The 144179-nt window shown below is 43.7% G+C and overlaps 2 long non-coding RNA genes across 2 annotated transcripts; both read right to left on the reverse strand.

Annotated features, from left to right (window-relative positions):
* Window positions 1-35677: 35677 nt before the first annotated feature.
* LOC146822656 (uncharacterized) lies at window positions 35678-41091 on the reverse strand. The gene is made up of 5 exons (XR_014961815.1): window positions 40978-41091; window positions 39653-39766; window positions 38328-38440; window positions 37003-37116; window positions 35678-35790 (listed from the first exon to the last, which is right to left on the reverse strand). It is a non-coding gene; the product is annotated as an uncharacterized LOC146822656 (long non-coding RNA).
* A 1211-nt stretch (window positions 41092-42302) lies between these two features.
* Window positions 42303-86803, reverse strand: LOC146822657 (uncharacterized). Its single transcript, XR_014961814.1, has 5 exons — window positions 85872-86803; window positions 46282-46388; window positions 44955-45067; window positions 43628-43740; window positions 42303-42416 (listed from the first exon to the last, which is right to left on the reverse strand). It is a non-coding gene; the product is annotated as an uncharacterized LOC146822657 (long non-coding RNA).
* Between the last annotated feature and the right edge of the window lie 57376 nt (window positions 86804-144179).

Below are 144179 nucleotides of genomic sequence, written 5' to 3' on the forward strand. Positions count from 1 at the left end.
ACCAATAGCAATTAAGTGATCCGATAAGTTGAGGGAGGAATGCTTATGCTACAGTTAGTGGGAACATTAAAAGCTATGAATAACAGATTCTAACATCTTCATTTTAGCACATCCCTTTCAGATCACCTGTAGAGAAATGGAGAATATACTGATCAACCACACCTTCAAACAAATGTATAAGTCTTAAATGATGCTCTCGTTTCTTTCATCTCCCCACCTTAGTCTTTAGCTGGGCATCCTGTCTACCCTGCTACCCATTTCAATACCCGGATGAATGTATCCTATCGCTTCATGTCAGATGACATCCCTCTGTAGCTTTATGATGTAAGGGCACCATTCGACCAATCACCCTAGGTGACTATTATACAGTAGGACGAGACATCAGCAATTACCAACTAGGTAACTATCTTTTATTATGACTGCAATGCAAGTAGGAGGTGTAATGAGAAAGTACTCTGAACCATTGAACGCAGTGGGCTCCTTTTGAAAGTGGGCTGGATTTAGAAGAACACAGAGTTTCTAAACAGCAGTCCATCTTGCGTATAAGAGTCCCACATACAGAGTGGAGGGAAACAGGTTAAATGAGCTTCCCTCTATGTGATAGCAAGTCAATCGCTCTCACTTTATACAACTCGTTTCAGCCTGAAAGACGGTATTTAACTCGGAGGACATATTCCTAGTACAAGTATCTAAAGAAGGTTTTGTCAGCCTTGCAGACAGTCAAAGTCTTTGATAAACTACCATGATGCCCATGGCGTCTTCAGTATTGCTACCGTCTTGAAAAATTAAATCTATTCTGAAGACCCCCCTCAACAGGTAACGAGAGCATTCAGGTGCTATGAACATCTTTTAATGACAAGTAAAAAGATAAAATGCGACTTTGACTTACCATATTAATTGATGAGGCAGGCAGTAGATTGATGGCTAAGTTTTTTATTTTTGTCTCAGCAACACAGAGAAATTTCTTCTGCAACACTGCCTCTGCTGGCCATTCAGTATATTCTGCAGATGGAAAAGTCCACTGTTAGTCAGTTATTAGAACCTGAATATTTCCAAACTGATGCAACAGTACAACTAAATTCATTTTTATTAAGTGTTTATAATTAGTACTATGGCGACTCCGATATTGTGAACATCCACAGCTCAGTAAAAATTCAAATCTCAATCTTAATTTCAACCTAGCATACTTCTCTCAATCATATGCCTCATTTGTTACCACTCTCTACAGAACTCTAGCACCTATATGAGGAGGTAGACCAAAAAGATCTCATTGTCAGCCAAGTGACAGCATACCCTTCTCACTGCAATTCGTTTAGGCTATGGTACACCAATAGCAATTAAGTGATCCGATAAGTTGAGGGAGGAATGCTTATGCTACAGTTAGTGGGAACATTAAAAGCTATGAATAACAGATTCTAACATCTTCATTTTAGCACATCCCTTTCAGATCACCTGTAGAGAAATGGAGAATATACTGATCAACCACACCTTCAAACAAATGTATAAGTCTTAAATAATGCCCTCGTTTCTTTCATCTCCCCACCTTAGTCTTTAGCTGGGCATCCTGTCTACCCTGCTACCCATTTCAATACCCGGATGAATGTATCCTATCGCTTCATGTCAGATAACATCCCTCTGTAGCTTTATGATGTAAGGGCACCATTCGACCAATCACCCTAGGTGACTATTATACAGGAGGACGAGACATCAGCAATTACCAACTAGGTAACTATCTTTCATTATGACTGCAATGCAAGTAGGAGGTGTAATGAGAAAGTACTCTGAACCATTGAAAGCAGTGGGCTCCTTTTGAAAATGGGCTGGATTTAGAAGAACACAGAGTTTCTAAACAGCAGTCCATCTTGCGTATAAGAGTCCCACATACAGAGTGGAGGGAAACAGGTTAAATGAGCTTCCCTCTATGTGATAGCAAGTCAATCGCTCTCACTTTATACAACTCGTTTCAGCCTGAAAGACGGTATTTAACTCGGAGGACATATTCCTAGTACAAGTATCTAAAGAAGGTTTTGTCAGCCTTGCAGACAGTCAAAGTCTTTGATAAACTACCATGATGCCCATGGCGTCTTCAGTATTGCTACCGTCTTGAAAAATTAAATCTATTCTGAAGACCCCCCTCAACAGGTAACGAGAGCATTCAGGTGCTATGAACATCTTTTAATGACAAGTAAAAATATTAAATGCGACTTTGACTTACCATATTAATTGATGAGGCAGGTAGTAGATTGATGGCTGAGTTTTTTCTTTTTTTTTTTTGTCTCAGCAACGCAGAGAAATTTCTTCTGCAACACTGCCTCTGCTGGCCATTCAGTATATTCTGCAGATGGAAAAGTCTACTGTAAGTCAGTTATTAGAACCTGAATATTTCCAAACTGATGCAACAGTACAACTACAATCTTTTTTATTAACTGTTTATAATTAGTACTATGGCGACTCCAATATTGTGAACATCCACAGCTCAGTAAAAATTCAAATCTCAATTTTAATTTCAACCTAGCATACTTCTCTCAATCATATGCCTCATTTGTTACCACTCTCTACAGAACTCTAGCACCTATATGAGGAGGTAGACCAAAAAGATCTCATTGTCAGCCAAGTGACAGCATACCCTTCTCACTGCAATTCGTTTAGGCTATGGTACACCAATAGCAATTAAGTGATCCGATAAGTTGAGGGAGGAATGCTTATGCTACAGTTAGTGGGAACATTAAAAGCTATGAATAACAGATTCTAACATCTTCATTTTAGCACATCCCTTTCAGATCACCTGTAGAGAAATGGAGAATATACTGATCAACCACACCTTCAAACAAATGTATAAGTCTTAAATAATGCCCTCGTTTCTTTCATCTCCCCACTTTAGTCTTTAGCTGGGCATCCTGTCTACCCTGCTACCCATTTCAATACCCGGATGAATGTATCCTATCGCTTCATGTCAGATGACATCCCTCTGTAGCTTTATGATGTAAGGGCACCATTCGACCAATCACCCTAGGTGACTATTATACAGGAGGACGAGACATCAGCAATTACCAACTAGGTAACTATCTTTCATTATGACTGCAATGCAAGTAGGAGGTGTAATGAGAAATACTCTGAACCATTGAAAGCAGTGGGCTCCTTTTGAAAATGGGCTGGATTTAGAAGAACACAGAGTTTCTAAACAGCAGTCCATCTTGCGTATAAGAGTCCCACATACAGAGTGGAGGGAAACAGGTTAAATGAGCTTCCCTCTATGTGATAGCAAGTCAATCGCTCTCACTTTATACAACTCGTTTCAGCCTGAAAGACGGTATTTAACTCGGAGGACATATTCCTAGTACAAGTATCTAAAGAAGGTTTTGTCAGCCTTGCAGACAGTCAAAGTCTTTGATAAACTACCATGATGCCCATGGCGTCTTCACTATTGCTATCGTCTTCAAAAATTAAATCTATTCTGAAGACCCCCCTCAACATGTAACAAGAGCATTCAGGTGCTATGAACATCTTTTAATGACAAGTAAAAAGATAAAATGCGACTTTGACTTACCATATTAACTGATGAGGCAGGTAGTATATTGATGGCTGAGTTTTTTCTTTTTTGTCTCAGCAACGCAGAGAAGTTTCTTCTGCAACACTGCCTCTGCTGGCCATTCAGTATATTCTGCAGATGGAAAAGTCCACTGTTAGTCAGTGATTAGAACCTGAATATTTCCAAACTGATGCAACAGTACAACGAAATTCATTTTTATTAAGTGTTTATAATTAGTACTATGTCGACTCCGAGATTGTGAACATCCACAGCTCAGTAAAAATTCAAATCTCAATCTTAATTTCAACCTAGCATACTTCTCTCAATCATATGCCTCATTTGTTACCACTCTCTACATAACTCTAGCACATATATGAGGAGGTAGACCAAAAAGATCTCATTGTCAGCCAAGTGACAGCGTACGCTTCTCACTGCAATTAGTTTAGGTTATGGTACACCAATAGCAATTAAGTGATCCGATAAGTTGAGGGAGGAATGCTTATGCTACAGTTAGTGGGAACATTAAAAGCTATGAATAACAGATTCTAACATCTTCATTTTAGCACATCCCTTTCAGATCACCTGTAGAGAAATGGAGAATATACTGATCAACCACACCTTCAAACAAATGTATAAGTCTTAAATGATGCTCTCGTTTCTTTCATCTCCCCACCTTAGTCTTTAGCTGGGCATCCTGTCTACCCTGCTACCCATTTCAATACCCGGATGAATGTATCCTATCGCTTCATGTCAGATGACATCCCTCTGTAGCTTTATGATGTAAGGGCACCATTCGACCAATCACCCTAGGTGACTATTATACAGTAGGACGAGACATCAGCAATTACCAACTAGGTAACTATCTTTTATTATGACTGCAATGCAAGTAGGAGGTGTAATGAGAAAGTACTCTGAACCATTGAACGCAGTGGGCTCCTTTTGAAAGTGGGCTGGATTTAGAAGAACACAGAGTTTCTAAACAGCAGTCCATCTTGCGTATAAGAGTCCCACATACAGAGTGGAGGGAAACAGGTTAAATGAGCTTCCCTCTATGTGATAGCAAGTCAATCGCTCTCACTTTATACAACTCGTTTCAGCCTGAAAGACGGTATTTAACTCGGAGGACATATTCCTAGTACAAGTATCTAAAGAAGGTTTTGTCAGCCTTGCAGACAGTCAAAGTCTTTGATAAACTACCATGATGCCCATGGCGTCTTCAGTATTGCTACCGTCTTGAAAAATTAAATCTATTCTGAAGACCCCCCTCAACAGGTAACGAGAGCATTCAGGTGCTATGAACATCTTTTAATGACAAGTAAAAAGATAAAATGCGACTTTGACTTACCATATTAATTGATGAGGCAGGCAGTAGATTGATGGCTAAGTTTTTTATTTTTGTCTCAGCAACACAGAGAAATTTCTTCTGCAACACTGCCTCTGCTGGCCATTCAGTATATTCTGCAGATGGAAAAGTCCACTGTTAGTCAGTTATTAGAACCTGAATATTTCCAAACTGATGCAACAGTACAACTAAATTCATTTTTATTAAGTGTTTATAATTAGTACTATGGCGACTCCGATATTGTGAACATCCACAGCTCAGTAAAAATTCAAATCTCAATCTTAATTTCAACCTAGCATACTTCTCTCAATCATATGCCTCATTTGTTACCACTCTCTACAGAACTCTAGCACCTATATGAGGAGGTAGACCAAAAAGATCTCATTGTCAGCCAAGTGACAGCATACCCTTCTCACTGCAATTCGTTTAGGCTATGGTACACCAATAGCAATTAAGTGATCCGATAAGTTGAGGGAGGAATGCTTATGCTACAGTTAGTGGGAACATTAAAAGCTATGAATAACAGATTCTAACATCTTCATTTTAGCACATCCCTTTCAGATCACCTGTAGAGAAATGGAGAATATACTGATCAACCACACCTTCAAACAAATGTATAAGTCTTAAATAATGCCCTCGTTTCTTTCATCTCCCCACCTTAGTCTTTAGCTGGGCATCCTGTCTACCCTGCTACCCATTTCAATACCCGGATGAATGTATCCTATCGCTTCATGTCAGATAACATCCCTCTGTAGCTTTATGATGTAAGGGCACCATTCGACCAATCACCCTAGGTGACTATTATACAGGAGGACGAGACATCAGCAATTACCAACTAGGTAACTATCTTTCATTATGACTGCAATGCAAGTAGGAGGTGTAATGAGAAAGTACTCTGAACCATTGAAAGCAGTGGGCTCCTTTTGAAAATGGGCTGGATTTAGAAGAACACAGAGTTTCTAAACAGCAGTCCATCTTGCGTATAAGAGTCCCACATACAGAGTGGAGGGAAACAGGTTAAATGAGCTTCCCTCTATGTGATAGCAAGTCAATCGCTCTCACTTTATACAACTCGTTTCAGCCTGAAAGACGGTATTTAACTCGGAGGACATATTCCTAGTACAAGTATCTAAAGAAGGTTTTGTCAGCCTTGCAGACAGTCAAAGTCTTTGATAAACTACCATGATGCCCATGGCGTCTTCAGTATTGCTACCGTCTTGAAAAATTAAATCTATTCTGAAGACCCCCCTCAACAGGTAACGAGAGCATTCAGGTGCTATGAACATCTTTTAATGACAAGTAAAAATATTAAATGCGACTTTGACTTACCATATTAATTGATGAGGCAGGTAGTAGATTGATGGCTGAGTTTTTTCTTTTTTTTTTTTGTCTCAGCAACGCAGAGAAATTTCTTCTGCAACACTGCCTCTGCTGGCCATTCAGTATATTCTGCAGATGGAAAAGTCTACTGTAGGTCAGTTATTAGAACCTGAATATTTCCAAACTGATGCAACAGTACAACTAAATTCATTTTTATGAATTGTTTATAATTAGTACTATGGCGACTCCGATATTGTGAACATCCACAGCTCAGTAAAAATTCAAATCTCAATCTTAATTTCAACCTAGCATACTTCTCTAAATCATATGCCTCATTTGTTACCACTCTCTACATAACTCTAGCCCTATATGAGGAGCTAGACCAAAAAGATCTCATTGTCAGCCAAGTGACAGCGTACCCTTCTCACTGCAATTCGTTTAGGTTATGGTACACCAATAGCAATTAAGTGATCCGATAAGTTGAGGGAGGAATGCTTATGCTACAGTTAGTGGGAACATGAAAAGCTATGAATAACAGATTCTAACATCTTCATCTTAGCACATCCCTTTCAGATCACCTGTAGAGAAATGGAGAATATACTGATCAACCACACCTTCAAACAAATGTATAAGTCTTAAATAATGCCCTCGTTTCTTTCATCTCCCCACCTTAGTCTTTAGCTGGGCATCCTGTCTACCCTGCTACCCATTTCAATACCCGGATGAATGTATCCTATCGCTTCATGTCAGATGACATCCCTCTGTAGCTTTATGATGTGAGGGCACCATTCGACCAATCACCCTGGGTGACTATTATACAGTAGGACGAGACATCAGCAATTACCAACTAGGTAACTATCTTTTATTATGACTGCAATGCAAGTAGGAGGTGTAATGAGAAAGTACTCTGAACCATTGAAAGCAGTGGGCTCCTTTTGAAAGTGGGCTGGATTTAGAAGAACACAGTTTCTAAACAGCAGTCCATCTTGAGTATAAGAGTCCCACATACAGAGTGGAGGGAAACAGGTTAAATGAGCTTCCCTCTATGTGATAGCAAGTCAATCGCTCTCACTTTATACAACTCGTTTCAGCCTGAAAGACGGTATTTAACTCGGAGGACATATTCCTAGTACAAGTATCTAAAGAAGGTTTTGTCAGCCTTGCAGACAGTCAAAGTCTTTGATAAACTACCATGATGCTGCCTATAATGTCTGCAGAATTGCTAGTCTTGAAAAATTAAATCTATTCGGAAGACACCCCTAAACAGGTAATGAGAGCATTCAGGCGCTATGAACATCTTTTACTGACAAGTAAAAAGATAAAATGCGACTTTTACTTACCATATTAATTGATGAGGCAGGCAGTAGATTGATGGCTAAGTTTTTTATTTTTGTCTCAGCAACACAGAGAAATTTCTTCTGCAACACTGCCTCTGCTGGCCATTCAGTATATTCTGCAGATGGAAAAGTCTACTGTAGGTCAGTTATTAGAACCTGAATATTTCCAAACTGATGCAACAGTACAACTAAAATCTTTTTTATTAACTGTTTATAATTAGTACTATGGCGACTCCGATATTGTGAACATCCACAGCTCAGTAAAAATTCAAATCTCAATTTTAATTTCAACCTAGCATACTTCTCTCAATCATATGCCTCATTTGTTACCACTCTCTACAGAACTCTAGCACCTATATGAGGAGGTAGATCAAAAAGATCTCATTGTCAGCCAAGTGACAGCGTACCCCTCTCACTTCAATTAGTTTAGGTTATGGTACACCAATAGCAATTAAGTGATCTGATAAGTTGAGGGAGGAATGCTTATGCTACAGTTAGTGGGAATAATAAAAGCTATGAATAACAGATTCCAACATCTTCATTTTAGCACATCCCTTTCAGATCACCTATAGAGAACTCGAGAATATAATGATCAACCACACCTTCAAACAAATGTATAAGTCTTAAATAATGCCCTCGTTTCTTTCATCTCCACACCTTAGTCTTTAGCTGGGCATCCTGTCTACCCTGCTACCCATTTTAATACCCGGATGAATGTATCCTATCGCTTCATGTCAGATGACATCCCTCTGTAGCTTTATGATGTAAGGGCACCATTCGACCAATCACCCTAGGTGACTATTATACAGGAGGACGAGACATCAGCAATTACCAACTAGGTAACTATCTTTCATTATGACTGCAATGCAAGTAGGAGGTGTAATGGGAAAGTACTCTGAACCATTGAAAGCAGTGGGCTCATTTTGAAAATGGGCTGGATTTAGAAGAACACAGAGTTTCTAAACAGCAGTCCATCTTGCGTATAAGAGTCCCACATACAGAGTGGAGGGAAACAGGTTAAATGAGCTTCCCTCTATGTGATAGCAAGTCAATCGCTCTCGCTTTATACAACTCGTTTCAGCCTGAAAGACGATATTTAACTCGGAGGACATATTCCTAGTACAAGTATCTAAAGAAGGTTTTGTCAGCCTTGCAGACAGTCAAAGTCTTTGATAAACTACCATGATGCCCATGGCGTCTTCAGTATTGCTAGTCTTGAAAAATTAAATTTATTCTGAAGACCCCCCCTCAACAGGTAACGAGAGCATTCAGGTGCTATGAACATCTTTTAATGACAAGTAAAAAGATAAAATGCGACTTTGACTTACCATATTAATTGATGAGGCAGGTAGTAGATTGATGGCTGAGTTTTTTCTTTTTTGTCTCAGCAACGCAGAGAACTTTCTTCTGCAACACTGCCTCTGCTGGCCATTCAGTATATTCTGCAGATGGAAAAGTCCACTGTTAGTCAGTTATTAGAACCTGAATATTTCCAAACTGATGCAACAGTACAACTAAATTCATTTTTATTAAGTGTTTATAATTAGTACTATGTCGACTCCGATATTGTGAACATCCACAGCTCAGTAAAAATTCAAATCTCAATCTTAATTTCAACCTAGCATACTTCTCTCAATCATATGCCTCATTTGTTACCACTCTCTACATAACTCTAGCCCTATATGAGGAGGTAGACCAAAAAGATCTCATTGTCAGCCAAGTGACAGCGTACCCTTCTCACTGCAATTCGTTTAGGTTATGGTACACCAATAGCAATTAAGTGATCCGATAAGTTGAGGGAGGAATGCTTATGCTACAGTTAGTGGGAACATTAAAAGCTATGAATAACAGATTCTAACATCTTCATTTTAGCACATCCCTTTCAGATCACCTGTAGAGAAATGGAGAATATACTGATCAACCACACCTTCAAACAAATGTATAAGTCTTAAATAATGCCCTTGTTTCTTTCATCTCCCCACCTTAGTCTTTAGCTGGGCATCCTGTCTACCCTGCTACCCATTTCAATACCCGGATGAATGTATCCTATCGCTTCATGTCAGATGACATCCCTCTGTAGCTTTATGATGTAAGGGCACCATTCGACCAATCACCCTGGGTGACTATTATACAGTAGGACGAGACATCAGCAATTACCAACTAGGTAACTATCTTTTATTATGACTGCAATGCAAGTAGGAGGTGTAATGAGAAAGTACTCTGAACCATTGAACGCAGTGGGCTCCTTTTGAAAGTGGGCTGGATTTAGAAGAACACAGAGTTTCTAAACAGCAGTCCATCTTGCGTATAAGAGTCCCACATACAGAGTGGAGGGAAACAGGTTAAATGAGCTTCCCTCTATGTGATAGCAAGTCAATCGCTCTCGCTTTATACAACTCGTTTCAGCCTGAAAGACGATATTTAACTCGGAGGACATATTCCTAGTACAAGTATCTAAAGAAGGTTTTGTCAGCCTTGCAGACAGTCAAAGTCTTTGATAAACTACCATGATGCCCATGGCGTCTTCAGTATTGCTAGTCTTGAAAAATTAAATTTATTCTGAAGACCCCCCCTCAACAGGTAACGAGAGCATTCAGGTGCTATGAACATCTTTTAATGACAAGTAAAAAGATAAAATGCGACTTTGACTTACCATATTAATTGATGAGGCAGGTAGTAGATTGATGGCTGAGTTTTTTCTTTTTTGTCTCAGCAACGCAGAGAACTTTCTTCTGCAACACTGCCTCTGCTGGCCATTCAGTATATTCTGCAGATGGAAAAGTCCACTGTTAGTCAGTTATTAGAACCTGAATATTTCCAAACTGATGCAACAGTACAACTAAATTCATTTTTATTAAGTGTTTATAATTAGTACTATGTCGACTCCGATATTGTGAACATCCACAGCTCAGTAAAAATTCAAATCTCAATCTTAATTTCAACCTAGCATACTTCTCTCAATCATATGCCTCATTTGTTACCACTCTCTACATAACTCTAGCCCTATATGAGGAGGTAGACCAAAAAGATCTCATTGTCAGCCAAGTGACAGCGTACCCTTCTCACTGCAATTCGTTTAGGTTATGGTACACCAATAGCAATTAAGTGATCCGATAAGTTGAGGGAGGAATGCTTATGCTACAGTTAGTGGGAACATTAAAAGCTATGAATAACAGATTCTAACATCTTCATTTTAGCACATCCCTTTCAGATCACCTGTAGAGAAATGGAGAATATACTGATCAACCACACCTTCAAACAAATGTATAAGTCTTAAATAATGCCCTTGTTTCTTTCATCTCCCCACCTTAGTCTTTAGCTGGGCATCCTGTCTACCCTGCTACCCATTTCAATACCCGGATGAATGTATCCTATCGCTTCATGTCAGATGACATCCCTCTGTAGCTTTATGATGTAAGGGCACCATTCGACCAATCACCCTGGGTGACTATTATACAGTAGGACGAGACATCAGCAATTACCAACTAGGTAACTATCTTTTATTATGACTGCAATGCAAGTAGGAGGTGTAATGAGAAAGTACTCTGAACCATTGAACGCAGTGGGCTCCTTTTGAAAGTGGGCTGGATTTAGAAGAACACAGAGTTTCTAAACAGCAGTCCATCTTGCGTATAAGAGTCCCACATACAGAGTGGAGGGAAACAGGTTAAATGAGCTTCCCTCTATGTGTTAGCAAGTCAATCGCTCTCACTTTATACAACTCGTTTCAGCCTGAAAGACGGTATTTAACTCGGAGGACATATTCCTAGTACAAGTATCTAAAGAAGGTTTTGTCAGCCTTGCAGACAGTCAAAGTCTTTGATAAACTACCATGATGCTGCCTATAGTGTCTGCAGAATTGCTAGTCTTGAAAAATTAAATCTATTCGGAAGACACCCCTAAACAGGTAATGAGAGCATTCAGGTGCTATGAACATCTTTTACTGACAAGTAAAAAGATAAAATGCGACTTTTAATTACCATATTAATTGATGAGGCAGGCAGTAGATTGATGGCTAAGTTTTTTATTTTTGTCTCAGCAACACAGAGAAATTTCTTCTGCAACACTGCCTCTCCTGGCCATTCAGTATATTCTGCAGATGGAAAAGTCTACTGTAAGTCAGTTATTAGAACCTGAATATTTCCAAACTGATGCAACAGTACAACTACAATCTTTTTTATTAACTGTTTATAATTAGTACTATGGCCACTCCAATATTGTGAACATCCACAGCTCAGTAAAAATTCAAATCTCAATTTTAATTTCAACCTAGCATACTTCTCTCAATCATATGCCTCATTTGTTACCACTCTCTACAGAACTCTAGCACCTATATGAGGAGGTAGATCAAAAAGATCTCATTTTCAGCCAAGTGACAGCGTACCCCTCTCACTGCAATTAGTTTAGGTTATGGTACACCAATAGCAATTAAGTGATCTGATAAGTTGAGGGAGGAATGCTTATGCTACAGTTAGTGGGAATAATAAAAGCTATGCATAACAGATTCCAACATCTTCATTTTAGCACATCCCTTTCAGATCACCTATAGAGAACTCGAGAATATAATGATCAACCACACCTTCAAGCAAATGTATAAGTCTTAAATAATGCCCTCGTTTCTTTCATCTCCACACCTTAGTCTTTAGCTGGGCATCCTGTCTACCCTGCTACCCATTTTAATACCCGGATGAATGTATCCTATCGCTTCATGTCAGATGACATCCCTCTGTAGCTTTATGGTGTAAGGGCACCATTCGAACAATCACCCTAGGTGACTATTATAAAGGGGGACGAGACATCAGCAATTACCAACTAGGTAACTATCTTTCATTATGACTGCAATGCAAGTAGGAGGTGTAATGGGAAAGTACTCTGAACCATTGAAAGCAGTGGGCTCCTTTTGAAAATGGGCTGGATTTAGAAGAATACAGAGTTTCTAAACAGCAGTCCATCTTGCGTATAAGAGTCCCACATACAGAGTGGAGGGAAACAGGTTAAATGAGCTTCCCTCTATGTGATAGCAAGTCAATCGCTCTCACTTTATACAACTCGTTTCATCCTGAAAGACGGTATTTAACTCGGAGGACATATTCCTAGTACAAGTATCTAAAGAAGGTTTTGTCAGCCTTGCAGACAGTCAAAGTCTTTGATAAACTACCATGATGCCCATGGCGTCTTCAGTATTGCTACCGTCTTGAAAAATTAAATCTATTCTGAAGACCCCCCTCAACAGGTAACGAGAGCATTCAGGTGCTATGAACATCTTTTAATGACAAGTAAAAAGATAAAATGCGACTTTGACTTACCATATTAATTGATAAGGCAGGCAGTAGATTGATGGCTAAGTTTTTTATTTTTGTCTCAGCAACACAGAGAAATTTCTTCTGCAACACTGCCTCTGCTGGCCATTCAGTATATTCTGCAGATGGAAAAGTCCACTGTTAGTCAGTTATTAGAACCTGAATATTTCCAAACTGATGCAACAGTACAACTAAATTCATTTTTATGAATTGTTTATAATTAGTACTATGGCGACTCCGATATTGTGAACATCCACAGCTCAGTAAAAATTCAAATCTCAATCTTAATTTCAACCTAGCATACTTCTCTCAATCATATGCCTCATTTGTTACCACTCTCTACATAACTCTAGCCCTATATGAGGAGGTAGACCAAAAAGATCTCATTGTCAGCCAAGTGACAGCGTACCCTTCTCACTGCAATTCGTTTAGGTTATGGTACACCAATAGCAATTAAGTGATCCGATAAGTTGAGGGAGGAATGCTTATGCTACAGTTAGTGGGAACATTAAAAGCTATGAATAACAGATTCTAACATCTTCATTTTAGCACATCCCTTTCAGATCACCTGTAGAGAAATGGAGAATATACTGATCAACCACACCTTCAAACAAATGTATAAGTCTTAAATAATGCCCTTGTTTCTTTCATCTCCCCACCTTAGTCTTTAGCTGGGCATCCTGTCTACCCTGCTACCCATTTCAATACCCGGATGAATGTATCCTATCGCTTCATGTCAGATGACATCCCTCTGTAGCTTTATGATGTAAGGGCACCATTCGACCAATCACCCTGGGTGACTATTATACAGTAGGACGAGACATCAGCAATTACCAACTAGGTAACTATCTTTTATTATGACTGCAATGCAAGTAGGAGGTGTAATGAGAAAGTACTCTGAACCATTGAAAGCAGTGGGCTCCTTTTGAAAGTGGGCTGGATTTAGAAGAACACAGTTTCTAAACAGCAGTCCATCTTGAGTATAAGAGTCCCACATACAGAGTGGAGGGAAACAGGTTAAATGAGCTTCCCTCTATGTGATATCAAGTCAATCGCTCTCACTTTATACAACTCGTTTCAGCCTGAAAGACGGTATTTAACTCGGAGGACATATTCCTAGTACAAGTATCTAAAGAAGGTTTTGTCAGCCTTGCAGACAGTCAAAGTCTTTGATAAACTACCATGATGCTGCCTATAATGTCTGCAGAATTGCTAGTCTTGAAAAATTAAATCTATTCGGAAGACACCCCTAAACAGGTAATGAGAGCATTCAGGCGCTATGAACATCTTTTACTGACAAGTAAAAAGATAAAATGCGACTTTTACTTACCATATTAATTGATGAGGCAGGCAGTAGATTGATGGCTAAGTTTTTTATTTTTGTCTCAGCAACACAGAGAAATTTCTTCTGCAACACTGCCTCTGCTGGCCATTCAGTATATTCTGCAGATGGAAAAGTCTACTGTAGGTCAGTTATTAGAACCTGAATATTTCCAAACTGATGCAACAGTACAACTAAAATCTTTTTTATTAACTGTTTATAATTAGTACTATGGCGACTCCGATATTGTGAACATCCACAGCTCAGTAAAAATTCAAATCTCAATTTTAATTTCAACCTAGCATACTTCTCTCAATCATATGCCTCATTTGTTACCACTCTCTACAGAACTCTAGCACCTATATGAGGAGGTAGATCAAAAAGATCTCATTGTCAGCCAAGTGACAGCGTACCCCTCTCACTTCAATTAGTTTAGGTTATGGTACACCAATAGCAATTAAGTGATCTGATAAGTTGAGGGAGGAATGCTTATGCTACAGTTAGTGGGAATAATAAAAGCTATGAATAACAGATTCCAACATCTTCATTTTAGCACATCCCTTTCAGATCACCTATAGAGAACTCGAGAATATAATGATCAACCACACCTTCAAACAAATGTATAAGTCTTAAAAAATGCCCTCGTTTCTTTCATCTCCCCACCTTAGTCTTTAGCTGGGCATCCTGTCTACCCTGCTACCCATTTCAATACCCGGATGAATGTATCCTATCGCTTCATGTCAGATGACATCCCTCTGTAGCTTTATGATGTAAGGGCACCATTCGACCAATCACCCTGGGTGACTATTATACAGTAGGACGAGACATCAGCAATTACCAACTAGGTAACTATCTTTTATTATGACTGCAATGCAAGTAGGAGGTGTAATGAGAAAGTACTCTGAACCATTGAAAGCAGTGGGCTCCTTTTGAAAGTGGGCTGGATTTAGAAGAACACAGTTTCTAAACAGCAGTCCATCTTGAGTATAAGAGTCCCACATACAGAGTGGAGGGAAACAGGTTAAATGAGCTTCCCTCTATGTGATATCAAGTCAATCGCTCTCACTTTATACAACTCGTTTCAGCCTGAAAGACGGTATTTAACTCGGAGGACATATTCCTAGTACAAGTATCTAAAGAAGGTTTTGTCAGCCTTGCAGACAGTCAAAGTCTTTGATAAACTACCATGATGCTGCCTATAGTGTCTGCAGAATTGCTAGTCTTGAAAAATTAAATCTATTCGGAAGACACACCTAAACAGGTAATGAGAGCATTCAGGCGCTATGAACATCTTTTACTGACAAGTAAAAAGATAAAATGTGACTTATACTTACCATATTAATTGATGAGGCAGGCAGTAGATTGATGGCTAAGTTTTTTATTTTTGTCTCAGCAACACAGAGAAATTTCTTCTGCAACACTGCCTCTGCTGGCCATTCAGTATATTCTGCAGATGGAAAAGTCTACTGTAGGTCAGTTATTAGAACCTGAATATTTCCAAACTGATGCAACAGTACAACTAAATTCATTTTTATGAATTGTTTATAATTAGTACTATGGCGACTCCGATATTGTGAACATCCACAGCTCAGTAAAAATTCAAATCTCAATCTTAATTTCAACCTAGCATACTTCTCTCAATCATATGCCTCATTTGTTACCACTCTCTACATAACTCTAGCCCTATATGAGGAGCTAGACCAAAAAGATCTCATTGTCAGCCAAGTGACAGCGTACCCTTCTCACTGCAATTCGTTTAGGTTATGGTACACCAATAGCAATTAAGTGATCCGATAAGTTGAGGGAGGAATGCTTATGCTACAGTTAGTGGGAACATTAAAAGCTATGAATAACAGATTCTAACATCTTCATCTTAGCACATCCCTTTCAGATCACCTGTAGAGAAATGGAGAATATACTGATCAACCACACCTTCAAACAAATGTATAAGTCTTAAATAATGCCCTCGTTTCTTTCATCTCCCCACCTTAGTCTTTAGCTGGGCATCCTGTCTACCCTGCTACCCATTTCAATACCCGGATGAATGTATCCTATCGCTTCATGTCAGATGACATCCCTCTGTAGCTTTACGATGTGAGGGCACCATTCGACCAATCACCCTGGGTGACTATTATACAGTAGGACGAGACATCAGCAATTACCAACTAGGTAACTATCTTTCATTATGACTGCAATGCAAGTAGGAGGTGTAATGAGAAAGTACTCTGAACCATTGAAAGCAGTGGGCTCCTTTTGAAAGTGGGCTGGATTTAGAAGAACACAGTTTCTAAACAGCAGTCCATCTTGAGTATAAGAGTCCCACATACAGAGTGGAGGGAAACAGGTTAAATGAGCTTCCCTCTATGTGATAGCAAGTCAATCGCTCTCACTTTATACAACTCGTTTCAGCCTGAAAGACGGTATTTAACTCGGAGGACATATTCCTAGTACAAGTATCTAAAGAAGGTTTTGTCAGCCTTGCAGACAGTCAAAGTCTTTGATAAACTACCATGATGCTGCCTATAGTGTCTGCAGAATTGCTAGTCTTGAAAAATTAAATCTATTCGGAAGACACCCCTAAACAGGTAATGAGAGCATTCAGGCGCTATGAACATCTTTTACTGACAACTAAAAAGATAAAATGTGACTTTTACTTACCATATTAATTGATGAGGCAGGCAGTAGATTGATGGCTAAGTTTTTTATTTTTGTCTCAGCAACACAGAGAAATTTCTTCTGCAACACTGCCTCTGCTGGCCATTCAGTATATTCTGCAGATGGAAAAGTCTACTGTAGGTCAGTTATTAGAACCTGAATATTTCCAAACTGATGCAACAGTACAACTAAAATCTTTTTTATTAACTGTTTATAATTAGTACTATGGCGACTCCGATATTGTGAACATCCACAGCTCAGTAAAAATTCAAATCTCAATTTTAATTTCAACCTAGCATACTTCTCTCAATCATATGCCTCATTTGTTACCACTCTCTACAGAACTCTAGCACCTATATGAGGAGGTAGATCAAAAAGATCTCATTGTCAGCCAAGTGACAGCGTACCCCTCTCACTTCAATTAGTTTAGGTTATGGTACACCAATAGCAATTAAGTGATCTGATAAGTTGAGGGAGGAATGCTTATGCTACAGTTAGTGGGAATAATAAAAGCTATGAATAACAGATTCCAACATCTTCATTTTAGCACATCCCTTTCAGATCACCTATAGAGAACTCGAGAATATAATGATCAACCACACCTTCAAACAAATGTATAAGTCTTAAATAATGCCCTCGTTTCTTTCATCTCCACACCTTAGTCTTTAGCTGGGCATCCTGTCTACCCTGCTACCCATTTTAATACCCGGATGAATGTATCCTATCGCTTCATGTCAGATGACATCCCTCTGTAGCTTTATGATGTAAGGGCACCATTCGACCAATCACCCTAGGTGACTATTATACAGGAGGACGAGACATCAGCAATTACCAACTAGGTAACTATCTTTCATTATGACTGCAATGCAAGTAGGAGGTGTAATGGGAAAGTACTCTGAACCATTGAAAGCAGTGGGCTCATTTTGAAAATGGGCTGGATTTAGAAGAACACAGAGTTTCTAAACAGCAGTCCATCTTGCGTATAAGAGTCCCACATACAGAGTGGAGGGAAACAGGTTAAATGAGCTTCCCTCTATGTGATAGCAAGTCAATCGCTCTCGCTTTATACAACTCGTTTCAGCCTGAAAGACGATATTTAACTCGGAGGACATATTCCTAGTACAAGTATCTAAAGAAGGTTTTGTCAGCCTTGCAGACAGTCAAAGTCTTTGATAAACTACCATGATGCCCATGGCGTCTTCAGTATTGCTAGTCTTGAAAAATTAAATTTATTCTGAAGACCCCCCCTCAACAGGTAACGAGAGCATTCAGGTGCTATGAACATCTTTTAATGACAAGTAAAAAGATAAAATGCGACTTTGACTTACCATATTAATTGATGAGGCAGGTAGTAGATTGATGGCTGAGTTTTTTCTTTTTTGTCTCAGCAACGCAGAGAACTTTCTTCTGCAACACTGCCTCTGCTGGCCATTCAGTATATTCTGCAGATGGAAAAGTCCACTGTTAGTCAGTTATTAGAACCTGAATATTTCCAAACTGATGCAACAGTACATCTAAATTCATTTTTATTAAGTGTTTATAATTAGTACTATGTCGACTCCGATATTGTGAACATCCACAGCTCAGTAAAAATTCAAATCTCAATCTTAATTTCAACCTAGCATACTTCTCTCAATCATATGCCTCATTTGTTACCACTCTCTACATAACTCTAGCCCTATATGAGGAGGTAGACCAAAAAGATCTCATTGTCAGCCAAGTGACAGCGTACCCTTCTCACTGCAATTCGTTTAGGTTATGGTACACCAATAGCAATTAAGTGATCCGATAAGTTGAGGGAGGAATGCTTATGCTACAGTTAGTGGGAACATTAAAAGCTATGAATAACAGATTCTAACATCTTCATTTTAGCACATCCCTTTCAGATCACCTGTAGAGAAATGGAGAATATACTGATCAACCACACCTTCAAACAAATGTATAAGTCTTAAATAATGCCCTTGTTTCTTTCATCTCCCCACCTTAGTCTTTAGCTGGGCATCCTGTCTACCCTGCTACCCATTTCAATACCCGGATGAATGTATCCTATCGCTTCATGTCAGATGACATCCCTCTGTAGCTTTATGATGTAAGGGCACCATTCGACCAATCACCCTGGGTGACTATTATACAGTAGGACGAGACATCAGCAATTACCAACTAGGTAACTATCTTTTATTATGACTGCAATGCAAGTAGGAGGTGTAATGAGAAAGTACTCTGAACCATTGAAAGCAGTGGGCTCCTTTTGAAAGTGGGCTGGATTTAGAAGAACACAGTTTCTAAACAGCAGTCCATCTTGAGTATAAGAGTCCCACATACAGAGTGGAGGGAAACAGGTTAAATGAGCTTCCCTCTATGTGATATCAAGTCAATCGCTCTCACTTTATACAACTCGTTTCAGCCTGAAAGACGGTATTTAACTCGGAGGACATATTCCTAGTACAAGTATCTAAAGAAGGTTTTGTCAGCCTTGCAGACAGTCAAAGTCTTTGATAAACTACCATGATGCTGCCTATAATGTCTGCAGAATTGCTAGTCTTGAAAAATTAAATCTATTCGGAAGACACCCCTAAACAGGTAATGAGAGCATTCAGGCGCTATGAACATCTTTTACTGACAAGTAAAAAGATAAAATGCGACTTTTACTTACCATATTAATTGATGAGGCAGGCAGTAGATTGATGGCTAAGTTTTTTATTTTTGTCTCAGCAACACAGAGAAATTTCTTCTGCAACACTGCCTCTGCTGGCCATTCAGTATATTCTGCAGATGGAAAAGTCTACTGTAGGTCAGTTATTAGAACCTGAATATTTCCAAACTGATGCAACAGTACAACTAAAATCTTTTTTATTAACTGTTTATAATTAGTACTATGGCGACTCCGATATTGTGAACATCCACAGCTCAGTAAAAATTCAAATCTCAATTTTAATTTCAACCTAGCATACTTCTCTCAATCATATGCCTCATTTGTTACCACTCTCTACAGAACTCTAGCACCTATATGAGGAGGTAGATCAAAAAGATCTCATTGTCAGCCAAGTGACAGCGTACCCCTCTCACTTCAATTAGTTTAGGTTATGGTACACCAATAGCAATTAAGTGATCTGATAAGTTGAGGGAGGAATGCTTATGCTACAGTTAGTGGGAATAATAAAAGCTATGAATAACAGATTCCAACATCTTCATTTTAGCACATCCCTTTCAGATCACCTATAGAGAACTCGAGAATATAATGATCAACCACACCTTCAAACAAATGTATAAGTCTTAAAAAATGCCCTCGTTTCTTTCATCTCCCCACCTTAGTCTTTAGCTGGGCATCCTGTCTACCCTGCTACCCATTTCAATACCCGGATGAATGTATCCTATCGCTTCATGTCAGATGACATCCCTCTGTAGCTTTATGATGTAAGGGCACCATTCGACCAATCACCCTGGGTGACTATTATACAGTAGGACGAGACATCAGCAATTACCAACTAGGTAACTATCTTTTATTATGACTGCAATGCAAGTAGGAGGTGTAATGAGAAAGTACTCTGAACCATTGAAAGCAGTGGGCTCCTTTTGAAAGTGGGCTGGATTTAGAAGAACACAGTTTCTAAACAGCAGTCCATCTTGAGTATAAGAGTCCCACATACAGAGTGGAGGGAAACAGGTTAAATGAGCTTCCCTCTATGTGATATCAAGTCAATCGCTCTCACTTTATACAACTCGTTTCAGCCTGAAAGACGGTATTTAACTCGGAGGACATATTCCTAGTACAAGTATCTAAAGAAGGTTTTGTCAGCCTTGCAGACAGTCAAAGTCTTTGATAAACTACCATGATGCTGCCTATAGTGTCTGCAGAATTGCTAGTCTTGAAAAATTAAATCTATTCGGAAGACACACCTAAACAGGTAATGAGAGCATTCAGGCGCTATGAACATCTTTTACTGACAAGTAAAAAGATAAAATGTGACTTATACTTACCATATTAATTGATGAGGCAGGCAGTAGATTGATGGCTAAGTTTTTTATTTTTGTCTCAGCAACACAGAGAAATTTCTTCTGCAACACTGCCTCTGCTGGCCATTCAGTATATTCTGCAGATGGAAAAGTCTACTGTAGGTCAGTTATTAGAACCTGAATATTTCCAAACTGATGCAACAGTACAACTAAATTCATTTTTATGAATTGTTTATAATTAGTACTATGGCGACTCCGATATTGTGAACATCCACAGCTCAGTAAAAATTCAAATCTCAATCTTAATTTCAACCTAGCATACTTCTCTCAATCATATGCCTCATTTGTTACCACTCTCTACATAACTCTAGCCCTATATGAGGAGCTAGACCAAAAAGATCTCATTGTCAGCCAAGTGACAGCGTACCCTTCTCACTGCAATTCGTTTAGGTTATGGTACACCAATAGCAATTAAGTGATCCGATAAGTTGAGGGAGGAATGCTTATGCTACAGTTAGTGGGAACATTAAAAGCTATGAATAACAGATTCTAACATCTTCATCTTAGCACATCCCTTTCAGATCACCTGTAGAGAAATGGAGAATATACTGATCAACCACACCTTCAAACAAATGTATAAGTCTTAAATAATGCCCTCGTTTCTTTCATCTCCCCACCTTAGTCTTTAGCTGGGCATCCTGTCTACCCTGCTACCCATTTCAATACCCGGATGAATGTATCCTATCGCTTCATGTCAGATGACATCCCTCTGTAGCTTTATGATGTAAGGGCACCATTCGACCAATCACCCTGGGTGACTATTATACAGTAGGACGAGACATCAGCAATTACCAACTAGGTAACTATCTTTTATTATGACTGCAATGCAAGTAGGAGGTGTAATGAGAAAGTACTCTGAACCATTGAACGCAGTGGGCTCCTTTTGAAAGTGGGCTGGATTTAGAAGAACACAGAGTTTCTAAACAGCAGTCCATCTTGCGTATAAGAGTCCCACATACAGAGTGGAGGGAAACAGGTTAAATGAGCTTCCCTCTATGTGTTAGCAAGTCAATCGCTCTCACTTTATACAACTCGTTTCAGCCTGAAAGACGGTATTTAACTCGGAGGACATATTCCTAGTACAAGTATCTAAAGAAGGTTTTGTCAGCCTTGCAGACAGTCAAAGTCTTTGATAAACTACCATGATGCTGCCTATAGTGTCTGCAGAATTGCTAGTCTTGAAAAATTAAATCTATTCGGAAGACACCCCTAAACAGGTAATGAGAGCATTCAGGTGCTATGAACATCTTTTACTGACAAGTAAAAAGATAAAATGCGACTTTTAATTACCATATTAATTGATGAGGCAGGCAGTAGATTGATGGCTAAGTTTTTTATTTTTGTCTCAGCAACACAGAGAAATTTCTTCTGCAACACTGCCTCTGCTGGCCATTCAGTATATTCTGCAGATGGAAAAGTCTACTGTAAGTCAGTTATTAGAACCTGAATATTTCCAAACTGATGCAACAGTACAACTACAATCTTTTTTATTAACTGTTTATAATTAGTACTATGGCCACTCCAATATTGTGAACATCCACAGCTCAGTAAAAATTCAAATCTCAATTTTAATTTCAACCTAGCATACTTCTCTCAATCATATGCCTCATTTGTTACCACTCTCTACAGAACTCTAGCACCTATATGAGGAGGTAGATCAAAAAGATCTCATTTTCAGCCAAGTGACAGCGTACCCCTCTCACTGCAATTAGTTTAGGTTATGGTACACCAATAGCAATTAAGTGATCTGATAAGTTGAGGGAGGAATGCTTATGCTACAGTTAGTGGGAATAATAAAAGCTATGCATAACAGATTCCAACATCTTCATTTTAGCACATCCCTTTCAGATCACCTATAGAGAACTCGAGAATATAATGATCAACCACACCTTCAAGCAAATGTATAAGTCTTAAATAATGCCCTCGTTTCTTTCATCTCCACACCTTAGTCTTTAGCTGGGCATCCTGTCTACCCTGCTACCCATTTTAATACCCGGATGAATGTATCCTATCGCTTCATGTCAGATGACATCCCTCTGTAGCTTTATGGTGTAAGGGCACCATTCGAACAATCACCCTAGGTGACTATTATAAAGGGGGACGAGACATCAGCAATTACCAACTAGGTAACTATCTTTCATTATGACTGCAATGCAAGTAGGAGGTGTAATGGGAAAGTACTCTGAACCATTGAAAGCAGTGGGCTCCTTTTGAAAATGGGCTGGATTTAGAAGAATACAGAGTTTCTAAACAGCAGTCCATCTTGCATATAAGAGTCCCACATACAGAGTGGAGGGAAACAGGTTAAATGAGCTTCCCTCTATGTGATAGCAAGTCAATCGCTCTCACTTTATACAACTCGTTTCATCCTGAAAGACGGTATTTAACTCGGAGGACATATTCCTAGTACAAGTATCTAAAGAAGGTTTTGTCAGCCTTGCAGACAGTCAAAGTCTTTGATAAACTACCATGATGCCCATGGCGTCTTCAGTATTGCTACCGTCTTGAAAAATTAAATCTATTCTGAAGACCCCCCTCAACAGGTAACGAGAGCATTCAGGTGCTATGAACATCTTTTAATGACAAGTAAAAAGATAAAATGCGACTTTGACTTACCATATTAATTGATAAGGCAGGCAGTAGATTGATGGCTAAGTTTTTTATTTTTGTCTCAGCAACACAGAGAAATTTCTTCTGCAACACTGCCTCTGCTGGCCATTCAGTATATTCTGCAGATGGAAAAGTCCACTGTTAGTCAGTTATTAGAACCTGAATATTTCCAAACTGATGCAACAGTACAACTAAATTCATTTTTATGAATTGTTTATAATTAGTACTATGGCGACTCCGATATTGTGAACATCCACAGCTCAGTAAAAATTCAAATCTCAATCTTAATTTCAACCTAGCATACTTCTCTCAATCATATGCCTCATTTGTTACCACTCTCTACATAACTCTAGCCCTATATGAGGAGCTAGACCAAAAAGATCTCATTGTCAGCCAAGTGACAGCGTACCCTTCTCACTGCAATTCGTTTAGGTTATGGTACACCAATAGCAATTAAGTGATCCGATAAGTTGAGGGAGGAATGCTTATGCTACAGTTAGTGGGAACATTAAAAGCTATGAATAACAGATTCTAACATCTTCATCTTAGCACATCCCTTTCAGATCACCTGTAGAGAAATGGAGAATATACTGATCAACCACACCTTCAAACAAATGTATAAGTCTTAAATAATGCCCTCGTTTCTTTCATCTCCCCACCTTAGTCTTTAGCTGGGCATCCTGTCTACCCTGCTACCCATTTCAATACCCGGATGAATGTATCCTATCGCTTCATGTCAGATGACATCCCTCTGTAGCTTTACGATGTGAGGGCACCATTCGACCAATCACCCTGGGTGACTATTATACAGTAGGACGAGACATCAGCAATTACCAACTAGGTAACTATCTTTCATTATGACTGCAATGCAAGTAGGAGGTGTAATGAGAAAGTACTCTGAACCATTGAAAGCAGTGGGCTCCTTTTGAAAGTGGGCTGGATTTAGAAGAACACAGTTTCTAAACAGCAGTCCATCTTGAGTATAAGAGTCCCACATACAGAGTGGAGGGAAACAGGTTAAATGAGCTTCCCTCTATGTGATAGCAAGTCAATCGCTCTCACTTTATACAACTCGTTTCAGCCTGAAAGACGGTATTTAACTCGGAGGACATATTCCTAGTACAAGTATCTAAAGAAGGTTTTGTCAGCCTTGCAGACAGTCAAAGTCTTTGATAAACTACCATGATGCTGCCTATAGTGTCTGCAGAATTGCTAGTCTTGAAAAATTAAATCTATTCGGAAGACACCCCTAAACAGGTAATGAGAGCATTCAGGCGCTATGAACATCTTTTACTGACAACTAAAAAGATAAAATGTGACTTTTACTTACCATATTAATTGATGAGGCAGGCAGTAGATTGATGGCTAAGTTTTTTATTTTTGTCTCAGCAACACAGAGAAATTTCTTCTGCAACACTGCCTCTGCTGGCCATTCAGTATATTCTGCAGATGGAAAAGTCTACTGTAGGTCAGTTATTAGAACCTGAATATTTCCAAACTGATGCAACAGTACAACTAAAATCTTTTTTATTAACTGTTTATAATTAGTACTATGGCGACTCCGATATTGTGAACATCCACAGCTCAGTAAAAATTCAAATCTCAATTTTAATTTCAACCTAGCATACTTCTCTCAATCATATGCCTCATTTGTTACCACTCTCTACAGAACTCTAGCACCTATATGAGGAGGTAGATCAAAAAGATCTCATTGTCAGCCAAGTGACAGCGTACCCCTCTCACTTCAATTAGTTTAGGTTATGGTACACCAATAGCAATTAAGTGATCTGATAAGTTGAGGGAGGAATGCTTATGCTACAGTTAGTGGGAATAATAAAAGCTATGAATAACAGATTCCAACATCTTCATTTTAGCACATCCCTTTCAGATCACCTATAGAGAACTCGAGAATATAATGATCAACCACACCTTCAAACAAATGTATAAGTCTTAAATAATGCCCTCGTTTCTTTCATCTCCACACCTTAGTCTTTAGCTGGGCATCCTGTCTACCCTGCTACCCATTTTAATACCCGGATGAATGTATCCTATCGCTTCATGTCAGATGACATCCCTCTGTAGCTTTATGATGTAAGGGCACCATTCGACCAATCACCCTAGGTGACTATTATACAGGAGGACGAGACATCAGCAATTACCAACTAGGTAACTATCTTTCATTATGACTGCAATGCAAGTAGGAGGTGTAATGGGAAAGTACTCTGAACCATTGAAAGCAGTGGGCTCATTTTGAAAATGGGCTGGATTTAGAAGAACACAGAGTTTCTAAACAGCAGTCCATCTTGCGTATAAGAGTCCCACATACAGAGTGGAGGGAAACAGGTTAAATGAGCTTCCCTCTATGTGATAGCAAGTCAATCGCTCTCGCTTTATACAACTCGTTTCAGCCTGAAAGACGATATTTAACTCGGAGGACATATTCCTAGTACAAGTATCTAAAGAAGGTTTTGTCAGCCTTGCAGACAGTCAAAGTCTTTGATAAACTACCATGATGCCCATGGCGTCTTCAGTATTGCTAGTCTTGAAAAATTAAATTTATTCTGAAGACCCCCCCTCAACAGGTAACGAGAGCATTCAGGTGCTATGAACATCTTTTAATGACAAGTAAAAAGATAAAATGCGACTTTGACTTACCATATTAATTGATGAGGCAGGTAGTAGATTGATGGCTGAGTTTTTTCTTTTTTGTCTCAGCAACGCAGAGAACTTTCTTCTGCAACACTGCCTCTGCTGGCCATTCAGTATATTCTGCAGATGGAAAAGTCCACTGTTAGTCAGTTATTAGAACCTGAATATTTCCAAACTGATGCAACAGTACATCTAAATTCATTTTTATTAAGTGTTTATAATTAGTACTATGTCGACTCCGATATTGTGAACATCCACAGCTCAGTAAAAATTCAAATCTCAATCTTAATTTCAACCTAGCATACTTCTCTCAATCATATGCCTCATTTGTTACCACTCTCTACATAACTCTAGCCCTATATGAGGAGGTAGACCAAAAAGATCTCATTGTCAGCCAAGTGACAGCGTACCCTTCTCACTGCAATTCGTTTAGGTTATGGTACACCAATAGCAATTAAGTGATCCGATAAGTTGAGGGAGGAATGCTTATGCTACAGTTAGTGGGAACATTAAAAGCTATGAATAACAGATTCTAACATCTTCATTTTAGCACATCCCTTTCAGATCACCTGTAGAGAAATGGAGAATATACTGATCAACCACACCTTCAAACAAATGTATAAGTCTTAAATAATGCCCTTGTTTCTTTCATCTCCCCACCTTAGTCTTTAGCTGGGCATCCTGTCTACCCTGCTACCCATTTCAATACCCGGATGAATGTATCCTATCGCTTCATGTCAGATGACATCCCTCTGTAGCTTTATGATGTAAGGGCACCATTCGACCAATCACCCTGGGTGACTATTATACAGTAGGACGAGACATCAGCAATTACCAACTAGGTAACTATCTTTTATTATGACTGCAATGCAAGTAGGAGGTGTAATGAGAAAGTACTCTGAACCATTGAAAGCAGTGGGCTCCTTTTGAAAGTGGGCTGGATTTAGAAGAACACAGTTTCTAAACAGCAGTCCATCTTGAGTATAAGAGTCCCACATACAGAGTGGAGGGAAACAGGTTAAATGAGCTTCCCTCTATGTGATATCAAGTCAATCGCTCTCACTTTATACAACTCGTTTCAGCCTGAAAGACGGTATTTAACTCGGAGGACATATTCCTAGTACAAGTATCTAAAGAAGGTTTTGTCAGCCTTGCAGACAGTCAAAGTCTTTGATAAACTACCATGATGCTGCCTATAGTGTCTGCAGAATTGCTAGTCTTGAAAAATTAAATCTATTCGGAAGACACACCTAAACAGGTAATGAGAGCATTCAGGCGCTATGAACATCTTTTACTGACAAGTAAAAAGATAAAATGTGACTTATACTTACCATATTAATTGATGAGGCAGGCAGTAGATTGATGGCTAAGTTTTTTATTTTTGTCTCAGCAACACAGAGAAATTTCTTCTGCAACACTGCCTCTGCTGGCCATTCAGTATATTCTGCAGATGGAAAAGTCTACTGTAGGTCAGTTATTAGAACCTGAATATTTCCAAACTGATGCAACAGTACAACTAAATTCATTTTTATGAATTGTTTATAATTAGTACTATGGCGACTCCGATATTGTGAACATCCACAGCTCAGTAAAAATTCAAATCTCAATCTTAATTTCAACCTAGCATACTTCTCTCAATCATATGCCTCATTTGTTACCACTCTCTACATAACTCTAGCCCTATATGAGGAGCTAGACCAAAAAGATCTCATTGTCAGCCAAGTGACAGCGTACCCTTCTCACTGCAATTCGTTTAGGTTATGGTACACCAATAGCAATTAAGTGATCCGATAAGTTGAGGGAGGAATGCTTATGCTACAGTTAGTGGGAACATTAAAAGCTATGAATAACAGATTCTAACATCTTCATCTTAGCACATCCCTTTCAGATCACCTGTAGAGAAATGGAGAATATACTGATCAACCACACCTTCAAACAAATGTATAAGTCTTAAATAATGCCCTCGTTTCTTTCATCTCCCCACCTTAGTCTTTAGCTGGGCATCCTGTCTACCCTGCTACCCATTTCAATACCCGGATGAATGTATCCTATCGCTTCATGTCAGATGACATCCCTCTGTAGCTTTACGATGTGAGGGCACCATTCGACCAATCACCCTGGGTGACTATTATACAGTAGGACGAGACATCAGCAATTACCAACTAGGTAACTATCTTTCATTATGACTGCAATGCAAGTAGGAGGTGTAATGAGAAAGTACTCTGAACCATTGAAAGCAGTGGGCTCCTTTTGAAAGTGGGCTGGATTTAGAAGAACACAGTTTCTAAACAGCAGTCCATCTTGAGTATAAGAGTCCCACATACAGAGTGGAGGGAAACAGGTTAAATGAGCTTCCCTCTATGTGATAGCAAGTCAATCGCTCTCACTTTATACAACTCGTTTCAGCCTGAAAGACGGTATTTAACTCGGAGGACATATTCCTAGTACAAGTATCTAAAGAAGGTTTTGTCAGCCTTGCAGACAGTCAAAGTCTTTGATAAACTACCATGATGCTGCCTATAGTGTCTGCAGAATTGCTAGTCTTGAAAAATTAAATCTATTCGGAAGACACCCCTAAACAGGTAATGAGAGCATTCAGGCGCTATGAACATCTTTTACTGACAACTAAAAAGATAAAATGTGACTTTTACTTACCATATTAATTGATGAGGCAGGCAGTAGATTGATGGCTAAGTTTTTTATTTTTGTCTCAGCAACACAGAGAAATTTCTTCTGCAACACTGCCTCTGCTGGCCATTCAGTATATTCTGCAGATGGAAAAGTCTACTGTAGGTCAGTTATTAGAACCTGAATATTTCCAAACTGATGCAACAGTACAACTAAAATCTTTTTTATTAACTGTTTATAATTAGTACTATGGCGACTCCGATATTGTGAACATCCACAGCTCAGTAAAAATTCAAATCTCAATTTTAATTTCAACCTAGCATACTTCTCTCAATCATATGCCTCATTTGTTACCACTCTCTACAGAACTCTAGCACCTATATGAGGAGGTAGATCAAAAAGATCTCATTGTCAGCCAAGTGACAGCGTACCCCTCTCACTTCAATTAGTTTAGGTTATGGTACACCAATAGCAATTAAGTGATCTGATAAGTTGAGGGAGGAATGCTTATGCTACAGTTAGTGGGAATAATAAAAGCTATGAATAACAGATTCCAACATCTTCATTTTAGCACATCCCTTTCAGATCACCTATAGAGAACTCGAGAATATAATGATCAACCACACCTTCAAACAAATGTATAAGTCTTAAATAATGCCCTCGTTTCTTTCATCTCCACACCTTAGTCTTTAGCTGGGCATCCTGTCTACCCTGCTACCCATTTTAATACCCGGATGAATGTATCCTATCGCTTCATGTCAGATGACATCCCTCTGTAGCTTTATGATGTAAGGGCACCATTCGACCAATCACCCTAGGTGACTATTATTAGGGGTGGGCGGAATTTGCGTAATCGCGTTACGCAAATCTCCGCGAAACGGTAAAAATCTCCGCGAACACGCAGAAATTCCGCGAACACGCGGAATTGCTTGTTCGCGATACTTTTTGCCTGTTCGCGATCGCTGTTTGCGTGCTCGGGGTGAAACATCTCGCGAACACGCATATTGAGAACGCGAACAAGCAAAAAATTTCGCGAGGCCGCGGAACGCAGATTTTTGGGCAATTTCGCGTTCTCCGCGGAATGCGAAATTACCCAAATTCCGCAAATTCCGCGAACGGAACGAAAGTTACCGCCCAGGCCTAACTATTATACAGGAGGACGAGACATCAGCAATTACCAACTAGGTAACTATCTTTCATTATGACTGCAATGCAAGTAGGAGGTGTAATGGGAAAGTACTCTGAACCATTGAAAGCAGTGGGCTCATTTTGAAAATGGGCTGGATTTAGAAGAACACAGAGTTTCTAAACAGCAGTCCATCTTGCGTATAAGAGTCCCACATACAGAGTGGAGGGAAACAGGTTAAATGAGCTTCCCTCTATGTGATAGCAAGTCAATCGCTCTCGCTTTATACAACTCGTTTCAGCCTGAAAGACGATATTTAACTCGGAGGACATATTCCTAGTACAAGTATCTAAAGAAGGTTTTGTCAGCCTTGCAGACAGTCAAAGTCTTTGATAAACTACCATGATGCCCATGGCGTCTTCAGTATTGCTAGTCTTGAAAAATTAAATTTATTCTGAAGACCCCCCCTCAACAGGTAACGAGAGCATTCAGGTGCTATGAACATCTTTTAATGACAAGTAAAAAGATAAAATGCGACTTTGACTTACCATATTAATTGATGAGGCAGGTAGTAGATTGATGGCTGAGTTTTTTCTTTTTTGTCTCAGCAACGCAGAGAACTTTCTTCTGCAACACTGCCTCTGCTGGCCATTCAGTATATTCTGCAGATGGAAAAGTCCACTGTTAGTCAGTTATTAGAACCTGAATATTTCCAAACTGATGCAACAGTACATCTAAATTCATTTTTATTAAGTGTTTATAATTAGTACTATGTCGACTCCGATATTGTGAACATCCACAGCTCAGTAAAAATTCAAATCTCAATCTTAATTTCAACCTAGCATACTTCTCTCAATCATATGCCTCATTTGTTACCACTCTCTACATAACTCTAGCCCTATATGAGGAGGTAGACCAAAAAGATCTCATTGTCAGCCAAGTGACAGCGTACCCTTCTCACTGCAATTCGTTTAGGTTATGGTACACCAATAGCAATTAAGTGATCCGATAAGTTGAGGGAGGAATGCTTATGCTACAGTTAGTGGGAACATTAAAAGCTATGAATAACAGATTCTAACATCTTCATTTTAGCACATCCCTTTCAGATCACCTGTAGAGAAATGGAGAATATACTGATCAACCACACCTTCAAACAAATGTATAAGTCTTAAATAATGCCCTTGTTTCTTTCATCTCCCCACCTTAGTCTTTAGCTGGGCATCCTGTCTACCCTGCTACCCATTTCAATACCCGGATGAATGTATCCTATCGCTTCATGTCAGATGACATCCCTCTGTAGCTTTATGATGTAAGGGCACCATTCGACCAATCACCCTGGGTGACTATTATACAGTAGGACGAGACATCAGCAATTACCAACTAGGTAACTATCTTTTATTATGACTGCAATGCAAGTAGGAGGTGTAATGAGAAAGTACTCTGAACCATTGAAAGCAGTGGGCTCCTTTTGAAAGTGGGCTGGATTTAGAAGAACACAGTTTCTAAACAGCAGTCCATCTTGAGTATAAGAGTCCCACATACAGAGTGGAGGGAAACAGGTTAAATGAGCTTCCCTCTATGTGATATCAAGTCAATCGCTCTCACTTTATACAACTCGTTTCAGCCTGAAAGACGGTATTTAACTCGGAGGACATATTCCTAGTACAAGTATCTAAAGAAGGTTTTGTCAGCCTTGCAGACAGTCAAAGTCTTTGATAAACTACCATGATGCTGCCTATAATGTCTGCAGAATTGCTAGTCTTGAAAAATTAAATCTATTCGGAAGACACCCCTAAACAGGTAATGAGAGCATTCAGGCGCTATGAACATCTTTTACTGACAAGTAAAAAGATAAAATGCGACTTTTACTTACCATATTAATTGATGAGGCAGGCAGTAGATTGATGGCTAAGTTTTTTATTTTTGTCTCAGCAACACAGAGAAATTTCTTCTGCAACACTGCCTCTGCTGGCCATTCAGTATATTCTGCAGATGGAAAAGTCTACTGTAGGTCAGTTATTAGAACCTGAATATTTCCAAACTGATGCAACAGTACAACTAAAATCTTTTTTATTAACTGTTTATAATTAGTACTATGGCGACTCCGATATTGTGAACATCCACAGCTCAGTAAAAATTCAAATCTCAATTTTAATTTCAACCTAGCATACTTCTCTCAATCATATGCCTCATTTGTTACCACTCTCTACAGAACTCTAGCACCTATATGAGGAGGTAGATCAAAAAGATCTCATTGTCAGCCAAGTGACAGCGTACCCCTCTCACTTCAATTAGTTTAGGTTATGGTACACCAATAGCAATTAAGTGATCTGATAAGTTGAGGGAGGAATGCTTATGCTACAGTTAGTGGGAATAATAAAAGCTATGAATAACAGATTCCAACATCTTCATTTTAGCACATCCCTTTCAGATCACCTATAGAGAACTCGAGAATATAATGATCAACCACACCTTCAAACAAATGTATAAGTCTTAAAAAATGCCCTCGTTTCTTTCATCTCCCCACCTTAGTCTTTAGCTGGGCATCCTGTCTACCCTGCTACCCATTTCAATACCCGGATGAATGTATCCTATCGCTTCATGTCAGATGACATCCCTCTGTAGCTTTATGATGTAAGGGCACCATTCGACCAATCACCCTGGGTGACTATTATACAGTAGGACGAGACATCAGCAATTACCAACTAGGTAACTATCTTTTATTATGACTGCAATGCAAGTAGGAGGTGTAATGAGAAAGTACTCTGAACCATTGAAAGCAGTGGGCTCCTTTTGAAAGTGGGCTGGATTTAGAAGAACACAGTTTCTAAACAGCAGTCCATCTTGAGTATAAGAGTCCCACATACAGAGTGGAGGGAAACAGGTTAAATGAGCTTCCCTCTATGTGATATCAAGTCAATCGCTCTCACTTTATACAACTCGTTTCAGCCTGAAAGACGGTATTTAACTCGGAGGACATATTCCTAGTACAAGTATCTAAAGAAGGTTTTGTCAGCCTTGCAGACAGTCAAAGTCTTTGATAAACTACCATGATGCTGCCTATAGTGTCTGCAGAATTGCTAGTCTTGAAAAATTAAATCTATTCGGAAGACACACCTAAACAGGTAATGAGAGCATTCAGGCGCTATGAACATCTTTTACTGACAAGTAAAAAGATAAAATGTGACTTATACTTACCATATTAATTGATGAGGCAGGCAGTAGATTGATGGCTAAGTTTTTTATTTTTGTCTCAGCAACACAGAGAAATTTCTTCTGCAACACTGCCTCTGCTGGCCATTCAGTATATTCTGCAGATGGAAAAGTCTACTGTAGGTCAGTTATTAGAACCTGAATATTTCCAAACTGATGCAACAGTACAACTAAAATCTTTTTTATTAACTGTTTATAATTAGTACTATGGCGACTCCGATATTGTGAACATCCACAGCTCAGTAAAAATTCAAATCTCAATTTTAATTTCAACCTAGCATACTTCTCTCAATCATATGCCTCATTTGTTACCACTCTCTACAGAACTCTAGCACCTATATGAGGAGGTAGATCAAAAAGATCTCATTGTCAGCCAAGTGACAGCGTACCCCTCTCACTGCAATTAGTTTAGGTTATGGTACACCAATAGCAATTAAGTGATCCGATAAGTTGAGGGAGGAATGCTTATGCTACAGTTAGTGGGAACATTAAAAGCTATGAATAACAGATTCTAACATCTTCATTTTAGCACATCCCTTTCAGATCACCTGTAGAGAAATGGAGAATATACTGATCAACCACACCTTCAAACAAATGTATAAGTCTTAAATAATGCCCTCGTTTCTTTCATCTCCCCACCTTAGTCTTTAGCTGGGCATCCTGTCTACCCTGCTACCCATTTCAATACCCGGATGAATGTATCCTATCGCTTCATGTCAGATGACATCCCTCTGTAGCTTTATGATGTAAGGGCACCATTCGACCAATCACCCTGGGTGACTATTATACAGTAGGACGAGACATCAGCAATTACCAACTAGGTAACTATCTTTTATTATGACTGCAATGCAAGTAGGAGGTGTAATGAGAAAGTACTCTGAACCATTGAAAGCAGTGGGCTCCTTTTGAAAGTGGGCTGGATTTAGAAGAACACAGTTTCTAAACAGCAGTCCATCTTGAGTATAAGAGTCCCACATACAGAGTGGAGGGAAACAGGTTAAATGAGCTTCCCTCTATGTGATAGCAAGTCAATCGCTCTCACTTTAGACAACTCGTTTCCTCCTGAAAGACGATATTTAACTCGGAGGACATATTCCTAGTACAAGTATCTAAAGAAGGTTTTGTCAGCCTTGCAGACAGTCAAAGTCTTTGATAAACTACCATGATGCCCATGGCGTCTTAAGTATTGCTAGTCTTGAAAAATTAAATTTATTCTGAAGACCCCCCCTCAACAGGTAACAAGAGCATTCAGGTGCTATGAACATCTTTTAATGACAAGTAAAAAGATAAAATGCGACTTTGACTTACCATATTAATTGATGAGGCAGGTAGTAGATTGATGGCTGAGTTTTTTCTTTTTTGTCTCAGCAACGCAGATAACTTTCTTCTGCAACACTGCCTCTGCTGGCCATTCAGTATATTCTGCAGATGGAAAAGTCCACTGTTAGTCAGTTATTAGAACCTGAATATTTCCAAACTGATGCAACAGTACAACTAAATTCATTTTTATTAAGTGTTTATAATTAGTACTATGTCGACTCCGATATTGTGAACATCCACAGCTCAGTAAAAATTCAAATCTCAATCTTAATTTCAACCTAGCATACTTCTCTCAATCATATGCCTCATTTGTTACCACTCTCTACATAACTCTAGCCCTATATGAGGAGGTAGACCAAAAAGATCTCATTGTCAGCCAAGTGACAGCGTACCCTTCTCACTGCAATTCGTTTAGGTTATGGTACACCAATAGCAATTAAGTGATCCGATAAGTTGAGGGAGGAATGCTTATGCTACAGTTAGTGGGAACATTAAAAGCTATGAATAACAGATTCTAACATCTTCATTTTAGCACATCCCTTTCAGATCACCTGTAGAGAAATGGAGAATATACTGATCAACCACACCTTCAAACAAATGTATAAGTCTTAAATAATGCCCTCGTTTCTTTCATCTCCCCACCTTAGTCTTTAGCTGGGCATCCTGTCTACCCTGCTACCCATTTCAATACCCGGATGAATGTATCCTATCGCTTCATGTCAGATGACATCCCTCTCTAGCTTTATGATGTGAGGGCACCATTCGACCAATCACCCTGGGTGACTATTATACAGTAGGACGAGACATCAGCAATTACCAACTAGGTAACTATCTTTTATTATGACTGCAATGCAAGTAGGAGGTGTAATGAGAAAGTACTCTGAACCATTGAAAGCAGTGGGCTCCTTTTGAAAGTGGGCTGGATTTAGAAGAACACAGTTTCTAAACAGCAGTCCATCTTGCGTATAAGAGTCCCACATACAGAGTGGAGGGAAACAGGTTAAATGAGCTTCCCTCTATGTGATAGCAAGTCAATCGCTCTCGCTTTATACAACTCGTTTCAGCCTGAAAGACGGTATTTAACTCGGAGGACATATTCCTAGTACAAGTATCTAAAGAAGGTTTTGTCAGCCTTGCAGACAGTCAAAGTCTTTGATAAACTACCATGATGCTGCCTATAGTGTCTGCAGAATTGCTAGTCTTGAAAAATTAAATCTATTCGGAAGACACCCCTAAACAGGTAATGAGAGCATTCAGGCGCTATGAACATCTTTTACTGACAAGTAAAAAGATAAAATGCGACTTTTACTTACCATCTTAATTGATGAGGCAGGCAGTAGATTGATGGCTAAGTTGTTTATTTTTGTCTCAACAACACAGAGAAATTTCTTCTGCAATACTGCCTCTGCTGGCCATTCAGTATATTCTGCAGATGGAAAAGTCTACTGTAAGTCAGTTATTAGAACCTGAATATTTCCAAACTGATGCAACAGTACAACTACAATCTTTTTTATTAACTGTTTATAAGTAGTACTATGGCGACTCCGATATTGTGAACATCCACAGCTCAGTAAAAATTCAAATCTCAATTTTAATTTCAACCTAGCATACTTCTCTCAATCATATGCCTCATTTGTTACCACTCTCTACAGAACTCTAGCACCTATATGAGGAGGTAGATCAAAAAGATCTCATTGTCAGCCAAGTGACAGCGTACCCCTCTCACTGCAATTAGTTTAGGTTATGGTACACCTATAGCAATTAAGTGATCTGATAAGTTGAGGGAGGAATGCTTATGCTACAGTTAGTGGGAGTAATAAAAGCTATGAATAACAGATTCCAACATCTTCATTTTAGCACATCCCTTTCAGATCACCTATAGAGAACTCGAGAATATAATGATCAATCACACCTTCAAACAAATGTATAAGTCTTAAATAATGCCCTCGTTTCTTTCACCTCCACACCTTAGTCTTTAGCTGGGCATCCTGTCTACCCTGCTACCCATTTGAATACCCGGATGAATGTATCCTATCGCTTCATGTCAGATGACATCCCTCTGTAGCTTTATGATGTAAGGGCACCATTCGACCAATCACCCTAGGTGACTATTATACAGGAGGACGAGACATCAGCAATTACCAACTAGGTAACTATCTTTCATTATGACTGCAATGCAAGTAGGAGGTGTAATGGGAAAGTACTCTGAACCATTGAAAGCAGTGGGCTCCTTTTGAAAATGGGCTGGATTTAGAAGAACACAGAGTTTCTAAACAGCAGTCCATCTTACGTATAAGAGTCCCACATACAGAGTGGAGGGAAACAGGTTAAATGAGCTTCCCTCTATGTGATAGCAAGTCAATCGCTCTCACTTTAGACAACTCGTTTCGGCCTGAAAGACGATATTTAACTCGGAGGACATATTCCTAGTACAAGTATCTAAAGAAGGTTTTGTCAGCCTTGCAGACAGTCAAAGTCTTTGATAAACTACCATGATGCCCATGGCGTCTTCAGTATTGCTAGTCTTGAAAAATTAAATTTATTCTGAAGACCCCCCCTCAACAGGTAACAAGAGCATTCAGGTGCTATGAACATCTTTTAATGACAAGTAAAAAGATAAAATGCGACTTTGACTTACCATATTAATTGATGAGGCAGGTAGTAGATTGATGGCTGAGTTTTTTCTTTTTTGTCTCAGCAACGCAGAGAACTTTCTTCTGCAACACTGCCTCTGCTGGCCATTCAGTATATTCTGCAGATGGAAAAGTCCACTGTTAGTCAGTTATTAGAACCTGAATATTTCCAAACTGATGCAACAGTACAACTAAATTCATTTTTATTAAGTGTTTATAATTAGTACTATGTCGACTCCGATATTGTGAACATCCACAGCTCAGTAAAAATTCAAATCTCAATCTTAATTTCAACCTAGCATACTTCTCTCAATCATATGCCTCATTTGTTACCACTCTCTACATAACTCTAGCCCTATATGAGGAGGTAGACCAAAAAGATCTCATTGTCAGCCAAGTGACAGCGTACCCTTCTCACTGCAATTCGTTTAGGTTATGGTACACCAATAGCAATTAAGTGATCCGATAAGTTGAGGGAGGAATGCTTATGCTACAGTTAGTGGGAACATTAAAAGCTATGAATAACAGATTCTAACATCTTCATTTTAGCACATCCCTTTCAGATCACCTGTAGAGAAATGGAGAATATACTGATCAACCACACCTTCAAACAAATGTATAAGTCTTAAATAATGCCCTCGTTTCTTTCATCTCCCCACCTTAGTCTTTAGCTGGGCATCCTGTCTACCCTGCTACCCATTTCAATACCCGGATGAATGTATCCTATCGCTTCATGTCAGATGACATCCCTCTCTAGCTTTATGATGTGAGGGCACCATTCGACCAATCACCCTGGGTGACTATTATACAGTAGGACGAGACATCAGCAATTACCAACTAGGTAACTATCTTTTATTATGACTGCAATGCAAGTAGGAGGTGTAATGAGAAAGTACTCTGAACCATTGAAAGCAGTGGGCTCCTTTTGAAAGTGGGCTGGATTTAGAAGTACACAGTTTCTAAACAGCAGTCCATCTTGCGTATAAGAGTCCCACATACAGAGTGGAGGGAAACAGGTTAAATGAGCTTCCCTCTATGTGATAGCAAGTCAATCGCTCTCGCTTTATACAACTCGTTTCAGCCTGAAAGACGGTATTTAACTCGGAGGACATATTCCTAGTACAAGTATCTAAAGAAGGTTTTGTCAGCCTTGCAGACAGTCAAAGTCTTTGATAAACTACCATGATGCTGCCTATAGTGTCTGCAGAATTGCTAGTCTTGAAAAATTAAATCTATTCGGAAGACACCCCTAAACAGGTAATGAGAGCATTCAGGCGCTATGAACATCTTTTACTGACAAGTAAAAAGATAAAATGCGACTTTTACTTACCATCTTAATTGATGAGGCAGGCAGTAGATTGATGGCTAAGTTGTTTATTTTTGTCTCAGCAACACAGAGAAATTTCTTCTGCAATACTGCCTCTGCTGGCCATTCAGTATATTCTGCAGATGGAAAAGTCTACTGTAAGTCAGTTATTAGAACCTGAATATTTCCAAACTGATGCAACAGTACAACTACAATCTTTTTTATTAACTGTTTATAATTAGTACTATGGCGACTCCGATATTGTGAACATCCACAGCTCAGTAAAAATTCAAATCTCAATTTTAATTTCAACCTAGCATACTTCTCTCAATCATATGCCTCATTTGTTACCACTCTCTACAGAACTCTAGCACCTATATGAGGAGGTAGATCAAAAAGATCTCATTGTCAGCCAAGTGACAGCGTACCCCTCTCACCGCAATTAGTTTAGGTTATGGTACACCAATAGCAATTAAGTGATCTGATAAGTTGAGGGAGGAATGCTTATGCTACAGTTAGTGGGAGTAATAAAAGCTATGAATAACAGATTCCAACATCTTCATTTTAGCACATCCCTTTCAGATCACCTATAGAGAACTCGAGAATATAATGATCAATCACACCTTCAAACAAATGTATAAGTCTTAAATAATGCCCTCGTTTCTTTCATCTCCACACCTTAGTCTTTAGCTGGGCATCCTGTCTACCCTGCTACCCATTTTAATACCCGGATGAATGTATCCTATCGCTTCATGTCAGATGACATCCCTCTGTAGCTTTATGATGTAAGGGCACCATTCGACCAATCACCCTAGGTGACTATTATACAGGAGGACGAGACATCAGCAATTACCAACTAGGTAACTATCTTTCATTATGACTGCAATGCAAGTAGGAGGTGTAATGGGAAAGTACTCTGAACCATTGAAAGCAGTGGGCTCCTTTTGAAAATGGGCTGGATTTAGAAGAACACAGAGTTTCTAAACAGCAGTCCATCTTACGTATAAGAGTCCCACATACAGAGTGGAGGGAAACAGGTTAAATGAGCTTCCCTCTATGTGATAGCAAGTCAATCGCTCTCACTTTAGACAACTCGTTTCGGCCTGAAAGACGATATTTAACTCGGAGGACATATTCCTAGTACAAGTATCTAAAGAAGGTTTTGTCAGCCTTGCAGACAGTCAAAGTCTTTGATAAACTACCATGATGCCCATGGCGTCTTCAGTATTGCTAGTCTTGAAAAATTAAATTTATTCTGAAGACCCCCCCTCAACAGGTAACAAGAGCATTCAGGTGCTATGAACATCTTTTAATGACAAGTAAAAAGATAAAATGCGACTTTGACTTACCATATTAATTGATGAGGCAGGTAGTAGATTGATGGCTGAGTTTTTTCTTTTTTGTCTCAGCAACGCAGAGAAATTTCTTCTGCAATACTGCCTCTGCTGGCCATTCAGTATATTCTGCAGATGGAAAAGTCTACTGTAAGTCAGTTATTAGAACCTGAATATTTCCAAACTGATGCAACAGTACAACTAAATTCATTTTTATTAAGTGTTTATAATTAGTACTATGTCGACTCCGATATTGTGAACATCCACAGCTCAGTAAAAATTCAAATCTCAATCTTAATTTCAACCTAGCATACTTCTCTCAATCATATGCCTCATTTGTTACCACTCTCTACATAACTCTAGCCCTATATGAGGAGGTAGACCAAAAAGATCTCATTGTCAGCCAAGTGACAGCGTACCCTTCTCACTGCAATTCGTTTAGGTTATGGTACACCAATAGCAATTAAGTGATCCGATAAGTTGAGGGAGGAATGCTTATGCTACAGTTAGTGGGAACATTAAAAGCTATGAATAACAGATTCTAACATCTTCATTTTAGCACATCCCTTTCAGATCACCTGTAGAGAAATGGAGAATATACTGATCAACCACACCTTCAAACAAATGTACAAGTCTTAAATAATGCCCTCGTTTCTTTCATCTCCCCACCTTAGTCTTTAGCTGGGCATCCTGTCTACCCTGCTACCCATTTCAATACCCGGATGAATGTATCCTATCGCTTCATGTCAGATGACATCCCTCTCTAGCTTTATGATGTGAGGGCACCATTCGACCAATCACCCTGGGTGACTATTATACAGTAGGACGAGACATCAGCAATTACCAACTAGGTAACTATCTTTTATTATGACTGCAATGCAAGTAGGAGGTGTAATGAGAAAGTACTCTGAACCATTGAAAGCAGTGGGCTCCTTTTGAAAGTGGGCTGGATTTAGAAGAACACAGTTTCTAAACAGCAGTCCATCTTGCGTATAAGAGTCCCACATACAGAGTGGAGGGAAACAGGTTAAATGAGCTTCCCTCTATGTGATAGCAAGTCAATCGCTCTCGCTTTATACAACTCGTTTCAGCCTGAAAGACGGTATTTAACTCGGAGGACATATTCCTAGTACAAGTATCTAAAGAAGGTTTTGTCAGCCTTGCAGACAGTCAAAGTCTTTGATAAACTACCATGATGCTGCCTATAGTGTCTGCAGAATTGCTGGTCTTGAAAAATTAAATCTATTCGGAAGACACCCCTAAACAGGTAATGAGAGCATTCAGGCGCTATGAACATCTTTTACTGACAAGTAAAAAGATAAAATGCGACTTTTACTTACCATCTTAATTGATGAGGCAGGCAGTAGATTGATGGCTAAGTTGTTTATTTTTGTCTCAGCAACACAGAGAAATTTCTTCTGCAATACTGCCTCTGCTGGCCATTCAGTATATTCTGCAGATGGAAAAGTCTACTGTAAGTCAGTTATTAGAACCTGAAAATTTCCAAACTGATTCAACAGTACAACTACAATCTTTTTTATTAACTGTTTATAATTAGTACTATGGCGACTCCGATATTGTGAACATCCACAGCTCAGTAAAAATTCAAATCTCAATTTTAATTTCAACCTAGCATACTTCTCTCAATCATATGCCTCATTTGTTACCACTCTCTACAGAACTCTAGCACCTATATGAGGAGGTAGATCAAAAAGATCTCATTGTCAGCCAAGTGACAGCGTACCCCTCTCACTGCAATTAGTTTAGGTTATGGTACACCAATAGCAATTAAGTGATCTGATAAGTTGAGGGAGGAATGCTTATGCTACAGTTAGTGGGAGTAATAAAAGCTATGAATAACAGATTCCAACATCTTCATTTTAGCACATCCCTTTCAGATCACCTATAGAGAACTCGAGAATATAATGATCAATCACACCTTCAAACAAATGTATAAGTCTTAAATAATGCCCTCGTTTCTTTCATCTCCACACCTTAGTCTTTAGCTGGGCATCCTGTCTACCCTGCTACCCATTTTAATACCCGGATGAATGTATCCTATCGCTTCATGTCAGATGACATCCCTCTGTAGCTTTATGATGTAAGGGCACCATTCGACCAATCACCCTAGGTGACTATTATACAGGAGGACGAGACATCAGCAATTACCAACTAGGTAACTATCTTTCATTATGACTGCAATGCAAGTAGGAGGTGTAATGGGAAAGTACTCTGAACCATTGAAAGCAGTGGGCTCCTTTTGAAAATGGGCTGGATTTAGAAGAACACAGAGTTTCTAAACAGCAGTCCATCTTACGTATAAGAGTCCCACATACAGAGTGGAGGGAAACAGGTTAAATGAGCTTCCCTCTATGTGATAGCAAGTCAATCGCTCTCACTTTAGACAACTCGTTAAGGCCTGAAAGACGATATTTAACTCGGAGGACATATTCCTAGTACAAGTATCTAAAGAAGGTTTTGTCAGCCTTGCAGACAGTCAAAGTCTTTGATAAACTACCATGATGCCCATGGCGTCTTCAGTATTGCTAGTCTTGAAAAATTAAATTTATTCTGAAGACCCCCCCTCAACAGGTAACGAGAGCATTCAGGTGCTATGAACATCTTTTAATGACAAGTAAAAAGATAAAATGCGACTTTGACTTACCATATTAATTGATGAGGCAGGTAGTAGATTGATGGCTGAGTTTTTTCTTTTTTGTCTCAGCAACGCAGAGAACTTTCTTCTGCAACACTGCCTCTGCTGGCCATTCAGTATATTCTGCAGATGGAAAAGTCCACTGTTAGTCAGTTATTAGAACCTGAATATTTCCAAACTGATGCAACAGTACAACTAAATTCATTTTTATTAAGTGTTTATAATTAGTACTATGTCGACTCCGATATTGCGAACATCCACAGCTCAGTAAAAATTCAAATCTCAATCTTAATTTCAACCTAGCATACTTCTCTCAATCATATGCCTCATTTGTTACCACTCTCTACATAACTCTAGCCCTATATGAGGAGGTAGACCAAAAAGATCTCATTGTCAGCCAAGTGACAGCGTACCCTTCTCACTGCAATTCGTTTAGGTTATGGTACACCAATAGCAATTAAGTGATCCGATAAGTTGAGGGAGGAATGCTTATGCTACAGTTAGTGGGAACATTAAAAGCTATGAATAACAGATTCTAACATCTTCATTTTAGCACATCCCTTTCAGATCACCTGTAGAGAAATGGAGAATATACTGATCAACCACACCTTCAAACAAATGTATAAGTCTTAAATAATGCCCTCGTTTCTTTCATCTCCCCACCTTAGTCTTTAGCTGGGCATCCTGTCTACCCTGCTACCCATTTCAATACCCGGATGAATGTATCCTATCGCTTCATGTCAGATGACATCCCTCTGTAGCTTTATGATGTGAGGGCACCATTCGACCAATCACCCTGGGTGACTATTATACAGTAGGACGAGACATCAGCAATTACCAACTAGGTAACTATCTTTTACTATGACTGCAATGCAAGTAGGAGGTGTAATGAGAAAGTACTCTGAACCATTGAAAGCAGTGGGCTCCTTTTGAAAGTGGGCTGGATTTAGAAGAACACAGTTTCTAAACAGCAGTCCATCTTGAGTATAAGAGTCCCACATACAGAGTGGAGGGAAACAGGTTAAATGAGCTTCCCTCTATGTGATAGCAAGTCAATCGCTCTCACTTTATACAACTCGTTTCAGCCTGAAAGACGGTATTTAACTCGGAGGACATATTCCTAGTACAAGTATCTAAAGAAGGTTTTGTCAGCCTTGCAGACAGTCAAAGTCTTTGATAAACTACCATGATGCTGCCTATAGTGTCTGCAGAATTGCTAGTCTTGAAAAATTAAATCTATTCGGAAGACACACCTAAACAGGTAATGAGAGCATTCAGGCGCTATGAACATCTTTTACTGACAAGTAAAAAGATAAAATGCGACTTTTACTTACCATATTAATTGATGAGGCAGGCAGTAGATTGATGGCTAAGTTTTTTATTTTTGTCTCAGCAACACAGAGAAATTTCTTCTGCAACACTGCCTCTGCTGGCCATTCAGTATATTCTGCAGATGGAAAAGTCTACTGTAGGTCAGTTATTAGAGCCTGAATATTTCCAAACTGATGCAACAGTACAACTAAAATCTTTTTTATTAACTGTTTATAATTAGTACTATGGCGACTCCGATATTGTGAACATCCACAGCTCAGTAAAAATTCAAATCTCAATTTTAATTTCAACCTAGCATACTTCTCTCAATCATATGCCTCATTTGTTACCACTCTCTACAGAACTCTAGCACCTATATGAGGAGGTAGATCAAAAAGATCTCATTGTCAGCCAAGTGACAGCGTACCCCTCTCACTGCAATTAGTTTAGGTTATGGTACACCAATAGCAATTAAGTGATCTGATAAGTTGAGGGAGGAATGCTTATGCTACAGTTAGTGGGAATAATAAAAGCTATGAATAACAGATTCCAACATCTTCATTTTAGCACATCCCTTTCAGATCACCTATAGAGAACTCGAGAATATAATGATCAACCACACCTTCAAACAAATGTATAAGTCTTAAATAATGCCCTTGTTTCTTTCATCTCCACACCTTAGTCTTTAGCTGGGCATCCTGTCTACCCTGCTACCCATTTTAATACCCGGATGAATGTATCCTATCGCTTCATGTCAGATGACATCCCTCTGTAGCTTTATGATGTAAGGGCATCATTCGACCAATCACCCTAGGTGACTATTATACAGGAGGACGAGACATCAGCAATTACCAACTAGGTAACTATCTTTCATTATGACTGCAATGCAAGTAGGAGGTGTAATGGGAAAGTACTCTGAACCATTGAAAGCAGTGGGCTCCTTTTGAAAATGGGCTGGATTTAGAAGAACACAGAGTTTCTAAACAGCAGTCCATCTTGCGTATAAGAGTCCCACATACAGAGTGGAGGGAAACAGGTTAAATGAGCTTCCCTCTATGTGATAGCAAGTCAATCGCTCTCGCTTTATACAACTCGTTTCAGCCTGAAAGACGGTATTTAACTCGGAGGACATATTCCTAGTACAAGTATCTAAAGAAGGTTTTGTCAGCCTTGCAGACAGTCAAAGTCTTTGATAAACTACCATGATGCTGCCTATAGTGTCTGCAGAATTGCTAGTCTTGAAAAATTAAATCTATTCGGAAGACACCCCTAAACAGGTAATGAGAGCATTCAGGCGCTATGAACATCTTTTACTGACAAGTAAAAAGATAAAATGCGACTTTTACTTACCATCTTAATTGATGAGGCAGGCAGTAGATTGATGGCTAAGTTTTTTATTTTTGTCTCAGCAACACAGAGAAATTTCTTCTGCAATACTGCCTCTGCTGGCCATTCAGTATATTCTGCAGATGGAAAAGTCTACTGTAAGTCAGTTATTAGAACCTGAATATTTCCAAACTGATGCAACAGTACAACTACAATCTTTTTTATTAACTGTTTATAATTAGTACTATGGCGACTCCGATATTGTGAACATCCACAGCTCAGTAAAAATTCAAATCTCAATTTTAATTTCAACTTAGCATACTTCTCTCAATCATATGCCTCATTTGTTACCACTCTCTACAGAACTCTAGCACCTATATGAGGAGGTAGATCAAAAAGATCTCATTGTCAGCCAAGTGACAGCGTACCCCTCTCACTGCAATTAGTTTAGGTTATGGTACACCAATAGCAATCAAGTGATCTGATAAGTTGAGGGAGGAATGCTTATGCTACAGTTAGTGGGAGTAATAAAAGCTATGAATAACAGATTCCAACATCTTCATTTTAGCACATCCGTTTCAGATCACCTATAGAGAACTCGAGAATATAATGATCAACCACACCTTCAAACAAATGTATAAGTCTTAAATAATGCCCTCGTTTCTTTCATCTCCACACCTTAGTCTTTAGCTGGGCATCCTGTCTACCCTGCTACCCATTTTAATACCCGGATGAATGTATCCTATCGCTTCATGTCAGATGACATCCCTCTGTAGCTTTATGATGTAAGGGCACCATTCGACCAATCACCCTAGGTGACTATTATACAGGAGGACGAGACATCAGCAATTACCAACGAGGTAACTATCTTTCATTATGACTGCAATGCAAGTAGGAGGTGTAATGGGAAAGTACTCTGAACCATTGAAAGCAGTGGGCTCCTTTTGAAAATGGGCTGGATTTAGAAGAACACAGAGTTTCTAAACAGCAGTCCATCTTACGTAGAAGAGTCCCACATACAGAGTGGAGGGAAACAGGTTAAATGAGCTTCCCTCTATGTGATAGCAAGTCAATCGCTCTCACTTTAGACAACTCGTTTCGGCCTGAAAGACGATATTTAACTCGGAGGACATATTCCTAGTACAAGTATCTAAAGAAGGTTTTGTCAGCCTTGCAGACAGTCAAAGTCTTTGATAAACTACCATGATGCCCATGGCGTCCTTCAGTATTGCTAGTCTTGAAAAATTAAATTTATTCTGAAGACCCCCCCCTCAACAGGTAACGAGAGCATTCAGGTGCTATGAACATCTTTTAATGACAAGTAAAAAGATAAAATGCGACTTTGACTTACCATATTACATTGATGAGGCAGGCAGTAGATTGATGACTGAGTTTTTTCTTTTTTTTTTTTGTCTCAGCAACGCAGAAAAACGTCTTCTGCTGGCCATTCAGTATATTCTGCAGATGGAAAGGTCCACTGTTAGTCTATTATTAGAACTCGAATATTTTCATACTAATGCAATAGAACAAACAAATGATTTTTATAAAGCGTTAATAACAACAATTATGGCCTAAGTAATATTGTGAAAATCCACAGCTCACTATAAATTTATATCTCAGTTCTTTTCAACCTAGCATACATCTCTCAATGCTATGCCTTATTTGTAACCACTCTCTACTCCACTCTAGCACCTATATTTGGACATTGCTAAAATGACCCCATTGCCAGACATGTCACTACGTATCCTTCTCACTGCAAAACATTTAGGTTACGGTACACCAATATCAATTAACTCATCTGATAAGTTGAGTGAGGAAGATCTAGGCTTTAGTAAAGTGAATAATAAAAAGTATGAATTACAGATTCTAACATTCATTTTAGCACATCCCCGCCAGTTAATCAGTAGTGAAGCCGAGAATATTATGTTCAACCACAGCTTCAAAAAATGTATACATCTCAAATAATGCCTCTTTTTTTATCCCACCATCTTAGTCTTCAGCTGGGCATCCTCTCTATTCCGAAACCCATTTCAACACTATGATAAAGGTATCCTATTGCATGCTAGACAATTGACTGGCCCTCATGTCAGATGACATCATTCTGTAGCTTTATGATGTCAGGGCTCCATTTGATCAATTGCTCTGAGTGAAGATGACATTCAGGAGGATTAGGCATCAGCAAATATGCACTAGGGAACTATCTGTAATTATGACTGCACTGCAAGTAGGCCCTCTAATGGTAAAGCACTCAGAGCCACTAAAAGCATTGGACTCCCTTTGAAATTGCGATGTAGTTACAAGAACTGTGTATCATAAAAAAGCATCCATCTTGAGTATCAGAGTCCCACATGGAGACTGCAGAGAAACAGGTTATATGAGCTTCCCTCCATGAGAAAGTAAGTCATTCGCTCAACTTAAGACAGCTCATTCCAGCCTCAAAGGCAGTATTTCCTCTGATGACATATTTCTAACACTAGTATCTGAAGAAGGCTTTGTCAGCTTCGGAGACAGTCAAAGTCGTTGATTAATTATCAGGAGCTCCATAATGTCATCCATATTACTACCATGGTGACAGATATTATATTTACTCAGATGTCAAGAAATGTATACATCTCAAATAATGTCTATTTTGTTCATCCCACCATGTTAGTCTTCAACTGGGCATCCTCTCTACTCTTCTACCCATTTCAACACTATGATAAAGGTATCATATTGCTTGCTAGACAATTGATTGGTCCTCATGTCAGATGACATCCTTCTGTAGCTTTATGATGTCAGGCCTCCATCTGACCAACTGCTCTGAGTGAAGATGACACTCAGGAGGATTAGGTATCAGCAAATATGCACTAGGGAACTCTCTGTAATTATGACTAAGGCAAGTAGGCCCTGTAATGGTAAAGAACTCATAAATAACTTTGTCGTATCTATGATGACTTTGCTTATGGTGGGTAAAAGATTATCTTATTTGAGTACTCCCTGATCTCCGGGCCCTCGCTGGCAGTGGGCCTTTGAACACCCATTATTATTTCTGCACGGATGGCGCCTTTTAAACTTTGTTTTGTTTCCAACTGTGGGTATGCACAAACTGTTTTTTTTGGCTCACTCTCATTGTGAGGATTCACTTTGCCGCTACCTTAACTACACCACGCTGTTAGTACAACTTTCACTGGTTTTTCAGTGCTCTACTCTCTTTTGGCGTCTGTTCAGAAACCACATAAAATAGAGGGTGGAAAGTGTATAAGTGTCTATTATCATATTATGTACTTAAATTTGGATGTTATTTCATGTGTATTTTTTGTCCTGTCTTGGTGGTTTGTTTATGTTTCTATCGTATGGGATATAATCGGTCTGAAGCATTTCTTTACTAAAGAATGTATATACTCTTTGTATTGTCACAAGTTACTATGCATTTTTGTCATATTGTAAATCATGTTTTTAAATGTATTTAGATATGTAAACATTTGTTACTCTACAGCCCTGAAGTCCATTGTATTGGACGAAAGGCATTGGCTGGTCTACACTCCATATTGCATGTCATATTCGAATCATTTGTGATTAATAAAAAGAAGATTTGGAGAACAAAACTCTGGAGATTAGATAGATAGATAGATAGATAGATAGATAGATAGATAGATAGATAGATAGATAGATAGATAGATAGATAGATAGATAGATAGATAGATAGACAGATACGCAATTTCCAACATTAGATCAGCGCAAGAAATACACCAATGGCAGCGAGATCTCAGACTTGTACTAGAGATTCCTCGAGTAAGACTCAAGTGTGAATATTCAAGTCCTGATCTGTTAAAGGAGTGAGAGTGCGATGGTGGGAGTGAGGTGGGAGGGTGGGATTTCAAGTCTGTTAGAGGTGTGAAAGTGCTGTGTCATGGATGACACTACCACACTGAGGTTTGTGACTGTTGGCACTAGTGCAAAACTGCTAATCTAAATCTGATGTCTTTAGTGTAACTACAAGTCAGTGAGGAGTGAGAGAATACAACTGTTAGTCTCCAGCTGCAAAAGTGAAGGCGTGAGAGGTGTCAGTAGTGCGTGCCTATAGCCTGTGAGGGGTGACGTATGTATGCATGTTGTTTGGGTACATCTGTGTAGGTCTGCACTATTTTTACAGCTTGATGTATTGCCTTTGCCAATACTTGTTTTTCAATATAAGCTTACATTTTTGCAACCAGTTCTCTGCAATAAACTGATTACTAGACTATATAATATCATGCAGGATACAGCACCTATTCGCCCCCAAATGCTCATGCATCAAGGTAGTGTGATGCAGAATCCCCCATCACATTTTGTGGTACACAAACAGCTGCTCTTGCGCTCAATTATACAATGCAGCTCATCCATTTTAAGTATCTGCACCAGATATACCGCACACCGATACAACTTCAACTAATAAGGCTCACAGTGGAGGCATGCTGCAAGAGGTGCATGGCCTCGCAGGCCAATTTCATACACCTCGTCTGGACTTGTCCCTTGGTCAAGGAATATTGGCAAAAAGTACTCAATACCCTGGAGTAGATCTTGGGACATCCTATTCCTCGAACTCCCTTGATATGCCTCCTGGGCTATGTGAAACACAGACCCCCTCTATCCACCGCTTAACAGCCATGCTCCTGCTGCTGGTAAAACTTTGTGTCACTATACACTGGGGACAGAGTCCGGTGCCCACAGTTACATCCTGGTTACAAGACGCGACCTATTGTCAGGAACAATTTGCTACTTATTGGGAGCAAATGGCACCAACATATCACACCAAAGAGCTATGGGAAGCACTATTATTGTATTTACGTACACAAGAAACTACTCATGAATGACCAACCACAACAAATTTCTGTTCAGATGCTTCAGCCCCAGAGCCCGAAATGACACAGTGAATAGGCACTCGCTGACTTGTGATAGGTCCTCTTTTCTGCATTCAAACAACAGCTTCTGATCTAGTTTACCTTTTAATGACCTAATGTATCTAATGATGTCCGATAACTACAGTATCTGTACTACTTTGATTGATCACTCCTCCATTTCTATAATGTGAGATGTTTAACTGCAAAACAAAAAAACAACATGTTCTCGGCAATTTATCAAAAGTAATGAAAATATGTTCTAGTAAGTAGTGTAATATCACCTTCATTCTCAAGTTCTTGAGGGGTTCATCATTTTAACATAAGAGCAGGGACTGGTACTTCCGAGACGGTTGTAGGACACCAGGGGCCGCAACGGGTTTGCACGCCCACTTTGTGCACCCCATGTCATTTGGTATTTCAATAGGGGCCACCGATGGGGGGGGCGTGGCTTGGGAGCCAAAGAAGATGGCCGCCGGATCACGGAGCTCCGTGATAACGTGAAGATCGGAGTTTCCACCGGGCACCTTTCTCTGCTCCTGACATGATGCGGACGCTAGCAGGACAACATGAAGCATAGCGCTTCCATTTGCTCTCAATTTCGGCTTCCAGCGTGAGCTGCTTCATACTATTTTGGCGCATTTTCGTACGCGCTCGTTTTTGCGGCCGCCATTTTGGTTTTTTTACCGCAACGCAGCAAAGAGAATGTTATCTCCTCAGTTTTGGCTCATGGATATGGCTTTTTTTTGCTTTCCTATCGTTCATTGTCGCTCTTTTTGTCTTTTTGAAGACTCCTTTTTTAGTTTTTCACAAACAACCTGTGCAGCATACTTTTTTGAGTGACTTTTACCTCATTTCTTCCCTTTTTCACTGACTTTCGTTGTTCCTCACTGAATTTTTGTCCTTGCTTTATAGATTCGCCTATCTTCATTTTCTCCACACGCTCTACATTTTACTGTGTGTGGTTTACCATGGCAAAGGCTTGTGCACTTCGTACTGGTGCTACTCTGGGTGACAGTGTTACGCTGACTGATCCCAATCCTTTCAGTGTACTACAGGACAATCCGGAAGACTCTGAAAATGCGCAATTCAATACTACTAATATACAGACCACCTTACCTCGTGGTAACCCTAAGCAAATACCTAAAAATTCATCGACTACTTCTACCAAGCGAGTCAAAAAAGACCCACCGTCCCCAACAGGGTCTACAGCGACTTTATCTATGGAACTTCTTCTTCAAGAAATTCGCGCGCTTAAGCCTCATATGGAGGAGACCAACATTCGTCTCCAGAATCTTGAGGATAAATGGTTTCAAATGGAGCAACAGTCCTCACTGCTTTCTCAACGCGTTGATTCCATTCAAACTGTCACTTCTCAAATCCCTCCTTTGCAGTTAGAGGTCGCCCATCTCAAGACTCAGATTGAAAGTTTGGAAAACCGTAATAGGCGCAATAATCTACGCATTTACGGCCTTGCGGAAGGACTTGAAGGCTCTGATGCGCTTTCTTTCTTTCAGTCATTCCTACCAACTCTATTGGATCTTCCTGCATCCCCAAAATTGAACATCCAGAGAGCTCACCGACTAGGCCAAAATTCTAAGTTTGCCTCATCTACTTCCAAACCACGTGGTGTTATTCTATATTTTTTAGAATATACCGACTTACTTAGTTCTTCATGCAGCCAAACGTAAAGGGAGAGTGTCTTGGCAAGGTAATAATTTATTTTTTGCTCAAGACTATGCGAAAGCAACTGCAGATCGGCGGAAAACATTTCTGGACATGAGACCTGCGCTACGGAATATCAATGCTCGCTATGGCCTGTTTCACCCATGTCTTATGAAAGTAACTTTTAACAACAAAACTACTTCTTACGAAGACCCAGGACGTCTACAAGTCTTTCTTGACTCTTGCACTGAGGACAACATGGAAATTCCTCGTACTTCAAAGACCTGAGGATATCTACAACTTATATCCTATCACTTTTAGCTAAGCAAATGTTTTTTCTATTTTAAGAATTGTTGTTGCTCTATTTTAATTTTGTTCTTTTGCCTTTTTCCATTATGTGTGATTATACGTTTTATGTATCCTTTGTAATTGGTCTTCCTTTCCCCTTTCTATTTTAGAAGCAGCATTATATCGTCCGTCACTTCGTGATCCTATCTTCATTGCCTGGATGATGGTGTCTCCGTTTTCCGTTCTGTATCGGAGTTTCCCGCCTTTGGTGTGCTGTTTTCCTCATGTGCTTCCACCATCCCCATCTGTCCATGTCTTTTCGTGGTATGTGCCTTAATCATTTTTTCATCTTGTTTTTCTCTCTCTCTATCTCTTTTGTCTTCTCCCTTTTCCCTTTTGTTTTTGCTTTCATTTTCTTACCCTATTTCCTATACTGGATTCCCTGTCATTTTTCTCATACTTTGTATTTTTTCCCTCAGTCTTGCTTCTTTTTTTACTTCCTATATTTTTCTCTTTACTTTTCCTGCATCTCTGTATTAATCTGTCACCTTTTCTATCATTTCTCCTTTTCGCATTATATTCTAGTTCCTGGTTTTTCAGTTACTATTTTCTGTCTTTTCCATGATAATTCCTTCTTTTATTCGCTTAACGTGCATTGTACAGTTATTACTTAATATATATGAATGTTTTTTATGGTATTTTGGAGTTAGTACTTATATCTAAATGACGTTAAATATTGTATCGTGGAGTGTTAAAGGCTTGGGTTCCCCCATTAAACGCCAAAGGGTTCTATCTCATATTGCTAACTTAAAAGGAGATATTGCATTATTACAAGAAACTCATGTAACTGATGGTGAATTAACTAAACTACGTCAATGGGTAGGTCATGTTTATGCTTCACCTGGTTCAGGGAAACGTAATGGTGTAACTATACTATGCCATAAACGTTTAGATATTCAACTTGTGAAGCAGGAGAATGATTCTGATGGTAGGTGGGTGGTTGTATCATTACTGATTAACAAAATTCCTTTAACCATATTTAATATCTATGCTCCCACCACCCTAGACAGGTCGTTTTGGCCCCATCTTCTTTCATCTTTAATGCAATATACTGATGATTACTTGATTTTAGGCGGCGATTGTAATATGGTTTTAGACCCCTTTTTAGACAGACGATCCGAATCTCGATTTTCTCCTTCCTCCATGCACAATCAATTCACTTCTGCTATTCAACAAAGATCTCTGGTAGACTCCTGGAGACTCTGTCACCCCACAATTCAAGAATACACGTATTTTTCCCCAGCGCACTCTTCCCAATCCCGTATTGATTATATTTTTATTTCCAAACCTCTCACACAGCATATTTCCCATTCTGATATAGGATCTATTCTAATTTCGGATCATGCTCCAGTCTCCTTAAGTTTAGATTTACTCCCTCCCAACAAAGGCACTAAGCGGTGGAGATTTAATAACTCTCTACTATTAGATCCCACATTTTCATCATCATTTCTTGAATTTGCAACTTTATTTTTTTCTGAAAATGACACTCCCCATTTATCCCCCCAACTTATTTGGGATACTTTTAAAGCTGCCTCAAGAGACTTCATTATTTCATTCGTGGCCCGTAAACGACGAACATCTATGCAAGCTATACAAACGCTTAATTCACAAATCAAGAAATTGGAACACTCTTATTATCTAACAGAAAATCAATCTACGCTTACTAATCTTATTAAAGCCAAACTCTCCTTTAATAAACTCTCTACTGAATCTGCAAACTTAATCCTTTTAAAGTCCAGTGCTAAATATTATAATGCTCAGAATAAATCTGGCAATCTCCTTGCCAATTATCTTAAGGTTAAAAAGGAACGCACAAAGATTGAATCTATTATCACTTCTACTAACACTACTGTTCGTATAGATAAAGACATTCTCTCAGAATTCGTCAATTTCTATCAAACACTCTATACCCCTGAGTTTTCGCCTTCTCTGTCTGATATTTCTCATTATTTGTCTACTATTCCCTCCCCGTCTCCTCTAGATGTTGATTTTTCTTCTTTGGAATCAGATATACTTCCCAATGACATTCTTAAAGCTATTCACTCGCTCAAAAAAGGCAAAGCTCCTGGGCCAGATGGCTTTACCATGGAATTCTACGCACACTTTGCTACCTTCCTCGTTCCTAAATTATACCAACTGTTTTTATTTTTCATCTCTTCTAATAAATCTGAAGGCTCTTTTCAAGAGGCTCTAATATGTCTTCTTCCTAAGGAGAACAAAGATCATACTCTTTGTAAAAATTATAGACCCATTTCTTTGATTATTTTGGACTATAAACTTTTTGCAAAAATTCTAGCTCTTCGCCTAGATGATATCTTGCCACGGTTAATTGGAAGGGAACGATCTGGTTTTATTAAAGGTCGTTATTTATCAGACAATACCCGTCTCTTTTTTAATGCCCTTAGTAAATCCCACTCACATCCACATTCCTTAGCAGCTATTGCATTAGATGCTGAAAAAGCCTTCGACAGAGTCAACTGGCAGTTTATTTTTTCCACACTCCGTTGGTTTGGTTTTGGTCCCAAATTTATTTCATATATCTCATTACTATATTCTTTTCCTAGATCGTTTATTTTAGCCAATGGCCTTATATCTTCTTCCTTCCCGCTTCATAGAGGAGTTCGACAGGGTTGTCCCCTTTCTCCACTTCTATTCATTTTAGCGCTAGAACCCTTTTTAACGAAAATCCGTTTGAACTCTAACATTACAGGCTTCCCTTATGCAGACAACAATTTAAAACTCTCAGTGTATGCTGATGACATTCTCTTATTCATTTCGAATCCTCAATCATCCATTCCAACTTTTCTATCAGGTGTTTCTGCTTTTGCTCTAGTTTCGGGATACAAACTCAACACTGACAAGTGTGAAATTCTTCCTTTAAACAAATATTGTTTTCATGCTGATTTTCTAGACTCTTCTTTTCATTGGAACCCTTCTAAAATTAAATATTTGGGTCTATGGTTCACTCCTTCTCTTAAAGATACTGTGGAATTAAATTTAAAGAATTTACAGCTCACTTTAAATAACTCTACGTCAAGATGGCACCCTTTATTCTTATCTTGGTGGGGCAGACTTGATTCAATTAAAATGATGCTCGTTCCGATAATCCTATTTTTCTTATCTAACATTCCTATTAATATTCCTAAATCTTGTTTCAAAAACATTTATGGCATCTTATCAAAATTTTTATGGCAGAATAAACATCCTCGGATGTCTCTCTCCAAACTCAAGCAACCTAAACATATGGGTGGGGTTAACTTCCCCGACTTTTCTTCTTATCACACATCCTTTTTTCTCAAACACTCTTCATTCCTGCTCTCTACAGATATGAACACTGTTAATTCTCGTCCCTTGTGGGTAGAGTTAGAGTCTTCTTTTTTCCATCCTTTCTCCTTTGAAGAATTTTTATCCTTAACCCGTATTCCAGCCAGGATGTCCCTTCCCATTCTCAAGAATACTCGCAAAACTTTTCAACCTCTTTTGCTTGAAGGTCTTGATGATCGTACCCGTTTTCTAAACTCCCCAATTTGGTATAATAAGCATATCACAATTAAGAATAGGACTCTTTTTTGGAAGGACTGGCTAGCACTTGACCTTAAATGGACTCATCAACTGTTTCAAGATGATGCTTGTGTTCCCTTCTCTATCCTTCGCACCCGTTTTTCTCTTCCCCCTTCCTATTTGTCGAAATATCGATTACTGGCTTCTACCGCTCTACAGTCTTTCAATAATTTATCCTCAGCTCCTATTCATACCACAGCCTCTCCTCTTACAATTTCTATTCTACACACCCCCTCCTCGGCATCCTCTATATATAAAAAATTAAGATCTACATCTCTTTCCCGTACTAAATCTAACACGGAATGTAGTTGGGAGGCGGATTTGGGGTTACATTTTTCCATGGGAAAAGATTTGGAATAAAATAAGGAAGTCATCAAGAGCAGCTAATATCACACAAACTTTATTCTTTATTTACAATAGACTCCTAATCACCCCGGCCAAATTACATCATATAGATCCTGCTGTTTCCTCTACTTGCTGGTCATGTCCTGCCCCTAATGCAGATCTTTACCACATGCTCTTCACTTGTCCATCTGTTCACACTTTTTGGATCAAAGTCTGGAACCAAATTAACAAAATTTTCCACACACATATTCCTTTCTCTTATGTTCATATTTTTCTAGGTAGTGTCTCAGAGGAATGGTCTTCTTTCAGCTCTTCCATTTCTATTGTTGACCTACTCTTGGCCGTTGCATTTCAACAAATTACAAAATCTTGGAAAAATGCCTCTAACATTTCTTTCCAAGCCTGGTGGTATGGTGTTTGTTACAACCATAGATTAGATCGAGCTTATGTTTACCCAATTACTTTAGCTATTAAACGAGATTTGTTGTGGTTACCAGTCACTAATTTCCTAAATGTTTCTGCTTGTGCTATGCCTTTACATACTCCTTGTACTGAAGAAGTATTCAAGCCTCCGTGAAGTTCATAGAAAAGTTTTAGTCTTTTTAATATTAATACTTTATTATACAATGTACGTTTTCTATTTATGCTCTTTTCCCTGTTTGCATATGGTGCACCTATGAAAAGGTGTTCCGTAGCGCGAACAGGGAAAGGGCTCCTTATATGTAATACAGCTCCAGAATTGTTTTGGGTATCACGTCACAGTGTAACAAAAGACAGTCACCCTTTTAAAGCTCCTGCTTATTTTCTCCTGCAGCTATGCCATGTAATAATTCCATAAAATGCAACATATGGGATATGGGCTTCAGTAACCGCAAAATATATTTCCCTACAGCTAGGATGCCTAGGGAATTGTTCTCTACCATCACAAAGCACTGCCTTAATACATGGCATGAGCCAGAGGGAGAATGAGCTGTCCGCTCAGAGACAATCACAGTGGCATTTAGGGGCTGCCTGCTGTTGTATACATCTACGAGCGTTAGGATTAAAAGTACTCCTAGGCCATTCAGATACGGTGTGCCCTACACACACTGTATGTCATTGTATCGGTCTCTCTTCACAATGTACAGTCTGGTGAAGCTTACAGGGCTGGCTTTTTTAAATGAAAGGACCTCCTTTGGGTAGAGATTTTTGATGTGTGGTTGATTAGAATGTGAATAGGTGAAAGGCAGAAAGAGTCAAAGGGTGGTGAACAAGTTTATGAATGGGTTACTGGGCGAGTGAATACACAGACTGTTGCTAGAATGAACAGACAACTGCAAATAATAAAGGAGGGTTACGTAAGTGCATGAATTGATGAAAGACTAATGCACAAGTTTGGTAAGATCATGAAGGAGAGTAAAAATGCCCAGAGTGCTAGAGCAGAATTTTCTTTTGTGTGTTTTTATTTGACAGATCGACAATGGTGGGCGCTACTTAGATAGGTAAATCAAAAAAGGGAAGAAAATGGGTGAAAGCGCTATTTTGGTAGGCGGGTGTCCTGCAACATATGTTAGGTGCTGGGGCATATAAAAGGGGGGGGGCAGTGTAAATGCCCGCAAGGGATGGAAAAGCAATATGGAAGCAATCAACAGTGATGGGGGGACTAAAATAAAGGATGGGGAGGAGGGGAAAAGCAACATATGCGGGGAGAGCAACATGGAAAGCAGGGGCAGAAATACACAAGAGAGCAGTACACGAGGGAGACAGCAACACACAGCATGTGGTAGAGAAGAAAATACCACTGAGCATGTGAGGGGTTGGGTGTTTGGGGAACAGAGGCAGCATGTGCAGGAGATAGCTAGAGAACATATGCACTCCCATTGAGTGCTGAAAGAAAAAAGTAGTTCCCTAAAAACGAACAGTGGAAGAATTCAAGTAAGCCAAGGAAAAGGATGGGAAAGAGACTATACTATGCTCCAGGGGATGGACAAACACAATATTGACAAGGCAAGCTATTGAATAACAAGTAAGCTATTGAGAGTAACAATAATGCCAACCAATGGTAAGCAATAGGAGGAATTGAAATCCATTATACATTTTGGCAATTCCATAATAGCTATTCCACAACCAGGCACCGTGCGCGGTCTCACGTGCAAGACCTTAAAACGTATGGCAAGTTATTATTCAGGCTTGCATGCACAGCAGTTTTTAAACATTCAGTGGGACAAAAAATGCTTAGATTATTGGTGCCCCTGAACTATGACATTTAATTTGGCTTTGAAATGATTAAGTCCAACTTCTGTTTTAGATCTAGTCACTTCATTGTAATGGCTCACTTGTTTTAAACTGTAAACATATGCATAAGAAAGGAAATAGGACACAGAAATGCATTGTAAACATAAGTCGTCCTTGCATTACTCTTCAGTGAAACGAGCTTTGTATGCTTTTCCAATACAGGGGCTTAAAGCAGGATGATAGCTTTCTCTGACTAAGTAGATTATTTTATGACCGGATAGATAAATCACCAAGTAATCATCAATGGTTGTCTTTTGCTAATCATTTATATGATGGACTCTGAGAAAGGACATGCCAAGCTAAGAAGAAAGTTTGAATGCCTATAACAACAAATACTCACGTTTATGCCTTTCCAAAAAATGCTAAAAGCCATGTCACATCACAATGGCTTGCACTGCTAGAGTAATGAAAACATGTTCTCTTTGACCAATGCAAAAAGCTGAACTCCTAAATTTCGACTCTTACAAAATTCTTGCTAATTGGTACTCTTCGTACTCCAAACCTTCGATTTTGGACATTTTTTATTTAAAAAATGTTAACTAACAAGGGGAAAACACTAGGCTTCTCCTAATTGTTGAAATCTAAAACAATTTCCCTTACAACATTAGGAATGTGACTTCCGATATCAGAACCATCAGCCAGATGCTGATGCCCTCCATGTGGATACAGCGACCTCCTACAATAAGGGACAGATATAACCTGTCTCAAGATTCAGTGATTCCCAAACCTTTAGAGCCACAGCACTCTTTTTAGAACAACAAACTTTTGCGACCCACTTAGCTTTAATGGACATAAGGCAGGCGATTTTTTAACATAACTAAAGCATCTTGTGGTAGAGCGGTAATTTACAGACCGCACATTTTCCATCAAAATGGGCAATAATTTGCACAGATACAAATTTACTGATAAAACTTTATAGTCCGTGTTTTTCGCATCATCCAGACGAGCCGGAGCTCAGCGTGCAAGTGAGGAAGTGAGGAAGGTGCCGGCTCTGCTGCCGGTTATCGGCTCTCGCCCCTTGGCCCCTGCAGACTTTCTGCCCCCGTACGACTGCCGTGTCGCGGTGGGGGGGTGATTAGCCAAGTGCGGCAGAGTGCAGACTGCAATCAAGTCTCACCCCCCTGGGAGAGTATCGCATGGAGCTAGCACCGGAGGAGCGCTGGAGTAGCTGTGAGGCGTGGGGGAAGAGCTGCGAATTCAAGCGGCAGTATGCAGGGTCCCGGATGGTAGCTCAGAGTTTTGGAAAGCGCCTGGGACGCCTGAGCCTGAGCCAGGAGCCAGGAGGTCGCTAGAGGAGGAGGAGTCCGCTCACAGAGTTCGAGGAGCTGGAAACCGAGGGCAGTGCATTGCACGGAAAGTTTGCACGGAAGCTTGGAGCTGGAACTTGGGGTCTGACCGGGCCGGAGCTTGAGCTCGAGTGAGACATTGTCTCTGCTCGCTCGCTCCCATCTTTTCTGTCAGCCCCTTCTCAGCCCCTTCCTCAGCCGCAAGAGTTGCCGTGTTGTGCCGTGTCTGGAACGGTGGGCTGGAGAGGAGCAGAGGAAGGCTGAGAGGTTGTGGTTGTGGCGACCTCCAGGGGGGCTGGGAAATTCGAGACCCGTGGACCTGAGGACCGCAGAGGTCCGCAGGGATCAACAAAGGTGGAGTCGGTGGAGGAGGAAAACGGAGAACAGTCCACAAGTTACAGCGGGCTGTATGGTGAGGCATTTTAACCTACTATCTTACTACCTTACTGTCTCCACTGACTAGCAGCTACTGAGCCGCTGGTTCATAGCACAAGCTTGCAAGCTTACAAACGAAGAAATTTTAATCACATTCCGGATACGTTTCCTCCCCCCCTCCTAATTGCTGCGAAGTGTGCCAAATGCAATCTATTAAGAGGGGAAGACAAGATATTAATTTATGAAAGACACGACACTAGGAAATTTTACAGTAGCTTCAACTTAAAACCGGTCCGCAGTATCCAGCACAAATATGCAATCCGGAAGGATAAGACAACAGGAACCTGCTAACCCTGCCAAAAGAACCAGGAGAGCAAACAAGAAGTCTACAGACAAGAGTAGTACCGAAGCACTCATGAGGACTATAGATGAAGCCCAGCATCTAATCTCCCCGCTCCTTACCAGTCCTGAACCCTCATCAAGCGGAATGGCAAGCAGCTTAAGCTGTGATTCCAGATGGCCCAAGTTAACATACCAACCGAAAATGTATACAAAATTCTCATTTTTAAAAGATGCTGGGCCGGTACTGTGCTTACATAGTAGTAAAGTAACCAATCTCCCGGACCCACTTCAACCTCTCAATGCACACCAAACGGAACATCAGCTGGTACAGCAGCGGCAGCAATGGCAGCAGCAGGGGTCAGATGGGAGAGACCTATCAGCTACTGGAAAAAGCTGCGAAATGGGCATTTGCGATGTAAGTCTCAAAGAGAGAAAAGACGCACAAGCCATAACCAAGGAAGCAAGGACCCAGGTATTCAAGGAAGATAATTACCTGGGACACGATGACCTGAATCAACTGGAGACAACCCTGCCTATAAATAAAGTACTAGATAGTGGGAGCAGGCAAATCACACTCAAACAAGTGGCGAGTCACAGAGTGATCATCGCAGAGGGAGGACTTGAAGGTAGAGAGGGAAAAAAGGGGGAAAGCACTAACAACACCATCCTCTACAAACAAGATAAGGATGGACCTTTGTCCAAAATGTTACCATCGCAATTGGGAGAAGAGGCGAAGGCTCCTGGGAATCAGAAGCACAGCCCTGCCGCTCACGGTTCGTTACAGCGACCGGATATGCCATCGTGGGCTAAAACAGAAGATAACCCTAAGGATAACTGTCCCAATCTGGGTTTTTTCTCTGTACAGGACTCACCGGATAGACTTGGATTATGTAAGTACCCGGAGGTGTGCACAGTTAAGACGACCACGTCTAATATAAGCAAAGCAGATAGCACAGACTCTTACAATACGATAAAACAAACAGAGGCTGAAATATCACCAACTTTACAAGACGCGCACACTCAACTACTCCGGGCAAAATCTAATACCCAACTCAGCCCTGTTACTCCACAACCTGAGGGTATTATAGAACGACCACCAATATCTCAGGAAATTGAACTAGAAACATCTTATCTTACACCTGAAGAATGGGAGGGATTAGTTGCGTCCTATTCTGCCGCCAACAGAGGCGAATCAGAAAGAAGAAATAAAAACTCTCCAAAATTCAACATCGGGAAAGATACATCATTGGATAAGGACGACATCTGGCCCACACTACTGCACACAATGCAAATGTCTGTGAATGTACTGCAGTACCATTCAGACAAGATGGACCTCCAGTTGTCAGTCCTCAACTCACTCTCCATCTTTGTCGCTGGCATTGATGACAAGCTGGCCGACCTCAACAATTTGATCAAGAGGGCACAGTCAGAGACAAAATTCACCCAGGCCAGCTGCTCCTGTATAACAATTGTAGATAAGCTAGCAACACTACCATCGGCACTGGGTAATCTCCTTGCTGACATAAGGAAAGCAGTACCTTCCCAATCATTGCAAGGAGAGATCCCCTCCAGCGTTAGTGGCCAAGAAATGATCAAGTTAAGCAAATCCCAAAGACGCAAGGCTCAGGCTAAGCAAACCGTAAGTGCGGCATTAACATCAGATGGTAACCAGCCTTGCGAGGATGGGGACTCATCCATACTAGTGCCAAACGCCAGTGCATTATCTGAAGGAACAACAGCAGCCCTGATGAGTAACACTATTCAATCCAGCAACTCTCTGGAAAAACAGGTACCGATTGAGGGGGTACAACTATCCGCCAAACAGCGGAGAAAACAAAGAAGGGGAGAAACCAAAACCCAATGCAGGCATCGCCTCACAAGAAGGATAGAACCGACAGGACCCGGGACGAACTACGGGAAGACCAACTAGTGCATATGTGCAGCGAGGAAGAAGATACGGCCGTGGGGCGGGAGGAAAATAAGAGCCTAAGACAGGAAAATGGATTAGAAACTATTGTACAAACAATTGCCATTGAATTGATTAGTGATAGACTGGGGCAGAAACCAGGGAACAACAGCGGGAGCTCTATAGGGGAACCTCCAATACTAAAAATAATGGACTGTACTCTCAATAAGGTAATGCAAGGCTCAGTTTCATCATCAACTAATGGCTCGAGGGAACTAGCAGGAGAAAAAACAGTCCCACAAAGCAGCATTGGCATGGAGGAGGTGATAATTAAAACATCAGTACTGAATATGGAGAAAGCTTTAGTAAGCGACAGCCAGTCATTAGGTTTGACTATTTCATCACGGGGACTATCACTGCCAACAGAGACTTCAACAGCGGCAGAGCCCACCATGGCTCAACAAACAGGGCGCTCAGATGCTACGACAGCAATCATGTTTCACCCTGAGTACACATCAAGGGGTCGGGTCGACATACTAAATAGGGGTAACATCTTGCGTCTACTGAGGTCCATTAACATGCTTGAGAACATAAAAACCACTGACCTGGAGTCACCTGACTGTCCAGGATCAGAGCAAACAAAAACAGTATGGGCTTCACCAGACTTAGTCGACAGAGTCTTAAAGGAACAAAACAGGTTCAATGAATGGGACATCAAACTTCAGCCACTACCAAAACCAAGGTATCCCGACCCCCTACTGGCCGATTTAAAGTACCAAGAAGAAAACCTCGGTCACGAACATTCGAGCCCATGATTTTTCTCAGTTCTGCGAGGGGCACGCAGAAAAAGCATAGAGCACAGGGCAAACGGAGAACACAATGTATTGAGCGACTCTCTCATCACCTACTGTGCCAGATTGGGGCACTGGCTGCCTTAGGTAGAGTGCTAGAGTTTCAATGGTTTGTATGGTTCCCACACAGAGATCAGTTTTGCTTCCCTATAGTTTTCAAAGGAACCTTCCTTTGAATGAGTGATGTGTTCTTTTATGGCTGCAAGTAAGCCAAATAAAGATATTTGACTGACTGAATAAGTTAATGCTTATTTGAAAGGTTTCTAGTGTCCATTCGTTATTTGCTGGCTAATGAATACAGTACTGTGGACTCATGAGCTTGAACACTGGTGATGCCCACTATAATTTTCTGGAAAAAGCAGAAAAACGCAGTGGTATTAGGTGGGGAAATGCATAAGACCAGGTGGGAGATCGACTAGAACGGACCTGATTTAAATCACAGAGATGGGCTTGACAGGAAAGAACAAGCAGGAAAACAGGCAAATTTGATACTACTGCTAAGCCGCAAAATAATTGCAGAGCAGTTTCTTGTTGTCCAAAGTCAAGCTACTTTGCACATGTTTTTCGTCCTTTGCTGGCTGCTTCAGATGTATGTGAATGTTGCTTTTTCCCAGGATCATAGCAACAGTCAATCTTAAGCATCTCATGTACATTAGGAATATAATTAATGTGCCTATTGTTGAATTTTAAGGCAGGCAGATTTCTATTTTACTTATAATAAATAAAACCTTGTTTTTATATAGCAGTTTTTACCTGTTTTGCCTTTTCTAAACACAATTTCATAGTACTTGAATTGTGGGCAATGATTGCTTAGCTGTGGGAAGCTGGAATGGAAGAACAGTGTTATGAGATAGTTTATGAGCTATACCTAGGTGCTCGCACATTCGAAGGCCTTTGGGGCATATTATCAAGCACTGCGTTAAAATTATCGCCGACACCAGAACCTGGGCTTCTATAGGAATTCTCAAGGGCATATTATCAAGCCCATTATCGCCGCTTTAAGTGGCGATAATTTTAACGCCGTTTCTTGATAATATGCCCCTTTGTTTGTTAAGATTTACACTATTTCATGACCTGACTTTATTCTTAGAAGGTTGAGAGGCGGTGTTCACCTCCCAATATTCAAACCTTTACTCCACAAGAGTCATAGAGCCTCCTACAGCAAGCTCTTCGACTCAATAACCTTTTACTATATTAAGTAATATTTTATAGTGCTCAGAAGTATGATAGTCGGAGTCAGCCTTATAAACGTTCAAATGCCTTCTTTAAACTGCCCACATCTACTGCAGTATTATTAAGCACTATGTTTTCTTTAATCTTACACTAGCAATTCTAATATTTTGTCATTTTCAGCGTAAAGAAAAGTGACTAAGAGACACCAGAATTCAAGAAGGCGACAATACATTAACTCACTGAGATTTCTTACCAGCATCTTGTTATGTATTATTTACTATTATTTTTGTTATCATTCTCAGTATGAAGAAGTCAGTCCCTTCATACTTCAAACGGAACTTTCAGGTTTCATGCAAGTCTCTGAAGTAGTTGCAATAAGTGACTGAGCCGAGCATGTTATCCTGTCTTTTATCATCATCGTCTCTAGGGAGTCATATCCCTGTATCAAAGGCATTTGATTAAGCTGAAGGTTACTTGGTCTGATAAACTATTTCTTTTTCTAGGCATGATAAAAAAAATAATGCTATTTAATAGGGTACAATACTGGTAAACAGCCACAGTGTGCTAAAGCAACTGCAGCAGGGAGCTGTGTGCAACGTGATTGGCATAAGTTTGAAACCTGATGAGGATGAATTAAACTTCCTCCCTTCGGATAAAACACTTGGTCACACGGTCACAAAGATACATTCGTACAGGGAAAAGGAGAGGAAACATACAAATTAAAGAAGAGAGATTGGACAGAGGTGCATATAAAGGAGAGCAGGAATGCTAAGTGAACCAGGTGAAGACTTGAAAAAGAATATGGTCAGCAGGCCCGGCTCCAGGAATTTTTATTTGGGTGGGCCAAGGGTGCATTTGGGCTCGAATTGTCATGTGTGTATGTGTGTGTATATATATATATTCACTGAAAAAACCAAAGGTTTCAGGGGCGTTATAGTTAGGAATTGGCATTTAAAAAACCTTAGAAATTCACTGAAAAAACCATAGGTTTCAGGGGCGTTATAGTTAGCTGGACATTTCCCTCATACAAAACCCTAGAAATTCCCCTGTTATAGTTAGTTCAGCTAACTATAACTCGTGCCCCCGCAATGCACTGCTATTGACGTCACATATTACATCACTCATGACATGGTCAGTGACATCACTGATGACATCTCAAATGACATCACTGATGACATCATCTATGTGATAAATTAGTACACCTTCTCACACCCTAATATAACTTTTGATACACCAACTCAAAATTTCAGACGGCCATTTTGAAGACCATAGATACTCCAATACCAATAACTACATACCCACTCATTGACTCTTAGATCTACATGCACCTCCACTCACTCACCTGTACAGTCACTCATACTTACAGTAACTCCGTACAAGACTATCATATGCATTTATACACATATATAGACACTCACACACTGCCAATCATCCACTGAGGTACTGACACACCTAGTCAGTTGTGCAAATTATTAAAAACAGTCCAATTGACTCACCTATACAGTTAAACACACTCAAGTTCACTTACTCATAAAAATACTAAAAAATGTTGACACTCTTATTCAATTACTAGTACAAGCACACACTCATCCATACAGCCAGTCCCACAATCACACACTCTCACATATAGATAGTTATTTACTCTTATACACATATACACTGTGTTTCACATATGTAGTTACTGTCACATGTACAACTGAGATATACATTCAATCACTAACACACCCTTACATACACTCACCCAAACATACAGTCCATCACAGTTGCACTCTTAAAACTATGCACCCATAGAATCACCCACTCACACATCTATGCACAGAGTCACACACACCCCACCCACACATACACTCAGGCACCCATACAGATACTAAGACAACCAATCAATAACCCATAGAGACACTCATATTGCTATTCACAAAACCATGCAGCCATTTATACACCAACAGATAGACAGATACAGACATTCACACAGTTTAGTCACTAGTCTGCAGTAAGATACATTTAATGACTCACTTATAGAGTCAGTTACGCACCTAGAAAATCACCCATTCACACACTTGTACACCCACTTATTCTTCAACAGGCCTTTCCCTATATATATTAAACATATTAAAACTGTTCAGAAACACATACTCACTGGATGATGTCATCAGTGATGTCATCAGTGATGTCATTTGAGATGTCATCAGTGATGTCACTGACCATGTCATGAGTGATGTAAGGTGTGACGTCATCAGCAGTGCATTGTGGGGGCGCGAGTTATAGCTAGCTGAACTAACTATAACAGGGGAATTTCTAGGGTTTTGTACGAGGGAAATGTCCAGCTAACTATAACGCCCCTGAAACCTATGGTTTTTTCAGGGAATTTCTAAGGTTTTTTAAATGCCATTTCCTAACTATAACGCCCCTGAAACCTTTGGTTTTTTCAGTGAATTTCAAAGGTTTTTTAAATGCCAAGTCCGAACTATAACGTGCATGAAACCTATGGTTTTTTCAGTGAATTTCAAAGGTTTTTTAAATGCTAATACCTATCTATAACTTATCTCTGAAGATATCATAAAAAGCATTCTTTTTTAAAAGTAGGGTGCACATTAGTTTTGTGGAAAAGCATCTTTGTGATTGGTTAAGAAAAAGCAGTTTCAACGTGGAGTACATATCATAGGATAAAATTTGCTCAGCTCAACCACACCTGCTACTTGCATTTGGAAGGCACTGTTCGAACTTAAAACAATCGTCAACTTTTAACCTGCACATGTCGTTAAATGTTCAAGAAAATGTTACAAAAAAATATCGTAAAGTTTTAAAAAATTGATTAACTTTTAACTTGCACGTATTGTAGAATGTTCTAGAAAGTGTGTTGATAGAATACGTTGCACTTCTGACTTCTATGTGTTGTTGAATATTAAAAAAAACGGTTCATATGGAAAATGAAAAAGAAACCAATAGAGAAGTTTTGAAACCTAAAAGAATCAAGGAACTATTCTAATTTATTCTTTACATGTATTTATGTGTGCAGCAACAAAATTATAGACACAACAGCACTAGGAAAAGGAAGAAGCAGGGAGTGGGGGGAGGGGGGAGATGGGCAGAATGGCACACATGCACAATTAAGTACAACACACATATAGACTAACAATGGCCAAAATGAAACACACCAGCAAGGAGCACAAGTCACACAACCTGCCAACATCACACCATTGAACGAGCATAGAAGTGAAAACCACGCTGCATTCATAGAGGATGTGTACAAAGGCCAGTCGTTGGTGTTGTGGGATGTCTGCGACCGTGGTCATCATGGATGAGATGCCCAGCATGTGACACATGGTCGAGTTCACTGTGTGTTATGTTGCCAAACGGCTGCTCCTCCCTCCCACAAGCCCCCACACTTTTGTACAGTGAGCTGTTGTATCTCGTGCACTCGTACGTAACGCCATTGTAATGCCTATTTGCGCATCTCCTGCTACATTCCAACTACAACATCACAGTGCCGTTTGGAGGTGGTGCATGCCACTTTACAACATCGACTGCTGCGGCTCTTGTAACAGGCCACACCAGAACACAGAGACACACTTACCGCACTTCCTGTACACGGACATGTCCGAGACACCCCGTTCCCCTTGCCGGATAGTCACACCCCTGCACTGACCTGTGAACGACAGACCAGCACACGCCAGTTGTGCATGAAGGAGGATGAGTACGTAGCTACACATCCAGGCTCACTGCCAACGCTGAGGTGACAGCACACTGTGATGTTGCAGGGCTCGTGCCTATCATGCTAAGACAATGACCACAGGGACACACTTACTAAGATGTGGGTTTGGGGGGCATTGGCGGTCCTGCAGTTGTTGAGATTAGTCTTCTGGCCCTCATGGGTATCCCTGTATCATGCTCATTGACTCTATGGCACCTGTGGGTGTTCTGGTTTGGCTCTTGGCTGTGTTCCCTTTCATGGTGCAGGTAGTTGTCCTGCTTAACACCAGCAGAAAGCAGGTGTAAAATCCCTGGTGCTAACGTGTCTTATCGCCGGAATTTGTTTCGCATTGCAATTGGTGTGAAAGTTGTGATGTGATTTTTTTCGTGTGAACAACAATATACGAACTGAGCAGTGTATCTCGTCAAGATCCAGCACCTGACGCACTATTCCCAATCAATATAAATACAATGAGATTTCTTAATAGATTTTGTGTGTACACTGTAAGTGCAGCCAATACCTCAGTGCAATACAATACAGGATTTTAGTATTTAGAATAAATCGCAAAGGTGCACCTCGTGTCCTTTTGCACGGGAACGGCTACTCTCCATTTCATTATCAGCACTTTTACGGAAGTAAAGTTGAGATAAATCTAACACACTATTCAGAAGTTGGTGCAAACTGCAGATATCACCAGTATTCCAGCGATAAGTGCCCCAAAATTTAACACCATGCTGTACTCCATCAAATAACAGTAATAAGAACAAGAAAGAGTCACACAGCAGTTAAGAGAACAACCAAAAACATTATTAATTTTTTTTTCAAACTTTATTTTTTATAATAATAAATATATAAACGATAAACTATTTTCAAACTTTATTTTTTTATTAAAATAAATATAAACAATAAACTAATAAACAAAATGTAACAACAATAATACAAAACAACAAGGCGGAACACTCCTGTAGGAACCACGGATGCCGACGACAGACCTGGAAAATCAGAAAGATTGTTAAAAAAAAAAACAACATGGTATTCTCAACAAAATACCACAAGAAAAAAAATAACAGATATGTAAAATGTATACAGCTAACAAAATTTTATAAGTTTAACTTACAAAAACTGTAAATGTTGCCGCTTTAAAATATTTACCGAATCTGAGGACATTTTTTTGCAGAAGGCACCACGCCCACAACGTTTTTCTTCAGTGGTGAAGAAATTTTTAACTTTTTCCAAGGGGCAAACAAAGACCAGTGCCACCTTCTTCATTCGCAAGATTTGCCAAAGAGTTCTGTTACGAGGGGATCCTAACAAAAAATACTCGTGCGGCACAGCAAGTTTGATGAAACACCTAAGGACCCTTCATCCAAACAATCTTGCACGAGAAGAGTGCAAACAGATGAGAAAAACTCCTGTTCTGTATCTGTAAAAAAGAATCACAAATAAATGTATATTAATAACTTTCAAATTTATACTATTCCATTACTGTACAAACACATTTTATATAAAAACTGACTAAGAAACTATAGCCCTGAACCACAAGTGTGACGATGGTTAAAACACTACATGCATAGTGCATACTACTTTGAAGCAGTTCATGCCCTAAAGCCTACCTCACTAAAAGACTACATGCTAACTGACTAAATGATTACAGTACTATAAGAAGACACACTGGGTGAGTGACAGGGTGTTTGCTAGAAGAGTATGAATACTAACTAGGGAATTGAAGGTGTGAAACACAACTGTGTAGGTGATTAGAGGGCTGCATCCATACTGCATAGGCATTTAAAGCAGTCCATGTGCTAAGGCCTGGCTCACTGCATGACTACTTGGGTACTGACTGAATGATTAGAGTACAGCAAGGAGAGTGCCTAGGTGAATTTATAAGTGCTAGGCTTTTCGCACAGGGAATGGATTAGTACTTGGCACTGAATGGGTCACTGGAGGTGTGCAAAAGCAGTCACAAGTGCTGGACTGTATGGATACTGACTAGGAAATTTAAAGTGTGAAAGACAAGTGTCTAGGTGGTTAGAAGACTGCATGCATAGTGCATAGGGGTTTGAACAGTCCATGTGCTAAGGCCTGGCTCAGTGTATGAATACTTACGCAGTGACTGAATGATTAGAGTACTGCAAAGATAGTATCTTGGTGAATTTATAAGTGTTTGGGTTTTAGCACAGTGAATGGATTAGTACATGGTGCTGAATGGGTCACTAGAGGACTGCAAAGGGAGTGACAGGGTATTTCCTGGAAGTGTATGGATACTGACTAGGGAATTGAAGGTGAGAAAGACAATTGTGTAGGTGGTTAGAGGACTGCATGCATAGTGGATAAGGGTTTGAAGCAGTCCATATACTAAGGCCTGTGTCACTGGATGAGTACTTGGGTACTGACTGAATGATTAGAGTACTGCAAGGAGAGTACCTGGGTGAATTTATTAGGGTTTGGCGCAGTGAATGGATTAGTACATGATGCTGAATGGGTCACTAGAGGAGTGCAAATGGAGTGACAGGGTGTTTGCTGGAAGTGAACGGATACGGACTGGGGAATTGAAGGTGTGAAAGACAAGTGTGTAGGTGCTTAGAGGACTGCATGCATAGTGGATAGGGGTTTGAAGAAGTCCATGTGCTAAGACCTGGCTCAGTGCATGAATACTTAGGCAGTGACTGAATCATAAGAGTACTGGAACGAGAGTGTCTTGGTGAATTTATAAGTGTTTGGGTTTTGGCACAGTGAATGGATTAGTACATACTGTTGAATGGGTCTCTAGAGGACTGCAAAGGAAGTGACAGGATGTTTCCTGGAAGTGTATGGATACTGACTAGGGAATTGAAGGTGTAAAAGACAAGTCTATAGTATGTTAGAACACTACATGCATACTGCATAGACATTTGAAGCAGTCTATTTGGTACTTAGAAACTGACTAAATAATCAGACTACTTCTAGGACAGTGCTTAGGTAAAATTTTTAAATTTTCAGTTCTGCCACAGTGAACAGAATAGTACATGGTACTGCACCTTAGTGTCAAACCCTGACTCATTTTATCAATGCGTAAGCAAAGACTAGCTTCTAATCCTACTAAAACTTGACAACATGAGAGGTTTTAAATTAGTTATCTGTCAGCAAATACACAATGTTACCAAATGCTTCTCTCACAGTGGTTCTCAAATGCACACAGACTCACAGTGTAATTCTAGACAACAACCACTATACCTAGGAGTTTACCAAAAATCATTCACTACTGTGGAAGTGGTAAGCGAACTGCACACAATCTTCATATTTTAGGACTGCACTTTTGTGTCAAAGCCTGACTCATGTAATCAAAGCATAAGCAAAGACTGGCTTCTAATGCTACTAAAACTTCATAACATGACCGGTTTTAACTCAGGTATATGTCAGCAAATACACGATGTTACCAAATGCTTCTCTCACAATCCTTACCCAAATGCACACAGACTCACAGTGTGATTTTAGACAAGCAACACTATCCTAGGAGTTTACCAAAACTCATTCACTGCTCTGGAAGAGTTAATGGTACTGCACACAATCTACATATTTAAGTACAGCACATCAGTGTCAAAGCATGACTCATTTAATCAACGCATAAGCAAAGATTCTAATCCTACTAAAACTTCACAACATGACAGATTTTAAAACAGTTATCTGTCAGCAAATACATGATGCTACCAAATGATTCTCTCACACTGATCCCAAATACACACTAACTCACAGTGTGATTCTAGACAAGCACCACTATCCCTATGAGCTTACCAAAACTCATTCACTACAGTGCAAGTAGTAAGGGAACTGCACACAATCTACATATTTCACGACTGCAATTTACTGTCAATGCCTGACTCATTTAATGAAAGCATAAGCCATAACTGTCTTCTAATGCTACTAAAACTTGACAACCTGACTGGTTTTAAAACAGTTATCTGTCAACAAATACACGATGTTACCAAATGCTTCTCTCACAGTGGTTCCCAAATGCACACAGACTCACTGTGTGATTCTAGACAAACAACACTATCCCTTGCACTATATCAAAACACTTTTTTTCATCTAGAAGTAGTACTACATTTTAGTATAGAAACATAACTCATTTCACAAATTCATAAACAATGACTGGTTTCTAATTCTACCAAAATATAAAAACTGCACAGTTATCTGTCTACAAACACATGAAAAACACAAATGCCAATCACAGAATGGTTTCTACATGCACACACATTGTAGAGAAAAAAAGTACTCCCTACACTTTTGCAGAAAAAATACATTAGTCTGATTAAAATCTAAATAGTCTACATACATCCCCTCACAATTAAATAACTCATCTTTCAAGTTCTTTTGTAGATTAAGGAGTATATCAATCACTCACCATATTTTCTTTTACAGAATCTCTGCACTGTGCACCTCTCAGCAAAAGCAAAGAATGAAAAAGTTTCCCTTTCATTTTCCACACATATACATGTAAACATCAAATCACAATCCTTCGCACATAAACTCAAAAGCAAACACACATTTCTATTGGTTAAACATTTCAACCCTTTCTAACTGAAATACATTTCAACCCTTCCCCCAATCTGCCTTCTGCCTGTTACCATAGAAACAGGTCATGGAACACTGCACTGAGCTCACAGGTCACAGGTTCAGCACACAATGTTCCTACACAAGACAGGAAGTGTGCTTGACTTTTCAACATATCAGCTTATCATATATAATGTTCCTTACAATCTGTTTTTGTTAACCAATAACAATCATACCTTTAAAAACAAAAATATACACCCTACCTTTCAGTGTGGAAAGTTGTTATACAATTAATGATTTCTTGTCGTTTTTCAAAAAACGTTGCCGTGGATCCGCGCACCCACTGCGAGAGAATCCGTGCATCCAACGCGATAGGAGGCGCGCACCGTGCGCGCATTTTGCCGCTTTTTCTTTTTTTAAAAGGGGGGCCACAGGGGGTCTTTCTGGGACCCCCTAAGCAGATCTAGAGGGTCAGAGTATTTCCACTCTGCCCCCTTTATATCTTTTACACACTTATTCCCTTTCCATCTTCAGCCTCGCTTCTACCGAGGCAGAAAATGGCCGCCAACAGTTCCTGGTTTCGAATGTAGAGAGACGTTCGACAGCCAATTAGCATTCAGCGCGCGATCGGGAGGGTGCGCGCTCCGTTCGGGGAGGGTGCGCTTACGGTGCGGATACGGTCCGTGGATCCTCCGCGGCCATAGATATCACTAACTTTTTTACCCTAATTTTCTCAGGAACTACTGAACAGATTCACACCAAATATGCAAAAGGCACGAGTCCGAACTGAGGACTACCTCTTTGCCAAATTTGGTGTCATTCCGTTCAGCGGTTCGGGCTGTAGCTGCTACAATAGATCCTATGGGAAATTGCATGAGGAAAACGCATTTTGGGACCCCCCTTTTTTCTCGGCCCCTGCTTCACGGATCACCGCAAAACTTTCAAGGTAGGAGCGGAGCGGAGCTGGCCAAAAGTTTGGAGAATTTCGCGAAGATTCGTCAATCGGCGCTAAAGATATTCCCAATAGAATGTTGCGGATTTCCTACGGAAAATAGGTCCTAACTATAACTATCTACTGGCGACCGCCAGTAGATTATATATATATATATATATATATATATATGAGAAGAAAGGGGACCCTCGATTGAGATGCACTCGCGGGAGGTTTTTAAAGTCAGGGAAGACCATGCGGTTGCTGCGTCACCTGACGCGTTTCGGGCTCCGCCCTTTTTCAAAGGTATGCTCTTCACGATTGGCCAGCACTAACGAATTCCAGTATATTCCCTCCTCTTTATTTATTTCACAGGATTATACTCAGGTGAGTTTCATCCCTCAGCATTCTGGGACTGGAAGTCCTGCATCATACCCATGTGGGCTGCTGGTCAGTTGCCAAAGCACAGTTTTTCAAAAACACAGCATCCAACCATGTAACCTTCTCCTCTTGCCCTCCTGCTCCTTATGCCACAGTTCGCACTGCAGCGGATCCGTTTTCATCACGGCGGTGCATCTCACGACCTGGGTTTGGCCGTATTGTATGAGAAGAAAGGTGACCCTCGATTGAGATGCACTCGCGGGAGGTTTTTAAAGTCAGGGAAGACCATGCGGTTGCTGCGTCACCTGACGCGTTTCGGGCTCCGCCCTTTTTCAAAGGTATGCTCTTCACGATTGGCCAGCACTAACGAATTCCAGTATATTCCCTCCTCTTTATTTATTTCACAGGATTATACTCAGGTGAGTTTCATCCCTCAGCATTCTGGGACTGGAAGTCCTGCATCATACCCATGTGGGCTGCTGGTCAGTTGCCAAAGCACAGTTTTTCAAAAACACAGCATCCAACCATGTAACCTTCTCCTCTTGCCCTCCTGCTCCTTATGCCACAGTTCGCACTGCAGCGGATCCGTTTTCATCACGGTGGTGCATCTCACGACCTGGGTTTGGCCGTATTGTATGAGAAGAAAGGGGACCCTCGATTGAGATGCACTCGCGGGAGGTTTTTAAAGTCAGGGAAGACCATGCGGTTGCTGCGTCACCTGACGCGTTTCGGGCTCCGCCCTTTTTCAAAGGTATGCTCTTCACGATTGGCCAGCACTAACGAATTCCAGTATATTCCCTCCTCTTTATTTATTTCACAGGATTATACTCAGGTGAGTTTCATCCCTCAGCATTCTGGGACTGGAAGTCCTGCATCATACCCATGTGGGCTGCTGGTCAGTTGCCAAAGCACAGTTTTTCAAAAACACAGCATCCAACCATGTAACCTTCTCCTCTTGCCCTCCTGCTCCTTATGCCACAGTTCGCACTGCAGCGGATCCGTTTTCATCACGGCGGTGCATCTCACGACCTGGGTTTGGCCGTATTGTATGAGAAGAAAGGGGACCCTCGATTGAGATGCACTCACGGGAGGTTTTTAAAGTCAGGGAAGACCATGCGGTTGCTGCGTCACCTGACGCGTTTCGGGCTCCGCCCTTTTTCAAAGGTATGCTCTTCACGATTGGCCAGCACTAACATGGTCTTCCCTGACTTTAAAAACCTCCCGCGAGTGCATCTCAATCGAGGGTCCCCTTTCTTCTCATACAATACGGCCAAACCCAGGTCGTGAGATGCACCGCCGTGATGAAAACGGATCCGCTGCAGTGCGAACTGTGGCATAAGGAGCAGGAGGGCAAGAGGAGAAGGTTACATGGTTGGATGCTGTGTTTTTGAAAAACTGTGCTTTGGCAACTGACCAGCAGCCCACATGGGTATGATGCAGGACTTCCAGTCCCAGAATGCTGAGGGATGAAACTCACCTGAGTATAATCCTGTGAAATAAATAAAGAGGAGGGAATATACTGGAATTCGTTAGTGCTGGCCAATCGTGAAGAGCATACCTTTGAAAAAGGGCGGAGCCCGAAACGCGTCAGGTGACGCAGCAACCGCATGGTCTTCCCTGACTTTAAAAACCTCCCGCGAGTGCATCTCAATCGAGGGTCCCCTTTCTTCTCATACAATACGGCCAAACCCAGGTCGTGAGATGCACCGCCGTGATGAAAACGGATCCGCTGCAGTGCGAACTGTGGCATAAGGAGCAGGAGGGCAAGAGGAGAAGGTTACATGGTTGGATGCTGTGTTTTTGAAAAACTGTGCTTTGGCAACTGACCAGCAGCCCACATGGGTATGATGCAGGACTTCCAGTCCCAGAATGCTGAGGGATGAAACTCACCTGTGAGAAGTTGGCCTGGCATATGCTGGTCACTAGTTCTAGTGGCCACCTTGCACCAGTCCAATTCGACTCTTGGTAGATAGGTTTAAAGACAACCTTTTAAAAGAAAGCTATCCTAGTGGTAGCTGTGGAGAGCAGCCTTCAGGCTAAGTCTCTGAGGAATGTAAAGCAGCTTGTTTTACCTTATAATCTCTTGAATTACTAAATGAAAAGACACCACACAGGTATATATATGAAATATATATGTATTTATTACTAAATATACTCTACTAATCTCTTTATGAGATTAGTCCCAGGTAAACATTTAAAAGATCAACATTTCTCAACAAATTAAGCACATAAATCACTGTAGCCCTAGGGGCGTACCAGACCATATACTAAGTAAATGGTATAACAAATTCGACAAGCAAAATGAAGTGGCCTAGGGCCTTGGGAATCGCTGGGGCTTCACTGCTGTAGTGTTTTTAGGTAAGTAATCAGCCCACAGGAGGCGCGTGCAGTGTCTAAACACGCACGCGAGTTTCTCATAGACTTCAATGCAAAAATGTCGCGATTTGTATTTTAAAGTTTTAGGGCACTTCTGAGTGGACAACAAGCACACAACTTACAGGGTAAGTATTTCGATAGCCAATGCACACTTGGGCACCGTAATGCCAGAGTTACCTCACCCAGGGAGTCCGGGTGCACAGGTGTCCTTTGGGGTCGGGTCGCGATGCTGATTTCAATGGGAATCGAGGTGTTCTTGCTGCTTGTGTCGTCAAGAGAGGTGTCCGTTCGGTTCCAACGATGGATTGGAGTTGCAGGCGACCTGGAAATTGAGGGGACAGAGTTCAGAGTCACTTGCCAGTGACCGGTGGCCTTCAGGATAGATGACCACAACTGTCGCGTCGCTTTCGTCGCTGATGGTGTTTTGTCTCTTCGCCCACGCCGTCCAGGAGGGATCGAGGACGATCAGCAGCTGGAGTTGGAGGGTCCCACAACGTCTGCAGCTGTTGGCGGTGTCGGCACTCGGATTGGAGCCAACAAGCCTTGGCAACTGCAAGTCTCGTGTAGAGTGAAGATTGTGGATGGCTCAGACCAGCAAGGTCCGAGGGACTTACCCAGCGAGGGTAAGTGAGGGTAGGCCCAGAGCAACCAGGCCAACCCTTGGAATAGTCGAGGATGTCTTCAGGAGGGCTACTAGCCAACGGGCAAGCAACCGCGAAGACGCCTTTGCAGGAAAACTTCAACAACAGCCCACGGTCACTCGGGACGGGGTAGGCCGCTGATCTTTGGTTCAGTACCTGCTCGGGACTTGGACATTAAGTGGTCCAAAGCACAGGTTTGTAGTTCGTCGTTCAGGGCTTGCACTCGAAATCAGTGCACGGTTCCCTGGTATTGTCGTTCCTCGTCACTCGTGGGGTCCAGACGCCACAGCTTCGCTGGGGACTCAAAATGGCCGTAGAGAGGTCAGGAAATTGACTCCAGGGGACGCAGGGACTTCGGGCTCCGGCGGGAGCGGTAAAGTTTGCAACCATTGTTCAGTCCTTAAGGTGCCTGCAAAGCAGGGGAGCCACTCCTTGGCTCCAAGGGAGATCCTTCGGTCTTCTAAAGGTAGTAGAACGTTGAAGGGACCGGATTCTTCTTCGTAGAGCGTCGTCCAGGTGTAATCTGCATTGCATTGGCAATATTTGGTATCTTATACTGTAAAGATGGGAGGGACTAGCTCTATGGCCACTCCTCTAGGAGGGCCAGGGTAGGGGTGGTTACACCCACTTCCCTTTGTCCAGTTTCGCGCCAGGACAGGGGCAGAGGCCCCTGAACCGGTTTGAGCTGGCATATGCACAGAGGAGCCTACTGCTCCCCCAGTGCAGGACTTCAAAGGCACTCTAAGAGTGCACCCACCCAGCTCCAATACACTAAATCCTGTCTGGAAGGTTGTGACACCTCCCTGTGACAGGAAACCCTTTGTTGAGCTCCCTCCACTGTGAGTTTCGGTCAGCAGCAGGAGGGCAGCCCGGTGTCTGTGCTGGTGGCATCCATTTTGTGATGCCAGGGCTCTAGAAGATTTCTACCGTTTGGTACAGTGGGTACATGTCGTCCCCTCTAGTAGGGTGGGATCATACTCCCACACCAGTTACTGGTGTGGGGGTATGATTCCAAAACGTTTGACACCAAACACGACATGTTTTGATGCAGTCATTCCAAAGTTAGCATTAACCGGGAGGTTATAATGCACTTAAGAGTATATGGTTTAACCGCATCCACAAACAGCAGCAGAGAATAGACTCTGCCAGCTGCAGAGGGGTCCTGCTCAGGCAGAAGCTCCCCCTCACATAGTAAACCACGCACCCTGCCCTTGGGATTGATAGGGCCTACCATAGGGGTGACTGATAGGTTCATATGTGTGTGTATGGTGAGATATAGAAACCTATACCTCAGTGAGGAGTGCTAACACTACCTCACACAGGCTGCAGTAGCAGGCCTGTGGTGTCAGATTGAGAATGCTTCCCAGGGGTGGCATAATACATGCTGCAGCCCCTGGTAGGCCTGTGAAGTACCAATGCCCTAGGTACCTAAGGTACCATATACTAGGGGCTCACAAGGTACCACAGTATCCAATCACTAGTGCATCTAGTATGCACATCAATCATTTTAGGGAGTAAGCAGATAGGCTGGGGTCCTGAATAGCAGGATCCCAGCCAGACTAGTCAAAAACCACTCAAACACCAGGAAAAAAGTGGGGGCAACCATATAGTCAGATTCCACCTTCCTACATAACCCCCCCCCCCCCCCCCAAACGAAAGGAGATAAGGCTAACCTTGTCCAGATAAGCCTTTATTTCCTGAGTGGCCATATAAGGAAGAACCTGCACTAGCATGGTTGCTCCCTGTCTCATGGTCCACTTGGGAAATTCTACCCCAAGGGGTTCTAGAGTTTCTCCAAAGTCTAGGGAAATTACCTGTATTGGTTTTTGGGTCAGAGGTGGGCTGGTGGGGTGTCTGAGTCTGGAAGTGAGGCCCTATTTGGGTTGGTCTCAACCTCCTCAGATCACTGGCCACTATGGAAGCCTTTCTGCCCATGACTGTGTCATATCTGGCCCTAAGGGTCAACCTCTGGCTTGCCTACAGCTGGGGGTTGGATCCCTTTGGTTGGAATAGTGGAGGGCACTGGAAGGTTTGGGGCAACTAGGCCCCAGGTTTCCCTGTGTTCAACAACATCCATTTGAGGGGTGCCTATACCTAGTGGTAAGGGGGATCCCTCAGATTGTAGAGGAATTTTCACCTGGCTAGAACTACTCTGCTGGGTGTCCCTAATCTGCTGATGAGGGGGTTCCTCTGGACAGGGGCCCATTAAGGGTCCACTGACCTCCCTGACCTCTGCAGCCCTGGGCTGACTGAGGCAGGGTAGAGAGGGGCAGGATACCTGCTCCAGACTGGGTACCACCTTGGAAGGATCCCCTGCCATCAGAGAGGTGACCAGGCCAGGCCTGTCCACTTCTGGGGCAGTTACTTCACAGGGGGCAGGATCAGTTCCCTTAGAAACTTGACCCTCACCCTTGGTCTGGTGGGGGGAGGACTGTTCCTTTCCCCCTATGCTCTCTGTCTGGGTAGAGTGATCCATAGTTTCAGGCTTCACTCCCCTTACTTTCTCCTGGGGTGGAGGTGAGGCCCTCAGGGTCTCATCCACTCTCTCAGGGATGCCTAACATTCTTAAATGGGCATTGTGGTCGACCTCAGCCCAGGCTGAGATCTCTAGATCATTCCCCAGTAAGCAATCTACAGGCAAGGTTGGGGACACTGCCACTCTCTTGGGGCCAGTGACCCCTCCCCAGCTGAGATTTACTACTGCCATGGGATGGTATGTCCTAATTCCATCAATATTGGTCACCTGGTAGCTAAACTCAGGTAAAAGCTGTTCTAGGGGCATTAGTCTCCTTGTCACCATGGTGACACTAGCCCCTGTGTCCCTGTAGGCCACAGCCTTCTGACCATTGATCATAGGCTCTTGTCTGTACCTGCCCAAGATATTGGGACTCATGGTAAAGTTGGCAAACCCCATGCCACCATCACAGACTAGAGTTGCTTGTGTAGGGGACCTGGTTAGGCCAGAGTCCACCTGTGTTCCCCAAGAGAACCCAACTAAGTTTTTGGGTGCACTCCCACCACCTGGGGGATTACTACTGGTAGTAACAGGAGGTGTTGGAATTGCTTTGGGAGGAACATTCTCTTTATTGCCATTCTTTGGACAGCTGGAGTCAGTTTTCCAGTGTCCAGGTTTCTTGCACACATGGCAATATGGTTTCTTATTGGAAGAGGAAGGATTTTGGGACCCACCCCCAGAACTGGGTTTTTGGGGCCCTTCAGAGGACTTTTCTGTTTTATCATCCCCACCTTTCTCTTTGGGCTTAGTGGAATCTTTCTTCTGGTCACCACCTTGGTTCTTGGGCCTAACCCTGGTTCTGACCCATTTGTCTGCCTTCTTTCCCAATTCTTGGGGAGAGGTCAGATCAGAGTCCACCAGGTACTGGTGTAAGAGTTGGTTCTGACAATTATTAAGGATCTGCTCTCTCATAATCAAATTATACAATCCCTTAAAGTCAGTGACTCTACTGCCAACAATCCAACCCTCCAGAGCCTTGGTAGCACAATCTACAAAGTCCACCCAATCCTGAGTCTGTGCTTTCTGGGTATCCCTGAACTTCAACCTGTACTGTTCAGTGGTTAAGCCAAACCCATCTATCAAAGCACTCTTCAGGGATTCATAGTCATTAGCATCCTCTTCTCTAACAGTGAGGAGCTTGTCTCTACCTTTATCTGAAAAGGAGAGCCACAAGATTGCTGCCCACTGTTTCTGGGGGACCTGCTGAACTTTGCAGGCCCTCTCCATAGCAGTTATCCATTTGTGGATATCATCCCCACTCTGGTAGGGAGGAACAACCTTGGACAGGTTCCTATGGTCAGGAGTATAATCTCTGTTTCTAGGGACACTGTTGCTGCCACCAGGGGTATCTAACCCCTCCTTCTTTGAAGCTCTTTGGAGCTCGAAGGCTTCCCTATCTAAGGCCAGTTGCTTGGCTCTGAGAGCAAGCTTAGCTTCCTCATACTGTAGCAACTTGTACCTTCTCTCAGAAGAGGTCTCCCTGGGAAAGTTGGAGTTCTTCTGTGGAACAGATTCTCTTCCAGAGTGGTATGAATGGTCAGATTCCCTTGAGAGGGACCTAGGCCTCTCTCCCACTCTGTCAGTTCTCTTAGGGAGAATTCCTCTGTTCCTTTCAGACTCTTCTGAGTCTGGCCCTTCAATCACAGACTCCAGGTCATCTTGATTTTCATCATCAGACCCAGAGACTATGTTTGACCCACCCCCTGATCCAGACCCACTTGCTCCTAGAGCTTGTTTCAGGTCATCTGCTACTAGCAGATCTATCAGGTGTTGTGATGAGGGACTCCTGCCCACCCTCAGTCCTCTTTCAAAGCATAAGGCCTTCAGGTCAGTGTAGGCCATGTCTTTGTACTGAGCTGGGATGGACCCACTGGCTCCATCCTGGTGAGGCATACTAGTGTTGTGCAGTGTTGTACTACCTACACTAGTTGTGGCCTACTAAACCTAGCTTGAGCTGTAGCAAGGGTGTGCTTATCCCTTTACACACAGCTCTAAGTTCAGTAGAACTGATTGATACTAGCTTGACTTTATATGTACCTTGAGTACCTTAAGTGGTTTTCAGTTAGTAATTCAAATTGAGATTTTCTGGTAAAACAATGGCAAGCTGTAATCCCACCGCTGCCACCAATGTGAGAAGTTGGCCTGGCATATGCTGGTCACTAGTTCTAGTGGCCACCTTGCACCAGTCCAATTCGACTCTTGGTAGATAGGTTTAAAGACAACCTTTTAAAAGAAAGCTATCCTAGTGGTAGCTGTGGAGAGCAGCCTTCAGGCTAAGTCTCTGAGGAATGTAAAGCAGCTTGTTTTACCTTATAATCTCTTGAATTACTAAATGAAAAGACACCACACAGGTATATATATGAAATATATATGTATTTATTACTAAATATACTCTACTAATCTCTTTATGAGATTAGTCCCAGGTAAACATTTAAAAGATCAACATTTCTCAACAAATTAAGCACATAAATCACTGTAGCCCTAGGGGCGTACCAGACCATATACTAAGTAAATGGTATAACAAATTCGACAAGCAAAATGAAGTGGCCTAGGGCCTTGGGAATCGCTGGGGCTTCACTGCTGTAGTGTTTTTAGGTAAGTAATCAGCCCACAGGAGGCGCGTGCAGTGTCTAAACACGCACGCGAGTTTCTCATAGACTTCAATGCAAAAATGTCGCGATTTGTATTTTAAAGTTTTAGGGCACTTCTGAGTGGACAACAAGCACACAACTTACAGGGTAAGTATTTCGATAGCCAATGCACACTTGGGCACCGTAATGCCAGAGTTACCTCACCCAGGGAGTCCGGGTGCACAGGTGTCCTTTGGGGTCGGGTCGCGATGCTGATTTCAATGGGAATCGAGGTGTTCTTGCTGCTTGTGTCGTCAAGAGAGGTGTCCGTTCGGTTCCAACGATGGATTGGAGTTGCAGGCGACCTGGAAATTGAGGGGACAGAGTTCAGAGTCACTTGCCAGTGACCGGTGGCCTTCAGGATAGATGACCACAACTGTCGCGTCGCTTTCGTCGCTGATGGTGTTTTGTCTCTTCGCCCACGCCGTCCAGGAGGGATCGAGGACGATCAGCAGCTGGAGTTGGAGGGTCCCACAACGTCTGCAGCTGTTGGCGGTGTCGGCACTCGGATTGGAGCCAACAAGCCTTGGCAACTGCAAGTCTCGTGTAGAGTGAAGATTGTGGATGGCTCAGACCAGCAAGGTCCGAAGGACTTACCCAGCGAGGGTAAGTGAGGGTAGGCCCAGAGCAACCAGGCCAACCCTTGGAATAGTCGAGGATGTCTTCAGGAGGGCTACTAGCCAACGGGCAAGCAACCGCAAAGACGCCTTTGCAGGAAAACTTCAACAACAGCCCACGGTCACTCGGGACGGGGTAGGCCGCTGATCTTTGGTTCAGTACCTGCTCGGGACTTGGACATTAAGTGGTCCAAAGCACAGGTTTGTAGTTTGTCGTTCAGGGCTTGCACTTGAAATCAGTGCACGGTTCCCTGGTATTGTCGTTCCTCGTCACTCGTGGGGTCCAGACGCCACAGCTTCGCTGGGGACTCAAAATGGCCGTAGAGAGGTCAGGAAATCGACTCCAGGGGACGCAGGGACTTCGGGCTCCGGCGGGAGCGGTAAAGTTTGCAACCGTTGTTCAGTCCTTAAGGTGCCTGCAAAGCAGGGGAGCCACTCCTTGGCTCCAAGGGAGATCCTTCGGTCTTCTAAAGGTAGTAGAACGTTGAAGGGACCAGATTCTTCTTCGTAGAGCGTCGTCCAGGTGTAATCTGCATTGCATTGGCAATATTTGGTATCTTATACTGTAAAGATGGGAGGGACTAGCTCTATGGCCACTCCTCTAGGAGGGCCAGGGTAGGGGTGGTTACACCCACTTCCCTTTGTCCAGTTTCGCGCCAGGACAGGGGCAGAGGCCCCTGAACCGGTTTGAGCTGGCATATGCACAGAGGAGCCTACTGCTCCCCCAGTGCAGGACTTCAAAGGCACTCTAAGAGTGCACCCACCCAGCTCCAATACACTAAATCCTGTCTGGAAGGTTGTGACACCTCCCTGTGACAGGAAACCCTTTGTTGAGCTCCCTCCACTGTGAGTTTCGGTCAGCAGCAGGAGGGCAGCCCGGTGTCTGTGCTGGTGGCATCCATTTTGTGATGCCAGGGCTCTAGAAGATTTCTACCGTTTGGTACAGTGGGTACATGTCGTCCCCTCTAGTAGGGTGGGATCATACTCCCACACCAGTTACTGGTGTGGGGGTATGATTCCAAAACGTTTGACACCAAACACGACATGTTTTGATGCAGTCATTCCAAAGTTAGCATTAACCGGGAGGTTATAATGCACTTAAGAGTATATGGTTTAACCGCATCCACAAACAGCAGCAGAGAATAGACTCTGCCAGCTGCAGAGGGGTCCTGCTCAGGCAGGAGCTCCCCCTCACATAGTAAACCACGCACCCTGCCCTTGGGATTGATAGGGCCTACCATAGGGGTGACTGATAGGTTCATATGTGTGTGTATGGTGAGATATAGAAACCTATACCTCAGTGAGGAGTGCTAACACTACCTCACACAGGCTGCAGTAGCAGGCCTGTGGTGTCAGATTGAGAATGCTTCCCAGGGGTGGCATAATACATGCTGCAGCCCCTGGTAGGCCTGTGAAGTACCAATGCCCTAGGTACCTAAGGTACCATATACTAGGGGCTCACAAGGTACCACAGTATCCAATCACTAGTGCATCTAGTATGCACATCAATCATTTTAGGGAGTAAGCAGATAGGCTGGGGTCCTGAATAGCAGGAACCCAGCCAGACTAGTCAAAAACCACTCAAACACCAGGAAAAAAGTGGGGGCAACCATATAGTCAGATTCCACCTTCCTACATCACCTGAGTATAATCCTGTGAAATAAATAAAGAGGAGGGAATATACTGGAATTCGTTAGTGCTGGCCAATCGTGAAGAGCATACCTTTGAAAAAGGGCGGAGCCCGAAACGCGTCAGGTGACGCAGCAACCGCATGGTCTTCCCTGACTTTAAAAACCTCCCGCGAGTGCATCTCAATCGAGGGTCCCCTTTCTTCTCATATATATATATATATATATATATATATATATATATATATATATATATATATATACACACACATATACACATACACACACACTTCCGGGACCTCCTTTATCTATTCTTAGTCTTACACTGCCAATTAAAACACACTCTTTTCCAAATCTCTTTCTAAATATTATCACTCTCAAAAAGTGTTTTTTCTATGTAATGTTCCTTTGATGGGAAGAGGAGGTTTCTGAGGTGGGAGTATCAGGCAAGTGACACTTCTCGGGCTCCCTCTGTGAGAGCCTTCAGGGAGAATCCCTCTTCATTACTACCTCCACCTGACGCGGGACTCTGCAACGCACTCCCTTACAGGCTTGATTATCCACTACTCCTCTACAGTGCACCTTATCTCGCAGCTGACCTTGGGCCCCAGCCCTATATCAGGCACCATTGGGCTCCACTTACATTTTTCCCAGTAAAAACATTAGTAAAATCACCTTCAAACCTAAAACATTGAAAATAGCAGTAAATATAATTAGCACACACTTTAAAGTATGTTCCATAGTAGCCTTTATGACCCGACTGCTAATTAAATAAACAAAAACAGAAAGTCCATGACAGGGCCGGCTTTAGCACTGATGCGAAATTCTTTTTTGGCACCGCACCAATAACCTCTTTCTCCGTAAACACCTTTACTACCACCTTCCACCAGTGCCCCACATCCCTCCATGGCCCCTCTATTGATCTCCTCCTCGGATTCCCTCACTGCCACAAGTGCCCCTCATCTCTCCATAGCCCCTCCCCCTCATGACCTCCTCCTCGGATTCCCTCACTGCCACCCTCCACCAGTGCCCCTCATCTCTCTGTAGCCCCTCCCCCTCATGACCTCCTCCTCAGACTCCCTCACTACCACCCTTCACCAGTGCCCCTCATCTCTCCCTAGCTCCACCCTCCACCCCATGACCTCTTCCTCGGATTCCCTTACTGCCACCCTCCAACAGTGCCCCTCATCACCCCATAGCCCCTCATCACTCCATAGCCCCTCCCCCTATTGACCTCCTCTCGGATTCCCTCACTGTCACCCTCCAACAGTGCCCCTAATCTTTACATAGCCCCTCTCTCATATGCATTTCATTTGTTGTATAGTGCTACTCATATTAGTCAAGTGTGTGTCAGTACTTTACACCATGCACGCATTATACAGAGAAAACGAATCATACAAGTATGTAAATCAGTCTAAAGGAAATGTCACATAAGCCAATGAGGATTAGAAGGTGTATTTTAAGAGGGCTTGGTCTGGAGAAGCACAAACTCAGGATTTAAAGAGTACTCCAGTGGTTAGGGTTTGGCTTTGGCTTTATTGATAAAAATGTATATCTGTCAAAACATACTCATTTTTTGCAACATTAGAATAATGAAAGACTGAGGAAGTTTTAACTATATCACAAAACAAAAAAAGCGAAGTTCTAGCTATACCATTCGGGGTTGCATGCAGCTCTTTGATGACAGTTCATTGGTCACTGTTCTATGTTAGGATTGTAACTTCTGAACTGCAATTAACACAAGGATCTCTGTGACAAAGGCAGTAACCCACTGAGCTTCCACATAAAAAATACAGTTCATTTGCATTTAAAAACTACTAACAGACAAATGATAGCTCTCCAGCAGGATCATTAATCACCAGCGTTATTTGGGCATTTTTTATTGTCTTATCGTTATCCTGCATCAGCCATGATAATGATAAAAAACTGTTTAAATGAAGCGCACACGAAGTATGTGTCCTGCTGGGCCATTGCAAATTTAAAAAAAAAAAAAAAAAACACAGTAACACATTCTCTTACCTACTCCAGTAGTCAAACTTTTGTCACAGCCTGATGTGATAAGCAGCTGCATGGGTTAGGAAAGGTGAATCAGAATAAACAAACTTCTTCTCTCCTACACTGCATAGAAAAATAAATATCCACGCAGCAGGACAGTAGGCAAAGGTTACCAGTGCCAAAGAAAGGATTTGTCGCCTTTCGCCATGCCCCAAGTGGAGATGAAGGGGTGAAAAAATAAACAAAGCCTCGTTAACATGTTAGTGGTCTTGTGAAGTACTCTGGTGCGGCTGCGATAATCTCGAAAACCGTCTGTCTCTGTGTGTGCGCGCCCGGGAAGCCTTTTGAGCACAATGGCGTTGCGCTCGTGCTTCAAGCCCTCACTGCGAGGGCCAAAGCTCATGTTTGGGTGGGCCCGACCCACCCGCTAGAACCGGGCCTGATGATCAGTATTAAAGAGAGTACAAGAGCGTTCCAAGTGACATACTGCAAGAGTTTTGATTACACTTCCTCAGTTGCAACGGCTATAATTGAGGTAGTATGTTTACTTTCTTTGTGAGTTTCTTGTTACTGTTGCACGACTTTTTTTTGTTTGCCTCGGCCTGTGGGTTGTAATGATGCGTTCGTGTTTTATTTACTTTGTGCCAGCTTCATAAAAGAAACTTTTGCGGTCCCGTGCATTCACTCCAAGATAAAACACATGGGTAAACTACATTTTCAATATAACGCCAATACGTCCAACTCTCACAAACGCCAGACCAATTTGCATTGGAAAAATGCTTTGCGTCTTTCTTTTCATGAAAACGTGTGGCTGACCTTTCTTAAAAATTCTACTTCTGACCTCCAAACAACATTAAGCCCCCTGCTGACCGCCCCAACCCCCCTTTTGAGTCGCCCCTCGGATTCATAGCCTCCTAAAAACTATCCCTGTGCGCCTTATTTTGCCCGGGGACCGCCTTTCCAACGCTGCCTCCTTACACCGTGCACCAAACTGGCTAGTTATTGCAGACATCCCTTAATCACACAGTGGGTACAGTTTACCCCAGACTGCCACGCATTATATCAGCAGAGGCCAGAGGCGCAACTAGAGCCAAATTTCGGGGGGGGGGGGGGGGGGGGGCTGCTAAGAAAAAATTTCGGGGGGTGGCTGAATCTTTTAAGCCATAGGCAGAGTGGAGCTGCAGGGGCGAAACAACAGCGAGGCCTCATTAACATGCAAATGGCCTTTTATAGACCTGTGAAGTGCTCGGGTGCGGCTGTGTGCGCCCCGGGAAGCTGTCTCAGCCCGAGCTGCCACACGCGACGGGGGGGAGGCGGGGCGGGGGCTGAAGCCCTGTGAGTCCAATGGGTGTTGCGCGCCTGGCAGAGGCAGTTTCTCTAGAACTGCCCCCATATCAAAGGTGCCCTGGATGAACGGGGAACGAGTTCCCACCGGCTTGGAAGTAAACAGTGCAAAGGTGATCTGCGTCACACTGGCCGCACCCGACCTCACACACGAGACAGCCGTTCTTAATGAGGTAATCGGCATTCGGCTAGAACAAAACTGTGGAGCCACAGGCATAGAAAGGAGACGACCAAGAACTTGAGCGCTAAACACAGGAGAACGACTGCCACCCATGGTGAGCCATAAAGGTACAGGAGGGACTACCAAAAGATGGTGCCATGAACAGAGAGAAGAGATGTTTTAAGATATGTGACACTGCCGGACTGAATGCCAGCCGATTGTAGCACAATGTAGGATATTTGGGAGGTGTGTGGGGGAAGGTAATTTTATGTACGATTTACTTGTTATAATTGTATCGCCCACAATAGCGTTCTTGCTCATCCCATTTTATGTATCTTAACATGTCACACTTTTGGTAGAAGATACTTGTACAGGCCGGAAAAACTCAATAAATTTTGTTTAAAAAAAAATAAAAAAATGAACAGAGAGAAGAGAATACCAAAGCATGGTTGAAAATAGGCACCGTAGACATAACAAGCATTGGCAAAGCTCATAGGTCTGGCTTTAAAGGTTTTAATTCAATTTTCAATTCAATAAGTCTTTATATCGATTTTTTCATCATAAAAGACATTTCCAGACATAAAAAACCTCATTGTTAAACATAAGTAGGGTAAAAGACCAAGATAGAGTTTCAGGACCATCAGGGCAAATCATTTGAGGCGCCGACCACTGGGTCCTGTTTAGCCCGCAAGAACCACGCCCAGCCCAAAAATTTAGATACAGCGACAACAATTGGTTCACTAGTATCCGACTTAAGGAGCCTCAGGGCCTCAGACCCAACCCTTATTTTTAGGTTTCGACAAATTGGTTTGAGCCATTTGGCCCTGGGAGCTGCGTGAGCAGGGCATTAAAAAAATATATGGGCGATCGATTCTCTACGTTCTGGGCAACTACGGCAGCAATCAGACACTTGGCCTTTCCAATTTTTTACAAACAGTCTGGTTGGGAGGGAGCCAACTCTTAACTGATGGTAAAGCTTTCTATCGCTGGGCTTTGTTACTGTGTCCCAATAGTCTTCCAGAGCTGGGAAGAGTTTTAAGTCCAGAAACAATCCTGTCAAAGATGTAGACGGAATCTGGCGGATATGTTTCTGGTAAACCATTTCCCAATAGATGTTTTTATAGACTTTTTTTGGGGGGAAATAAGTTATTCGCAGGATCCAACCACAGTTTACCCAAGCCCATTGAATCAAGCATAAGTTTAAGGTTTCTGAACCAGGGAATGTTACCCGAACCCAGGATAGATCTTACATCCATAGTGGCCTTGGCATAGGCCGCTAGTTCGGGAGTGGTCCATAGCCTCCTCCACAAAGCCACTGGTTTGAAATGGGCCAGGTCGTCTATTGCATGGCAGCCCAGATCCAATAATAAGGGTAACGTAGGGCTAGAACAGGGAAGGCCTGTCAATTTCCTAGGAAATTTGTTCTGGATTTTTACCAGAGCAGACAGGTCAGCAAAACCCCAGAGATCCGCACCATACAGGATCGCAGAACTTATCTTGGCATTAAAAATCTTCATTGCTCTTGGTCTCGGACTTTCTCTGTTGATTGATTAGACACCCCGTGAGTTGGGCAAACTTAAGCGATAACGCTTCAATCTGGGGCTTCCAACTCATCTTGCTCTCCAACACGATTCCCAAATAAGTCATTATGTTTGTTTGTTCTAGCTTATTGTTGTTCATTTTGATTTGACCAACTACAGGTCTGCTTTTGGTAAATACCATAAACTTGGTTTTCGAGATGTTCACCTGCAGATCATAATCAAGACAAAAGTTCTCGAATATGTTCAATGCCGCTTGTAGGCCAACCTGGGTCTTCGATAGCAAAAGGGTGTCGTCCGCAAACATGAGTAGCGGATACTTTTGGCCACCCAATGAAGGGGCATCAGTCTGATGGGCTGTGTAGTATTTCACCACCCCATTTATGAATAACAAGAATAGGGTTGGGGCTAGTACGCAGCCCTTTCTAACACCCCTGGACACAGCAAATCTTCGAGTAACCTGCCCTTGCATGCCCCAGCGAACTTGTGCAAAATTTGCTTCATGTAATTTGATTACCATATTCAGAAGCTCCGGGGGCATCCCTAGTGCTCTTAGCACCCCCCACAACTTTACCCTAGGGACTAAATCAAACGCTGATTTTAGGTCAACAAAGGCGGCGTAGATAGATCCTCCGCCCAGGCTGACAACTTTCCAGTACAGCAGTTGAAATCGAAGGACCTGCTCCTTGGTGCTGGTACTAGACCTAAACCCTGCCTGTAGGGGTGATATAATATCCTCCGAATCGATCCAGCTCTGGATGCGCATCAGAACCATCCTAATGATGATTTTTTGTACAGCATCTATCAGGCTGATCGGGCGGTAGTTCTCGGGACTAGAGCGGTCACCTTTCTTGTATATCGGGAGAATCTCAGCACCACGCCAGGAATCTGGGATTATAGCCCCTTTTGCCATCGCATTGGCCAGGTAAACCATGTATAGGATCCAGTTTTCTTTATCGTGTTTAAAGAGATCGGCTGGGACGCAGTCGATACCCGGTGCCTTGCCGCTAGGGATCATTTTCAATGCCATCTAGACATCGTTGCTCACAAATGTCAAATCATTCGCGAATACCTCAGGGACTTGGGTGGGGGTAGCATTTAAATCCATCAAAATATCCCCAGAGAACTGAGATCCAAAATGTTCAACCCAAGCTTCTCTTGGAACATGGTTTTCGGGAATCTGTGAGACTATAGCATTCCCCCATTTAACTATGTGCCAAAACTCTGTCAAATTTCTTTGTTTACTGGCTACTAACAGGTCCTGCCAGTGTCGAGTGTCCCAATCGAGTTTGGCCTTTTTTCTTACTTTATAGTAGTTTAGCCTTGCTATCCTAATATTTGGGGTTATTTTAGTTTTGATGGCTAGGGACAGTCTGCTATAGGATTCCCTACACAACTTGTTATACCATGATTTACACAATGGGTTGCTGGGTATCTTCTTTGGTTTAACAGGTCTTGAAAAATACAGTCTGAGGTCTCTAAATAGTTCATCATGGAGGTTGGTTATGTCTCTATTTATGTCTTCCTGAGTTTGGAATGATTGCAGAACCCCCAGAGTCCTAACTAACCTAGTGGAGACCTCGTCCAAGACCACGGTGTCAGTGACAATCTTAGCCCACCGTACCCTGCGTAGATTATTGGTAAGCAGGGCTTCTGCGGTAGCAACCTTGGCTACAGGCTCAAGCTTACCACCATTTTTTAGCAGAAGTCCCAATATAAGAGGGTTATGGTCACTCTCAGGGCGATCCATAATCGCCAAGTCATTTAGTATAGACCAATACTCAATTTTTATAAGGGCGTAATCTATTCTGCTTTTAGAACGCCCATTGTCAAAGGTAGCCCTACCCATTTTATCGGAAACTGACCGCCCCTTTGCAGCCCTAAAGCCACGTTCAAGGCAAAGACCCATCCACTGCAGGACCGATTCTGTCCATCTCTTGACGGGTGTGAGGTCTAGCTGAGGTATATTCCACACAGCATCCTTCTCTGCCATGAAAGATTCCCCATCCGAATTGAAAGGCTCGAACGAGCAGTTTAAATCACCAACAATTATTATATTGCTGTCTGATCCAAGAGAATCCAGAAAGGAATCCAATATTGGGAAAGTATCGGAACCACGCCCACCAAGCTTGGCTCTATTATACACATTAATTATATAGAGCTCAAAACCATCAGAACCATCTGCCTGAGACAGCTTGAGGGCTAAGATATCTGGGCTTCCCACATATAGTTCCTTAATTTGGAGATTCATAGATTGTTTAATCCAGATGGTTAAACCTCCTGATGGTCTGCCCTTTGTTCCCACAACTGCAGCTTTATAATAATTTAGGCACCCCATGTGATGTACTGGGTCTGCTGCCCAGGTTTCCTGGAATGCCATGATGTCATGTGTGTTCACCAGGTCGATCCACTCAGCAGTGGTGATTTTGCTCTTTAAACCTGCGATATTCCAGGATACCAGGGTATGCAAATGGGTGCCATCATAAGAAATAGTGAAAGGGGGGCGCGATGCCGGGTGCTGGAGCAGAGTTTTCAGTTTGAAAATTCTGGGGCTTTTGAAGCTCTGGCATGTCTATTCGTTGTACTAATTTATTAATAATTAATAATTAATTATTTGTCTTGTGCAAGTGCGTTTATATTAATCAATCCGTTTGTCCTAACAAGAGAGAGTTACACGTGGGTGTGCATAAATGTGCTGTTTAAAAAATAACGTGCATGTTTTCATGTTTAAACGTTGCTATGTGCTGTTTATTTTTGAGCACAAAACGCTTTCTGAATTAATGCTTTTCTATGTTGCAAGTGCTAGATAAATGCATACACATAAGGGTATTAGTGGGGTTAACACTGTTTAATCACTATGCTGTGGTAACGTTGTTTTGTCTCTTTTAATTAAGATGGTCTATTGAGGCCTATGTTGGCCTAAGAAAAGATGGCCGAATTGTGAGCCTGGCTGTGATTTAAATATGAAAACTGTGACGAGGGAGACCCCTGCTGGAAATGGTCCTGAAGCTAACTGACCATGGTCCTTACTTGAAAAACTTTCCATGAGGACAGCAGCAGTTTTTGGGAAGTCTCCAAGTGAAATGAAAGTGTCCTTGGCAGCCTTGGGAAACAAAGGAGCCTTAGAGAGAAGCTCTGAACTGTGGCTCGATAGCCGAGGAGAAGCAGGATTAATATGATACATGTTTTATTTTCTTGGTTCCTGTTCCGTAGTCTTCATTATGTGTACTTTTCCTGAGCGGAGATTCTCAAATGTAGCGATGTTACATCCTTTCCTTCTCGCTCTGCTCAGCAAGTCCGGCGGACATTATAGTTTTTCTATGTTCCCAATGTATCTTTCTATTGTTTAGAAACTATAAGAGATGTTAGCCTAGAGAGGGTTTTTGTCACTTGCCATTTTGCCTTTGCCGCGTACTGAATCTGCGTTGCTGAGGGTTGATGCTGAAGGGACTTCGTCTTGAGAGACATTTACCGAGAGACTTGTCCTGACCCGTTCTGACATTTAGCTAGAATAGGTAACTATGAGAAATGATTTACTCTAATTGATTTTCTTTGACTGATTTTAGATAAAGCAATATAATTTTAAACATGGTGTTGGATATTCTTTCTTGTCAATTATTGGGTTTGCGTTATTGATTATTGTTGTATATATTGTATAGATTATGCTTAGGGACAGTCACAAAAACCAGGTCTTATCGACCTCGGTATAGATGCAGGGTGTTTAGGGGTGTTTCCTTCCACAGGTTTATTGCTGGTAGAGTATTTGAGCGTATGTTAGTGAAATGGGCCCTAGCGTATGATGTATGCATGTGCGTGTAACTGTGAGATTACTTTATTCGTGGTAGTGGGAATATTGTACACACCCTGATCTCTATCAATTTCCTGGTAGCAGAGGATGGTTTTTGATGATTGTCTTGATCTGATAAGATTGTTTTTATTGATTATTGATTATTGGTTCATGTTGGTATATGTACTAATACTATATGTTGGAGTCGTAATGTTGAGTTATATGTAGTGCTTCTGGAACTTGGAAGCTGTAGCAGTTCCGTAGTAGGGCAGAGGGAAGTATATGCTGCTCTCGGGAAAGACGGAATTGTAAGGAATAACGTGTGACAATTGAAGTTGCGCGTCACATTGTCTGGGTTCGGAATTAGTGACATCGTCGTATGTTACTATTAGATATTTCTGGTATATAAGGAGTGTGTATGATAGTGAAGGTTATCTGTGAAACTCTGGTCTTAAGTCCCAGGGATCCGTAAGGATTTCCGTTAAAGCTTATCGCGGGAGGAGTAATAGGTATTCTCTGAGCTTATTTGAAGAACTGGGCAAAGAAAGCTTGCTTAGTTGATGTATGTTATAATTCTGTAGTGGAGCAGATTGTCTGTTCTCGGGAAGCAGGATTCTGTGTGTATGTACTATATTTCCTTTGTATGAATGTGCGTGAATGTTTGTACATTTAGTTGATTGTAAGACTCTTTGGACAAGTCCTAGAGGAAACAGTTAATGAATGTATGTTAGTAGGGCAGAGTAGTAGAAGTGCTACTGTGTCAATGAAAGGTTTCTTATGAAATAGACTCTCTTTTACTATTCTGTGGTTAGCGAAGCAGACAATGGAGATGTTTTTATGTTGTAACTAATAGATTTTGTAGAAATTTTGACACAAAGTCTACTGAAAAGATTTTGTAAAGGAGGGGTAGACGAGTGACAGAAGACAGGAGACAAGCGACTGCAGCGACTGTTGACGTCAGAAAGACCGCGCTCTGATTGGATGGTAGATCAGAATAGTGCTCGCGCTAGGATTGGTGCGTTAGTGTGAGCCGCACAAGGATTGGAAGGGCTATTTAGTGACGTAGACGTTTCAGGATTGGTGCGTTAGTGTGAGTCGCCCTGCAATTGGTTGAAAATTCGTATTGTATATTTATAATACGGAAGGAGTAGAGAGTTCTTTGTAAACGCTAAAATGTATTACCAAGAAGAGAAAAAGAAGGAGACATTTTTTGGTAAAATTAAAAAGTGGTTTAGCAAGGATAAAGATGTTAAAACAAGAGAGGGTGAGTTGTTGCCTCCACCGAAAACACCTGCATCCTTTATGGCTGCAAGACATGGGTTTCATACCTGTATATGGTTGGAGAATTGGGTTAGGTATACTAAAGAAGATGGTGTTCTAGCATTTCCAGAACATGGTTCATTTAATCTGGCCGTGTTGAGAAATTTACGGGAAAAGATGCTATGTCTTGACCCGAAACCGAGACCTACACAGTTCGAGGCTTTAGTGGAATGGGAAGAAGAAGTACATGAGAGAGAAAAACAAAGATCTGGAGGGTATTATAGGTATATGTTTGGGAGGAGACATGATCGTGAGACTCATCACGATCGAATGAAAAGGTGGCGAGATGTTAGTATGTCAGAGGGATTATATCCGATGAGAACAGTTGAAGGAGGAGCAGAAAGGGTTCCTGAGTCAGAAATAAGAAAATATGGAGTTAATGAGTATGAGGATGAGGTCTTGAATGACATGATTTACAAAAGACCACCTCCATATAGACCAGAACCGGACAAAAGTACACCAGTTGTTTCTCCGATAAGAGATACAGTTTGTGTTAGTGAGACAGAAAATGAGACACCTGAGGTAAGAAGTGATCATTACCTTGATAAGAATGCCAGACAATTAGCCAGAACTACAACAGAGTTGACAGAGAAAATTAGGGAGTTAACGAAGAATCTAGAAGCTGTTACAGTGCCTGTAACAATAGGTCCAGTTATGCCTGTGTTTGACAAACAGAGGACAGGTGAGAATGGACTGGTGATTCCATATGTTGGGAATAATCTGACAAATTCAGTTGGTCCTTCAGGAGATTCAGGCAAAAGAGCAGAAAGAAGAGACCTGAGACAATCAAGACATGACACATGTAGTGAAATATTGGATGCTAGTGAAGCTAGTTGTTCAGGGATGCCAATTTTAGAACCGCAAAAGAGAGTGGTTCCAGTGAGAAAAACTGCTGAAATAACAGTTGATGATTTGAATGATTGGATGAAGGTTCTACAGAAAAAGGATAAAGATTCACAAGTAATTGATGTAGCTAAGTTACGTGTAGAACTAGAAGAGCTTGTTACAGGAACAGTTCCAACAGAGATTCTGAAGAGTCATCATGATGGTGAACTAATGTTTATGTGCAAGAGTGTTACCTGGAGAGCAAGAAATACACATGACAGGCTAAGAGCAATAGCAAATGAACAGGGAGTTGACATTGATAAAGTGAAAGCTTTACAAAGAACTTACAGGATGGATTTTACAGAAAAGGACATTGAAAATTTGAATGCTACTGGTAGAACAGGACAGATTAAGGAAATGGTAGCATTATTGCGAAGATGGGGTGATGTAGAAAAGTGGAAGGATAGGTGGTACAAGAAAAGAGATGAGGCTGAAGATAGAACAACTTATTCAGCATTTCCAGTGAGAGAAAAGGAGAAACCAGTGGATAATTATCCTATGAGAGAAATACCTGGAGGAGGATATGTACATGTTCCATGGACTAGACAGGATATTTTATCATTTACGAATGATTTCCCTCGATTGAGAGAAAAGCCTGTCGAGTGGTATAGGCAGGTAGATAGATTTGTGAAATTGTCAAAAGTGCTGTGGGTTGACCTGAATAGTCTGTTTGATATAATTGTTCCAGCAGACTTGTGGACTGAGTGTAAAATAGTTGTGAGTTGGCCTACTGAGGAATATCCAAGAGACCCAAGAACAGGGGCACCAGATCCAGAGGTAATGAGGAAGTATGATCAGGTAATGGTATACCTGAAGAGTAAAGTACCTGCAAAAGAGACAGACTGGGTAAAGATAGATCGAACACAACAGGAAGCGAAAGAATCAGTTCATGCTTTTTACGAGAGGCTGATACTGGCATTTAAACAATTCAGTGGAGATGAACACCTGGGTGACAAAGATTTGAGTCATTTTGTATACAGATTTGTATATGGCCTTAGACCTGAAATTGGTGAGAGAATTCGTGAGCACACAGTGGATTGGCAGAGTAAGAAAGTGGATGAGCTCCTGAGACATGCAAAATACTTCAGTGATGAAATTGAAGCAAAACAAAGAAAGCTGAAAGAGAAAGCAATGTGGGCACAAGTGAAAGTTGCGGAGAGACAGGAAGCACAGTTAGTGGAACAGGCGAATAATCCAGGAAATAATGCAGGGAATAGACCTAGATATGCAGGGAAAGGAAAAGGAAGTCTTGAGGAAGCGAAGAAAAAGTTTCCTTGTCACAACTGTGGCCAATTGGGGCATTGGAGATCGGAGTGTCCTAATCCACCATTAGTAAGTAATGAAAACAAATCCTTAAATCAACAGGTGCAGAACGAAGGAAATAATCAACAGCAGCAACAACAGAAAGTTGTGAGACAGCAGAGTCAAGAGCCAAAACCGCCCTTGCCGCAGAATAGAGGGTTACAAAAGTATAATCAGGATTCAGGATTCTACAATGATGAGCAGGTAAACAAACCAAGACGTTCTAACAAGGTACAGCAGTACTTGTTAAAGAGTGAAGGGAGTGAGTCTGAGGGTGATTATTGACGGTGCCGAGGAGAGGAAGAAGAGTGCATACTTGGTGCAACTCTAGAAATAGACCAGGCAGGACCATTTGTGGATGGGAAAATAAATGAGGAGAGTGTTACTTTTTTGGTAGACACAGGTGCGACAAGATCAACTGTCAGGTCAACAGATGTTAGAAATCTTCCTCTCTCGGATGAAGCAATCCAAGTAGTTGGTGTAGCCAATACACAAATCAAAACACGTCTTACTGAACCTGTAAGAGTACAGATAGGGAAATTTTCAGACATGCACAGATTCATTGTCTGTGACACGAGTCCAGTGAACCTATTGGGTAGGGACTTGTTGTGCAAGATGAACTGCACAATTTTTTGTACACCGGATGGAATAGCCTTTGAGACACCAGATGAAGATGTTTTGTACCGAGTGACTCTAGAAAATAGAGAAAGTGAGTTAATTGGTGCATTTGCTGTGTTTAATCCGGAGGATTTGCCTCAAGAGCTGAGAGACACAGTGAAAAGGACAGTTTGGGATTTCACTGGAGAGGATGTGGGATTGATGAATAATGTAGATCCAGTGAAAATTCCAGTAAAAGAGGGAATTACATATCCTAACATTCCTCAATACAAAATGACACCAGAAATAATTGAAGGGATAACTCCTATAATTGAGAAAATGATTCAGCAAGGAGTCCTGAGAGAACTACTGAGTAGCCCGTGTAATTCACCGATAATGGGACTAAAAAAGCCCAATGGGAAATTTAGGATCGTACAGGATTTGAGAAAAGTTAATCAAATTGTGGTGGCATGTTGTCCTATTGTGCCAAATCCATCAGTGATTCTGTATCAAATTCCACATGATGTTGAGTGGTATACAGTGATTGATTTGTGTCATGCGTTCTTTTCAATTCCATTGCATCATGATAGCCAGCCGATTTTTGCATTTAGGTTTGGCCAGCGTATCTTAGTATGGTGTCGAATCCCACAGGGGTATACGGAGAGTCCTTCGATATTCAATCAGTTATTGAAGAAATCGTTGGAAAGTTTGATCATGCCCGAGAGTTCAGTGCTAGTGCAGTACATTGATGACCTATTGGTGGCATCAAAGACACGTGAAGCTTGTGAAGTAGATACCATAGCTTTACTGAATCATCTGGCAGATGGAGGGTTAAAGGTATCTCCAGCCAAATAACAGTTTTGCAAGAAAGAGGTGCATTATCTTGGACACAATATTGAAAAGGGTCTGAGAAAAGTAACTACTGACAGGATCAGAATAATCAGAGAAATGAAAGCTCCAAAAACCCAGAGAGAGGTGAGAATGTTCCTGGGTATGGTGGGTTATTGTCGTCAGTGGATAATTAATTTTTCCTTGATAGCAAAGCCACTGATTAAACTGACAAAAAGTGAAATGACGGATCCATTGGATCTAGATGCAGAACAAATGGCAGCATTTGAAGAGCTCAAAAGTAAAATGTGTGAGGCTCTAGCTTTGGGTATGCCTGACTATGAAAAAGAATTTGAGCTGTACTGCAGTGAAAGAAATGGATGTGCACTTTCAGTGTTAATTCAGAAGCATGGATTACTGAGAAGGCCTATTGCGTACTTCTCATCGACACTTGACCCTGTAGCTGTGGGTTTACCAGGTTGTCTGAAATCTGTGGCTGCAACATGCAGGAGTCTGGAACAGAGTGAGGGAATCATAATGGGATATCCTGTAAGGGTATTCGTACCTCACAATGTGGCAATTCTTTTGACAAGAAGCAGGACTCAGTACATGTCACATAGTCGATTGACTAAATATGAAAAAGTGATTCTGGGAGCATCAAATGTGACTCTTGAGAGATGTGTAAATGTGAATCCAGCGACACTTTTACCAGATATTGAAAATGTGGGTGTGAAGATGGAAGATGATCATGATTGTTTGGATGTGCTTGAGTACTGTACAAAACCAAGACCAGACATAAGGGATCTACCCTTGAATGAGAGTGATCATGTGTTGTTTGTGGATGGATCATGCCTGAGAAATGATGATGGTGTGCTATGTGCAGCATATGCGGTATGCAAAGTTTCAGAGGTCATGGAAGCATCACCATTGAAAGGAGTGAAATCTGCGCAAGTTGCTGAATTGATAGCATTGACAAAAGCTTGCGAAATTGGGAAAGATTTGAGGACAACTGTATTGACTGATAGTCAGTATGGATTTGGAGTGGTGCATGATTTTGGCCAACTTTGGCTACAAAGAGGTTTCTTGACATCGAGTGGAACTCCAATAAAGAATGCTGAAATGATTGGTAAATTGCTTGAGGCGATACAGCTGCCTAAAGAGTTAGCAGTTGTAAAATGTGCTGCCCATGGACTAGGGGAGGATTTTATAACGGTCGGAAACCGTTATGCGAACGATGTTGCACAATATTGTGCCAAAACAAATCAGTCCATCAACAGGGACAGAGAAGGGGAAATGTCTTTACTCTCTGTGATGTTTACTAATGTCTTAGAAACGTGGGATGAAGTGAAACAGTTGCAAGATGAGGCAGGAGAGGAAGAGAAAAAAGATTGGATTAAGGCAGGATGTGCTCCAAGAGAAACAGACCATGTTTGGGTCTACAGAGATGGCAGACCAGTGATGCCCAACTCCATCTTGTCGTCAATGGCAAGGATGTATCATGGCCAGGGACATTTGGGGAGGGACGCGATGGTTAGGTCGTTCAAGCAAACCTGGTACAATGCAAAGTTCAGGACAATTGCAGAAAGCATCTGTCAGAGGTGTTTAGTTTGTCAGCAATTTAACACTGGGAAAAAGACAGTGGTGAGTCTGGGAACAATAGGCAGAGAAGGAGGTCCTTTTACAAGAATGCAGATTGATTTCATTGAGATGCCCCAAGTAAACAGACTGAGGTATGTTCTAGTGGTAGTCTGTTTATTTTCAAGGTGGGTGGAAGCTTACCCGACTAGAAGAAATGATGGATTAACAGTGGCAAAGTTACTGTTAAGGGAGTTGATTCCTAGGTACGGGTTTCCAGTAACAGTTGAATCTGATAGAGGTGGACATTTTCAAAATGAGCTCATGGCTTTGATTTGTGAAGCATTGAAAATACAGCAGAAGCTACATTGTGCATACAGACCAGAGGCTTCTGGTGTGGTTGAGCAGATTAATGGCACAATCAAGAATAGAATTGGAAAAATGTGCTTAGCCACTGGCATGAAATGGCCAGATGTTTTACCTCTAGTTCTGATGACTATGAGATCTACTCCAGATAGAACTACTGGTTTGAGTCCGCACGAGATAATCATGGGACGTGCAATGCGCCATGCATTCGTGCCTGTCAATAAATTGGTGACAATAACTGATGACATGATTTTGGATTACTGTAAAGGCCTGGCTGACGCAGTTCATTCTGTGTTTCACCAGGTTGGAGAAGAAGCTACCACACTTGAGAAGAAGCAAGCCCATGATCTGAGTCCAGGAGACTGGGTGAGGATAAAAGTTCACAGAAGAAGAAATTGCTTGATTCCAAGGTGGGGAAGGCCGAGACAAGTTATTCTGACTACGACGACTGCAGTAAAGTGTGCTGGAGTGAAGCACTGGGTACATGCAAGTCATACTCTGAGAGTTCCAAACCCAAAAGAAGGGACTGGTAAAGAGTATTTTGAGGAGTCAGATTCCAGTGATAATGAAGATACAGAATCAGTGGGGAAAGAAGTAGGAAGAGCTTCGAATGAACCACTGGGAGTATCGGAGAGGAGATCAAATTCTGTAAAAGAGCCTGAAGTTTCAAACAGCAGTGAAGGAAAAAGAAAAGAAAAGAGAAATCACACAGAGACTACTCCTGAATCAGAAGAGGAGGAGATTGAAGAACCACTTGAGATTATACTTGAAGAAGTAGGGTCAGAAGAAGATAGAAAGGGACAGATTGCGGAAGACCCCCGAGGAGGTGTAGGGAACATTCTTGATGAGCCAGGTGAAGGGACAAGTAGACAGCAAGAAGATTGCGTGTCGGAGACCCGAGGAGGGACAGGAGTAGGGAAGTCTCAAACAGTGGTGAGAAAATCTGTGGAAAAGAAGAGAGCTGCTGGAAAACGGAAACAAGAGGCACTTGAAACAGATGATGAGGATGAACAAACAGAGGGTCGAGTTCTGAGAAAGAGAACTTGGATTGGAGAAAAAAGTAATAAAGAAATAAAGCCGAAAAAGGTGTTAAGAGGAGATCGTTGGCCTAACAACAGAGTTAAGAGGCTGAGATATAAAATAATAAGAGCAAATACATCGAAAGCTGAACAAGTGAATGAAGTTTCGAGTCAAAGTTCAAAAGCTGAAGGAGAAGAATCAAAGGAGTCAAACGAACCAGTAGAAATAAAAAGAGTAAGAAGACCCAACCAAAAGTACAGATCACCGGAATGGTCTTATGTGGCACTGTCTGAAGGAGGAAAAGAAGAAGCAGTGACTCGAGATAATCCGGAAGAGATCTTGAGAGAAGTGGTTGAGGAAGATACTGGTGAAATTCTGAAAGTACTCTTGACTGACATTGGAGAAGAGTCGAGTACTGAGGATTTTGATGTTGGAGATCTAATACAATTTGATGTTGAAGAAATTGAAGTGAAGAATGACAAGTATCCAAACTGAATAAAGGAAGGATTCACTTGGATTAAGTGAACGAAGAGATCATTTGGATAAACTGAAAGCTGAAGAATTGCTGAAGAATTGGAAAAGTTCAAACAGTAGTGGAGTAGTAGAGGCTAAACTAAAATGGCTAACATAGAGGATAATAGAAATAGATGTGCCTTCTTTAAAAGGTGGTGTAGGATGTGCTGCTGCTGTACTGGATTATTAATGCTTCTATGGGGTGTTTTAGTTTTATTAGTTACTTTTAAAGTAGAGTTTGAGATGCATACAGAGAATGTGACAAATGTAGAGAAGAATTCACAAAAAGTAGTTCCAATTAGAATTAGTAATACTTACATACACAAAGATAGGTCAATTAATAACTTTTCTAGTAATGTTTTTTCGAAACTGTTATATGAATATGTGAAAACAATGGAAGTAAGGGATTGCTACGTCTGTATGCAATTACCTGCATCCGTTTCAGAGGGTGTTACTTATCATCATTTACCAGCTACATATGGTATTTCCTGTAGTATTTTAAGTAGTGTTTTTTATTTGTTAGGGAAGGTAGATTACAAGATGTCTAACAGAGATAGTATTTTTGGGCACTTGCCAATGAACAAAGAGCTGAATCCAGCTAAAGAAGCTAACACTTTTGGTGAGATTTTTATTGAAGAAAAAGGATTAACATTAGATTACATTTTTAAGAATAATTTAACTTGCAGTTTGAAAGGAGAGGAGAAAGCTTTCCTGGATATGGTAGAAGAAAGGAGATTGAACATGCATGAGGAAGCAGGAAAATATAAAGTGAGTGAGACAATTTGGGACATTGAGATGGGAAAAGAGTTGAAGAATGGGGCTAGTCCAACTTTAGCTCTAGATGCACCACAGAAGGGTAAACTTTGTATTACGAGAAGGAAATCCCAATATGATACATATTTTGTCGGGACTAGTGAGTGCCATGATACATACTTCATTGCAACAGGTTGGGGTTTCAGAGGTGGAGAAGATACAATTTTTCCAGGAGTATATTATGTTTGTGGGAATAAGGCTTATTACAAGTTGCCTGACCATTGGTATGGCACGTGTTATGTGGGCCTAGTTTTTCCAAAGATTTTTCATATAGATAAAATAACAGATGTAGAACATATTAACTTACTAATGCGTTTTAAGAGAGAAACTTGGTCTGAAATAGTGGGTGATATTTTTGGGGTTTTGATTCCAGCAGTGGGAATTTCTTTGAATGCTTATGGAATTCGGAAACTGTCCACAGTGGTTGATCGCTTATCGACAAATACCGCTGGAGGGTTTCTTTTGGTGAATACGGAATTAAGTGCCGTACGTGCCATGTCTATGCAAAATCGACTTGCCCTTGATATTCTATTGGCCAAGGAGGGTGGAGTCTGTGGAATGCTGAAAGTTCAACATTGTTGCACTTACATTCCAGACGAAAGCAAAGACCTGAAGGTCTATATCAAAAATATTACTGATTTGCATGAAGAATTAGTACCACTTGAAGCTGAGAGTTTATGGACTAAAATAGCTAATAAAATGATAGCTGTTAAGGATTTTATTGCAAAAATAGGTAGTACTATTATAGGTAGAATACTGTTTCCCTTAACTTGTATAATTGTTGCTTTATTAATAATAAGATTGGTGTGTGTGTGTTGTAAAAACAGGGGAGGGAGGAAGAAATTGAATAAAGAAAAGAAAAACAAGAAGTTGAAAAGAGAACCTCAAGAAATTGAACTAGAAGAATTAAGGGAGAGTGTTTACTTAGAGACAAAAAGGGATGATGAAAGAGTGACTGGTGTCTAATGTTGTGTAAAGGGGAAAAGACATTTCCGATTTCTCCTAAAATGGGACTAAATTTTCACTAATTTTTTTTTTTTGGGGTTTATTTGGTGATAAAATCACCAAAGGGGGGATTGCTGGAGCAGAGTTTTCAGTTTGAAAATTCTGGGGCTTTTGAAGCTCTGGCATGTCTATTCGTTGTACTAATTTATTAATAATTAATAATTAATTATTTGTCTTGTGCAAGTGCGTTTATATTAATCAATCCGTTTGTCCTAACAAGAGAGAGTTACACGTGGGTGTGCATAAATGTGCTGTTTAAAAAATAACGTGCATGTTTTCATGTTTAAACGTTGCTATGTGCTGTTTATTTTTGAGCACAAAACGCTTTCTGAATTAATGCTTTTCTATGTTGCAAGTGCTAGATAAATGCATACACATAAGGGTATTAGTGGGGTTAACACTGTTTAATCACTATGCTGTGGTAACGTTGTTTTGTCTCTTTTAATTAAGATGGTCTATTGAGGCCTATGTTGGCCTAAGAAAAGATGGCCGAATTGTGAGCCTGGCTGTGATTTAAATATGAAAACTGTGACGAGGGAGACCCCTGCTGGAAATGGTCCTGAAGCTAACTGACCATGGTCCTTACTTGAAAAACTTTCCATGAGGACAGCAGCAGTTTTTGGGAAGTCTCCAAGTGAAATGAAAGTGTCCTTGGCAGCCTTGGGAAACAAAGGAGCCTTAGAGAGAAGCTCTGAACTGTGGCTCGATAGCCGAGGAGAAGCAGGATTAATATGATACATGTTTTATTTTCTTGGTTCCTGTTCCGTAGTCTTCATTATGTGTACTTTTCCTGAGCGGAGATTCTCAAATGTAGCGATGTTACATCCTTTCCTTCTCGCTCTGCTCAGCAAGTCCGGCGGACATTATAGTTTTTCTATGTTCCCAATGTATCTTTCTATTGTTTAGAAACTATAAGAGATGTTAGCTTAGAGAGGGTTTTTGCCACTTGCCATTTTGCCTTTGCCGCGTACTGAATCTGCGTTGCTGAGGATTGATGCTGAAGGGACTTCGTCTTGAGAGACATTTACCGAGAGACTTGTCCTGACCCGTTCTGACATTTAGCTAGAATAGGTAACTATGAGAAATGATTTACTCTAATTGATTTTCTTTGACTGATTTTAGATAAAGCAATATAATTTTAAACATGGTGTTGGATATTCTTTCTTGTCAATTATTGGGTTTGCGTTATTGATTATTGTTGTATATATTGTATAGATTATGCTTAGGGACAGTCACAAAAACCAGGTCTTATCGACCTCGGTATAGATGCAGGGTGTTTAGGGGTGTTTCCTTCCACAGGTTTATTGCTGGTAGAGTATTTGAGCGTATGTTAGTGAAATGGGCCCTAGCGTATGATGTATGCATGTGCGTGTAACTGTGAGATTACTTTATTCGTGGTAGTGGAAATATTGTACACACCCTGATCTCTATCACGGGTTGGGTGCGTTTGGGCCAAATTGGTTTAGATTTCGGCATCCCGAGTGGCTAGTAGCCTCGGTCATACTATCTCCACAAGAGTTCTCCACAAACTGGACCGTTTCTCCTATCGCGGGGGGCAGTAAGGGCAGGTCGAAAGAAGTTCGAGCTATAAAATCCACAATAGGGACAGCAGGAGGAATATGAATCTTTCTTTGGGGTGAAGGTGAGTACAAAATGGGCACTAGGGAGACCGCACAGCTGGCTCCCAAATTTACCCAGTTAGTGCTTTTGCTATTATTTTTTGGTGGTACTACTAGAACCTCTGACTCTTTAGCCTGTGCCAGCCCGCAATACCATTCCTTTCACTAACACCCAGTCAGTCGACCCCTTCTAAACCACTATACAACTCTGTACAGTTTACCCAGGGAGGGGTGAAGACCTGGAAAGGAGCAGAACGTTGATGTCTGGGTGCTATGTCCCACCCATTTTGTGAAACAGAAAAGTGGCTATGATGAAAACTTGGGAAAAAGTAGCTCAAGCTTAAGGTTTGAATTCCCACTTTGCCCCGCGATTCCCAATCATAACAGATATGCCTGACCACTCTTGGGTCCCTGAAGTTTACAATTATACAGTCGCCTTTTAGGTCCTTGTGTCTCCCACCCAGCCAGCCCACCCTTCTCACAAGCAGAATTTCTGCATTTATTTTTTGCGGGAGTGGGCGGTTCTTATTTAACCAGTGGATCACCTTGTTCTTTAAATCCCCATGAGTCTCTGGTTTATCTTGGTGTATTTCGGGGACATTGGCCAAAATAACAGTATAGGGCGCGGATTCCGGGGGGAGGTTAATACAAGGGAGCTTAGCACACTGTACCTCCACCTCTGAGTTCCGATTTCCTCTAGGCAGTGGACGACCACCGCACTCTATAGGCGCTGACTTTTCCATACCATCTCTATCCTCTCTAACAACATCCTCCCCTGTATAGCCAGTAGGGGGGATGAGTGGTGAAGTATTTATAGTGGGTTTAGGGTATAACCAAGTGCTTGAACTAGTTGATGCCTCTACGGAAGTTCCTAATGTAACACTATGGGCTGCGGAGATTTCAGTCCTAGTTTTTTCTTGCCCAGAGGCTCGTGAGGGTTCCACAAAATTGTTGATGGACGTGGTGATTAATGCTACGGCACTTTCCAACTTTACCATAGAGTCGTTAACAAGTTTAACCCTCTCAATCAAGGGGAGCAACATAGATCTAAGGAGTTGTTCTAAAGTTTCTAAGATACCTTTTGGGAGTTGACTTTCATTGAGGCAGCGAGGTAATGACTTTTGTGACATTAATGGGGTGGCGATAGAGGCAGTAGGTACAGGTGAGTAAGTCGGATTGGGTTCAGGAGGTGCATTTGCTGTGTTGATTTTAGCTTGCTTTGCACTTCTGCCCTTTTGGGCTCCTCCTCCTCGCTTTCTTTTACCAATGGAATGTTGAAATTTGTTAGTCTTCCCAATTTTAGGGGGATAAAGCGCACTTGAGTGAGGCTTGGTAGGGGCAACCAAAGCATTTAAATCAATAGGGCTATTAGGTAGAATAGAGATACTATCTGGAGTTAAAACAAGGGAGTTGCTGGTTGATATAGCGGGTAACCCACCTGCACCCGCTCCTTCCATACATGATACTATATTGGTGGCATCGATTTGTCGAGGCTGCTCGGGGGTAACTGCAGACATAATAGCACTCAGAGAGGAGCGTTTAGACATTAGCTCAAGAGACAGCCTTTTTTCGGTAAGGACAATTTCTTTTTCTAGAACATTTACTGCTCTAGTAATGAACCGATCCAGAGTTCCAGATACAGAGCCCCCATGGCTAGTTGGTGTAATCTTTCTGCCATTTCTAAGGTACAACGCCATAGTGGAACAAACCTAGATGGATATATATAGCACTATGGGTCGCAAACAAGTGGCTGTAAAACCAGGGGCCAACAGTACAATATCCAGACTGACAATACCCAAGATCAACAGTGTATAATTGAAATAGTCTCACAGTTTAAGAAGATCCGGCGACGGGGGGGGGCCAGCCCTGTCACGTCCGGCCCCGGACAGCCACAGACGGCCCGCCCTTTGCCTGGGCTTAGCCCGGCGCCGCCCACGCGCGTCCCGCGACGCGGAGGGAGCCTCTCCCTTTTCTGCGCCTCCGGGTTTTAATTCATTACAGAAGGAAAATAAATTGTTAGAAGTCAGTCAATTTGTCACTTAAATCAAATATTAGCATGTAGTTCAGAATAAAATTCAAATAATTAAATAGCAGAACAAATTACAGTTTAGTTCAAATAAAATAAGCCATAAATCATAGGTCGGATCAATAGTGTTGTCTCCTGATGAAGTTCAGGGGAGAGTGAGCCCAACACCCTTAGGAAAGGGCTTCTTTTATAGTCAAATACAATGAAATCATACATTCAATACAAGTGTGCAAGAGTCACTCGGTTTGAAACATCAGGTTAAAGAACGAACAATACAGTTTCTAAAAGCACATTATTCAGCACTATCTGCATATTCACATAATATAGGGGTCTATTAGGATGGCGGATGCATGGCTGCCGCCGGGCCAGCGGCGGACATCCGCCCGCGATCGCAACCCTGAAAACCACCGGTTCCATTAGCATGGCGATGATGACCGCGGCAGTGAGAAATTCCGCTCGCCACTTTTACGCCGGTAGCAGTCCGCACGTCTGTCTGGTGGGCGGAACTGTTCCGCTACAATGGGGCTGGTGCAGGGCCAGGCTCCACCGGCATGATTATGATGCCGGCGGTAGCCAGCCTTTCTGCGGCAGTGGAACTGCCATGGAAAGGCATGCGAAGAATGTATCCGGGGGCCCATTACGGGCCCCCAATGTGTTGTGGGGGGGGTGGGTGCACTGGGGGCATACCCATGGTACCCCCCTACATGTCCCTGTACCAGGTGGCAGGCACTGTACAGTGCCTGCCACGCAGTGCAGGGATATGCATGACATGCTCCTTTTCACATTGCAGTGGTGCTGCTGGCAGCAGCAACCGCCGCAATGTTAATTCCCGCGATCGTACCGCTGCGGTCGGATTTCGACTGCGGAGCATACTAGTCGGACCGGCGGTTATACCGCAGTCCTTGCGGGCTGTCTTTTTCCGCTACCATGGCGGCCGGGGTGATTTTCCGACCGCCATCCAAATAGACTCCATAGTTCCCATACCTGGTGCGCTTCAAACACTGAATCTGTCATGCAAACATTGCTAATTAATATTCAAGGATGTGAGAAATGTTTTCCCCTCTTGCTGGTTTAAATACATTTTAAGCTGAGCTTATGCTAACACAAGCTGCGTTTATACTGTCCTCCATGTTGAATCACCATTGTAATACCCCACATGATAACTCGCTTTGTAATTTAGTGTTCTAAATAAAGAACTGAAAGCTTTCTCTAACAAACGGAGAACATTCATAGGAACTTTCACTACACTATTCTCTATTGTAGTGAGTCACCAAGACTCTATAGGAGTAGTTCTCTGACCCGGATATTGATGTACTACATCCTCTGACTGGGCGCGGTCAAAGGCTATAAATAAAAGGGTCCTAGACTGCACGTGGTCTTTGCCCATACTGCAGTAACGTGTGTGGTTTACTTTGACTCAGTGCGAGTTTTGCAGCCTGGTCTGTACGAGCAGGTGGTCGGGACCCATGTGCACATTGGTGCAGAGTGAGTCACCCGTGCAGCAAGGGAGACATTGCTGCTGTTGGAGCAGCTGCTACATGTCGCTGTGATTGGCCAGCTGTGAGACCATTGGCTGCTGGTCCCCTGTGTCAGCCTGCTATTGAGGTGCGGAGGTTGCGCTGTGAAGAGCGAATGCTACAGCCTGACCTGGGAGATAACTGCATCCGTGAGTGCCAAGCTGTTGGCATAGGAAGTTGCGCGAAAGTGAGTTCTCACTGTGGCCCGGTTGGGGCTCCCACTGCACTCCTCTGCACTGGCAGCGGCATGCTGCGAGTGAGTGAATCGGCCCAGCATTGGGGAAAGGCACAGAACGGCCTGTGGTGGTGCCCGGCAAACCCAGCAAAGAAGTAATCGTGTCCCCTGGACGCTGACCTACAGAAAGGGCTATGCACAGGTGCTGAGAGTGGCCTGGGGGTGACCTAAAAGATATCACAAGATGAGAAATGAAAATAACGATGGACATCATCCAAGAGCCCCAGACAACCTGAATTAAGGCTGACTGCATTACGGTTAATCCACAAAAGACAGTGAAAGACAGTGAGATACCAAGGAAAACGGGGAGGTCACCTGGAGATTCGGGACTGTTAGACCTAGTGGTTTCTGGCTAGCTGGGATGCACCGAAGCTTGACAAAATCCACAGTCCTAGATAGGATGAGTATGATGCACTCATGAGATAACCTGTTCTCACCCTCTGGTAGCTTGGCACAGAGCAGCCAGAAATATCCTCAGGGTCAAAGAGTAAAGTATTGGCACAGCATTACCCTTGCAACACACTGAGTACACTACAAAAAGACTCCACACTGTATGTTTAAAACACTGGCCTTTGTATTACACACAAATGAAAATCAAAATGACATGCACATCTTATATACACGGTACAAAAGGGGGTGGTGATGGACGGAGCATCAGAACCAATCAAACACTCACACCCAGTCAACAGATCTGGGTTTGATCCATCACCGTTCTTTAGCCCACTCTGCCACCCCAGTTCAATCAATCAATCAATCATTGGCATTTATAAAGCGCGCTACTCACCCATAAGGGTCTCAAGGCGCTGGGGGGGAGGGGGTTATTGCTCGTACAGCCAGGTCTTGAGCTGCCTTCTGAAGGAGAGGTGGTCCTGTGTTAAGCGGAGATGGCTGGGGAGAGAGTTCCAGGTCTTCGCTGCGAGGTAGGAAAAAGATTTGCCTCCGGCGGTGGCTTTGTGGATGCGGGGGACGGCTGCCAGGGCTTGTCCGGTCGATCGCAGGGTGCGGGTGGGTATGTAGAAGGAGACGCGGTGGTTGATGAGTTTGGGTCCTTGGTTGTGAAGGGCTTTGTGTGCGTGGGTGAGGAGTCTGAACGTGATCCTCTTGCTGACTGGGAGCCAGTGAAGCTTTTCCATGTTTCCGGAGATGTGATGGTGGCTCGGGACATCCAGGATGAGGCGTGCGGCGGCGTTCTGGATTCGTTGGAGTTTCTTCTGTAGTTTGATCGTGGTGCCGGCGTAGAGGGTGTTGCCGTAGTCCAGGCGGCTGGTGACGAGGGCGTGGGTGACGGTCTTCCTTGTGTCGGTGGGGATCCAGTGGAAGATCTTGCGGAGCATGCAAAGGGTGTTGAAGCATGCCGATGTGACTGCGTTGACTTGTCTGGTCATGGAGAGGGAGGAGTCCAGGATGAAGGCCAGGTTGCGGGCGTGGTCGGTGGGTTGGGGAGTGCTGCCTAGGGCGGGGGGTCACCAGGAGTCGTCCCATGCGGTGGGAGTAGGGCCTAGGATGAGGACTTCCGTCTTGTCGGTGTTGAGTTTAAGCCGGCTGTCCGTCATCCAGTCCGCTACTTCCTTCATTCCTTCGTGTAGTCTGGTTCTAGCAGAGGAAGGGTCGTTGGTGAGGGAGAGGATGAGTTGGGTGTCGTCTGCGTAGGAGATGAGGTTGAGTCCGTGTTTGCATGCGATGTTTGCCAGGGGCGTCATGTAGATGTTGAAGAGGGTAGGGCTGAGGGAGGATCCTTGTGGGACGCCGCAGATGACCTTGGTCGCTGTTGATCTGAAGGGGGGGAGGCGGACTCTCTGAGTTCTTCCAGCGAGGAACGAGATGATCCAGTCCACGGCCTTGCCTCGGATGCCGGCGTTGTTGAGGCGCTGTATCAGGGTGCGGTGGCATACCGTGTCGAAGGCTGCGGAGATGTCAAGGAGTATGGGGGCCACGGTTTCTCCCTTGTCGGTCAGGGATCTGATGTCGTCCGTGGCTGCGATGAGGGCGGTCTCGGTGCTGTGGTTGGCCCTGAAACCGAACTGCGAGGGGTCGAGTGATTCGTTGGTTTCAAGGAAGGTAGTCAGTTGAGTGTTGACGGTTTTCTCAATAACCTTTGCTGGGAACGGGAGGAGAGAGATGGGTCGGAAGTTCTTGAGGTCTGTGGGGTCTGCTGTCGGCGTCTTGAGGAGGGCGTTGAGTTCGGCGTGTTTCCAGCTCTCGGGGAAGGTGGCGGTGGTGAAGGATGTGTTGATGACGTCTCGGAGATGGGGGGCGATGATGTTGTCGGCTTTGTTGAAGATGTGGTGGGGGCATGGGTCGGCGGGTGATCCTGAGTGGATGGAGTTCATCGTGCGGGTGGTTTCCTCGGTGGTGATCGGGTTCCAGGAGTGGATGGTGGCGCTGTGGGGGGTGGGTTCTGGTGGTGGGTTCGCGTTTGTTGTGGTGAAGCTGTTGTAGATGTCGGTGATTTTGTGGTGGAAGAAGGCTGCGAGGGAGTCGCAGAGGTCTTGTGAGGGGGTGATGGCGTTGTTTTCGGCGTCGGGGTTGGAGAGTTCTCTGACGATGCCGAAAAGTTCTTTGCTGTTGTGGGAGTTGTTGTCAAGTCTGTCTTTGAAGGAAGGTTTTCTCGAAGGTGCGGCATCGTTTTTTGGAGTCCTTGAGGGTGGAGTTAAACCAGGAGCTTCTTTTGTGGTTCAGACATGGCCATATGCAAATCAGTCTGACCCTGTGCCTCATGGGAACAGTCCAGCCCGAACTGCCAAGCCATGCCTTTCCTGGACCGGAAACAAGCTTCCTAGGACCGGTTTCTGGCATTTCAGCCGTCTTCAGCCAGGCTTGCTTGAATCCAGTGGCAAAGTGAGCAAGGGACTCACGTCTGAGCACACCCTGCCAACTTATGGCGAACAAAGCGGTACAAAAGGGGGTGGTGATGGACGGAGCATCAGAACCAATCAAACACTCACATCCAGTCAACAGATCTGGGTTTGATCCATCACCGTTCTTTAGCCCACTCTGCCACCCCAGTTCAGACATGGCCATATGCAAATCAGTCTGACCCTGTGCCTCATGGGAACAGTCCAGCCCGAACTGCCAAGCCATGCCTTTCCTGGACCGGAAACAAGCTTCCTAGGACCGGTTTCTGGCATTTCAGCCATCTTCAGCCAGGCTTGCTTGAATCCAGTGGCAAAGTGAGCAAGGGACTCACGTCTGAGCATACCCTGCCAATGTATGGCGAACAAAGCGGTACAAAAGGGGGTGGTGATGGACGGAGCATCAGAACCAATCAAACACTCACACCCAGTCAACAGATCTGGGTTTGATCCATCACCGTTCTTTAGCCCACTCTGCCACCCCAGTTCAGACATGGCCATATGCAAATCAGTCTGATCCTGTGCCTCATGGGAACAGTCCAGCCCGAACTGCCAAGCCATGCCTTTCCTGGACCGGAAACAAGCTTCCTAGGACCGGTTTCTGGCATTTCAGCCGTCTTCAGCCAGGCTTGCTTGAATCCAGTGGCAAAGTGAGCAAGGGACTCACGTCTGAGCATACCCTGCCAACTTATGGCGAACAAAGCGGTACAAAAGGGGGTGGTGATGGACGGAGCATCAGAACCAATCATACACTCACACCCAGTGAACAGATCAGGGTTTGATCCATCACCGTTCTTTAGCCCACTCTGCCACCCCAGTTCAGACATGGCCATATGCAAATCAGTCTGACCCTGTGCCTCATGGGAACAGTCCAGCCCGAACTGCCAAGCCATGCCTTTCCTGGACTGGAAACAAGCTTCCTAGGACCGGTTTCTGGCATTTCAGCCGTCTTCAGCCAGGCTTGCTTGAATCCAGTGGCGAAATGTTTCCCCCAGGTAGAGGTGTTAGCCGCAGTTGATCCAGGCAACCAGCCATGGGTGTGCAGAAGGCACAAAGGGTCCAGTCCAGTACTTAATTTGAGCCAGTGATTCAGGTGCTCAGTACCGGCACTTAATTGGTTTCTGGTGCTTGGCACCGGCACTTAATTGTCCACACCACACTTATGACAGTCTGTCAAATAGTGGCGCTGCTCATCTAATTTAGAGAGGAGCAGAACAACGGTTGTTTATGAATACAATATACGTAAAAATATTACTAATACATGCCTCCCGAGCCATTCTTTAAGGTTTGGTGACCTGGAATAATCCTAACTGTCGCACTTGCAGGTGAGAGAGATGTTTAGAAGTTGTTCTGGTACCGCCATTGGCAGCAATGTCAGGGTTAATGAGTGGTGCAAGCTGCAGTGGCCTCCTGGTCAGGGCCCTGGCACTTATTATTTTACAAATTAAGCACTAGCCCAGTCACAATGTTACCAACAACAGTGTATCTTGTGGTGTGGGTCTGGGTAAGGTAGCTGGCGACCTCAGACTAAGGCTGCAATGGCAGGCACTGTCGTCCTTCCGATCTGGAGGTCGGAGACAATTCAGGCTTCTGGCTCAGTTCCCACAGATTCGGCAAACGTCTCCCAACATCCCTTGGACACCACACGCTATGAGGTGTGAGCTAGCACAAGGTTTCGGTTGCAAGCTTGGGTTCCTCAGACTTAGCAAACTTCCCCATCATTCCTCACATTACGGCAACCCAGGTGGGCCGCTGATCTTTACGAGCACACTCCTCTGCACAGTGTGCTTACTTCATACTTCAGGACGGTCCCTGTCCCAACTGATGATAAGTTCCCCCCGTTTCTGCTCACCCTGCGCGGTCCTTATGATCTCATGAACATGGAATGAACCTTTCTGTCCCTGTGATCTCGTGGACAGGAGCCAGTCAACTGGCCCTTGGAGAGTGTTCAGGAACCTGGGCCACAACAGTTGGCAATTAGCTGCAGGTTAGCAACATAGAGGTAAAATCCACCAAGTGATAGTTCTTTCTCTGGAGCACAACAAGCCCCAGGCCACCACAAGTCTGCAGATAATCCAGTTGCAGTCCCTCCTGCCCCAGTGGTTCCTCTTGTCAGTGTCCCAGTGTCGAACCATAGTACTATGGTTCCAATCTCAAAAGCGTCTCTAAACTCTTGAAAACAGAGCCCACAGTAGTTAATACCACAATAGCCTTTGAAGATGAGATCAGTTGAATATGCCACCTTTGAAATGCACAGGCCCCCTCTAACTTTAGACCTGTCTTCCATCCTTCCCTGAGAAGCTTGATCAATATCTTTAGTGGGGCCAGGACCCTGCTTCTTGAAATGCAGATGCTAATTCCACCCCCTCTTATCTGTCCCAGGAAGGGCACTAGTAGTCAGACGTCTGCAGTTTCTTTGAGTGCCACTAGTTTATTGATGTCTATCAGGAATGCACAGATGTAGTGGTCACCTCTGCGCCTAGTTGTTAACCAGCTCCGAGGTCGACCGCCCTAGCCTTTTAGCCACATTCTCAATAGCCTTTCCATAGATCCCCATGTTAATCAATGCGAGAAGCAGGCCTCACAGTACTGAGCACACCAAGCCGGTGGTCACTAGGTCATGTAGTTCACATGTGTACCTGCCCTACCTCTTCGCTACACCGCATCCTTCCCCCAGAGAGTACTCAGATGTAGTGAGAGACATGCAGAACTTTGGCAAGTAGGTTTTAAATGCCAAGCTGAGTAACAGTAACCGGCACACACATGCCCTCCTTCATGGCAAACCTGTGGTATGTTTGAAGAGCTATCTCCGTGGGTGGCACAATCAGTGATGCAGGCCCACAGAGAAGCATTTGAGTTACATGCCCTAGGTATACGTTTTATCACTGGACAAGAGACTTACAGCTCACTCAAATTAGCCAATCATGTATACACCAATCAACAGTATATATATGACAAGCACAGCACTTTGGCACTCAATGGCAGAGCCATAGCACTTAAAGTCTTAGGACTTGCACATATATCAGCAGAAAACCAGGCGGGACAAAAGCAAAAAGTTGAGGGAAAGCACCCTAAGAAGGGAAACTTCCAACAGGGACCATGGTAGACGAGGACAATGCTGCACCAAATCAAGGTTTACAACAGTGGCAGATTCCTCAGCAGCACCCACTGGTAGGACTACTTCAGCCGTTTAGTGAACTTGCTGTCCAGGCTACAGCTGCGCATAGGTGGAAAACATGGGTGAGGAGACTGAATATTAGTTTCATAGCCACCCTGGAGAATGATGGTGCAGACAAGCATTCCGTGTTGCTCCACCATGAGGGGAAAGAGATCTATAAATTGTTTGAACATCTTCCCAACACGGGAACAGTGGATGACTACAATGCAGTGGTGAGGGCCCTCTATGCGCATTTTGACCTGCAGCTGAATCTGGATTTCAGAAGATTTAAGCTCTGTCAGGCCCACCAATGAGAGGGTGAGTCCATTGACACTCTTTATGCCCTCCTCTGCGAGTTAGCCAGCAGGTGTATAGCAGATGATCAGCCGAAGGAAATCAGGGAGTAAATCATTCAAGGGTGCTGAAATAAGACCTTTCGATGCCTAAAACTGTGACGACCAAACATTAGATTCCATGACATCCTCATCATGGCAAGATCTCATGACCTGTCGACAGTGAGGTCCACGGAGATGGACATAGCTATAACTCAGATGCCAGTTAAACCCCACAGTGTGAAAGTGTAGCATGCAGATGCGGTGTACACAAGAGTGAAGGTGATCCGACCCACGGTCTCAGCATCTGCACAGCCTGGGGCACAATGCAAAAACTGTGGCAATGAGAAGCAGCCTCTGCAGAACTGCCTGGTGCAGGGGGCACATGCTCGAGCTGTGGGAAGCTCAGCCTCTTTGTGAAGGTGTGCGGATGTGGTCCAGGGGAATGACCGGCCCATAGGAGACACATCCCAATGAAAGAGATTCAACAGCTGTCACTGGATGGCCCAGAACGCCAAGGAGCGACTACATGCACCCTGTGGGGTGGATATCAACAGGAAGAGTCACCATCAGAAGAAGATGCAGAGGTATTCCTCTTTTTGTTCACGGGAAACCTTAAGCAGCACAGAACGTCACAACTCACATGTGTGGTAGAGATTGCTGAATCGTATTTCTAGGCTATCATTGACATGGAGGCCTCAGTGAATGGGACAGGCATACAACAATATCGATACCTCTATCCAAGGCCCACTCTGTCCCCATCCTACATGAAGATTTACATGTACAGAGATCACACCCCACTATCTCTCAGAGGATACATGAAAGTATGTATGTGGTCCAATGACCAAGAAATCATTGTGGCATTCAATGTAATTGACAAAGAGGCAGACACGTTGCTGGGATGCCACACAGCAGAAGAACTGTGTCTAGTGTTGTTTGCCAGGAATGTGCAAGCATACCAAGTATATGAACTATTGAACCAGTTCCTGGAGCTGTTTAAAGGTTTGGGCTGACTGTGAAGCCCACCGATTAGTCTACACATTGGCAAATCTGTCAAACTGGTGGCACTATGCCATCACTGTGTACTGCTCCATCTGAGGCCGCTGGTGAAACAGGAGCTAGACAAGCTGAAGAGCTTGAAGTTGATCAAAAAGGTATTGGGCCCATCATCCTGGGTGTCCCCCATGGTGATCACAGAGACACCAAAACAGCCCTGCAATGCACAGCTGTACCTTCCATGCAAGGCTATCAAATGGAAGAGGAACATCACTCTCACAATGGACGAAATTATGGCTGAATTGAATGGGGACAGATGGTTCTCAAAATTGGACCTCAATGCTGGATACCACCGACTCCAGCTAGCAGAATAGAGACAATACATAATGACATTCTCTACACACCTGGGCTTGCGTAGATACAAGTGATCAAGCTTGGGCATTTCAACAGCAGTGGCGGTGTTCGAGAATGCTCTAAGGGAGGTGCTGTCCAGATTGCAAGGTGTCATGAATGTCAGTGATGACATTTTAATCTACTCTGCAATGGCAGAAGAACATTACCAACACCTGTGGGCTACCCTGAAGCACCTATGTGAACAATGTGTCACCCTCCATCAGGAGAATTGTTCATTTTTCCAGAACATCATCAAATTTTTCAGTCACGTCTTCACGACGGATAGGGTGAAGCGTGACCCCAGAAAATCACATGCCATCAAGCATGCACTAAGCAATGCCTCATAGGTGCGCATTTTTCTGGGAATGCACACTTATTGTGGATGGTTCATTCCCAACCTGGCAAGCATCGCGGAACAAATTAAGGCACTGACTAAAGTGGATGCTCGTTGGGTGTAGGACCCAGGTGAGGATGAGGCTTTTCAGATGGTAAAGTCAGCACTCCTGAGTAAGTCAACAATGGCATACTTTGACCCGGAGAAAAAAATGGAGCTGGTGGTCGATGCAAGTCCAGAAGGCCTTGGGACGGTGCTCACGCAGGAAGTGGAGCCAAGGAGATAGGCACCTCTGATGTTTTCAAGTAAAGCACTCATGCCGACGGAGGCAAGATATGCAAAATCGGATGGGAAGCCTTTGCGTGTTGCAGTAGCCCCCACTTTTTGCCTGGTTTTTGATGCAACTTTGAATAAGGTGCACTGGATCGCAGGTAACCAGGTTCCCAGTACCAATGTTCTTTCCCTAAAACTATACTACAATTGGCACAACATCAGCCACCCCTATGAGTTCCTAGTAAACGGTAATCCTTGTACCTAGGGCATTGGAACTAAAGAGGGTCTACTAGGGCTGCAGCACAAATAGTGCCACACCAGAGACAGTGCACATGCAAAGTGCCATTGCAGGCTGCGGGACGCGGTGGAGAGAAAACCGAAGAGTCGAGATGACTCAGCCCTGGCTGCCATGCTCACAGACACTGCATGAGGTATAGGTAAGTCACCCCAACTGCAGGCCTTAAAGCCCTATGGCAGGGTGCACTATATCCTTTGTGTGGATATATCTGCATGAGCAGATATGACCCTATATCTAAGTCCATTTATGGATATTGTAACTATACATGGAAGATAAAAAAAGAGAGTACATGGGCTGAATACTTGTCATCCTTGGTTTCCTAGCTCCATGATGGCTTCACTGTACCATAACATGCTTGGTACCAAACATCTTGTCTTAATAAATCTTTACTGATGTATGTGTTGGATTTATTAATAAATGCACACAGGATATACCTTAAAGGGCCCTCTGAAAACCTAACAGGCAGTGGTGTGGTCTCTGACCAGTCTTAGCCAGCCTGCCACCAAAAGACATGTTTCTGACCTCATAGGGTGAGAGCCAGCATTCTCAGATACCAAGAACAAAGCCTGCTCTGGGCGGAGGTGCTTCAGACCTCCCCCAGGCCAGAAAGGCCTTCCAAGGCTGGAGGCTTCAAAGGCGATGCTACCTTTGAAATGCGACCCAAGCTGCTCCAGCAAGTGCAGGATGCCATCCCCGCTGTCCTGCTCCACATCTGGTGGGAGGTCAGGCGAGAAAACTAATTAATTTGGGAGGTGGGTCCCCATTCAACCAGCACCACCCCTAGGTGGAACGGTGATGGGGAGTCTACTTTTCATTTCTCTCAATCTTGGTTTGAGGGGAAATTAGCCGATTTGGGTCAGGGTGGTGCCCGTTCACACAGGAAGCGGTCACTTAGAGGGTGTAAACACCCTAAAGGTAGGTAGCCCATTGACTACTGCATGTCTCTCCTTTTAACACCCCTACATTTAGTATTTAGGTGGCATACCTGGACCTTGCAACTAACATTCAATGGACAATAAGAAGATGAGGACAAAGAAGAGCTGTCAACCCAAGGACTGAAGCCCTGCTGCAGAAAATTGCCGCCAAATCCTGCCTGCTGCCTTAGAAACTCTACAATCGTGGTGTGCTGTCCTGTCCTGCAACTTTGAGGCCTTCAAGAGTCTTAGGCTCCTCCAGCCCTTGACAAATCACCAAAGAACTCCTGTGGAGTAGAGGTACTACTCCCCTGCAGCCCTCAGACACTGAACCCGCAGAATCTGGTTTCCCGACTTGCTACTCCCTGGTGACTCTGACGGAGAACGCGAACCAAAAGTGGTATACCAGCCCCAGAGGATCAAATCTGTCTCGCCTCCAAGAGTGGAGACACCAGGACCTACCAGAGCCACACATATGCATACCCGGGGTACCGGACCCCCGTCAGCATTCACCGAGATGAAGAGTCCAATCTGGAGTCCAACTGCCCAAGAGGTAAGCACCCATCAAGGGGTGTCGAGACTCCTGAGACTCACTTTTTTTGAGTGGCACAGCTGTCATGAAATCTCCTCTACAAGCTGCCTGTTCCCGACTGTGAGAACATCTTGACGTGCACCACCCGGCTGACCTATCTTCTCTGCACCCAGCCCACCCTGCCTGGGGACAGATGAACCAGCTGTGCTCCAGTAGTCCTGAGGCCCTTGCAACCTGCTGCCTCGAGGGGGACTCCTCGGACTTACCTTTAAGTCCTCTTGTGCAGTGTGATTTCAAGTGGCCCCCTTTTCCTTAGTGCACCAGCTACCAACGACCTCAACATCCTGCTCCAAACTGAATGCGGGATGCTCCAGAGAATCCGCTGGTGAAACATTGGGCCTAGCCTTGCTACTTACCTAAATCCCAAAGGTGAACCTCGAAATCCAACTGTATGATTTTATATGCATTTTTCTATTTTCTCCCATTGACTTCAATGGTGCTTAATTGCGCACAAAAGTGATTTATTTTGTGAACTTGAAAAATTCATATCTCAAAAAGTGCTTACTATAAAATGAAGTTCTTGGTCTGAAAAATTGCATGCAAATCGGTGTAATTTTTATAAATTGGTTTCAGATTTATTCTTGAGTGGTATCATTTATTGCCTCTGTGAGTTCACCAAATGCTTAGCACTGCCCTCGTGATAAGCCTAACTGCACCCCACACTACCACAAATAGCGAGTCTGTATTAACTACTTTGTACAAATCTGGGTCTCACTGGACTCTGTGCACAGTGTCCTTCATTTTAGTGAGGTATATAGACAGCCAACATCCTACACTGGTGGATCAGGGGTGGGGTCTATGACTTTGCGTTTGCTAATATCACTCTGTCAACAAGTGATCACACAAATAAATCCCCAAATTGCCTTTAGCCAGTTGAATTTTTCAATTGGTCTATTTTTCTAAATTTTAAAATTAACTGTTATGGCCGTGGCTAAATCCCTGAACCCAGGTGTTAGAATTAAAAAATCTTACTCTAGTTAGGACAAAAGAAAAGTGTTAATTTTTTAATTACAAAACGGTCCCAACTTTAGTGCAATAATGGATAAACCCACAGGAACAAGCTCAGGAGCTTCACCTGACACCATACAGGAAGTTTTCATACTCTCATCTATGGGCCTTCTGTAGGGGTTACAGTGTTAAAACTGGAGCTCATGCTACCAAAGAAAAGCTTATGAAGCTTTTAGCAGCCCGTGAGAGAGATTATCCAGCAGATGAAAATGATTCCCAGGAGAATCATACAGTAGAAGAAGATGCTGAGGAAATGGTGGAAATCCATGTTTCAGAAGAGGAAGCTGCCCAGAGGAGGTGCTAGCTTGCCCTAGAAAGATTAGCTAGGAGGTTGAACTTAGAAGCTCAACTCCTGGACATAGAAAAGCAAAGAAAAGAGATAGGCCTAGGACCTATCTCTGGTGGCAGCAATATCATAATATCCAGGGAGAGAGAGGAATTATTTGACCCTAAACTCTCCAAAGTAGTTGTAGTTAAATATGCAGAGGGTGATGACATCACCAAGTGGTTTACTGCCTTCGAGAGAGGTATCAGTAGAAGGGTAGTCACAAAGCACTGGGGGCTCTCACTTATGGGAACGTTTCTACGGTAAGTGCAAGGATAGACTCCTGACATTGAATGAGGAAGATGTCCTCATTAAGGGTACCCTGATTGAGGGCTTTGGAGTCACCATTGAAGAATATACAATGAAATTCAGGAAGGCTAAAAGAAAAACAGAGTCCGCCCTGGGTTGATTTTGCAGTTTTGTTAGTGAAAAAAGTGGTTGGCTGAAAGGTAGCAATGTACATGATTATGATGGGCTTTATAATTTAATAATGAAAGAACATCTGTTAAGTAATTGTGTGCAGGAAAAGTTGCATCAATACCTAGTGGGCCTAGGGCCAGCCTCTCCTCAAGAGTTGGGAAGGAAAGCAGATCACTGGGTGAGAACCAGAGTGTCTTAAACTAGACCCGTAGGGGATGACCAAAATGAAGAGGCCAAAAAAGCCCCTCACTCTCCAGCAAAAAACCAGATCACTCTGAAAAAACATAAAAGGAAGGAGTCCTCTGTAGGGTGGGTCCAGAGATACTCACAAAGCAAAAGTGGGTACCAGGGTTAGAACTGGGGACCCAACAAGACTTGGTGCCTTAACTGTAACAACAGATGGCACCTACCTGGGGACCCTTGCTGTCCTAAAAACAAAGCCCCTAGTGTACCTCCAGGAATTGCCAGTGTAGCCTTTGAGGGTGATTCCTCAGATGAGGAAGTCCTCTTAGCCTTTCCTTTAACTGGGAAGTGGGCCCAAAAGGTGAGAGGAAGATTCCAGAGGGGAGTAAAGTCTTCCACCACCTATTGGTGAATGCAATACCATCCACTGCCCTAAGAGATACCTGTGCTATTCACTCTGTTGTGCATAACAGACAGGTTCTCTCCAACTAGTATATTCCAGGTGAGACAAAAAGAGTAATGATAATGCCAGGGGAGGTCACTATTAGGCCTGTGTCTAAAGTGCCGCTAGAGATAGAGGGATCCCTTAGTTTGAGAAGGGTGGTAGTCTGTAAATACTACTCCCTTGACTGTCTCCTTGGAAATGACCACCCAGAGCTTGGTAAGAGCCAAAAAGAGGTACTGGCCCCAAGGATGCTGTGGGAGCTGATCCTGCAGCTAGTGAACTTGCAACTAGTTCAGGTAAGCCCCACAAGGAAGAGAGCAATAGATAGTGTAGGAACAGTGGGCAGCTGTAAGTAACAGTTCCAGTAAGCTAGGGAAGTTCTACCCAAGCAGTGGAGAACTCCAAAATTGGCACTGGTGTTGCCTTACCTGCCCCACAAAAATTCCTGACTAGTCATGCAGCTGTTCAGCTTGAGTTGGCGGCTTCTCAGCTGACAGAACCTAGTGCGGAATAAGGATGGTTACTACAGGAGTTAGTAGCCACCCCTTCTAAAGCAACAGACAGGCAACCAGAACCCTAAGAAACCTCTAAGTTAGTACCTTCACCTCTCAATGAAGAGCTAAATGTGTGGTTCTGGGCACTGACAGCTGTCATTGGCCTCTGCTGGGTGTTAGCTTAAATGGATTGGGTGAGGGCACTAAAGAGATAGACCCAGGGCATTTTAAATTGGGTACTGAAAGCGTTGAGGTGGGCTAGCTCCCCAGAGGGACTGACCTGAACAGGAGGATGAAAGGCAGAGTACATCCTGCAACAATCCAAGCAGTTTCCCTGCTCTTCCTCGCTGGACAGACTAGGAAGACTCTCCCTGGCCTGTGGGCTGGGGGGAGGGTATTGTGTGAGGAACTGGGTTTTTGTTGCAGTACCAGCCTACTTTTTGCCTGGTTTTTGATGCAACTTTGACTGAGGTGTTCTGGGTCCCTACTAACCAGGTTCCCAGTAGCAGTGTTCTTTTCATAAAACTGAACCACAATTTTCACAAATTCAGCCACCTCTATAAGTCCCCACTATATGGTACCCCTGGAACTTAGGGCAATGACACTGAAGAGGGTCCGCTGGGGCTACAGCACCAAGTGTGCCACCCCTGAGACCCCTCACCAAGACCATGCAAACTGCCATTGCAGGCTATGTGTCTCGGTGCAGAGAAAACCAGAGTCAACATGGAACACAGCCCTGGGTGCCATGCCCACAGACACTGTATGAGGTATAGGTAAGTCACCCCTACTGCAGGCCTTACAACCCTGAGGCAGGGTGCACTATATCACATGTGTGGACATATCTGCATGAGCAGATAGGACCCCATAATATCTAAGTCCATTCCTGGATTTTAAGGCTCATTAGGATGGTGGTCGTAGGCAAATCCGCAGTGCTGGCAGAAAATGTCCTTTTCTGCACACCATCGGCGGTCCTCGCGTCCGCCATAATACAATGGGCAAAGATAGCCCATTTTCCATCTGCTGTGGAGTTTTGGGATCCGCCAGAAATTTCCTACCGCAACGGTGGCGGAGGGAGCCAATAGAGAAAGACCACTGTGCGGAATGACGTCCCTAACGCCGGAGAAATCACAATGCCTCAAACAGCCCATCAGAACGCAGCAGAGAAACCAGACCCTTGTAGAAGGCGGAAGCACGACTGCGGAGAGCGAAACTCGAATCCCGGTCACCTCCATGCTTTCTGGACCGCTTTGGATCCAGCTCTTCAAGCCCTTCTGCTGCTGTACCTCATCCACTACCAGCAAATATGACGTCACCGCGGTCAACATCACAGGTACGTGAAAACACAACTCTGCATACAACCACAACACACAACTCCTGTGCTGAAATAAGGTTTCTGTCCACATCTGGTGGGGACAGGAACATGTGCCCCAGTGTACTCACACATGTCCTGCCTGCTAGAAATTCACGCATCCGGGTCACCCATCAACCGCGAAATCACTGCAATGTCCCGGGCAAGTCACTGCAGTGGTGAAGACGCGGGAAAACCTGCGCACAAAGTAGTAGGCAGGGCCAGCGCCAGGCATGGGTTGTCTGGGTAGCTTCCCAGGGCTCCACCTTCCCTCCACCCACAGTACGCTTCCCACACCCATTTCCGCACATACTGTGTGCCCCTCCACGGCCCCCCTCTCCATGCACAATTCATCAGGCAGGTGTGGCTAGACCTCGAACCTCACACAGCAAAGGGCAAGGTAGATTGACTGGGAAGGTGGGGGTGAAGATGAACACCCTGCACAGAAGTTCAGGGGCTGGACAACCCACCTCCACCTGCCTTCCACTTATGTGAATCAAACTGAGTATAATTAAGAAATGAAAACTCACACTGCATATGAACAACCACTGAACTGTTCACACTGCTTGTCAAGGCCCCCAGAAAGATCCCACACTGACACTCTGTCACATACACATCCCATAGGTCAGCAGCAATGTAGGACAAGAAATGTGCTAGCCCAAAGTGAAGTGCACAGTGCTGTAAAACCAAGGAGCAAGCCACATAACGTGTACATCACATGTAAGAGGAGGAACATATCACACTACCCTTAGGCCCACAAATCAGACATGGGTCACACAGTGATTGCAAATAAACCAAAGTGACCTCTGTGCAACATCTCTGGGATACAGCAATGAAAGCTATGCATAGGCACAGGAATGATAGGAAGTGTCAGAACCCATACAGTGACCAGCCCCACATCTGTGTCAACTTACTTGACATGTGTTTACCACCAGCACAACACACATGGCTCATTGGCCCTGACTGTCAAACACAAGTAGGACCTTCACGCATACCCCTCATCTACCCACCTCACACCTGCAACACTCAACACCTGTGCGAAACACACATAAAGGTGCAAATAAGGCCCTGTGAGTTTACTGACAACCAATCACACACCCTGGTGTGCATCTACAAATGTCAGACTCACACTCAGGGATGTCTGAACCAATGCTGACCCAAAAACAATAGCCAAACACAAATCTCACAAACAACATCCACAGAAGTCCAACACACCCAGCCATGTGCAGCTAAACAGTGGAAAGGCAATGTAACCCTAGAAAGAATAGGAATACACAACATTGGCACTCTGGACCAATGCACCATACCCCAACACAAACAAGAATTGCATCATCAAATGCCAATCATGAACACCAACTGGGATCAATGGGACAAATCAGCCAGCACAGACATAGACAATACACCAGTCATCAAGTTACCATGGTGTCATAGTGTACCACAAGCAAGCACATGCATAATCCAGACAAGTGACAGGTCAAAAATAGGAGGACAAACCACTATTGTGCACTCAAAATAACCTCATGAACAGGAATCCACCTTGCTGCATGTGACATACACACAAGAAATGCACACTACACATGCACACACATCTGAATGTATCACAATACACAAACTACTCACACACAGTGTCATGCAAATAGAACATCACACACACATTGCACCTGTCAGTAGGGAGCCAACACAGGCCATACATTGAATCCATCTACAACAAAAACACAATAGATGCACATACCAATCCATCACATAGCAAACTCAGCTGGACATCAGGGGTATGCACACCAGGCAAGTACAAGGCAAAATACACTGATAGCACTGCATGTACACCAAACAGTGTATGCACACCAACCAAACCAGTAGCACAAATATCTGAGTGCCCCACCATGAACCCCCACAGCACAAATCATCACAGCACACAGATAACATCACACTCAGGAAGGGTAGCAGTACCTCAGCAAACACACATACAGCTTAGCTATCACCCACAGATGCACAACTCAGGGAAACCCAGATGCAAACAACATGACTAGAGGACCGTGCTGCTCAAATATATGCACTGCACATGAGCAACTATGAGTGCAAACTATTAGAAGAAAATGACACATAACTGATTGTGAAACTGTCCTGAGTTACACATTGATCCTGGACACAGATCATCCTCCCACAATATAGTGTCACACCATGAAGTGGTGGGGAGGCTCACACACTGGCAAGGCATGGGGTGGAAGACATGAGATTAAAGTGGCATGTACATCAATAGTGGACAGGTGAGGAGTGTACAGTCCACAAACATATAGAGGAGTAACTCACAATGTGTAGGCATCAGAAGCACCTATAGGGGATGGTATGACTCCTCATAGCCCATTCCACACTGGAGCTAAGAATGTGTCAAGTGACAGCAATGTATGAGAAAACTCACAAATAATGTTAGTGTGGCTGAGCAGGTCAGCACAGTGAGCACAAACGTAAACAAGACACATGGCTGATACACAAAACACAACACAGACTTTGCAGTGACACACTCTGCATACTCACAACTGACAGCTACAACAAGTAGGCGTCCCCCAGGAGTGCAAGGACACACCGACACACTGCACAGTGCTCAACCTACAACTCCTCCATGTGTCCACAATCTAAAGCACATGTCTGATAATGTAAACAAACAGGCACACACTACCTAGATCATACATGTGTGAAGTTGGCATGTGCAGGGGCACATACACATCAACACTACTGAGAATGGCAGGCCAATCACACTGTTTGACTACTCAAGTGCACACATTCAAATGTACACATGTGACTATGAAGACAGGCCCACACAAGATGACTACACATCAACACGGCTGTGCACACATCAAGAAAGAGCCCACATAAATGCTGGACCCTGCCCACCCCGCAAATAATCCTGTGGATAGCATTCACCTCTGTTCTGGTATTGCATCCTAACATGTGTACAATTCAGCAAACCTGAGCACAGAATGATTAGGAGAAGAGTAGATCATCACAAACAACCATCATTGCACCCTCAAGCCTCAGACTGAAGAAGAAAAAGTGCCTGTTACCTCTGGAAATTTCTGAAAAAGTAAAATAAGCAATTGGAAATGTTAAAGTGGCATACAGAGCATGTGTCACAAGAACCGATACCCATACCTAAAACCTTTTATTTAGCAAGGACATTGGCAAAGCAGACAAGAGGAGTAACAGTCTTTATTACATAATACCCAGATAGGCATCAAAAGTACAAAACAGCAAGGCCATTGGCCAGTACAAATTCAAAGTATGCACATGTGTGCATGAGAATCTGCACAGGGAATGGACATCAAAAGTGACAAACAGCAAGGCCATTGGCCAGTCCATAGCTCTGGTAGGCACATGTGTGCATGAGAAACTGCACAGGGAATGGGCATCAAAAGTGACAAACCGCAAGGCTATTGGACAGTCCATAGTTCTGGTCTGCACATGTGTGCATGAGAAACTGCACAGGGAATGGGCATCAAAAGTGACAAGCAGCAAGGCCATTGGCCAGTACAAAATCACAAAATCAAAGTATGCACATGTGTGCATGAGAAACTGCACAGGGAATGGGTAACACCGTCCACTTCCATGGGAATCACCCCAGCTCAGGGGCTACAAATGGGCAGTCCAGGCACCGCTGTGGGAGAAATGGTGTGGGGAGGGGGACTTTGCTTCAACCTTGGCTTTCAGTTGAAACGGGAGCTGGCTGATTGTAGGGGCCAGTTGGAGGACTGGACCTGGGCTAGAGAGAACCGGCTGGGGTAGAGGCATCAGTGGCTGTGGGAGCCTGAGAGCTGCTTGGACCGGGTGGTGTGGTGGCAAGGGGAGGTGGAGACATGCTGCGTGGAAGCACAGTGTGTGAGGGTGAATGTTGAGGGCTGGTTCTCAACTGCTTGGGTATTTGATAGCCCACAAGTGTCTTGGCCAGAGTAGGAATTGGGGTGGGCACAACAGCCTCACTCCCGACCAAAGGTGTATCAAGTGCAGCCGGCTCTCCCTGTGGGGATTTACTTGATCTGGTGGTACGCTTGGGGGGGCCTTGCCTTTTCCCCTGCATCCCCTGTTGTCCAGGTAAACCCCCCACTTTGCTCTCCTATCCTAGCTTCACAGGGGTGTGGGTGGGAGTTGACGTTGTGGATGAAGCTGCCTCAGAGAAGTGTTTGTTCTTAGTCGTTGCAGGCATCAGGTTCACAGCAGACAGGGCAACTGTTTGTTTGTCTTTGGGAGCAGGTGTGGGGATGGGAGTGCCCTTGGATGGGGGTGATTTTGATGAATGTGATGTTGATGCCTGTTTCTTGGCCTGATGCTCATGAGTTTCACGTGATGGGCTTTTGGTTTTGCGCCCCTGTGTGCCTGTTTTGTGGTGTGGGGATGGTGTCTGTGGTCTGGTCCGCTTGAAGTGCTGCTGTTGTGTGCTGCATGAGGAGGACTTGGTGCCTGAGGGCTGTGGCGTGTGGGCACTCTCGTCAGGTGGTGCCACTGGCAGTGTGGTTGCTGAAGGGACAGGAGCTGGACTAGGAGCCTGTGACTGCTGAATGACTGCCGTCACTGTGGAGGACAAAGACTGGACAGTTCGGTGTAGGTAACCCACGTCAGAATGGATCCCCTGCATGAAGGCAACTACCTGTGCCAACTTCTTGACATGATTCTTGTATAGCATCATGGCAGACAGTACATCACGCAGCACCATGCTGAACATCGGTTGTGACATCCCACCAGCACTGGCCACAGTCTCCTGGAACAATCCAGTGGCAAAAAAATGCAGGGCTGCCATCACCTTATAAGTAGGGGTGAAAGCTGTTGGATATGCCCTGCGTGGCTGCAGGTGGGGCTCCAACAGATCACAGGGTGGCTCTGTCCAGGCGGCATTTCCGTATTATCGCAACATCCTCCATGTCCTCCAGCACCGTCAAGTGACGAGTCAAATTTGGCCTCCTCCTATTTGAGATGATAGTGGACACATGTCAATGCAATACATCATGAGATGTGCACAGCATATCACGTTCTGGATGACACAACGACAACAATGACTGACATCTATAGTGACTAACAGACCAGCTTACATGAAGGGACACCTTCAGCTACACAAAGGGCACACGTGTCAACTAACACAAGACAAGTACCTCAAACACCACCTTAGTCAATGTGAATGCACATAGGGATATGGCCACAGTACACATGTGCACACCTGGGAATATAGCATCCAGCATATGTGTAACTAATCAAAACCACTGTCTCATACCTAGCTGTTGTACCTGTCACACCTTAATGCGTCATTATAACCTGGCACACATCCACCACACAATGACCACAGTCAGCTCTGGAATGATGAATGCGTCCATGAGCAGACATGAGAGGCAATGCCAAATAATTCATCATTCATTGAGACGAGCATCGCTGTGATTGTCACTGGACCTCAACACATTGACATGTGTACACATTGTACAGTCCAGAACAACACTGTCCTGCCTCCACCAACATCAAATCCATAAGTGACATGTGAGTGGGTACAGGCAAATCTACGTTACACACACACAAACATGGCATGTGTAGCCATCAGTGGAGTGAATTGGACATTGGCATCGTGTGCACAATGATGTGCCATTGAACATGTTGGCACTGTGCACTGTTGATGTTTGACAGATGGCCATCGCCATCGTATGGCACCCATATCGCGGTAGCTACTGCCTGGCCCCGGCGGTGTGTCACCAGCACCCCCTTCACACAAGTGCGCTAGTCATAGACATGGAGACATGCCCATATGCCGGTGGGCATGCTCCGCCACACAAATCGCAGTGCCTCGTATCAATGCATGGCACCCATATCATGGTAGCTACCGCCTGGCCCCAGCGGTGTGTCACCAGCACCCCCATTCACACAAGTGCGGTAGTCATAGGCATGGAGACATGTCCATATGGCTGTGGGCGTGCTCCGCCACACAAATCGTGGTGCCTCGTGTCAATGCATGGCACCCATATTGCGGTAGCTACTGCATGGCCCCGGCGGTGTGTCACCAGCACCCCCATTCACACAAGTGCGGTAGTCATAGGCATGGAGACATGCCCATATGGCGGTGGGCATGCTCCGCCACACAAATCGCGTGCCTCGTGTCAATGCATGGCACCCTTATCACGGTAGCTACTGCCTGGACCCGGCAGTGTGTCACCAGCACCCCCCATTCACACATGTGCGGTAGTGAGAGGCATGGAGACATGGGGAAATGGCGGTTGCCATGCTCCGCCACTAAAATCGCGGTAGCGCACCCCGGGCCCCTGCGGTGTGTCACCGCCGTGGAGCATACCCTTATAGCCAATGGGAGCAATGATTGTGGTGACATGGTGCAATTTTGAAGATTGCAGTAGGTGTGCTCTGCCACAGCGGAGGTGGACATTGGCTGCATTTGAAAGATGCACCATCGTGGTAGCACACCCCGGGCCCCAGCCTTGTATCACCGCCATGGAGCATAGCCTTGCAGCCAATGGGAACCATGATTGTGGTGACATGATGCAATTTTGAAGATCGCGGTAGGCGTGCTCCGCCACCGCGGAGGCGGTCATTGGATGCATTTGAAAGAGGCAGACCTGGACCACCAATTGCTGCAGCTTGGAACCTTTGAAACGACCCCAGGGGGCTATATATGTGTGGGAGTGAGCCTCACATTGCCACTGCTCCCAGAGCCTGCTGCCTGTGAGCCCTCACCTGCTGCTGCCTCCAGGGACTGCTGCCTGAGACCCCTCACCTGATGCTGCCTCCAGGGACTGCTGCCTGATACCCCTCACCTGCCTCGAGGGACTGCTGCCTGAGACCCCTCACCACCCAATTCCACCGCTGTTGTCTCATGTCCACAGTGATGGCAAGGACAGAGAAGATCCGTGCCAGTCCCGTCACGAGCGAGGAGCTGGAGGTCCTGGTGGACGAGGTGCTCACACATTACCCTAGGCTATATGGTGCCCCAATTGTCGTGGTAAGTCTTCAACAGTGGTGGGGTAGGGCAGGGGGGGCCACACATGTAGTTGGACTGATGCAGTATGTGCCTGGGAGTGTGGGGTAGTGTCATGCACTGCCTGACATGCTGTCTCCAGTGGGAGGGTGTGTGTACCCAATGCCACAGCTTTCCCTCCCTGCACATGTATGTATGAGTGACCTGTGTTGTGTTGTCAGCCATACAGTGACACAGAAGGTTGTTCATGCTGTAATCAGGACAGTGATTGCTTGGCTGGATGGCTGTGGGTGCCCCTGTAGTCCATCTCATTGTGAGCCCATCTGGCCTGCACAGTCCCCGCCTACAAAGACAAGGACAACTTACTTAACTTACAGAGTATGACATCAGTCTTTTCACAATTGCACTCCAGCTATGGTCCATCTCAGCACTGTAGTTTGCACACAACTGCCCTTGTGAATGGCATTTTGTATTTGTGAGATCATGTCCCTCTATGTGACCACCATGACACATTCAACTATTCACAGGACAGGGACATTGATAGCTGTGCAGTCTTGGACACAGTGAGTCCACCCCCAAACACAGGTTGACATATGATGTATGTGTTGCTCAAGCCAACAATGGACTGTAGATGTGGGCAGGCTATATGGGTGTTTCAGTGCTGGCATCCTGCATGTGTGTGAAATGTGCAGGGACTGTGTTCCCCCTCACACCTGCATGCTTTAACATCAGTTTTTCCCATGCAGGGGTCCCATGTTAGCTGTACTATAGTCTCTGATTGACCTATCATTGGATATGTGATGATTTTGTATCTTGCTGCTATACTGATAGATGTCAGTACATGACACTGTGTCCCTGATTATTTCCCCCTCTTGTCTCCCATGCCTGAAGCTCAAGGTACACCAGCGTAAGGCCGTGTGGAGGGCCATTGCAGCGAAGGTGCGAGCCCTGGGGTCTCAAACCGACGGCGCACCCACTGCCACAAGAGATGGGATGACATCAGCCAGCTGGCAAAGAATGTGGCGGAGATGACCTTGGGGCTGCTTCCTTGTACTCGGCGTCTGGCACGGCGCAGTATGACACCACTAATGGGGCGCATCTTGGCGGTGACACAGCCTGAGCTGGATGCATATTTGAAGGAGCATCAGCAGCAAGCCAGGGGTGAGCATTTGGGGAGTCTGACTTTGTCTGGGAGTGGCTGCATGTGTACAGAGCCTGTGCCAGCACTGGCCTCTGTGATGTTGGTAGTGTGATGCTGTGGCATGTAAGTGGCTGCTGGCTTGGTGCCTGTGGCATGCATTTGCCCTACCTGTACTTACAAAGGTGATTCGGATGCTGTGCCTTCACATTACATTTTGAGTTGTGCTCTTCAGGTTTCTTCTGCATTGGTGTAGTCTTGGGAATCCCATGGGAGGGAACGGCAGTGTGCCCAATCTGACTGTGCGTACATCAATGCGTCCATTGCATGCACCCAAATTGGGGAGACCTACACATCTTACAGCAATGTGCAGCATTATGTTGTCCCCAAGGTACGACATGGTGGGTGGCATGGGCTAATGTCCATTGTGGACTGTCATGTTGTAGTCTGAGTCTGTGTTGTCCCCTCCTGTTCCATCCATTTCTGTCATTGGCAACAAGTACTGTGCCCCCATCATGTCCCTAGGTGTGCTAAGAACTAGTTGTGTGTCTGCTTGAACAGAGCCACAAGCAGGGTGTAGTGCTGTGTGGTCATCACATGGCTCACTCATGCCTGAGTATCCTGTTTCCACGTACTGCTTGAGTCTATGTAGTGAGTCGGCACGATGTGATTGCACAGGGTGGTGTGCAACATGTAGATTTGGTCAACTTTTGTCATGCATTGCTTGCGTATGTTTGTTCTGTTGCTGCCACTCACCTGACCCTACATCTCTCTCTCCCATGCAGCATCACCTGTGGTTACGGAGGGACAGGAGACGGACACCAGTGGGGGTGAAACTAGCACCACAGCTGCCCAGGAGCCCAGTGACACAGATGTCATCAACGCCTCAGAGGGGGACAGGAGTCTACTGGAGGACTCCCAGCCTGAGACGCAAAGCACCACATCATCCGATGCCAGCGGGGATGCATCCAAGTTGGAGGGCACAGGGAATAGGCACTCTGCATCGACTTCCACCACACAGCGGCCATTGCCCACCCTCCCAGCCACTTCCTCTGGTGCTGCCCATGTCTGCCTCAGTAAGAGGGTAAGGGTGTCCTTCACCCCTGGCACCGCTGCACCTGCCCCTGTTCCCCCTGCTGCCATCAGTGCTGAGTCTGTGGACCTTTTGCGCCAGCTGTGTGTAGTCCAGACAGCTCTCCTCAATGCCTTCATTGACCACAACAAGAAATTGGCCCAGGTGGTTGCTTTCATGGAGGGCATACATTCCGACGTGGGTGGGCTGCACCGGACAGTACAGGCTTTGTCATCAACATTGAAGTCTGCCCTGCAACAGGCACATACTCACAGTCCAGCTCCAGTCCCTTTGTCCACCCCTCTGGCAGTGGCCACGTCTGACGATAGTGACCACGGTCCACGTAGATCAAAGTCACGATACAGCACACAGAGCACACAGCAGCAGCAACCCAAGTGGTCCCGGGCACAGACACTATCCCCACAGAAGACCAAAGGCACCCCAGAGCGCAGGGAGAACAGCCCGTCAGGCGAAACCATTGGACAATTAGCAAAGCAGCAGACCTCAGGCACACATGCCTCAGTGGCATCCCCATCCAAGGACTCTCCTGCCCCTAAAGCATCGCGCAGAGATAATCGTACAATGTCTGTGCCCACCAAGGAGGTGGTGCATGCCAAGGGTACACCTAGGAAGGGCTCCAAGGCAGTATCACCAACCACCTTGACTCCCATTCTAAGCCCAGTGAAGCTGGGGCTGGAGGGCACTGTAGGGGTAACCCCTAGTAAACAGGGGAAGGGGGCAGAGGCGAAGCAAGGCAAAGCGTTCTGCTGGGTCTAGCACATCACCAGAGGGGCTGCCAGCACCTGCACCTGCTGCAGCAGCGGTGGTGAGTGTGCCTGTTGTGCCTACACCACTTCCCATGGATCCAAAGTCATGCAAGCCATTTAGGATCCTCAAGAAGTGGAAGGGCACCCCTCCATAATCTCCCAGCCACACCGTGACTCCCGTCTGCATGATTCTACCTCCACGTGCCACTACACCACCTGGTCCAAGCAGCCCTCCGGCTTGCCTAGCCACTGATAGCTCGACCTCAGCTGTTCCGCTTTCTCCTCCGTCAAGTGCCCCGACAGTCCCCGAGACACAGCCAGCTTCCAGTCTGCCTGACAGCCAAGTCTGGGTGTTAGTCACCCTCACACACCTGTGTCTCACACAGGTGGGTCTGTACTGTACATTGTTGCCCCCTGACGGTGTTGCTGAACATGGAAAGGTACAGTGGCACACATTTGCTGTGCAGCTTCTCATGGACTCAGTCTGCACTTTGTCCTGCCCACTGGCCTTGTTGCTCTTTGCTGTGTTGGACCCTTCCCTGTGCAGCTTCTCATGGACTCAGTCTGCACCCTGGACTGGCCACTGGCCTTGTTGCTCTTTGCTGTGTTGGACCCTTCCTTGTGCAGCTTCTCATGGACTCAGTCTGCACTTTGTCCTGCCCACTGACCTTGTCGGTCACTTCTGTGTGCCCTCTGCCTGTGCAGCTTCTCATGGACTCAGTCTGCACTTTGTCCTGCCAACTGGCCTTGTTGCTCTTTGCTGTGTTGGACCCTTCCCTGTGCAGCTTCTCATGGACTCAGTCTGCACTTTGTCCTGCCCACTGGCCTTGTAGTTCACTGCTTTGTGCCCCCGCCTGTGCAGCTTCTCATGGACTCAATCTGCACTTTGTCCGGCCCACTGGCCTTGTTGCTCTTTGCTGTGTTTGACCCTTCCCTGTGCAGCTTCTCATGGACTCAGTCTGCACTTTGCCCTACCCACTGGCCTTGTCGTTCACTGCTGTGTGCCCCCTGTCTGTGCAGCTTCTCATGGACATGCTCTGCATCTTGCCTTGCTCTTCTCTTCTCATGGTACCTATCTGTGCAATATGTGAATAAAGACAGTTGCTCCTGTTGTCTATTTTGTCAGTGTCCTTACTGAATAAAGTTATTTTGCTGTGTGAAAATGGTTCACTGTGCCACATGGTCTGTGTGGCACCTCAACATGGTCAATGTTTGGGCTCACTTACTCTCTTTTTTTTAGGGGTGACAGGGTCTTCATTTCTTTTTGACCCAGATACTTGTGGTGGCAAAGGTGTCAATTTCGAATGGTTAGCAGTAGTCATTTACTTGATCGGTTCATTTTGGCTCAATTGTACACATGTCGGGGGGGGGGGTCACTGCCAGCACAGAGTGGGTTTCTGCACACAGTATTGCAGGCAGGTTGTCCAGGGTCATCATGTATGTGTGTTCTTCCTTTATGTGTGCCCAGTGGTGTATGTGTGTGGTCATCTTGTGATGGCCAGTCATCCTAGTCCCATGGCTTACTTTCCATTTGTGCTCTTGGATGGCAAGGTAGTGTGCAGTGTGAAGGGAGCGAGTTTGTGGGGCGTGTTGATGTGTGCATGCCTCTGCAATGTCAACTACACACATGTGTCACCTGGGAGTTGTGTGCCTGTTGTTTTGATTGTTCATCCCTGTGGATGTGGTTGTATGCCCATGTGTGAGTTGTATGTTGTGCATTGTGCAGTGTGTTGGTGTGTCCTTGCAGTTCTGTCTGACTCCTACTTGTTGTTTTTGTCACTTGTGAGTATGCAGAGAGTGTTACTGGCAAGTCGGTGTTGTGTTTTGTTGCACATCCATGTGTCTTGTTGCTGTTTGTGGGGACTGTGCAGACCTGCTGCTCCACACTGCCATTGTGGTTGTGTTTTCTCATGCCTTGCTGTCACATGGTGCCTTCTTGCCTCCAGTGTGGCATGTTGTGTTTGTTGTCATGCCCTCCCCTATATGTGCATTCAGCTGCCTACCTATTGTGGGTCTGCACTCCCTCTCTTTGTGTATGGTATACTCCTGCCATGTACCCTACTGACATGCAGTACACTTCACTTTGTTATGAGCTGTCCCATTGGTTTGCATGTGTGTGTGCCTCCCCATGACTTCATTTGTGCCACTGTGCTTTGTGGTGCAGTTCTTTGTCCAGGGTCAATGTGTCACTCTGGGCATTTCCCCCATGTGTGATGTTCTGGTGCTCTTTGTCAGTCATGGTTGCTCCTATGCAGTTCACCTGTGTGTGCTGCCCAGTCCTGTAGTCAAGTTGTTTCCAGCTTTGTGTCCCAGACTTGTACATCTATTGGGTGTTGTGTTGGATGTATGTGTGTTGTTTGTGTTTTTGCTTTACTTCCTGGGTGTGCTGTTGTCTTTGTGCTGTGCTGTATGGTGTTGCGTGGGTTGCTGTTCTGTCACTGATGTCTGTGTGTGTCTGGTATGCTTGGTGTGCACACACCGCTTGTTGTGCATGCAGTGCTGTGTGAGTGTATGTTGCCTTGTGATTGCCTGGTGTGCATCCCCTGATGTCCTGCTGTGTTTGCTATGTGATTGTTCTGCCTGTGCATCTGTTGTTTGTTTGCTGTGGCTGTGTTGTTCTTTGATGGTGCACTTCTTGTGTGTATCATGGTATGTTGTCTGTGCATTGTTCCGGAGTGATGTGGTTGTGCACTCCTGTTGTGTCTGTGCTCCCATTGCCTTTCCCCAGTTTAGCTGCACAGGGCATGTCTGTTGTTGTGGCTCTGTGTGTGTTTCTGTTGGGCTATGTGTTTGTCTGTTGTATTTGTTTCCACATTTGTGGTGGCATCCATGTGTGTGTGTGATGTTTGTGGCTGAGCCCAGGGTGTGTGTTTGTTTGTGGGTGTCTTGTCTGTCAAGTATTGCTAGCCTTCAGTGTGTTTGGCACTGGTGTTGTCTGATGTTGGTGTGAGGGGGGTATATGTTTAGATTCTTACTGGTGTTTGTCAGTCCTGAGGTGTGTAGATGGACCCTGTGTGTAGTGCTGCTGGTGTGCTCCTGTGGGGTAGTTGTATGGACGTGTGGCTGTTCCCAGTTTGACTTCTGGGCCTTCCTTTCATCCTTGTGCCTATATGTGGTTTGCCTTGCTGTCTCCCTGTGTTGTTGCACTGAGCTGTCTGTGGTTTGAGTTCACTGACTATGCCAGCCATGTGTGCTTTGATTGTGTGAGAGTGTTGTGCTCTGTTCCTTGTGTTGATATGGTGTACACATGCTTGGTGTATGTCTCCATGGCCTTCCATTTGTGTGCAGCCCCCTTTTGTTTCCCTGTTTGTTGTTCTCCATTGCTGTTGGCATGTGGGGTGTGTATGTGTGTGTGTGTGTCAGTATGTGGTATGTACGTGTGACTGTGCAGTCTGTGTGTCAATTTGGATGTTGATTCCTTGTATGTGTTCATTTGTTGCTTGTCCTCATTGATATTTCCCTGAGTGTGGTGTTGTATGTGTTTCCCTGGCCCTGTACTACTGTGCTGTGTGTTGTGTGTTCCTGTGCAGCCACTCCTGCATTGTGTATCTCCATGATTGTTTGTTGTGTGGTGCAGGGTGTGTATTGCCCTGGCTTGTTGTTGTGCATGGGGTGCACGGGGGGGGGGGCACATGGCATGTGCCTTCATGGGGTGTGCTAGTGTGTGGTGGGAGTGGGTGTGGCCCTGTGGTCTTTGTGCCCTGCCCATGCCTGCCACTGGCCCTGCCTTCTGAATTGTGCGCATGTATTTGCTTGTGTTCGTCGCTGCGGTGACGTGACCGGGACATTGCTGCATGGTGGCGGTAGCTGTGTGTCCAGGATCCAGCAGGGTGATTTTGTTGCAGGTGGGTGATGTGTGGGTGCCCTTGGGGATGTGTCCCTGTCCCCCCTAGGGTGTCTGATGTGGATTTGAACCCTGTGTCAGGCCGTGTGTTGTGTTGTTGCGTACCTGCGGTGGCGTCTGCGGTGGTCCATGAGTTCCTGGTGATGTAGCAGGTACAGCACCGGAAAGACGCGTAGAGCTGGGTCCATGGCAGTCGTGACCGGGACTCTGGTTTCGCGCTCCGCTGTCGAGCTTCCGCCGTTTCTGGTTGGGCGTTGTCTCCGCTGTGGTGCGTCTGCTTGCTTGAGTCATCCTAATTTGTGGAGCGGGCGGATGTCATTCCGCATGGCGGTGAGTCTCCATTGGCTCCCACCGCCGCGGTCGTGGAATTGGCCTATGTTTGACCATACTAATATGGCGGGCATGAGGTCTGCTGCTAGCGGGCGGAAAAAGGCATTTTTCTGCACCGCCAGCGCTGCGGTGGTCCCACCGCCCTACATCCTAATGGACCCCCTAGCGTGAGTAATTCCAATTAGTCACTAGACATGTTAGTGCTCAACCTACGCCTGGCTCTGAGAAAATGTAGGAAGAGGGATAGATAATTTCCCACAGAGGTCAAAGGTCATGTTGTCAATCATGCTTTTAAGAGCTCAATCTATCATCACAAGCAGCTATGGGACAGAATCTACCTAGAGGATAAAAAGACACAATGAGAATGGTTGTGGTAACATTGTACCTAGATGCATATCAAGTCTAAAAAGCACTGTTAAACAAAAGGGGATGTACCAACCATGGTTTAAACCTCATAGACCGCCAAGCCTCAGATAATCCCCAGCACTACCGTGAAGATCAAAGAACATGTGCATTGCCACCATCCAATTGTTCCTTGCCATACGCATAACCCTTAAATCCCCACATGCATCGAAACGATAGCATAATATTAATGGGCCTCAACAGTATACATAGCGCAAATTTGATTATATGAAAGTGGGGCATCCTCAGTTCGTGCCTGCCCCACTACATCTTCTCCTACTTAGTGTGAAAATTTGAAAAAGCGGGTGTGTGGGCCGGTGTGATGAATTCCAAGAGGTCCTATTTCCCAATGGAAAAGTTTGGGTGTTCAAAAAACACTTTTATTAACATCACTATCCAGGTAGACTGACCGGTAGAGCGCCCTATCGCTCACTACTCAAGCCACCATCTTGTAGTGACAGACTGAGCCTAACTGGAGCCTGACTGCAATAAGGCAGTGCACAGACTCAACCAAGTTGCTAATGTTGGACAGTCCAAAACAACAAAAACTCACAACATGCATAATTTAAATTTATAATATAAAAAATGGTGTGTCCCGCGATACCAGTAAATTTGGTTTGTTTTCAGTTAGGCAGACACATATGCCATAGGCTACCGACCAACTTCCCCGAAGACATTTACCCTGATAAGTATTGTGTTCCTTCCTGCAAATTTTTTAATTGTTATATGCGCGCACAGGCATCCCCTTTTATAAGTTATCCCGCTTCTCTATCCGGGGCTGATCGACCAATCACTCCCAGGGGAATCCCCTGTTTACGTAACCACACAATGTAAGCGGGTTTCCTAGAGCCCTAGCCATATAAGGATTGCCACCATCTTTGAAGTTCAGAAGGGACCAAGGAGTGCCTCCAAAATGGAATAAAAAACATGTAACTAAACATCTTGAAATTGGAACGCCTGAAAAAACAAGAGCTGGCCAGGTGGTGGGATGGGGTCACCCTACAGCAGTACATTGACTACAAAAAGATCCCTAGGGGATTACGTATTTTGATAGTCCTGACATTCGAGGACTTGAGCGATGACCTCTTGAAGGAATGGGAGAGCAACCTTGAAGTGACATCGTTGGTCATGATGCAAATTCGTATTAGGCATGCTATAGAAAAAAGTGCCAAATTATTGTCGTAGATAGAAAGGGTGGAGAGAGAAATTGAGGCACTAGAGGTGAAGGATCTGGTTGGAAGAAACTATGAGACACTCAAAAAGGTAATTGAGGGTCATCAGCAGTATTTAAAAGATAAAAAAATGAGAAAAAGTAAACGTGATGACAGGCATTACAGGGAAGGCCGCATTTACACCTTTGCTAACAAATTCGATCAAATATTTGGCACAGTGGATAGGAAAAGAGTGAGGGAAGAAAGTGACGAGGCCCGCTCTGCAGTGGCAGTATTTCTATTTCCTCACTGAACAGTGTGGCCTCGAGCAATGGTACCACAGAAAACCCTTTAGGGGTGGGAACTTCCTCGTTCCAAATAGAATTAGCAAAATTGAGAATAATTGGCAAACAATGAAAGAAGGAACCAAAAAAATCAGGAGCGGTAGCAGGAGGCATAAAAGTAGGCACAGGTAGTGTGATCGATGGCAGCCAGAAAATTTCCAAAACCGTAATGTCTGCCGGTCTATGGTAGCATATGTGCCTATAGTACACCAGAGACTTAGCCTACACAGGAAGTCCTAACTAAAGGACGGAATCCCATCACTCACCAAAATGACATGCTTCATCATCTGGGATCTCCTCCCGGCTGTAATTCCTAGTACAGCCGAGGGCGACAACCCCCTCATTGTGAGGGAGGATCTTTTTGACCAACGTTGCAGTTATTATGTTAAAACTGCAGTAGCACTGTTTTTAATCCTAACAACAAGAGACAACCATTAAAAGTCTTTTTTCTCTTGTTAGTTAGTTTTAGCTCACCTTTTCACTTTTTCACATTTGGTTGCACTGCGCTCATAACTTACATAACATACACAGCTCTTAATCCTGGGTTTTAGTAGCCCCTAGCCAGGGATAACATCACACAACATCCCAGAGCTCCTCCCTCATAGTATAGGCACATATGCTACCATAGTCCTAGGTAGCATTTTTAGACCCGCGGACAATACGGTTTTGTATATGCAGACTGGGGAATATAATCCACGCTGGTCTTTAAACTTCCCTCGGACCCTCCCATCCTGGTTTGTACTCTTAACCAGAGAATGTCGACACAATCAAAAATGACCTAATGTTAGCAACACCTGAGAATACTGAGGCCCTTGGAGTGGGTTCCGGGAAAAACAATTATTTAGAATTCATTAACCCATCTGAGAGGTCTCTTGATGCAGATGAAATAAGATTTTTATGTAAGGGCCTGAACTTCTGTCCAACACAGGATGGAGATTTTGTTAATGTGCATGTTGACTTGTTCAAATTTTTCAGATCCTTGAAATTAAAGGATTTTTTCAAGAAAGAGCACCCCCCTTTACTGTGTCTGACATTGAATTTACTCCCACATCCCACACAATAGCTGATGTCAGAAATGTACAGTGCCTACTTTCAATTGGGGAAAATGAAAGTGTTGATATGTAATCTCTCCTCAAAGAGATGGACGTAGTGGAAAATCTTAATGTTGCTAGTGGATTGCAGCCAAAATCCAAGTTTATAACTTCCACTTCATACCATCACAATATAGACCTCTTTTTTCATAAAATCACTGAGGGTTTATATAAATTGGAATCCCCTAAGAGGTTGTGTGGCTCACTGCAACTTAACCTGTCCCCAGGTGAAAGAAAGGCACTATCTAGATTACGGGAAGACGACAGTATTGTAATCAGGGAGGCGGACAAAGGTGACAATGTGGTCTTTTTTTTTTTTTTTTTAAAACCTTTATTCGCATAAATCAAATACACAGCTATTCAGCCGACATCCCGGAGGTTCGGCAGCTAAACAAGCAACACGTGAAGTCCTCCATAGCTCTAATGCAGGAGAATGACAAAGGTCTCATTTTTGAAAACTACCTACAATAAACACAACAAGCAAGGCAGTATACACCACAAAGTCGTGCCAGTTTCCAGCGGGGGTGCGGCCCCATTTCCAACATCAAATCAAAGCCACCGATCGGGAGGATGAGGGAGAGCAGAGGCACTAACATTCTAACGGAGGTGCATCAGGAAAACCCAAGTCGGAAGTGAGGCTAGGGGGAAAATGGCTCCTCCTGCGGTTCAATGGCAGGAGGCAGACATATGCCTCCCCTATATTGGTTCCAACTTCCCCATACCTTATGCCATTGCTTAGGCCTCCCCCGTGCACTATACACCGTTTTCTCCCGAAACATGCTCCAGTCCATGTTGTCCTTCCATGCATCCAGGGTGGGCGGGCTATGGGATCCCCACAGTCGTGCTATATCTCGCTTAGCCACCATATTGCCTAGGGTCACCTATTGAGTCTGCGCTGCGTCATAATCCGTAGGACCCCACACATTCAAAAGACAGCGCCGCGCCTCTGGGTGCAGTACTATACCCGTGACCTCCTGCATCACCACGTGAATCCGCTTCCAAAAGTCCGCAATCACACCACACTCCCATATGATATGTAGGAAGGTGCCCACCATCCCGCAGCCCCTCTTGCATAACCCATCCTCGGAAAAGCCCATATGAACCAGCCGGGGCCCAGTGACGTAGACTCTGTGCAGTATCTTAAGCTGGACCAACCGTAGTCTGGCGGGGATCGCGACCTCCTTAGGAGAGGAGACGGCGTATTGCCAATCTTCATCGTCCAGCTCAAGGCCGTCCCTAGTCCACTGATCCCGAACCCCCATGAGGAGGTCGGTCCGGACATTCACAAGCTTTTTGTAAATTAGGGAGATTGTGCTCTCCGGCATATGGCCGTCCAGGATCCGGTCCTCCAAGGGAGAGGACTCTGGCACCCTCTCCCCCTCAACGAGCACCGACCGCAGCGCATGGCGCACCTGCGCATACCGGAAATATTCCGTGCCCTCCAGCGCATATTCCGTCCGTAGTTCGTCAAACGACTTAATCCGCCCCTTGACCAGCAGGTCGCCCACCCTGGAGATGCCAATCAGGTCCCATTTCTCGAATCCCTTAGAGTGCCAAAGTTTCCCCAGCATATCTGAGTCATACAACGGAGTGGCGAGGGTGAGCCTATCTTTCCAGCCCAACGAGTTCGTGACTGTCTTCCACACATTCACCGCCACCTCGGTCGGCCCCGTGAGGGACCCAGCCGGGGGCCTCGTGTAAAGTGCTCTATAATAGCCACCCCCACGCAGCAACCACCGGTCCATAGCGAAGCCGGGGCTAAGCGCCGGGCCGTAGACTCCATGGTTGATCGCACTCAGCTGGGAGGCCCAATAGTATCTTCTGATGTCGGGAAGCGCGATACCCCCATCGTACCAAGGAAGAGTTAGTTTTGCTATCGCTATACGCGGACGGCCGTCCCACAGCAGCGAGCGCTGGAGACTCTCGACCTCCCGAAAGTAGCTGGCCGGAACCAGCTCCTGGGTGTTCTGCAGGACATAGAGAAAACGGGGAAGAGACATCATTTTGAATAGCACAGCTCGGCCAAGGAGGGAAAGCGGCAGCCGCCGCCAGCCCGCTACATCTCGCCTCAGGCGCGCCAGCGGAGGGACCAGGTTCCTCTCATACCGTACCGTTGGGTCGGTGGAGATATAAATCCCAAGATACATGAAGCCTTCCCGGGCGATCTGGATCGGGCAATTCCGCGGGGGAACCGGGACGTCTCCACACAAGGCATACAGATATGACTTCCCCCAGTTAATGGTTAGTCCTGAATTCCTCCCGAAGGAAGTCAAAATGTCGCAGATAACTATGAGGGACTTCCGGGGTGAAGCGAGATAAAGCAGGATATCATCGGCATAGAGGGAGATGCGGTCCTCGTGGTCAGGTGACCAGCGAAGCCCCCTCACCTCCGGGTGCCATCGTATCCAGGCCGCCAGCGGCTCAAGAGCAAGAGCAAACAACAGCGGCGACAGAGGACAGCCCTGCCTGGTACCACTCCCCAGCCCGAAAGGGCGGGACGCCCTACCGTTGACCGCAACTTGAGCGAGAGGCTCTTCATATAATAGCCTCACCCAGCCCATAAATCCGGGTCCAAAGCCGAATTTCGCGAGCGCAGCCCACAGGTATTCTCACTCTACCGTATCGAAAGCCATCGTTGCGTCAAGCGCTGCCACAACGGCCGGCTCCCGCATCGTCCCCACCCTTGCGATCACTCCGTGGATGCGCCTAAGGTTCAACGCGGTGTTACGATGCGGGATGAATCCGGATTGGTCAGGGTGGATCAGATCACCGATCACCCTGACCAAACGGTTAGCGAGGATTTTAGCGAGGATCTTCGGCTCGGCATTAAGGAGCGAGATCGGCCTATATGAGCTGCACCTGTTCCTGGGCTTACCATCTTTATGTATGACCACGATTGTTGCCAGGCGCTGGTCGCGTGGGAGGCATCCCGTCTCCCGCGCCTCCACGAACATAGCTCGCAAATGCGGAGCGATCTTATCTGGCCGGAGTTTGTAGAACTCAATTGGCAGGCCATTCGGGCCCGAGGCCTTGCCCGAACGTAACGAACGGATAGCCCCCGCGATTTCGTCGACTGTGATATCGCCATCAAGATCGTCCCTGTCTATGTCGGAAAGGCAAGGCAACGCAAGTTCACGCAGGAGTTCACACGAATCCCCCACTGGCCTGCCCGACACGGAGGTATAGACCGTGTGGAAGTGATCCGCAAAGCACTGGACTATGCCATCCGGCTCCGCGACAACGACGCCATCCTCCGTCACGAGGTCCGGCACAACACGATTGACCCGCTCCTTTTTATCCAGCCACCCGATTAATTTCCCGGCCTTGTCCCCGACGTCGTACAGACGGCCCCGCTGTTCCCTACTCAAGGCTTTGGCCGCGTCCGTCACAAGGGCCCTGTACTCCGACTGCTTGAGGGTCAAATTGTGCAGCGCCGCCGCCTTACCTCCCCTTCCAATGACAGCTCCAATTCCGCGATCTCCGCCTCAATCTGGGCGACCTCCGCGTCTCGCCGACGCTTGGCCGCTACTATCAGGGAGAGGGCCTCTCCCCTAAGCACTGTTTTGAACGCTTCCCACAAAGACACAGCCGACGTGACCGAGCCGAGATTCTCCTGGAAGTAACGATCGACCGCCTTCAGCACCGCACTACGAGTCATAGGGTCCCTGAGATACCACGGGTTAATTGGGGCCACCCTACCCCCCATCCTTCTACCAACATCCATACAGATCCACACTGGCGAATGGTCAGAAATACCCCGTGCCATGTGCCTGGCCTCAGAGACAAAGGAGGCGTGTGCAGCTAGGGTAAGCACATAATCAATTCTGGAGAGACTGCCATGCGCCCCGGAATGGAAAGTGTATTGCCGCTGTGTGGGATGCAGTAGTCTCCAACAATCAACCAGTCCAAGGGTATCTACAAAGTCCGGAAGCCATTTCTGGGCCCCCCCCGAGCTCCTCGGCGGGTGTCTGTCAAGCAATCCGGAGCCTACCGCATTAAAGTCGCCACCCACCACCAACATTCCCTCTGGGAGATCCAACAAAGTCCTCTCTAAGTCCGCAAGTGTGGAAGGTTGCAGTGCAGGAGGGACATAAACCGACACCAGGACCAGCGTCCTGCCCTCCCACCTCCCCGCTACAGCCGCAAAGCGTCCCCTATCGTCAACAGTAGTGGAGTCAACCTCAAAGGGCAGGGAGGACCTGACGAGTATTCCAGCCCCTCTAGACCCCGAGGAAAACCCGGAGTGTGCAACAAACTTGTAGCCTTTCCTATTGAGTGCATAGCACATGTTACCAATCAAGTGCGTCTCTTGCAATAAGACAATATCAGGGGCACATCTCTTCAGGAATTGCAGGACAATCCCACGCTTAATACGATCCCCCAAGCCATTTACATTCCAACTGAGTATTTTTAAGCCCCTACCCCCC

This window comes from Triturus cristatus, chromosome 5_2 (assembly GCF_964204655.1).
Source record: "Triturus cristatus chromosome 5_2, aTriCri1.1, whole genome shotgun sequence".
Taxonomy (NCBI): Eukaryota; Metazoa; Chordata; class Amphibia; order Caudata; family Salamandridae; genus Triturus; species Triturus cristatus.